The sequence below is a fragment of the Aedes albopictus genome, chromosome 2, assembly GCF_035046485.1.
Source record: "Aedes albopictus strain Foshan chromosome 2, AalbF5, whole genome shotgun sequence".
Taxonomy (NCBI): Eukaryota; Metazoa; Arthropoda; class Insecta; order Diptera; family Culicidae; genus Aedes; species Aedes albopictus.
Genome location: NC_085137.1, coordinates 386,706,287 through 386,850,465, shown reverse-complemented (window position 1 = coordinate 386,850,465; position 144,179 = coordinate 386,706,287). Strand labels below are relative to the sequence as shown.

Here is a 144,179-nt window from a genome sequence, read left to right as displayed (position 1 = left end):
TGCAATTCTTTTAGGAATAAATGAGGAAATTCCTCTGAGAATTGCTTGTTCGTGCATGTAATTGTTCTAAATATTTCACGTTTTTGTCGGATTTTTAACATTTTTTTACAGAGATTTGGAGATTCTTTCAGAGACTCTTTCAGAAATTCCTCTACAAATTTCCTTTAGAATTTATGATTTTCTTTCCAGGAACTTTTTTAAGAATGATTCCATACAGTCATGGATATTTTCAGGCATTTAATTAAAAATTCCTCAAAGGATTACTTGAATTTATTTTTAGGAATTTTTCATTAGTTTTCCTGGTGATGCTTCAGAAATTTCTTCTCAGATTCTCTCAACAATTTTTGCACAAATTACTTTACAAACTATTCCTGTGCATTTGTCTATGATTTTTTTAAGAAGTCTTTGTACCTGCAAAGGCTTCTCCTGTTGTTCCAAGTATTCTTTCAAAGATTTCTAAAAAAATATAGTACTTTGTTCAGAAGTTCTCTAAGAAATTCCTCCAGGATTATTTTTGCAGAAATTCTTTCTAAAATTTTCGTTTCAAAAGTTTTTCTTCAGGGAAAATCTCTTCAGAAATTGTACGAGAAATTCTTCTACTTCTATGAATTTATGTTCCGAAATCTCTCTAGTCAATGTTCAAGTATTTAACAGGAGTTTAATTAACCTTTCACGATCGTGAAACTGCACAACGCTCGCGCTCCATACGACGAGCGAGGATTTGTGGTCCGCACGTCCTGGCGGGTTAAGAAGAGATCCCTTGCGTCAATAATATAGGGAATTTCCATCAGAGATTCTGTCAAGAATTCTTCCAGTATTTTTGTGCAAAAAGAACTTCTAGGAAAATCACTGGAGGTATATCTTGATTAATTCTTACATGAATCTATGAGAGAATCCTAGGAGATATTTTTGACGGAGCCACAGAAGCAATTCCAGAAAAAAAAACAAATTTCCACAATTTGTAGGAACTTATTATTATTATTATTATTATTATTTATTTTTAATTAAAAATTTAGAAAGAGGGAAAAGCCCCCTTGAGCGATTAATTTGTAGGAACTTCTGCAGGAATTTCTTATGAAATTTTTGAGCTCTAAGAAGAATTTCCGAAGAAATCATTTTAGACGGTTTTTCAAAAACTCCAAGATAGAACTCTTCTACCGAAATTCCTGAAGAAATCTCCTTAATTCCGAAGATATATTTCTGTTGAATTCTTGACAGAATATCAGAAGGGAACCGAGCAGAAATTTTTAAAAGAATCTTCTTCTTTCAGTCCTGGGCACCCACGGTGGTGCAGAGGGCCGAATTGAAAGATTTCCATTCTGGGCGTTTGCCAGCCTTCGCCTTGACCTGTGGCCAGGTCAAATTTCTGTCGACTTGCTTGATTTCGTTGTTGTGGCTGCGCCGCCATGAGCCTCTGAGTCTGCCTCTGCTGCGATGTCCTGCTGGGTTCCAGTCTAACGCTTGTTTGCAGATTTCGTTTCCGCCCCTGTGTAGACTGTGGCCGACCTACCTCCACTTTCGCTCCCGAATTTCTGTCGCTATCGGCTTTTGATGACATCGACGATGAAGCTCCACTTTGGAGATCCAATTTTGAGGCCACCATGCACGAATTATAACCACAGGCATCTATTGATGAAGACCTGCAGCCGTTGAGTGTTCTCCACTGATACACACCAGGTTTCACTGGCGTATAGCGCTGTTTGCAGTTCAGGAATTTCTCGGCGTATCTTGATGCATGGGAAATTCCTTGCCAGAATCGCCCAAGAAACCGTTTTTCTTCCATCGCAGTACGCAGTTGCGAAGAAATAACAATTCAAATGGCCGTCACCGTAGAAAGTTTCTGCCAGGAATCGTTCAAGAAGTTTCTTGAGCGATTCCTTTTGAACTCGAAACTGCGCTTATAGCAGCACAGATTTCACGTTCGAGTTGACAATTCGGATTTTGGTGCGACGACTAATCTGGTTGTTTTTCCATACATTTTATAAACTCGCAAAAGCAGCCCTCGCCTTCTTGATCCATGCACCTATGTCGGCTATCAAGATATTGGAAGCTTTCAACATTCGCCACTGCTTGCCGAGCTAACGTAAAACTGGAAGGGTTAACCGTGTTTACATCCAACGATTTGGTCGTATTGACGTTGATGGTAAGACCTGCCGCTGAGGAGCGATTGGCAAGATCATCGAGCTTACTCTGCATATCAGAGCGCCATTGAGCTAGGAGAGCAACGGCATCGGCCAGTTCGAAATCATTTAGGTGCTCCATAGTTATGGGCTACCACAGCAATCCACGATTTGGTTCACGATCAATCGCACCTACCAGGATCTCGTCAATTACGATGAGGAACAGTAGCGGTGATAGGATACATCCTTGCCTCACTCCAGCAACGACCCGGATGGGATCGGACAAAACACCGTTGTGTAGTACTCTGCACGAAAATGCCCTGTACTGCGCTTCAATGAGGCCGATGATTTTCTCAGGGACACCCTTGCGCCTGAGGTCTTTCCACATGTTTCCGTGGTTAAGACGGTCGAAAGCTTTTTCGTAATCAATGAACACCAGGTAGAGAGACTCTTGGAATTCATTGATTTGCTCCAAAATGATACGGAGCGTGACAATATGATCCACACAGGATCGTCCGGCACGGAATCTTGCTTGCTGCCGTCGGAGATTTGCGTCAATCTTCTCCTGTATCCGGTTAAGGATCACTTTGAAGAGGACTTTGAAAACGATACACAGTAACGTGATGCCCCGCCAATTATCACATACAGTCAGGTTACCCTTTTCGGGTGCCTTTACTAAGTCGCCTTGCATTCAGTCGGCCGGAAATGTCGAGATTTCTCATATGTTGCAGAATAATTGATGCAGTAGTTGTGCGGATGCTACGGGGTCAGCTTTGAGCATCTCAGCTGATATGCGATCGACCCCTGGGGCTCTGTTCGATTTCATCCGTATCCGTAGCTGTTTCTATCTCCTGCACTACTGATGGAGCTTCGGTGTTGACACGGGTAAGGCGTCGAACCCTTGGCGGATCATGCTGAAGTGTTGATGGCGTGTGCGGTACTTGAAAAAGGTTTCTAAAGTGCTCGAACCAGCGTTTCAACTGGTCAACCGGGTCGGTCAGTAACTGTCCAGACGTGTCTTTAACGAGCATCGTAGCATTCATCTTGGTCCCACTAAGGCGACGTGAGACATCGTAGAGAAGACGGATGTCGCCTGTGTTTGCGGCTTTCTCGCCTTCGTCGGTTAGGGAGTCCGCCCACGCTCTCTTGTCCCGTCTACATGAGCGTTTCACTTCCTTCTCGAGAGCCGAATAGCACTGACGGGCTACGGCTTTGGCTCCTCGTGTTTTCGCTCGCTCTGTCGCGGTATTGGCGTTCCTTCGCTCCTATATCTTCCTCCAGGTATCATCTGTGATCCACTGCTTTCTTCGGGTGCGTAGCTCACCCAAATTATTCTCGCCGGTGGCGATGAAGGCGTTCTTGATGGCGCTCCGTTGATCTTCTACTCTTCCACCTTCTGGAATATTCGCAGCACGGTTCTCAAGCTCCTCGACGAAGGACCTTTTCACCGCAGCGTCTTCCAGTCGACGTGTGTTGATCCTGGCAATGCGCAGTCGGATCTCGCCGATTAGGAGATGATGGTCGGACGCAATGTCGGCGCTACAGTTGTATTGCACATCAAGAAGGCTCTGTCTCCATTTTCGGCTGATGCAGATGTGGTCGATTTGATTTTCCGTGACGCCATCACGGGAAACCCATGTCACTTTGTGCACTGGTCGATGAGGAAAGAGCGATCCCCCAATCACCATTTCATTGTTGCCGCAAAACTCTGCAAACAGCTCTCCGTTTTCGCTCATTTCTCCGAGACCATGGCGTCCCATGACGTGCTCATAGTACCAGTGTTGGTAAAAACTCAAATTCTCAAATCTCATGGTTGAGTTGTTTCACGCGCGATTCTTGACTCGCCAAACTCACCGCCGAAAAAATCATGCATGAGTTGACTCATGATTTCACTCATTTCTTTATTTCTTGGTGTTCTTAATGTTTACATCGAAGTTTTTAGGATTGTATGATAGAACAAAAGCAAATCTAGCGTACAACAACATTGAATGCCGTTCAAATTGATTTGGATTCATTTTACAAGCGAACGAGATTTCGGCGCTTGACTCGTGAGTACGAGATTTTGCATGAAATTCTCGCGCGTGAGAAAACGATTCAGAATCGCGGGCGAGTTTGCTCACGCGGGAGCGGTTCATGAGTGTGCTTTGAGTGTGAGTTTACCAACACTGCATAGTACAAGTTGTCGGAACCAACCTTCGCGTTGAAGTCGCCCATGAGGACTTTGATATCACCTTTTGGGATCTTGTCCACGACAGCATTCAGTTGACTGTAAAAGTTTTCTTCGTCTTGCATTTCGGCACCATCGGTTGGCGCGTAACATTGGATCATGGTGAGGTTTCGAACCCGTGTTCTGAATCTGGCTACAATTATCCTCTCATTAATAGGCTCCCACTTCATGAACGCAACGTGGACGTGAGCGCTGAGCAGGAAACCAACTCCACGGTGTTCATCTCGTTGGCTAGAGTATAGCAGAATTTGAACCGATGTCAATCTGTGCTCCCTAAAGTTCGGCCAACAGACTTCGCACAGTCCTAGGATCTTAAGCTTCATACGGCATACCTTATTGGCTAGTTGTGCCAGTTTACCCTGCTGGGCTCGGTTAAGGGCGGACGGGACGGTCGGGGAAATATCTGCCATTGCTCTGTTGCTACTAAGATGGTAATCTCAGATTCTACTTCATATTTTGCAACAAAAACCTATCACTGTGTATGCTCACTTGCAGTGCATATGCTGATTGTTTTTCATCATTTTCAATGCGATAGAACTCGAGATTACCATCTTCAAAATCGCGAGGCAAATTGTTAGAAAGAGAGGCAAGATAGGAAAAATAACACGGCGTCCCGTTTCACCTTAATACATTATAAGTTCCAATTCCGTTGTTACCTTGTTTCTCGCTCAAGGTCGTTGCCGTTAAATCAGCTCAAAATCTTTTATTTTCGGTTTCTGTAACGGTTTTTGGGTTTCGGTAATAGTAGGATTTTAGCCTATCCACCGTGGTGGGGCTGCCACCTTAGGTATAGATTCCGGTGGAGGAGTATTTCATACTCAGCCGCTGGATGCCAGAACAGATGCTGTTTGAGCCGCACTTCCTTGGTGAACAGACGCTTGAGACGTACCTCATCAATCTAGCTGAAGTCAGAAGGGCAACAGTGTCCAGGTTGCACTACCAGCTAAGTACTAAGTCTTTGCCATCGCTTGAACCGTGGAAACATTAGATAGGGACTTGTGAGGGCCAGAGATATTTTGGGTGCTCTCCTTATCGACTCACCGTTTTGCAGCCCAATCGCCTTCAATAAACATAAACAGAATCTAGGAAAAACATATGAAATGAGAATTCACAAAAGTAATTTCTCCAACGAGTAATTGCCACTGCATATATCCATACCGAGAGATATATAACACTCAGATCTAATAACCAATATGTCATATCTGACAGACTTCCATTTATTTGAGAAACACTCCATTTGCTTATCCTGAGATCTGGCTCATTCCCACCCTTGCCCACATCCTTCGCCTCCAGAGACTTCCCAAGGTTCGTCCCTCAAGGTAAATATTTTCATTAATTGAACTGACTGTTGATTTATATCATTTCCAAGTAACAAAGTTAGACTTGCAGGGAACGTTCGATTCGAAAAGAACCCGCAAAAAAGCTCACATCACAGGAGATTTACGAATACTTTACAATCGCGTGGGTAGTTACTAGCGTGGTTCAAAAAATCGTTTTTGCTCCACACCGCTCATTCGATTCGTAACCAGATTCTATGCCTTCTCACAAAATTTGAGCTCATTTGGTTGAAAATTGAGACTGCACAAGCCCTTCAAAGTTTGTATGGGAATTACTATGGGAAAACGATGTTTTTCATTCAATCGACCATAGCATTTCCCCAAGTGCCCTAGAGGATTAGTTGACCTTTAGTACTCCTAGATTACTGTATCAGCTACATCATTGTCGAAGACCGCATTCAAATCGGACGCTTCATTAATTAGTTATCGATTTGTATCCAACTGGACAAACTTTAGCAATGATCCTCCAGCTTCCCAGCAGGCAACATTGCTGCATATGGCGCCAAAGATAGCACACTGAAATCATGGCTACTATGTTTCACTGCAAAATGCAGTGATGCCCACCGAGTAGTTTAATCATCATGAGTAAAGATTTCGGTTCTGGATAAAAATCGGTAACTAATTAATGAGGCATGCAATTTGAATGCGGTCTTCGGCAAAGTTGTAGCTGATAGAGTAATTTAGAAGTACCAAGGGTCAACTAACGCTCTAGGGTATTTGGGGAAATACTATGGTCGATTGAATGAAAAACATCGTTTTCCCATAGTAATTCCCATACAAACTTTGAAGGGCTTGTGCAGTCTCAATTTTCAACCAAATGAGCTCAAATTTTGTGAGAAGGCATAGAATCTGGTTACGAATCGAATAAGCGGTGTGGAGCAAAAACGATTTTTTGAACCACGCTAGTAGTTACCCATCATCGTTCTCTCGTTCTTGTCCTCGTCCATCGTCGTCGTCGTCGTCATCATTTTTCATCTTTGGTGTAATTTTTCTTTTTTCTCACAGGAAGCTACACCTGCGTGGCGGAAAACGAATTGGGAAGCATCGAGACGAGCGCCGAACTGGCCGTGATAAATGACGTCGGACCGCCGAGATTCCTGTTCGAGCCGTACGATCTGGATGCCATCGAGGGAACGACCATCGAGCTACCCTGCAAGGCCGAAGACGACGACATCATGCAGGTATGTAAACTGGGAAAGGTGCCATCGGGAAGCCCGACAAAGAAACGAATGATGTTTATGTATGTTTCAACCCTCCTATGATGATAGGATTGGCGCACTACGCTGGCGTAGTGCACGCCCAGCGTACCTGTCTGGGTCATATTGACCCCAATATCTTACTAGGGTTAAAACATGTTGAATAACGCTGTTACTATACACTAAAACCTTCTCACGGTGCTCCATTTACCGTTATTATAAAATAAAATATACCATCAAAACCTGAAACGCCATTCTCTTTATTTATCTATCCTACACCTCTGGGCAAATTTTTAAAATCATCGTTGGGCGAAATTTTGAGTTACGCCCTTTTAAAGGGCCTAACCTCTAAAAATTCGTGTTTTCTATAGAATAACGCCACATTTCATAACAGAATCATGAATCAAAGGCATCAATAACAAAACTTATCATGAATAATATTGAAATTTGGTAATATGCATCCATATAAATATTAGTGGAGTGCATTTTCGATCAAAATTGGTCATTACGTCAATATACGGTAGGTTTACTTAGGGCCTATAGAAAACAAACATTTCATCGGTGTAACAATTCAATTAAAAGTAGGTATATTATATTGTGATTCCATATGTCTATAGATGTTCATATTACTCTCAGTCAAGGCGATAGTATTCACATGCATACAGCACCAGCATTTCAATAAAGGTTTGGTTTCGGCAAGAAGTTTCGCCTTTTTGAAATGTTAGCACCGATAAGAGCGTACACTCTCTATACAGCAAATTTGCTTTAAAAACAATAGTCAAAAATATGGGCAACCATAAATTAAACAAAAAGAAATATGTCTGTGTGCCAAATATCTTAAGTTATAAGAATAGAAAACCAAAATATGGAAAGGCTAAAAGACAAAAAGTCGGAACAGGCAACAGATAATCAAGCATAATTTGCAGGGTGAAAATGTTTTCTTCTTTCAAAATATGTAGGTAAGACCTTTTGTCTCTACTAATTTTACTTTTATTTGACCTTTTGTCTGTCAATTTTTTCTCATTTGTATGTTTTGTCTTCATCAGCTTCAGCATTTCAGAAGGGCGTAACTGCTTTTTGATACGGCACCTTCTTATATGGATGTAGATTGCATGTCACCCCTCTAATGTAAGCCATCAAAAGAGGAGCATTCTTTTCGTTTAGATGTGTCATGCCACAGCTTTGAAAAAAGGTATTGTTTTGGGAAGTTGATACGCCCTTTTGAAATATTGAGGCTGAGAAGACAAAACGTAGAAATGAAAAAAAATCGAAAGACAATATTGCGCGTTTAACCGTAGATTATCGTGAAAAATTGTTCAAAATCGCTCATAGATCGTCGCCAGTACATCATATCGTGTTCGTGTCTTCTACGATAAGTGCGGAGAGACCGTGCAGAAGACACCGAAACAGTTAAATGCAACCTCGCATATGTACTTACATTTTTGCAAAACTTTGCGCGATATTTTTTCTTGCAATGTATAATAGGTCGATAAAAGTAAAATTAGTAGGAACAAAAGGTCTTACCTACATATTAAAAAAAAAGAGAGAATTTTCATGCAGCATATTATGTTCGATTATTTGAAGCCTGTTTCGACTTTTTGTCTTTTAGCCTTGTAATGCTTTTGGTTTTCTATTCTTATAAGTTACAACTTAAAATATTTGGCACACAGACATATTTCTTTTTGTTTAATTTATGGTTGCCCATATTTGACTATTGTTTTTAAAGCAGACGTGCTGTATAGAGAGTGTACGCTCTCTAGACCAACATGTGAAAAGGGCGGAACAACCGTTGAACGCCTCAACTTCTTCCGTCTCTCCTAGGCGTGTTTCAATTCATTCATGCAAATTTATCCTGTTATCAGATAGAGGGGAGACTGCTCTTCCTGTTACTGGTTAGAGTTTACGTGAATAATGGGAAATACGCTCAGCAGGATCTGAAGAAGCAGAAATTTGCAATGGTTGTTACGCACTTTTCTAATGTTAGTATAATCTAGATTGAGTTTAACCCTCGAGCAGTCGCGTCTTCGACTACCTACAACGGCACTACGTTCACACTGTGTATCACAAGCGTGCATTTTCCATGGTGCGTGTACTCAGTACACGACGCGATCGCTCCCGGGTTAAATAAGAACGAAAGTAACATGAGCGAGTTCTCTTCATCGACTCTGTCTTCTTAAAATTAAAGTGACAAGATGCAAGTATGGTTAAACTTTTTAGTCATAAATGCGATGCAATCTAGCGTCTAAGTGTGATAAAATCGATTGAATTTGCATCTTGTCACTTTAATTTGCAGAAGAGAGAGAGTCGATGAAGAGAAATCAATCATGTACGTTCGCCCTTATTTAAACTCAATTGGTGATAACATTTCAAAAAGGCGAAACTGCTTGCCGAAACCAAACCTTTATCTCTCCTACGCAATGTACAACTACTACTGGACGGGGAAAATGCAATTCTTTCCGATAGTGGTTGATGGTGTCCTGGGAAAGATGAGATACGATCTAAAGCTATGGGAGAAGATATTGTGTTGAAGATCAGTTACGTCCTTTTGAAATGTTGGAGCTAGATGCATGTGAATACTATCGTCTTGACTGAGAGTAATATGAACATCTATAGACATATGGAATCACAATACAATATACTTTTAATTGAATTGTTACACCGATGAAATGTTTGTTTTCTATAGGCCCTAAGTAAACCTACCGTATATTGACGTAATGACTAATTTTGATCGAAAATGCACTCCACTAATATTTTTATGGATGCATATTACCAAATTTCAATATTATTCATGATAAGTTTTGTTATTGATGCCTTTGATTCATGATTCTGTTATGAAATGTGGCGTTATTCTATAGAAAACACGATTTTTTAGAGGTTAGGCCCTTTAAAAGGGCGTAACTCAAAATTTCGCCCAACGATGATTTTAAAAATTTGCCCAGAGGTGTAGGATAGATAAATAAAGAGAATGGCGTTTCAGGTTTTGATGGTATATTTTATTTTATAATAACGGTAAATGGAGCACCGTGCTTCTGTTAATCATGCAGAATTAGTTTAAACATATGTACATCTTTTATATGCGCTGAAGCCTCCGAAAGATCTAAAGAAAGAATGAGTAACAGGGTGTGTTAGGAGGCTTAATAAGGGGCGTTAGGGTAATATTGATGTTTTTTTTTATCAAAATTTGTCCGCCAGGTGGCGTAAAAATCATAAACGTTAAGTAAGGCACAGAGTAAGAGACGTCAACCCTACTTTCTTTTCATTTGCCATTTTGAAGGTGATTCAAATATACGTTACGTAGTCAACCAGTCGCTGCACTCGCATAGTTTGTCCCTATATGACAACTGTTTCACACCTTCAGCTTCAGGTAGTTTCAGGGACATTCCAGATTAGGAGGCGTGTCAGATGAGGAGAGTGACGTGAAAGCCTTGTCAGGAGCATTTCGAAAGGTTCCAGAAGCCCTCTGAAACCATAAAACGGCATAGAAAGCCAACTGGCTAAGAACCGCCTGTTCTAGTGGTAGGAGTCCACTAATCTGGTGACCCCTAATTCAAGGTGTTATGAGGCATTATGCTTACCGTGCCTAGGAATGAATGGTTAGGGGGGTCTTATAAAAACCTAATCGCAAACGGAGCCTGTGCGTGGAGTACCAGGGCACCCTCCACAGTATTTTGCCCTTACTGCGCTAACCGGAGCAATAGCGTGGTTCACCTTGTGTTTCTCCGAGGCAATCAGTTGCCCTTCTTCAACCTAATACTTGAGGCTGAATAAGGGCGGGATTATGAAGATGTTATTAATAAGCTTAAATTTTCACCTATATGGTTTCGCATTATGCGTTTTACTCAGTGTATTCTGTGCATCCTTGTGCATCCTGTGCCCTTTTCAAATCGATACTGATCTGGCTTTATTGTTGCTGTTATTTCTTATGCTGTGATTGTAAAGAGTTTAATCTTGCCTAGTTTGGGTAGTGGCTACGGTTAGGATAGCACAGTTTAATCTTCAGCATAAAAGAACAGCAACGATCAATCTTTGCAGACTTATGCAAAATGATGCAGCCCAAGAGGCGTTAGTCCAAGAACCTTACTTTAGCAAGGGGAATTTCTATCTAGGAAACCTTGTGAATCCGGTGTTTGCTTTTTTAAGTAAAAAGGAAATGGCAAACTCGCGTGTCATGCCTCGAGCATGTGTGCTTGTCAACAACGCAATCGTTTCTACACTCATCTCTGAACTAATCACTAGAGATGTATGTATGTGCTATCACAATCGATGTATCTGTTGGAAACCTCAACAGGAAATACATTCATTGTTCGGTTTATTTACCGCATGATGAACCATCCCCTACGGATGCTTTCAAGCAAGTCATCGCATACTGCATTTCAAAAGGCCTTCCGCTAATTGTTGGCAGTAATACTAATGCTCACCATATAATCTGGGGCAGCTCAGACATCAATTTGAGAGGCTCCAGTTTGATGGAATACTTAAGTAGTACAGATCTTGGATTACTTAACATAGGCAACCGCCCAACCGTCATGGAATCTGCTAGAGAGAAAGTATGTATTAGACATAACGCTTTGCTCTAGCAGAATTAGTCACGAGCTGGCCAATTGGCTTGTGCCAGATGAAGAATCTTTATCTAACCATCGCTACATCTTTTTCGAACATGTGAATGTCACTTCGCAAACTTCGCGTTTCAGAAATCCCCGGTCAACCAATTGAAATCTCTTCAACGATATGATCGCAGCCAAATTTCATGGATACTCACCATCCATTGACACTCCAAGTGATTCAGATTATGCCGTTGAACTACAACGGCATTCATCATGGAAGCTTTTGAAGAAGCTTACCCTTGCGGTCTATGAAGACCACAAGAGGAACCCCTTGGTGGACCTTTGACCTGACGAAGCTCACGAAACAATGTATTTAGAAAGAGTTGGAACAGAAGACGTTCGGCTGGATCGGAGGCTTTCAGGTCGGCGCGCAAGGCCTACCAGAAAGCTCTTCGTCTGCTGGACGGCTGGAAAAACCTTTGTACAAATGTTTCCAGTTTGAGTGAAGCCAGTCGGGTGAACAAAATCCTTGCAAAATCTAAGGATTTTCAAGTGAACGAACTTTGTTTACAATTTCACTTCATCTGATGAGGAAGTTCTGGAATGCTTCTTCAGTACACACTTCCCCGGATGTGTGGATATTACATCTTCGGATGAACCTGATGTCTTTTCTTGTAGTTACGATTCCCTGGCTTCGGCTCGGAGTACTGTAACTATAGAATCGATCGAGTGGGCACTTAATAGCTTTGCTCCTTTCAAATCTCCTGGGGCAGATGGGATTTATCCTATTTTGCTTCAGACATGTTTTGAAACAACTACTTGTTTGCAGTTTTGCTACAGGGTATATTCCCAAATCCTGGCGGGATATTACTGTAAAGTTTATTCCGAAAGTGGGTCGTGCGTCGTATGAAGAAGCAAAGATCTTCAGACCTATCAGTTTGACCTCTTTCCTCCTGAAATGCTTAGAACGCATTGTGGATCATCACATCCGTGATGTTCATCTGGTCAGTGTCTCTTCATGTGAACCGACATGCTTGTAGAGTCTAGAAGCGTATTGGCCCTTTGTATAAGTAGATCAGATTGGACAACCCTGTCATGAATGGATCGACAGTGTGTACAAGTCAGATCCGGGAGAACGAAGCGAGGGTTGTGAGACGTCGATAGCGTGTGTCTGGGAGAGGGAAAATATAAAGTGTAATACTTGAAGAATGTGTTTTAATTATAGCATATAGAATGCCCTCGATCCTACATTTTGGCGACGAGGACAAAAAAGCACAGTTAGTGAAGAGTAATAAAGAAAAAGTGATCCAAATAGTGAAAACGATAAATTGTGAATGGGCTTCGAATTCGGCCGATTGTCAGCATTTGACCGACGGCCTGCTGGGATCGCTGCTGGTGGTTCTGCTGCTCAGAAGGTAAAAGGTTGTCTATGTTGCTGCGGCGGTGAGTACCAAAAAAAACAAACTTTTTTAAGAGAAGAAGGAAGTATGCAATGGTTTTATTGAATTTTGTTCCGACGTTGTTGATGGGAGTAACAGGATGGTGCAATCAGCAAGAAATGCAAATCTTTTTGTAAGTGTTTGATGTTGGCTGGAAATTCCTTTTATGCGTGGTTGAGTTTGTTGTGTTCTTCTTTTCTGGTCGCGGCCATCAGCTGTCAGTCGCTGGTATGTAGGGCTAGTTGCGTTGACTATATGCCCATCAGTTTGTTGTGCTGCCATCTGACATGGCCGCGGTTTTGTTTTGTATTGTTAGGTCGGACTCGCTCGATGATGGGTAGGCGTAATTTGTGCGATGGTAGGTGGGCGTAGGTCCCTCTCTGGATGCAAAGTGAAAAAGACAAAAACTCACAGTGGGGTAAATGTTATTTTTATGACACAATTATTGACTGTTTCGAAAACAAATTTTATGTGAGTTGTGATAAAATGATTGGGTTTGTTCACGCTTGAAGTCTATGTCGTTTGAAGTGACAATTGATGTAAAAGGTTATGTATCTGTATATTTACTATGAGACAATGCATTCATTATTAATGCCCTATAAAGTCACGTTCATTAAAATGTGTATGTATCATGATTTAGTACCAAACGGGATAAATTGATAACAAAACAGAGATGTTTTCATACCAAATGTGTAGTGGTTGTACAGTGAGGATTCGCTCGTTGGGTCACGACTGCATCCCGATTAGCGAATCGTGTTCGTTCGTTGGGGCAACTGACAACTGATCAAAATGCTCTAGACACCAACAAGTGACGAGAAATACGTCACGAAACACTCACATACTTGCGCAAACGGTCTGTATACAGGAGCTGCGATGCGACGACGGTCAGACGTCAAACTCGTTTTGACATCGATTTTGACATTGACAGTGCTTTTTAGTTGGGTTTTGCCCCAACCAGCGAACATCCAACCATCGAGACAACCCATCTAACGAGCCGCCAACGAACGAATCGGGACTGTATACCAATAAAGAAATAGTTTTGTACTCAATGCGAAATGGTTTTGTTTCATAAAAGAAATGGTGTCGTACCAAATGTGAAAAAAAATTGTATCAAAAGTGAAATGCGTTTGTACCATAAGAGAAATGGTTTTGCACCAAAAGAAAAATATGTTTACCAAATTTAAAATGGTTTTGTACCAAAAATAAAATGGTTATGTACCATAAAATAAATGGTTTTGCACCGAATGTGAATTGGTTTTGTACTAAAAGAGAAATGATTTTGAACCAAATGTAAAATAGTTTAGTATCAAAAAGTGAAATGGTTTTGTACCAAATGAGAAACGGTTTTGTACCTAATGTGAAGTGGTTTTGTACCAAAAGTAAAATGGTGTTGTACCATAAAAGAAATAGTTTTGTAACAGAAGAGAAATGGTTTTATACCATATGTGAAATGGTTATGTACCAAATGTGAAATGGTTTTGTACCAGATGTGAAATGGTTATGTACCAAATGTGCAATGGTTTTGTACCAACAGAGAAATGGTTTTGTACCAAATGTGAAATGGTGATGTACTAAATGTGAAATGGTTTTGTACCAAATGTGAAATGGTTATGTACCAAATGTGCAATGGTTTTGTACCAAAAGAGAAATAGTTTTGTACCAAATGTGAAATGGTTTTGTACCAAATGTGAAATGGTTATGTACCAAATGTGAAATGGTTTTGTACCAGATGTGAAATGGTTATGTACCAAATGTGCAATGGTTTTGTACCAACAGAGAAATGGTTTTGTACCAAATGAGAAATGGGGATGTACTAAATGTGAAATGGTTTAGTACCATATGTGAAATGGTTATGTACCAAATGTGCAATGGTTTTGTACCAAAAGAGGAATAGTTTTGTACCAAATGTGAAATGGTTTTGTACCAAATGTGAAATGGTTATGTACCAAATGTGAAATGGTTTTGTATCAAAAGAAAAATGGTTTTGTACCAATTGTGAAATGGTTTTGTCCGAAAGAGAAATAGCTATGTATCAAAAGTGAAATGGTTTTGTACCATAAGGGAAATGATTTTGTTTTAAATGTGAAATGTTTTGTACCAAAAGAATATGGTTTTATACCAAATGTTGAGCGGTTTTGTATGTAAAGAATAATGTGTGAGAACGTTTATTAGTTAGTATTGTACCAAAAGATAATAATGCAGATGGTTTTGTACCAAAAGAGAGATAGTTGTCTGATGTTTGTCAGACCGTATTCAGATGGGTAAATACCATATGTGAATCGTTTTTATACCATATATCAAATGGTTTTGTTCGAAAAAAAGAAATGGTTCTGTACCAATGTGATGTGTTGAATCGTATAATAATTTTGTACTGAACGAAAGTTGGGTTGTATCAAAAGAGGACTACAATGCAGAGATCTGTCAGACCGTACTTTTTGTATCAAATGTTAATTGTTTCTAAATCAAAATTAAAATGGTTTTTGTACCAAAGGAGATATTATTTCGTTTAGAGTTTTAATGGTTTTGTGTAAGCATAGAGATTGGATGATCAACACTTTAGATGAGTTTTCCAAAAAAAGAAGGTGAGTTTTGTGTCGTAATGCACTTTGGGTTTGTACCAAAACACTATTTTAAATTGAATGATTTCGGAAGTAAACTAATTTGTATTGTTTCCTGATAGCCAAGTAGTAGCTCAATGTGGAGAGTAGCAAGATTAACCCTAAATATAATGCAATGAAGTTGGATAAGGAATCAATGAAACAGTTGAGTTTCAAAACGAAAAGATATGAGTTCAACGTCATAATACTATCAATAGCTGGTTATCTATAGTTGTGTACCGTGTTGTGTACCCATTTTAGAACGGTTGTGTATCACAAAAAATGTGGTTTTCTACCAAGAGAGAAATGCCTGTGCATTAGAAACATAGTTCTTTTAAGGTTATGCATGAGGTGAATATGAGTTATTAAGCATCCACATTACATGGGCATTGTGATTAAATACTTGAACAATTATTACGAGCCGTTCCGTCGTGAAGACATCATTTACATCAAAAAGTTCAGCGTTTGTAAATGAGTGAATCGTTAAATGGATTGTTGCTCCAAAAATTCGCGAAATTACTACAATAAGACCCATATTGCTGACGCAAAGTAGGTGAGGGTGTGCGGTGGAACCATTCTGAGACTAACGAGTTAGATTTTCAGTCGGTCAAGGAATGTTTCGTGGTAGGGGTTTCCTAGACTTTTTTTAAGCAAAGAGTATTTTCATGACACAAAAGAATAATAAGATGGATTAAGGCGTGGAAGAAAATAAAGAACCCTGGGAAGAATCTTTTCATCGTTCAAGGAAATTAAAAATTCACATTTCATAAATATCAAATGAAAATCAAATAAAAACACAAAATCAATGTTACGGATTTTGCTCAGAACGTTTCGCAGAGATTATGATTTAGGAGTGAGATAAGCACAGTCACAGATAGTGCAGGTATAGGTAAGACTAATACTAAATATAGCTGTTTGGTAAATGTTTGGGTTACATGAATGACTCAGTAAAATTCTCGCAGATCGACATTAGAAATGCCTATCACTAGATAGAGATCTCATAGCTTTCGTGACCGTAACAACTTTTAAAACAAAACATGACATGTTTAAGATATAAGCTATCAATATTTGGACTAAACTACACCTGAGTTGTTGCATAAGGTTATGTGTAGAATACAGACTTGGACCTCGGCCGACATTTGTTGTCGATGGTAGAACTCGAAATGAGCACGATACTATACCATGTTACTATATTACATAATATGTCGTTGTGCGAGTTTTGGAAAAAAAAATCGTCAAAAATGTTGAATGTTTAGAGAATGTATAGGATTTTTTAAGCTAGTAGGTTATAAGTTTTCTGTGTCATGGTCTGCAGTGTTGGAAAGGTTATGCCAAGTGTTCGCTATAAACCAGATCTTTCTGAAACCATTCCAAGTGGCCAAGTAAAAAAAAAATGAACTGTATCTGCAAGCAGTCACATCTACAATTCTTGCCAAGCCGAACGAAGCAACACCGAATAATTTTGATTAGGCCGTAGTGGGATGTATACATGAATAGGAGTTATTTGTACCAACTAGAAGCATATACAAGGCAACGTAATTTGGAACGATACGGAATTTAGAGAAATAAAACTGACACTAATCAGATATTGCAGTAAATGTAATGTAATCTAATGTAATGTATAACCACCGTTACTTCATCAGCTTCGTTGAAACTGTTTTCATGCTGCAGACTGCACGGAAACGTATGAGAGGGCTTCAATGAGAGTATATTACAGGTGAGGAAGAAGAAGATATGGCTATGTATTAGTAAGGAAAGAAAAATGTAAACACAAATAGTGACGTCAGTATTTGACACGCGTTCTTATGGGAGCTCGCTTTGCTTGTAGTAGTGACATGTTTTGCACCAGACACGGATCTCACGCACACGAAGTATCTTCTTCCTCACCTCTATTAGACTCTCATTGAGAGGGCTTTGCACAAGACGTTCAAGTCGAATAATGGACCACTAGTTACGAAGGAACAAAGAGGTATTGTTAATTTTCCACCTTATCGAATGCGACGATATGAATCCGTCGCAGGTGAAAGCATCGCCAATTTGGATTGGTCAGTGCCTGATTCGTCGCGATAATCTTGGATCTCCTGTGGAAGTTGGTGGCCCATTTTGTTGTGAAAGCATCATACAATATTGCAAGGACTAGAGGATCTACTCAGAACTACGATAAAGCAAATGTAGAAATTGAACTGAACAACAAGCACATGCTTAAGCTGCAGCAAGATTCTGACAGTTTCTACTCGGTCTGGGACTAGAGATCCTTTCTGCTGACATCTGCATCGCACGTACAACTGGAGTTGTATTCGTGGTCCCTTTGTTATAAGCTGTCATATTGAACGAAACATCTGCATGAAAAAAGTGGAGGAGCTACACGATAACCGACCGGGAGAAGAATTAAATTAAAACTATTTTTAGCTGAGGGGAATGTATACTGTTGGTTTTGAGCGAATAATTGAACCAAACAAACCTGGGTGAACATTCGCTCCTGAAGAATTTAATACGGTTGAACGTATGGTTGCAGTGGGTCTGTACCCTGGAAGAAGACGAAGCTCAACGGAATCCGTCGGAGACGTAGCTCACTGTAGCAAGTGAAACGGAGCACAATAACGGAGGCATTGTGAGGAACGTCATCGAGTCATCTCAACAATGACGATCAACAGGATTCTTATCATTTGATATAACTGGATTCAACGTAGTTAATGTCGTTAATGTAAAGGGGGGATGTAGAGTCTAGAAGCGTATTGGCCCTTTGTATAAGTAGATCAGATTGGACAACCCTGTCATGAATGGATCGACAGTGTGTACAAGTCAGATCCGGGAGAACGAAGCGAGGGTTGTGAGACGTCGATAGCGTGTGTCTGGGAGAGGGAAAATATAAAGTGTAATACTTGAAGAATGTGTTTTAATTATAGCATATAGAATGCCCTCGATCCTACAATGCTTACCAATCTGGAAAGTCCACTGTGGCTCTTTTACACAAAGTTGTTTATGATATCGAGAAGGCATTCACTCAAAAGCAATCCTGCTTGGGTGTTTTTTTAGATATCGAGGGTGCCTTTGACAACGTGCCTTTCGATGCCATATTGGAAGCCGCACGGAGTCATGGTATGTATATCTTCAATAATTTCCAATTGGATTCATCAAATGTGTAACTGCCGACTAGCTCAAGCGGGGAGCCTTCCTAAAACTCCCTGAAACAACACCTCAGGGTCGGCATGATTCTCGACCAGTTATTTGCGGGTAAGGAATCTTCGCACTGTCGTACAGAAAAACTCACGTCACTTTACATTTTTGCATATTTATTTCCGGACTTTCCTTCTTCTTATACTTTCCTCTTTCCCACATTCTTATATCTACTCTAAGGGGTGATACACAAATTATGTCACGCAAAAATCGACCTTTTTCAACCCCCCCTCTCCCCCCTATGTCACACTTTTCGTATGGGACCTCTAAAATTTTTGTATGAGTCGTCACGTTCTGCAAACCACCCCCTGCCTCCTAAAAGCGTGACGTAATTTGTGCACGACCCCTAACCTGATCTTTCCTTTTCTTATCGGGGCCCTTTCTACCTTCCACCTTTCACCACCATCTTCCACAGGATCTTCTACGATGGCGGCCTTCCAAACGTTGCGCTTCGGACTCCTTCGGGGTAGCGATGGCGACTCTCAAAGGCCCTTGTAATCTCGGGCTGCCGAGTATGTTGACGGGATTTGCCGGAACTGACCCAACGTAGGGGGGGGGGGTATCCTTCAGCAGTCAGAACCGAAGTTCTAATCAAAAATAGCGGATTTCTATGGTTCCGGGTAAACGTATTAGGATCATATAGGTTTGCTGGAGGAAGAACCATTTACCTGCTGTCCTTCTACGCTTCACTTGCTTTTCCGTCTATGTCTATAACTCTTTCAATGCGGGTACAGCCTTCCGCACGATTGCTCACTACAACCTCTTAGGTTAGCGGTTCTTTTGCCAGTCTTTCAAGAATCATGGAGTACAAATGGGTCACTGTCCTTGTTCAGATCGTTATTAAAGAGCACACTTTCTTGTAGCAGGCCGTAGCACACAGCTCAAAAACTAAAAAGATTTATTTATTTCATTAGTATTATGTGGTTTAGGCAAGGATTTAGATAACTATTAACTTACAATAGTGGTGATTACTCGTGGTTCTTTCGACCTGACAAATCTCCGTTTGCCTTCGGTAAAGTTAGAGCCTGTGCGTAATAAATTCTATATTTTAGGGTATACAAATGATGTATAATTTATTACTTACGAGTTCAAATGAATATCTTTTCACCCAATTAGATAAACTCTCCCTATTAATATCGGCAAATTCAACTTTTACTTTTAGCTATCCAATTTCACAACCTTTCTATCTTCTACGTTTTCTGTTTTGTTCTCTTCTTAATTCAATCCAAAGTCAATCTATTTGTCATCATGACATTTCTTCTTAAGGTCGACCTGTCAGCATGCCCACCGGTGATTTGCCCAGTGGTGATGGTAACAGTTCCCCCTTCCGTAACTCTGGTCCAATTTCCGTCAGTTGGCCAGATTTACTCCTTAACTCCATCACTGCAAGCTTAGCCACAGCTCGACGGTATAGTCCCTTAGACGTTCTCACCAGAGCTTGTCGAATTCTTCCATCTGCGCCTCGTATCACTTTCTCCACCTTGCCCCGAATCCAGGTCCTTCGATTGTTTCCGTCGACTATATATACCAACTCTCCTTCCTCGATAGGATCTTGCTCCGTGAACCATTTGGTCCGATGGTTAATGGTCGGGATATATTCTTTTAGCCATCATTGCCATAGGACGTCTGCTAACTGTTGAGATCGCTTGAAATTGTCCCGCAACGCTTCAGCAGAACTTGTCGGCATATTTACTTCTTCGCGTTCTCCAGCAGGTAGCCCCCGAAGAAAATGGTTCGGCGTAAGGGATTCGGCTTCAGCTGATTCTTGTGGTACGTACGTGAGGGGCCGAGAGTTTACCATATCCTCCGCTTCCGACAACACGGTTAGAAGGATTTCGTCGTTCAATTTACCTCCATCGTGTAGTCCTTTCAGTGCATCCTTTGCGGACTTCACTAGCCGCTCCCATATTCCGCCCATATGGGGAGCTGCTGGCGGATTAAAATTCCATCGAGTCCTAGCGTCAGTGAAGTTGTCAGCACATTCCAGTTCAATGTCCTTGATCCTCTGTACGAACTCCTTACTAGCGGCGATGAAGTTAGTGCCATTGTCGGAAAATATTTCCAAGGGCGCACCTCGTCTGACAATGAATCGCCTGATTGCCATAACACATGATTGGCTGCTCAAGCTGTGAGCAACTTCCATGTGGATTGCTCTGGTCACAAGACACGTGAACAGGCAAACCCATCTTTTCTCAGAACGGCGCCCTACCGTGACAACAACTGGACCGAAATAATCAATTCCTATGTAGCTAAACGGACGTAACTGTGGTGTTAGGCGCTGCACAGGTAGAGGGGCCATCCTGGGGATTATTGGACGACATTTTTTGATTTTACACCATGCACAGTTTTTCATCACGTGCAGGACTGCTGCCCGAATGTTATGGACGTAGAACCGTTGACGTACTTCATTTACCACGGTCTCACGGTTTGCGTGACCAAATTTTTCGTGGTAGTGTAGAAGCAACTTGGAGGTGACATCGTGACCCTTCGGGAGTATAATCGGGAACCTCTGTTCGAAAGGGATGAACTCAGCATGAGCCGAGCGACCTTCCATACGAATCACACCTTCTTCGTCCAGAAAAGGAGCTAGCTTGTAAAGTGGGCTGGAGCGTTCGATGAGATGCCACTTTGACTGCGGAAGTTCTTTATTCTTCAGCAACGTTTTACTTTCGTCGGCGAAACCTTCCTGCTGCGCCGTCCTCCACATGTAGTTCTCAGCCAGTCGATATTCTTCGCGTTTGAACGGAATCTTGTTTGACAACAACGCTCCTATTACAGACCTTTCCAGTTTGGGTGTTGCTTGTAGGGTTTCGATCGTTAGTCCTTTTACTTTTTTGCGGCAATTCGAAATGAATCGAAATATGCATGCGATGCTTCGAACCAGAACTGTATGGCGCGAGAATCGAGTAGTGTCCACCAGGCTCTGCGGGAAAGACACTTCATGGAACAAATGACATGCTCGCAGTTCTTCTTTTACGCCTGCTGCTGGCAGAGCTCGTTGAGACCACTCTCCCTTTGGTCGGTATAGCATTTCAGGACCACGTACCCACTCTCCGTCGGACTCAATCGGTGGGCCATGCTCCCCCACTTTGTCAACACGTCAGCTATATTGTTCTTTGTTGGGATCCAACTCCATTGATGTGGATTAGTGAGGCTCAAAGTGTCCCCTATGCGGTAGGCCACAAACTGCTTATACTTTCTATGGTCTGAATTAATCCACGAAAGGACGGAGGCAGAGTCAATGTAGAACATAACACTCTTCACCTTCACTGAATGGTTAGCTTTGACGGCAGCTGCTAATCTAGCACCCAGTACAGCGGCTAAAAGCTCCATTCTCGGGATGGAGGTATACTGTAGTGGAGCTACTTTGGATTTTGCCGACACTAGCGCAACTCTCGGCTGTCCGTTCACCAAAACTCTTAAATATGCGACACATCCATAGGCTTCCTCACTTGCGTCGGCGAACACGTGAAGCTCCAGGTCCTGGTAGTCGTCCGGATTCGCATCAGGAAAATAGCAGCGTGGGATCCTCATCGCCTGGACTCGTGGTAGTAGCTCAATCCACTTGAACCATTTCTTCGCCGAATCGTCGTCGACAACTTCATCCCACGAGCAGCCATTTCTCCAAAGGTCTTGGATGATAATTTTTCCAAAAACGGTGAACAACGCCCACAAACCGAGGGGATCGAAACAGCTCATAACAATTCTTAGCAGTATTCGTTTCGTTGGCAGCTTCTCTCCCTTTAGGTATGGTTGCAGGTCATCATGTAGAACGGCGGCGAACACAAAAACATCAGCCTTTGTATTCCATGACATGCCCAGGACTCTCTCCGTATTGGTTGACTTATCGCAGTTGAAGTGAATTAGGCGATTGTCCCGCTGGCCGTCGAAATCTCGAAGAAATTCTGGACTGTTGGACACCCAATTCCGGATATTAAATCCAGCCTTTGAATGGATGTAAGCGACTTGACCGGCCCGTTCGATGGCTTCACACACCGTGAACGTGGAGTCCAAATAGTCATCGACATAGTGTTTGCCGACAATAGCCTCGACTGCATCTGGAAACTCCTTGCTATACTCCTGCGCATTTTGATTTTTTATATATTGCGCAGAGCACGGTGAGCTAGTTGAGCCAAAGGTGGCGACGTCCATGACAAAAATCGTTGGAGAACTCGAAGCGTTCGACCGGTACAAAAATCTCTGTGCTGACTTGTCACTTGCTCGGATGCGTATCTGGTGGTACATCTCAGCAATATCGCCGCCAAATGCGATCGGGCGCTCACGGAAGGGGCACAAGACAGACGGTAGGCTAGATAAGAGATCGGGTCCTTTTAACAACTCGGAATTCAGCGACCTCCCTTGCACGGACGCCGCTGCGTCCCACACTAGTCGGACTTTTCCCGGCTTTTTGGGGTTGAGGACGACATTCAAGGGAAGGTACCAGATCTTACCCGGTACCGAATCCATCAGCTCCTTGCTAGTAGCGATGTGGGCGTAACCTTTCCGTTGGTAATCCTCGATCTGCTTCTCTACGTTTAATGCCAGTTCTGGGTTTTTTGATAGCTTTCGTTCCAGGCTCTTCATTCGCTTCAGTGCCATCTGGAAGTTGTCCGGAAGCTAGGGTTCGTCGTTTCTCCACAGAAGACCTGTCTCGAACCGGTCTCCTACGCGCTTGGTAGTCTGTTCCAACAGCATTCTAGCTCGACGGTCTTCGTTTGATTCTGGTAGTACCTTAACAAGTAAGCCAGACTCTTCTAAGGTGAAATGTTTCCGAAGAAGTTCTTGGAGATCTAGATCTGCCAACTCAGTAGCCGTATGATGTCCAGCAAAACCCGTACCAGTGCTGTTGTTTCCTTGAGGACCGTATATCGTCCAACCAAGCTTCGTACGAACCGCAATTGGCTCCCCAGGGTTGCCGACACGAGACTCTAACGGTGCGTATACGTGTAGGTGTTTCAGGCCAATAAGGATTTTTGGAGAACCACCTAAACAGTCAGCTACTGGTAATCCACAAAGGTGCTTGAAACGGGCGGCTACTTCGTCGAACCGAATTTTCTGCTCCGGCAGTTGGAGATCTTGGACGGTGTAAACGTTTCGTAGAAGAAATCTCTCGTTGGTTCCGCTTGACGATATCGATACATCAACACGACGAGAATTCCGTTCTAGTCGACTCATACCAGCTGTCCACTTCACCAGTATTGGTTCCTATGTCCCTTTTAGTTTGAGATGCTCGGCAACGCTGTTCTCCATTAGGGAATACGAAGACCCTTCATCCAAAAAGGCAATAACATCGCGGGTCCGACCTTCGTGGTGAAGTTTAATCGGAACCATCCTAAAAATGACGGGATGCTTTTCCGAATCGTGTACGTGGCAATTTGTTGACAGCGGTACAGTTGTGCTCGGTGGGTGTAGAATGGAATGGTGCCTTTCCTTGCAATCACCGATGCTGCAGTGTCCTTTGAATCGGCAGCGTGACTCCCCGTGTTCGTTCAAACACATTTTGCAGATTTTCCACTTTTCTACAATTTTCACCTTATCGCCCCACACCAGTCTTCGGAAGTCTTCACAGACGCGGGTTCGATGGTCCAAACTGTTGCATCCTCGGCACGGTTTACGGTTGATGTGCGGACCATTACCTTTGTGGTGATCTACCGAATTGATCGACGACTGCTCGATGCCGACATGTGCATTCAGGAAACCTTCATGTTCATTGCTCCTCGATCTCTTCTCCTTCCGGTCCCGGTTGGGACGCCCGTCGATTCGTGGATCAGAATAGAGTGTGGCCTCCGTCGCTTCCGAAACAATTTCCGAAAGAAAATCCGCAAACGTGCTTAGATCCACTGCTGCCTGTTGACGTTTGTGCCTAACCCACTCCATTTTTGTGCTGGGAGGCAACTTCTCGACAAGCTCCGTAATAAGCATAGGGTTAATGAGGTGATCATCCATTCCTGAAGCCACTAGATGATCGCACAGTTGTTGGACAATCATGCCGAAGCTGATAAATGTGGCTAAACGATCTGCACGCGGGGGGTCCGCTCTTCTTGCCTTTTGCATCAAAGAATGGAGTAGTTGTTCTGGTCTGCCATAGAGGTGTCTTAGCGTGTCAATTACTCTTGGAACTGACTCGGGCAGCAACAATCTACTTCTTACAGCTTCCAGTGCCGGCCCCTTGATACTCTCCTGAAGCCTTCCAAGGTTCTCCAAGTCGGTCCATTTGCATGCTGCGTTCCCGTTATTGAAGCTGCTAATAAAGAGAGGCCATTCCTCTGGCCGCCCTGTGAACACTGGTAATTTAGCAAACGGACCTTTCCGTGCAGCTATCTGGGCTCTTGTCAATTCCAGTTCTCCTTCAACCGCGAATGGGACTTGATGCACGCTATTGCCCACTGCTGGCACTTGCACATTCAGGTTCGCGGATTGCACCTCCTCACGATGCGGATTCACATGACGTGGTGGCGCAGCTGTTGTTCGAGAAAAAGAAGGCGCTGGCAGCGGATGCTGCAACGGCTTGTTAACCTTTGATGCGGGTATCTGCGGGTTCTTAAGAGGCGTCATTTCCCCTAGGGCATTTTCAGACGTTAAACGGTATTGGTTTCCGACTCCCGGATTCATCGGTGCGGCTTTGGGAGTGGAACATTTGGGAAAAGCTCCCCGAACGTCAGCAACAGGTTTGATTTGGGAATTTGAACTTATCCCTCCACATCTTTTCCAAGTCCGTGTCGGATTGATCCTGATTTGGTACGGAATTTCCACCTACAGCGCCACTCTCCTGCTCCAAAGGGTCCATGTTGTATTGGAACTCCTCGTACAGTTCACTTCGCATCTTGTTCAACTCTGCTTCTACCGCTTTCCTTTTCTCCAGCATCTCCCTTTCGAGGCGAATCTGCATCATCATTTTCTCCTTCTGTCGCTGGAATTGTCGGTCAAATCGCTGCTTCATCAGTAACAGCTCTCTTTGATGATGCCGTTCTTCTTCTTCATCGGTTGCCGGCTCCTTTTCCGTATTCGATTCGCCGAATCCTTCTTGAGCCTGGTCTGTCGTGTCAGCAACTTCCAGAATGGTTCCGAGGGCCGTTGTGCCGTCGACTTTCTATCTTCTACGTTTTCTGTTTTGTTCTCTTCTTAATTCAATCCAAAGTCAATCTATTTGTCATCATGACATTTCTTCTTAAGGTCGACCTGTCAGCATACCCACCGGTGATTTGCCCAGTGGTGATGGTAACAGTCCTTCATACTCGGTCAGCGACCTAGATCAGTCGTGTCCCTCTCTCATCATCGAGTCCGGTAGCCCGTCCATTTTTGTTTCTTCATTCATTCCTTCCAGGCTACCAACAGGATCTGCTTGTCCCTCTGGTGGTGGGTTTTGGAAACTGTACCATACGTAGTATGGTAGACTGTTCAACGACGGTCTAGCTAACGGGTAAAACTACACAGCATATACGAACACTTCTTGCACTTTTTTATACAATACATGATTACAATTCATACAATATCTCAAAAACACTCCACACTGAACTGCAAACACTTACAAATGCTCAAAAACCGACATCTCTTCTCGACATTGCGTCAAGCGGCGATTAGGAAATTGAGTGTCAATCAAGAATTTGAACCGATGTCAATCTGTGCTCCCTAAAGTTCGGCCAACAGACTTCGCTCAGTCCTAGGATCTTAAGCTTCATACGGCATACCTTATTGGCTAGTTGTGCCAGTTTACCCTGCTGGGCTCGGTTAATACATTATAAGTTCCAATTCCAAAGTTTGTGGATGCCCCAAGGGGGAGTCTTACCACCACTTTTGTGGAATCTCGTAGCTGATACGCTATTGAGGCAACTCAATAATAGCGGTTTTCCTACTTATGATTTTGCCGGCGACTACCTAACATTGTTAGTCGGTATGTGCATCAGTACCCTTTTCGACCTGATGCAAAACGCTCTTCAGGTAGTTGAGGGTTGGTGTCGCCAAATCCGAGTAAAACATCTATTGTACGGAAAAGCGAAACCGTAATGGTGTTCGACCTTTGCATCTCTTTGATTCTGAAATCAATGTGACTGACCAGGTAAAGTACATTGGAGTCATTCTTGATTCCAAGCTTTCCTGGACACCTCATGTTGAGTTCAGAATCAAGAAAGCTTGCGGCAATGCCGGCGAACCTTTGGTACATCTTGGGGTCTAAAACCCAAGTTGTACGCGACCAAACCCATGGCGTTCAGTACCACCCAAGTAGATGCGCTACCAACTACCGGCACTAGAGCAAATCTACAGCTGTCACACGATGACAACTAATAAAACAATAACCTACCTAATCCTATGACACAACCAGGCCCCTGGCATGAATGAAATTTATCGTAGCCAACATCTAACTGCCTTATACTCATATTCGTGCAAATTGAAACGAGCGTGTAATCAACAAACGCAGCTTTTGTTTGATGTTGTGAGCCACACACGAAATCACATTCACAATGCGTGTTTGTTGGGTTGCTTTATTCAACTAATCGCATGCTCCTCTTACCGTACATGATTATTAAAGCGAGTTTGAAGTGTTTTGTGATCATACGCGGTGGAAAAAATGATTCCAATAACTGATCAACAAACCAAAATAAACGTTAAACAAAAAATTGTTGATGTTTTCGCATTTGACAGTGGGCGCTATTTATTAGCGCCCAGGACATCCTGTCTACCATGATTCCAATGCATTGATATAGGCCGTGTCAGGGGCCTGGACACAACAGAACAGAGAGCCACAAAACGAACACGTGAAGTTTAGTGCTAAATTTGTTAAATTTTCTTTTCTCTAAAATTACCTTAAAATAGTCAGTAAAATGAATTTGTTAGATTATATTGTAAACTAAACTTAAATTACCTACAGCTAAACACAAAACATTAAAGAATAACGTTACAAACGACGGACAGACACGAAGAAAACTAAAAACTGTAAGTTAACCTAAAATTGTTAAAATCCATGCAATAATTAAATAAAAATTTACAGCTTGAAGCTTACTCCACCAAAAAAGCGAGTTTGTCTGGAGAGATATTTTTCTAAAACCCGTCCGTCCCGTAACAATCTTCAAGAGTTTTTATTTCAATCAATAGATTGATCTCTTGTATGATTGCCGTCACCACGGGCAAAACCACATGTCCGACAAAGCGACGACCGATCGGCATTGTTCTATCTGCGAGCAGCCAGACAACCAAGCGCCGATGATTGAGTGTGCTAGATGCCACACGCGGTACCACAATTCGTGTGCCGGCGCTCAGGATGGTACATCGGCAACCTCTAGCCCGTACTACTGCGAGATGTGTGTACCTAGGCGCCCCGCGCCCTCCGTATCGTCGTCTGCGTCTACATCAGCTAGCGCGCGGGCTAGATTGCAGATACAGATGCAAAAACTAGCTGAGGAGAAACGTCTTCAAGAACGATTGATTGCCGAGCGGGAAAAAGCAATCGCGGAGAAAATCGAGCTTGAAAAGGTGTATATTACACGCAAGTACGATCTTCTCCTTGCTCAAGCGGAAGAGGAGGAGGAAGGTAAGAGTGTGCGTAGCCGACGTAGCAGTCGGAGAAGTATCGCCAAGGTACAGTCCTGGATTGACAACCAGCCCGCGACCCTGACCACCAATTCTGGGGAAACGATCCCCACTGGAATCACGTCGCAGCAGAGCAGTTCCTCAAACCAGGACCCAAGCGCACACCCCCAAAATCCACCCCAGCCACGGGAGCAGCAGCCAATCGAACCAGCGAATGTAATCGGCGCGCCCGAAGACCAATCCATCGGCGCAGCGATCCAGCCAACTAGTAGCATGATGGATTCGGTTTCGGCGTTTGCTATATCCAGCAACGCACCAGCATCGAGCGCCGCGGTACTCATTCCTGCGTGCCAATCTACTCCCTTCGTAGCGTCGTCGGCAGCAAATGTACAGCGTAGCCAGCCCGATGACGTCGATGCCGACCAAGAAGAGGACTACCACAACCGCACGTATTCGGTGCAGATCGACCGTTCCATCAGCACCGGCCACCCACTGGAAGCCGAACAAAGTTTGTATACAGGTTCGGCTCCGGTAAGTACGCCAACTAGACATGTAAGGATCGCAGCCGATACAATTGCAGCTAGTAGGGCACCTGATGTGGGGGGAATAATTCAATCAAATCCGATTGAGCAGTTGTTTGATATTAGTTCCTACACTGCAGGTAGAGCCTATCCCATAGCACACGAAACTTTAGCAAACCAGCATAGGGCAATAGGAAACAACCGAGGGGCGAATCACTAGCGCATTTTCGATTCAGCCTTGCGTATTGACATACGCATTGGCGCATTTTGTTACGCATTAGCGTATTAAGGTACGCATTTCTAAAATTGAATAACACCTGTCAAAATTTTACAGCATGCACTTTCCAACGCATTGATAAAATTGTTCGTATTTTTATACGCATTGACAAAAAAACTTGCATTTTTCTACGCATTGATAGAAAACACGCATTTTTCTACGCATTGGTGGAATGCTCGCATTTTTATACGCATTGATAAATAACACGCATTTTCCTACGCATTGGCGTATTTTTCAACAAATATGTATTAAAACTTCAAAAATTCGTCATGCATTCCTGTGCATTTTTCGACGCATTGGATATTTTGGCGTATTTTTCAACGCATTGCATTTTCAAATGCATTTTTCAACGCATTGGAGCATTTTTTAACGCATTTCCATCAAAACGCATTTTCGATTCAGTTGTTTTGAAGGTGATCCGCCCCATGGAAACAAAACAATATTCCCAACTGTCAAACCACCACCACACCCTACTAACACCCTACTAATGCGGAGTGTCTCGAGCTATCCGGGCCCAATATTCTCGCTTCCAACGGGTTCCTCCGCTCCTCCCTTCCCCTCAACGACAAACGTTCAATCGTTCGCGAGTGATTCGATCGGACCAAGATCGACGAGTGCTTTACCGATCAGTGCTACCGGTGTTCCAGTGACAGTGTATGCGAGTATAAGTGAACAACCAGTGCATTCCTCTCCGTTTATCGGCAAGCGTCATCACAGTGGAACCATTTCGTCGGCACCGATTATCAGCTCCAGAATAGGACAGCCAGCAAATCCTCTGTCGATTGGATCGGCGCCAGTGAATCCAATTGGAATACCGGCCGCTTCAGCAATTTTCCCTGGAGCAGTCTCCGCTGCACCAGCGAGTGTACCAGGCTTCAACTATTCTCCGTACCCACAGGCGGTACAAGGTGGTCCAGGTCATCCCGTATCTTCAGCATGTTACGACGCTCAACTTTCAACGCTCCTACCGCCCAGCAGCTGGCGGCCCGTCACGTCGTCCCTAAGGAACTTCCACCATTTTCTGGGAATCCTGCTGAATGGCCGTTATTTTGGAGCAGTTTCGAGACGTCGACGAGAATTTGCGGCTACAGTGATGCGGAGAACCTCATGAGGCTTCAAAGATGCCTTAAAGGAGAAGCAAGGAAGGCGGTGAACTGTTTCCTTCTCCACCCGTTGAATGTTCCGGAAATTCTTCGTACTTTGTGCACCCTCTACGGACGACCAGAAGCCATCATCGGGATATTGCTTGCGGAGGTACGAGCTACTCCCGTCATAAATTTTGGACTGGCGGTACGGAATCTCTGTGCCCACTTGATGGCGACTGGGCAAGAGATGCATTTAGCGAACCCGATGTTGATCAACGAGTTGGTCGACAAACTTCCAGCCAACATCAAGCTGGACTGGGCGTTGTATACACAGCGCGTGGCACGAGCGGATTTGCGAGCATTCTCGGAGTATATGAACGTAATCGTCGATGCTGCGAGCCGGGTAACGCCGAATGAATAAACCGGGTAACGCCGAATGAATAAACCGGAGAAATCGAAGGGAAGAGCCGTCGTGAATGCCCACGCGTCGGAAAGCTATGCGAGCAAGAGCCGCGGAGAGCAGAAGCCGAGTACGACGAAGACAAGCTACACAAAACCACCAGTAGGAGCTAGTGACAAGCCATGCTTGGTTTGTAAGACTAGTGGGCACAAGCCGAAGGACTGCTCGTCTTTCAAATCGAAATCTCTGGAGAACCGATGGAAAATCGCGCAGGAACTTCACCTCTGCAGAAGGTGTCTTTATCCGCACGGAAAGTGGCCCTGCAAAGCATCGCTGTGCGGCGCGGATGGCTGTGAACAACGCCATCACATTCTCCTTCATCCCGGCAACCCAAGGCAAGAACCAGAACCTACCGCAACTTCAAGTGCTGTAACAGGAGTAGTAACTGTCCACCAAAACTGGCACAACAAAGTGCTGTTCAGAATTGTTCCCGTTATGTTGCACGCCAACGGCAGATCCGTCCAAACCTTTGCCTTCCTAGACGGAGGCACATTGGTCGGGCTCCATACAAAGGGACGGCCAAAACTCTCAAAAAACGGAATTGATATTTTTAAACTTTTTTTCACCTTATATCAAAGATAGTGTATTGTAGTTTTATGATTCTTAAATAAAAGAATACCAGCTTTTGTATTTCAATGACATTTTCACTGCCAAAGTGGCCTAAGTCATAAAATTGAAAAATGAATTATTCGAAAAAAGTAAAATAATAATATTTTGAGAATGGAATATATGTTTTATGTTATCCAGCATATGAAAGCTTGTTATTGGACTGTTTGAATGCACGTATGGTGCAAAATTAATATGTCACAAAACTTTTCAAATTTTCATATATTGTACCTTAGGAATATTGGTAATTTTGAAGTTTAAAAACGGTTCGTGTCGTCACGTGTCGCCGCAATTTCGAATAGTACATCTTAAACATCATGCTTAGGATTGCATAAAAACGTTTAAACATTTTGCAGAAATTTGCAGTTTTTCAAATTAGAGCTATTTAAAAAAGTCATGTTTTTTCATATATTTTACGTTATTTTTCCATTTTTGGCTGAAATAAAATTTATTTTCCAACATTTTTCACACGTTTTGAACAAACTAGATTGGATTTGATCTAAAGATGATCATTTAATTAAATTCAAATAGATTTTCTAACAAAAAACGCAAAAAATGTGGGGTTACTGATTTTTACCGTTTTTTGAAATTATTGAAGTTACGTAATTTTTGAATACCCCTTTTTAAACACTAAAAATACTATATAACATATCTAGACAACCTATAACTTCGATTGAACACATAAAAAGAGTTTTGGCCGAACTTTATCTTTTTTCGACCATTGTGGGAGGGTCAGACTCAACTTTAGTGGAGAAGTCGCTGGTGGATCAGCTCGGCGTGGAAGGATCTGTGTCTCCACTGTGCATGCAGTGGACCAACGGAGTTAAAAGAACCGAAGAAGATTCCAGGAGGGTCCAATTCAATATCTCCGGAGTAGGACAAGGCAAGCAGTTCCAGTTACGAGGCGTATAGACCGTGGAGAGTTTGGACCTACCCCACCAGTCGATTCGCTTCGAGTAACTTGAAGGTCGATTCGCCCATCTGCGAGGGTTACCCGTCGTGAGTTATCATGATGGAGTTCCGGGTATCCTAATCGGTCTGGACAACACCAAGGTGAAGACTTCTCTAAAGCAACGCGAAGGAAAAGCCAACGAGCCGGTAGCCACCAAAACAAGGCTAGGATGGGTGGTATTCGGCCGTACCGGGACCCTTGATCAAGCCCAGCCTAATCGGGTCCTCCACGCCTGTACCCGTTTTCACGACGACGACCTCAACGAACTTGTCAAGCAGTTCTTCTCGACGGAAAGCGTAGGCGTGTCTGCTGCGAAGGTTACGGAATCAGCGGATGATCAACGAGCACGAGATATTCTGGAATCGACAACGGTTCGGACTCCGTCCGGTAAATATCAAACAGGCCTTCTCTGGAGGTATGATGCCGTCGAGTTTCCGAATAGTCGTCCAATGGCCGAGCGACGTCTAAAATGCCTTGAACATCGCCTCACCAAGTCACCAAGTTCTCTACGAGAAAATGAGGCAGCTGATGGTCGATTATCAGACGAAAGGTTACGCCCATAAAGCTACACAACGGGAACTGGAAGAATCCGACCCCAAACGCGTCTGGTATCTACCGTTAGGGGTGGTCGTAAACCCAAGAAAACCCGATAAACTTCGCGTAGTGTGGGATGTGTAGTGTTCAGTAAAACACATTTGGTAGCTTTGGATTTTTATACATAAGTGACGTTTATTCATCCTCCCTCATTCATAGCCTACTACATCTCTCCTTATCTTTAATAAAATTTTAATAATAATTTTACATTATTTCATTCTAATTATAACCGTGTATGTATCTACAGATAATGTTTTATGAAATTATGTTTTCAATATCTATGGTCAGAATACTATCTGACGGGACTAATTATAAATTTGCATTAATCTGCATCATCCTTGGAATCTTCTACATCATATTTCCTATTATGAGGCTCGCTAAAGATGAAGATGAGAGTTCTTGAATCTGGTGAAAACAGGTATTAATTAATATTTGAACACCAATATTTATGTATATTTTTTTTCTCATTATACTTAGCCATCACTTCAATATTTCTCCCTCATTTTTTTCAAATAAACTGATTATAATCAGTTTATTCTTGTTCTTTAATTCTTGTTTTCTTGAACTTCTGTTCAATGGTTTGCTGAAATGAGACTTAGAATTTTAACTGTCATATACATATAAATAAAGAGTCACATTAACCAAATTAATAACTTGACTCTTATAGTAGACTATTGATTTGCTAAATTTATTGATTTAAGTATAGATTTGTTTTATGGTCAATATGGTGTTGTTTTCTCTTGTGTCAACCGTCAACTTCGCAATATACTTTCCAAGAAACGGGCCGGACGATTCGTTTTATTCCTTCGATTCATTCTTGAGCCGGGCCGAATTTCAACGATCTCCCTACGTTCTTTTTTTTCAGAAATGGACCAGGAGCATTTTCCTCTTCATTTCATATGGAGAAGTAGACCGGAATCAGTATTCCCTTTACTCTCTTCTGTTTACCAAGGAGCGGACCGGACGATCTGTATTTTATTCCTTCATTCTCTATTTGGAATGGACCGAATTTCAACAATCTCCCTTCGTTCCTTTGACAGAAACGGACTGAGATTTACAAACCTCCTTCGTTTCATACGGAGATGTAGACCGGAATCAGTGTTCCCTTTACTCTCTTCTATCTACCTAGGAGCGGACCGGACGATCTGTTTTATTCCTTCATTCTATGCATAGAATGGACCGAATTTAAACAATCTCCCTTCGTTCCTTTGACAGAAACGGACTGGGATTTACTAATCCCCTTCGTTTCATACGGAGATGTAGACCGGAATCAATGTTCCCTTTACTCTCTACTGATCAACCAAAAACGGAATCGGAGAATTGTGCTATTCCTTCATTTCATCATCGAAATGGACCGAATTTTCTCAATCTTTTGAGTTCCTTTTACAGGAACGGACCAAGAAATCCTATTTCAATATAAATTCTTTTGTTTCTGATGTAGACCGGAAGCACTCATAGTGTTTCCTTTACATGCATTTGTTATTCATTATTCCCTCAACTCACTTTAGAAATGAAACGAATTTTCACAAATTTTCTTAATTCGTTCTACAGAACCGGACCAGATTCTTTTTTTTTTTCTATGCTGTGTTTCTCTATGGAGAAATATACCAGAATAACTGTAGTATTCTCTTATCTCTTAGCAGTAATTCAAAATCAGACAGTATTGTTAGTAGCGCTATTTTATTTCACAAAATTAATGTTTTAATTTACGAGTTATAATCCTTTTCATTTCTAGTTAGTTAGTTAGTACATCTGAGAATGGAAACCATATCTGTAGCAAAGGCTTATTAATATTTCTTTCATTCGTAAGAATACCAATCTCAACGATTAGTGGACAAACGCCAAACAAACGCACATGTTCCTGATTAATCTGAATACAATAAGCGAGATTTTTCAACGTTTTATACAAAATACAACAGCGCGATCACTCGAGGCTTTAAATCAAACCGTATAAACTATTTATTTTTATTCAAACTTCTCGTCGAATAAAGACAACTAGAATAACCAACGACACAGCATTTTCTTGAACGGTAAATTTTGTATGTCAGGCTCCCTTTTTTTTTTCTTCTAAACCATAGGAGGATAATCTGCAAATAAACACCCTGATGTCAAGGATAGGGTAGTGTGGGGCTACAATAGTAAAAACCAGTACTACTCTTTCCTGGTACTCACTAAACACATTCCTATTGTCGCTAAACCCTACGTCATGTCAGGCTCCTAATAAAATGCAACTTTCTAATAGAGTGCATAGTTTTCCGTTCTTCAAAATCGGAATCATAATGTCACGTCAAATTCTCATAACTCTCAACACTAATTCATATAATCCAAAAAAAAAATATCTTTCCACGAGTTATTATGTTTTTGTTTTATCATATTAAGCTTAGAGTACTGATGAAAAATTTCTTTTTTTTTTTTAGAATATTGACCTTGGAGGTAATAGTAGCTTCTTGTAGTAAATTAATCTAATTAAATCGATCATACTACACAATCAATGAAAGGTTTCAATACGTTAGCCGGTAGTTTAGCACCTTAAATCGGTTATATGTAAAAATATGAAAACTACGCTTATTTCAGCTTTGGGTAATAAATCACTCACCAAAAATAGATACATATACTGTACTTAGTATGGAGGCAAAATTTAACTTTGATTTCAATTGCTTTGAAATAGGTTTCCGGAACTATTACAAATACCCTTTTTCCAACATAAAAGTTGCAAAAGCGGTAGGTTTCAAACTGATGCTATTCTAACAAAGAGAGCGATTACCCCAGTAGTTGCGTTTATTTTTAAATATTCGATATTGCTTCAATAGTACAAAGAATACACAAGAGAAATTTAAAATCAATAACTGAACCGTTTAACCATACTATTCTTGAATATTTTGCAATTGTCAGGTATTTCCATTTTGCTTGAATATGTTATATTAATTATTTATGGTGGGCCTGACTAGAAAGATCCACTCAAAAATCAACTTTCAATACCCAAACTCCCACAAAGATTTTGATATACTATTCTTTTATGAATTTGATTCAGGAATGTGTATTTATATCTAACTAAAGTAATAAAGTACGTTTGTCTATTTATCAATTTCTATGTTTTTTTCATCAACTAAACTATTAGCTGTTTCGCTGCTTAGCAACGATCCAGTGTCAGACAAAATCAAACAATTTTTTTTTTACACCACGTCAATGTATAACCCAACAAAATTTCACGACTCCAAGCCAAATTGGTCTGAAATAATTTGTTTAAAGCTTAAACTTTTTTCCCGTCCTGAGATTTATTCCAATCTGGAATTGTGAGCACATCATCTGAAACATATCACTACGCCACCTGCTGGAATAGATTACCGTATGGAACAACATGTTACAAAAGGATTACGTTCATTCCCGCATCAAGACACCATTGTCGTGAAGAAAATCCATACATAGTAAATAAGATACGGTACCTGTTGCCGGTGAGACAGTCACAAGTCTTACTATGAATCCCTCCTTCTGTGGTCCGCGATTGGGAAGCCTCATACCGTCAGCGAAACTCCACATTCTTTACGGTATTCATCTGAACGTTGTATTCACACCAGCCGACGAATGCCGTCCCGAGCTTTCTCCGCGGGCTTGTTCGCTGCCGAATTTTCCGATTGCTGGAGCTTGTGCGACCCCGGACTTGCGTTTCTTCTGGATTCGCCGCTACACCTGTTTCTTCTTCCAGCTGCCTCCTTCAGAAGGGATCCCATCCTCGTCGCCAATGTAGTGTTCAGTAAAACACATTTGGTAGCTTTGGATTTCTATACATAAGTGACGTTTATTCATCCTCCCTCATTCATAGCCTACTACAGGATGCAGCCGCCGTAGTTCAAGGAGTCTCGTTCAATTCGGTACTCCTCAAAGGGCCAGATTTGTTGGTACCCCTTCAAACCGTGCTTTGTCGCTATCGTCAGAGGAACATTGCCATCAGCACCGACATAATGGAAATGTTCCATCAAGTGCAAATACGACCGGAGGATCGACAAGCACAGAGGTTCCTGTGGAGAGACAACCCAGCACAGCCAGTGCAAGTATTCGTGATGGATGTGGCCATTTTTGGTTCCACGTGCTCGCCGTGCTCCACCCAATATGCCAAGAATGTCAACGCTAAGGGGCTGTCCATTAATTACGTAAGGGAATTTTTGCGATTTTTTGACACTCCCTCCCCCCCTTGTAAGATTTTTTGTATGAGAACCCAAAAAGTTTTGTATGGCTCGTAAGATTTCTCAGACCCCCCCTCCCCCCATAAACCCTTACGTAATTAATGGACAACCCCTAACGACCACGCAGAGGAGTTCCCAAAAGCAGCCGTTGCGATCAAGGAGAACCATTATGTCGACGACTATTTGAATAGCGTCGACAGTGTCGACGAGGCGGTGCAACTGGCAACCGATGTTAAAACGGTACATGAACGAGCAGGATTTCAAATACGACACTGGACGTCGAACTCTCCAGAAGTTCTCGAGCGAATAGGAGAACACAATACCCAAGCAGTGAAAAGCTTCGTGATGGACAAATGCAGCCAACAGGAACGCATCCTGAGAATGGTCTGGATGTCCGGCAAGGACATGTTCTCGTACACCACGACCTTCTGTTGCGATTTGGAGCGTCTTTTTGATACAGCCGTCATCCCTACCAAACGAGAGGTTTTGCGGCTGGTAATGAGTCTGTTCGACCCTCTGGGGCTCGTGGCTTCTTTTGTCATCGAAGGAAAAGTAATTATTCAGGAAGTTTGGAGGGCAAAGGTCGGCTGGGACGAACGTATCCCCGCAGAAATCATTCCTCGGTGGCAACAGTGGTTGGAGATGCTGCGGTCACTGGATAAAGTGAAGATCCCTAGGTGCTACTTCCCAGGATACAGCAAAGAAGCCTACGATTGCGGACTGAAATTTGACAGCTGCCTGGCTGCTGCCAAACCTCCAAAATGATCAGAGTGTGCCTGGATACACAAATTGTTTGCTGAGTCACGCTAAAACAAGTGAAACGTTCAATGACACACACACTTTGTCATCATATACAAAAAACGTTAGAAACGTGAGAAAATCACTTGTAAAACTAACCCAAAATTTGTGAATTATTCTTCCAAGTCCATGTGGTACACAATCAGCTGATTATATACGTTTAACTGTAACTTTTGCTGCAATCAGTATGTTTAAATTTTGTGTGGAGTAGTTCATGCGTGCACTGTGAAATTGATCTCCATAGAGATAAACAACTCAATAACGGGGAGCACAGGAAGAAAGGGAAGAAAAGATACGTGCTCGAATTGAATGACTAAAAAAGTTGAGTCCGCATCCCTCAGCTACGAATCACTGGAACTACACGTCTTCGTTGATGCCAGCGAGAGTGCGTACGCGACCGTTGCCTACTTCAGAGTCGTCGATAATGGGGAGGTTCGATGCTGCTTGGTTGGAGCGAAGACAAAAGTAGCTCCATTGAAACAGCTCTCCATACCTCGCTTGGAACTTCAGGCAGCGACGATTGGGGCGCGGCTAATGAAGACAGTTACCGACAACCACACCCTTGCAATCAAGCGCAGAGTACTATGGAGCGATTCACGAACAGTGCTCTCGTGGCTCCGTTCCGATCAAAGACGATATCGCCAGTTCGTAGCATTTCGCGTCACGGAGATACTGGAAGAAACGAGTGTTGCAGATTGGAGAAGGGTGCCATCTAAGCAGAACGTGGCGGATGAGGCCACTAAATGGGGAAAGAATCCCAACTACTTTGAGAGTTGCCGCTGGTTTAAAGGACCGGCATTCTTGTACGAGGATGAAAGTCAGTGGCCCGTGGAAGATTCTGGGATGGAGGATTCTACGACCGAAGAGTTGCGGAGCGTCCACGTCAACGTGCAGATTTCAATCGAGCCTCTTATGCAGTTCCAGCGGTTCTCCAAGTGGGAAAGACTGCTCAGAGCGACGGCGTATCTTCGGCGGTTCTACAAAAACTGCCAGCGAAAAAGGGCCGGTTGTGCAATCCACGTGGATGCTCTCTCGAGCGAGGAGCTGAATGCAGCGGAACATACCATCTGGAGGCTGGTGCAGGCAGAGGCTTTTCCAGACGAGATCCGCTCACTACACAAAGATCAGTCCGTTCCCGAAGGCCAGCAGACAACTGTAGAAAAGAGTAGCCATATTTACAAGCTGTCGCCGTTTATCGGCGAAGGAGATCTCATGCGGAAGAATGGACGAATAGCAGCATCGCCGTACATTCCGTACGGTACGAAGTTCCCGATCATCATTCCAAAAAATCACCACGTAACGGACCTTCTTGTAAACTGGTATCACCGGAAATATGGCCACGCAAACGGTGAAACCGTGGTGAATGAACTGCGGCAACAGTACCACGTCCCGGATATGAGAGTAGTCGTTCGTAAGGCTACGAAAAGCTGCAGTTGGTGCTCGGTGTACCGAGTATTGCCTCAGGTTCCGAAAATGGGTCCGCTACCGGTGGCCCGGATCACCCCCTACGTGAGAGCTTTCACTTTCGTAGGACTGGACTATTTCGGGCCATTGACAGTTCGCGTTGGACGGGCGAAAGCCAAGCGTTGGGTGGCCTTGTTTACTTGCCTGACGACCAGGGCCATCCATTTGGAGGTTGCGGCTTTGTTAACAACGGACTCTTGCAAGCAAGCTATACGCAGGTTCATCGCAAGGCGAGGAGCTCCCCACGAAATCTATTCGGATCAGGGTACAAATTTCCAAGGTGTTCGTTGTGAACTGGACAAAGAAATGCGGTCTATCAACGAGTCGTTGGCTTCCACCATAACCAACCAAAGGACCCAGTGGAAGTTCAATCCCCCGTACGCCCCTCACATGGGTGGCGTGTGGGAGAGGCTCGTGCGCTCCGTTAAGAAAGGGCTTAGCTGTTTACTAACGGATAGAAATCCCGACGATGAAGCATTGGCTACTGTGCTTGCAGAAGTAGAATCGCTTGTCAACTCACGGCCACTGACATATTTGCCACTGGAAAGTAAAGAGCACGAAGCCTTGACCCCCAACCATTTTTTGCTCCTGAACTCCAGTGGAGTGGTTCAACCTGCTGTTCGACCGACGAATGAAGCAGCAGCTCTGCGTTCCAGTTGGAATGCTATCCAGGTCATGCTGGACAATTTCTGGAAGCGTTGGCTCAAGGAGTATCTCCCGGTGATATCTCCTCAGTCAAAATGGTTTGGGGAGACACGCAAGGTCGAAGTCGGTGATTTGGTGATGATTGCCAGCGATAAGGAGCGAAACAGCTGGACGCGAAGAAAAATACTCCGAGTTTATCCAGGAAAAGACCGGCGAGTTCGGCGAGTCGACGTGCAAACTACGATGGGAGTTCAGCAACGTCCGGTGTCGAAGTTGGCTATACTGAACGTCGCTGGTATAGCTGAAGGTTCTGGCAGCAATACGGGTGGGGGTATGTACGCGACCAAACCCATGGCGTTTAGTACCACCCAAGTAGATGCGCTACCAACTACCGGCACTAGAGCAAATCTACAGCTGTCACACGATGACAACTAATAAAACAATAACCTACCTAATCCTATGACACAACAGAACAGAGAGCCACAAAACGAACACGTGAAGTTTAGTGCTAAATTTGTTAAATTTTCTTTTCTCTAAAATTACCTTAAAATAGTCAGTAAAATGAATTTGTTAGATTATATTGTAAACTAAACTTAAATTACCTACAGCTAAACACAAAACATTAAAGAATAACGTTACAAACGACGGACAGACACGAAGAAAACTAAAAACTGTAAGTTAACCTAAAATTGTTAAAATCCATGCAATAATTAAATAAAAATTTACAGCTTGAAGCTTACTCCACCAAAAAAGCGAGTTTGTCTGGAGAGATATTTTTCTAAAACCCGTCCGTCCCGTAACACAAGTATATCAAATGGATTTACATAACTGTTGTTCGTCGGTGGCAAAAGGGCGAAGTGAGAACGGCTCAATCAAAATTAGGCCATCTCCAAAGGATGTGCTTAATGGCGATGTCTGGAGCGTTCTCTTCAACTCCCTCGACAGCGCTCGAAGTTCTCTTTGACGTTGCTCCACTACACATTCATCTCAAACAAGAAGCACTTTCTTTGCACTTACCGTCTACGGGTACTCGGTCTACTAGAGGAAACTCCTGTGAACCGCACATCAACACACACCTTGTTGTTTCCAGTTTTGGTGAATTAGGACAAAGTTGTCCTTGCTCCAAGTGATCTTACAGTCGCTTGTAATTTTCCATACAGGACATTTTCCACGAAATTCCCTTCCCGGGAAGAGTGGACATCTGGATATCTGGAGAGAAGTATTTCAGACGGCATCGTATGCTACACTAATGGCTCCCTTCTCGATGGTCGAGCAGGTGCTGGTGGTTATTCTCGTGAGCTAAGGCTACATCAGTCTTACTCACTTGGCAGCCACTGCACCGTTTTTCAGGCCGAAATCTTTGCTCTAATGTGCGGAGTACAATCAGCACTTCAGAAGTACGTAATGGGCAAAGTAATGTAGTTCTGTTCAGATAGCCATGCTGCTATTAAAGCACTTGCGTCGGCCAACTCCAGGTTGAAGATCGAAGATCGCTTGTCGAACTCAAATCGAGGAGCTGAATTCAGCAAACGCTGCACAGTGGCTGATTTCGTCATTTTAGCGCGCTTAATTAATAACTTTTTAACTATGACGTTTAGCGTCATGGTGTCTTCGAGAAAGTTTTTCGCTATAATAAGGAGCTTCTTTTGAACTATTGTAAAAAATGATCAATCCCCCTAAAAGTGAGATAGAAAATTTAGTTTTTTCATTTTTCAAGATACAAGGTTGGTGTCTTCACAAAAGTTGTAGATAATGTTATTTGGAGCAACTTTGTCAAAGACGCCAAATTTGTAACTCCGTTACTTTTCAAGATACGTTACGTTTTTCATCATCAGCCCCTTGAAAAGGGTTTTTGCGCAATAACTTTCGAAGGATTGATTCTACATTTTTCTGATGTTCTACAAAGTTATAGATAATAGTAAAACACATAACTTCGCCGAACACGACATTCTTCTAATTTCAAAAATAAAATAGTTATAACGGGTTTTATAGTTTTTTGGGCCATATTTCAAGTATATATAACCTAGCTATAGGTAATTATATGCAAATTTCCTTTAAGCATGTAAATATACAAGTAATTGCCTCTCTTAGAAAGCCAAAACCATCAAACTGTAAGAGGCTGTAAGATGGTTTTTGTACAGAAACTTTCAACCATCTATGTTACTTTTATATGGGATTTATTCGTATCTTCACCATATTTTTTTGAGAGTTCATTACAGCTTGCATTTTTATTGTTATTGTAAGTGTGTGAATATATAAAAAGACTTGTGGTGCATTCTGCAACATTCATGAAGTACGTTACATGAAAACTTACCATCTACTTCTTTTTTCTGACTAACTGGCAGTGCTGCACGTAGTCCACGAAAAGAACGCATAAAGCGTTACTTTTTGTCAGATCACGATTAAACAGCACCTTACTGTAAAGTACAATAAGATTTATAATTAGCTATAACTACTGTAGACATGTACTAGAGGGAGCGTTCACAAAATATGTCACGCGCAAGTTTAGAATTTGAGAAAAAATGGGACTTCATTCGCTCTTTTGGTGGACTACATGCAGCACTGTGAGTTAGTAAGAAAATATAAATAGATGGTAAGTTTTCGTGTAACGTACTTCATGAATGCTCCAGAATGCACCACAATCCATTATGTATATTCACACACACGTACAATAACAATAAAAATGCAAGCTGCCATGAACTGTCAAATAAATATGTTGAAGATATGAATAAATCCCATATAAAAGTAACATAGATGGTTGAAAGTTTCTGTACAAAAACCTTCTTACAGTTTCTTACAGTTTGATGGTTTTGGCTTTCTAAGAGATGCAATTACTTGTATATTTACATGCTTAAAAGAAAATTTGCATATAATTGCCTATAGCTAGGTTATATATGCTTGAAATATGGCCCAAAAAACTATAAAAACCATTATAACTATTTTATTTTTGAAATTAGAAGAATGTCGTGTTCGGCGAAGTTATGTGTTTTACCATTATCTATAACTTTGTAGAACATCAGAAAAATGTAGAATCAATCCTTCGAAAGTTATTGCGCAAAAACCCTTTTCAAGGGGCTGATGATAAAAAACGTAACGTATCTTGAAAAGTAACGGAGTTACAAACTTGGCGTCTTTGACAAAGTTTCTCCAAATAACATTATCTACAACTTTTGTGAAGACACCAACCTTGTATCTTGAAAAATGAAAAAACTAAATTTTCTATCTCACTTTTAGGGGGATTGATCATTTTTTACAATAGTTCAAAAGAAGCTCCTTATTATAGCGAAAAACTTTCTCGAAGACACGATGACGCTAAACGTCATAGTTAAAAAGTTATTAATTAAGCGCGCTAAAATGACGAAATCAGCCACTGTGCGCTGTTAACCTTGTATGGGTACCTGGCCATTCTTCCATCGCTGGAAATGAAATGGATGATGAGTTAGCTCGCCTTGAAGCACTTTGAAACCCTCATAAAACCTCCGTGATATTCACTTGCGAACCTCTTAAACCCCCTCAAACTCACTCGAAACCTCCTGAAATGCCCTGAAACGCATTAAAACTCCATAAACGCCCTGAAACGCCTTGAAGCGATTTGAAACGTCTCTAAAACCCCTTTGAAACCTCCGTAAAATTCACCTGCGAGCCTCTGAAGCCCCCTAACAAACCTGTGAAATCACCAGAAATACCCTGAAACGCATTGAAACGCCTTGAAACGGTTTGAAACGCCTCTAAAATCCCTATAGTCCCTCCGTGAAGTTTACCCGAGAGCCTAAAATCCCTGTTAAACCTCCTGAAACGCCAAGCCTCGTTGGATAAATGAACGAATCGTGCGGAAAAAATCAACTTTTTGCAACTCGTTACATAAATAACTATTAGTGTATATTAGAGTATTGTTTCCCTTCTTAAGCATGTGTCTCTCATTTTCATCCTACGAAAAACAAAGGATTGAAGCGTTGTTTGTGTTGTTTTATATTTTTGTATTTTTTGTTAGAAGTGAGCACGCATGCAAACAAAAAGAACGGAATCAATCGGTGCCGTAATCGCTTGTTTTGAATGGGAAGAATATGGAAGCGTAAGATTATTGATGGCACACATACCCTACTATATCTATTTATTTATTTGACGTCTTTAGTTAGAAAACTGCACAGACCGATACTTAATCCTATTTTAAAATTCTATTCAACTAACATTAAAATCAAATTCGGTATAAAATAGTCTACATGAGACCAAAAATTTGATAACATAATAAACTTAACTATTATACATATTCATTCATTTTCAAATCTTATTTTATCATAAACCTAAATGTCAGATTTTATTTAAAATTTTAGGGCATTTTTTTTGTTAAAACCCTTGTTGTTATATACTTTTTTAAAAACATTTTGTAAATAAATGTTTCAAAAATTACATCCTCGACAACTTCGGTAAACATTTCAGTAATCATTTCATTTACGGAATGAAAGCATCCGTAAATATACCAAATGATGATTGGCCGCCGTAAAATCTTCTGATCCAGGTACCTTTCTATCGGAATGGTGTCCTTAAAGGTTGGTATGTTGACTGACTGTACTCAGTGAGAGAGTCCTGACTCACTGCCACATAAATTAAACAAGCGATGGAATGATAAAAAATTATTGACTGTGTCTGGTGGAAATTGGAATTTCTTCAATTTCAGCAGCTCTTCGGAACGCGCGGGACGGAAATATATAGCTAGCACGGAGGCTTTGTAGGATTTGTAGAGAACTGAAACGTCGTCGTCGACAGGAAGGAAGGACAGGAATGGGTTGGGCGCCGGTTTGGTTGTTTTTAGGAAATCGAATAAGCATGATTTATGACTAGGAGGGATTCGATACTTTGAGCGGTCTTTCTAGATGGCACAACTTGGTAAACTTATTTCTCGATGAATGATTAATGTTTCGAGGTGAGAAAATCTACGTTCACGTGCGATAAAATCGTAAAGTTTGCTTTGAAATTAAGATCATTGCGCTCCGACGATAGAATGCGTTGTTAGCTAACTTCTCGTTTTACTAATCGCCTCTATTCGCAAGAGCATCGAGTTAATAGATAATTCCACATGTTTTAATGAAATAAGACTTATGTATCGCCATCAAAATCAAAATTGTCTTGTACATCGTTGATTGGGTACGGATTACTCGCAGGAGCAAGGCGTCTTTTTACCTCGCGAGAACTCAACCCAGTATGGCAGGAAGAGGCTCAACAAGTTGCGTCGGAAAACCATGCTCTATTACACCATTCAACACTAAATGTTGTTATGGGATAAAAAAAAAGAACAGGGGTTTGGGACCCTAGAAGTGTTATAGTGAAAAAAAAATTTGGAAAATTTTGGACCGAGCCTTCACAATTTTTAACCGAAGTTTGTATGGAGAACTTGGGGTGTTCAATTGATATGTGAATTAGAACGCGCTGTGCATATATTTAGGCGTTAGACAATAGCAAACAAACCTAAATAGCGAAAACGCTTAAAAATATGCACGGCACGTTCTAATGCGCATATGAATTGAACACCCCATGTTCTCCATACAAACTTCGATCATAAACTGTGAAGGCCCGGTCCAATATTTTTCAAAAATTCTTTGACTGTGACACTTCTAGGGTCCCAAACCCCTGTTCATTTTTTCTCATCCTATAACACCAAATTTTGTAAAAAATTGTCAAGCAGTGTTATCGTTTGTTATAACCGAGTCCAAAACCATTTGTACTGCATATTTGCGTTTGGTAAACGCACGGGTATTCAGCATGACCATGCTGAGGGTGACGGGTTCGATTCCCGGTCGGTCCAGGATCTTTTCGTAAAGGAAATTTCCTTGACTTCCTTGGGCATAGAGTATCTTCGTGCCTGCCACACGATATACGCATGCAAAATGATCAATGGCAGAGGAAGCTCTCAGTTAATAACTGTGGAAGTGCTCATAGAACACTAAGCTGAGAAGCAGGCTTTGTCCCAATGAGGACGTTACGCCTAGAAGAGAGAGAGAGAGAGAGAGAGATTTGCGTTATCTTTATCACGGGAGAGATACATAAAGAAAAAGAGAGAACACGCGAAAGATAAAAAGAGAAGTAGCGTTGTTGGTGTAGCGGTAAGCGTGATTACCTCTTCCTCCAGTCGGTCTAGGTTCAATCCTAGTCGACGCCTTCGTTATTTCTGAGACAAAATATCACATCTTTCAGCGGATGCGAAGTAAACTTATAGGCCCCGGTTCACATATCGATGGATTCAATATGCTAACTTGAGTATTGACTGAGATACAGACTTCATAAAGATTGGCTTATTGCTTTTGGTAAACTAAACGTTCTAATCAAGACCCAAATGTAAAGATCCAATATGTAGTTAGCCTGCCCGGCTACCGGAAGCCGGTAGGTACACCTATCTGCACGTTGAAACGATGGCAATGTATCATAAATTTAGTTTTATGGCTGCAATAAATTTCTCTCTATCGACAGGTTCGACACAGTAAAATGTAGGGAAATTGTTTCTTAACTTTAATTTGCATAAGGTTGGGATGCCAGCCCAGAGCGGTGCCAGGGAAGAAGAAGCTCAAGTTGATAACGCCTTGCCATCTGCCAGATGGTCTGGAGTCTGAAAAAACATGAGCACGTTTGCTATTAAAATTCAATGTATCAAGCTGGGACATTCTTAGGACTTTATCAATAATGTAAGTTCGGATCGTAAACTGTTACTTGCCTTCCAAGGCGAGAGAGTGGTGAAACATGTTTTTGCCACAATCCGAAAGCTTCTCGGCAGTCAGTCCGAGATGTGAAAATCAATAAGTTCCATTAGGATCAAGCTTTTTGCTGCCACGTGGCATGGCTGGCGACGCAGTGAATGTGATAGATGGTGTTTCGTGAATAAGCTGTAAAAGGAAATTCAGTGTTAAACAGAACAACAACGCTATAAATACGTGAAACTTTCATCGAACGAAAAAGTTTGAACCGCAGACAGTTCTCCAAAGAAAGCAACACGATAACCGCATGTCACTAAACCTAGCTAGCTGTTGCCTTTTCCCAGACTGATACCTATTTTGCAACTTCTCACAAGCTAAGCCGATTCCAGTGGTTTCGCAACGACGATAACAGGCAACCACGCAAACTAGTGTTATAATTTTAACTTTTGTCTCATTTCTCCAAAGTGTAAATTAATGTCACCATGATGTCAGAGGTTCTCACAAAATAACAACATGGTGTATATACAGTCAGTGGGGGTGTCAGCGGGCCAAAATTGCATAGTCCATCTCTTTGTAGGTCGTTACAACAATATTTTAGCTCTAAATCTGTTGAATTCGATAGACACGTTCGTTTTTATATTGTTTAAGATTGTTTGAAGGCCGGGGCCCGTGGCGTAGTTGGTCACACGTTCGCTTCATATGCGGAGGGTCATGGGTTTGATTCCCAGCCCCGGCACTTGCAATTTTTCGTCAGTTGCTTTTCCCCCGAGAGCAACTGACACTGACCCTCTTCTGAGCCCCATGGCTCAAACGGACCCGGATACCTGGACATCGGCGAACTGCTACTGATAATGGACCCCCAATCGGACTGGAAAGGAACAACGGCCATCCATCATCATCCTTGTGCTCATCATTCTACTAGGTATAAAGTAGAAAAAGTGAAAGCAGCAGAAAGGCAACCAGTTCGATAAAATAGAATAGAATATAGGCACTGTACAAAAGTGCAGCTGTCAATTGAATTGCTCACGTAGTGCCCCAGTGGACAATAGAGCTTTAAATTAAGTTAAGTGATTAAGAATAAAAAAAAAGATTGTTTGAAGTATAAATGTTTCAACTTTAATTTTGACAATGAAATGAAATTGGCCCAATTTCACCCTTTCAAGGAGGTGACATTAGGCCAATACTAAAACTCAAACAAAACAGTTAAATGTGAGATAATATCGCTTGCAAATCAAAACTTTCACATAAATAGATACTTGCACTGAAATAAATTTTGTTGTGGAAACTACCGATTCCATAGTAAAATTACTAACCGTACCTATGATTCTCAACCGACAACAAAATCTGTGAAGTTAACTGAAATATGATTGAAGTTACAATGCATTGCAGTGAATTTGACTAAAAGCGTAGTCACCTCAACAACAAAACATTGTCAATTTTTCTTGGACACGCATCTAACAACACAGTATAGTTAAACATACAATGCCCAGCTGTTGAATTAAAATTATTTTTGGTAATGTTAACAGCACTGTTAGTCAAACTGACACTGTTTTAGTGGAATTACCTGGAAATTGTTGTCGGTTGAGAACCATAGGTGCGGTTATTAATTTAACTATGGAATCGGTAGTTTCTACAACAAAATTTATTTCAGTGTGCACACAGCCTATTAGTTTCTAGTCACTTCAAAACAACATCACAGACTTACAAACGTGAAAATTTTATCACATTCATTGTAAACAATCAACGATCCTTTACACTATATCCGCTATCCCATAAATATAATTCCAACTAACATTCTCAAACGACGTAAGTAATACCTATTTCTTTATCATCTGCCTAGAAACTGATGTGAGTGAATTTTAATTTAGCATGAATATAACATTTATTTTCAAAACTTTACACCGTTTTACGCATAAAATAATGTGAGTACTCTCAGTCGTTTTAATCCACATTTGTAGGGTTCTCGTACTGATTTTATTGCATTTATATGGCCCAAATTCGCCCCCAAAACAAAGTATTTTTACTTCAGCTCGAATAAATAAGTCAAGTACAAGACACTGAAGACGACCTTACAGTTGAGGTCGAAATACGTATCTGTCAAAGGATGCAAATTCTTAGTGGAATTCAAAGGAACAGTACTTAACGCGATTTTCTTTTTATTTACAGATATTCCCCTGACAAGCCCAGGTCAATTATCATCATACCAAACCAAGAAAACTTATTATACTTTTCAAAACAACAAACCCAATACACCGAGAAAACAGCAATTCATTACATGTTCGGAGTTCAGCCGTTTTCTGCTGGGCATTTTAAAACAACGATATTGTACAGTACACACAACCATAAAATTCACATCACGTTTTTTTAGTGTAAAATTGACTAAATCTAGACGAACATTTGAAAAGAGCATATCTGCTTTTTGTAAACAAACATGTTTCTGTCTCTGCAGGGCCCATCTGCATCCACCCACGCACATCAACACCCTTAACAGATAGCTTGAAGAACACTCTTTCTGATAGGGTATTGATGTGCGTGGGTGGATGCAGATGAGCCCTACAGAGACAAAAACATGTTTGTTTACGCAAAGCAGATAGGCCCTTTTCAAATGCTCACGCCGTTCCCTCTGCCTCTCCACTCTCGCTCACATACCAGCCAGCCAGCGATCAGGCTAAGGCCGGGGTTGCCTCTGCTGTACATATAGTAGCCGTCTCCATTCCACTCGGTCCATGGCTGTTTGTCTCCAGTTCCGCACTCTGCGTAGGGTCCGCAGATCGTCCTCCACTTGGTTGACCCACCTAGCTCGCTGCGCTCCACGTCTTCTTGTACCGGTCGGATGACTCTCGAGAACCATTTTAGTCGGGTTGCTATCCGACATCCTGATGACGTGATCCGTCCACCGTAGCCTCCCGATTTTCGCGGTATGGACGATGGTTGGTTCTCTCAGCAGCTGATGCAGCTCGTGGTTCATTCGCCTTCTCCAAGTCCCGTCTTCCATCTGCACTCCGCCGTAGATGGTACGCAACACCTTCCGTTCGAAAACTCCAAGGGCGCGTTGGTCCTCTGCACGTAGGGTCCATGTTTCGTGCCCATAGAGAACGACCGGTCTAATCAGCGTTTTGTAGATGGTTAACTTCGTGTTACGGCGAACTTTATTCGATCGTAGAGTTCTGCGGAGTCCAAAGTAAGCACGATTTCCTGCCACAATGCGCCTCTGAATTTCTCTGCTGGTGTCGTTGTCGTCGGTCACCAGTGAGCCCAAGTACACGAATTCTTCAACCGCCTCGAACTCATCACCGTCGATATAAATTCGGGGTGGCGGGTGCGCTGATTCCTCCCTGGAGCCCTTTGCCATCATGTACTTTGTCTTCGACACATTAATGACTAATCGTGCATAATCTGCCATAGCTGTTCTCGATCGATTGTATCATACGCCGATTTGAAATCGATGAACAAGTGATGTGTGGGTACGTTGTATTCGCGGCATTTCTGCAGGCTAAAATATAAACGACTCATAAAAAAGTGATCATTTTCCGTAACAAAATCCGAAATTGCCAATAAAGAAGTAGGGGTGGGAGCAATAATAAACTATAAAATTTCCATAAACAAATCAAAAAGTGCATAAATAAATCAAAATTTCCCATAAATAATTGATTTTCGAGCAATAAAAAACGTCGGAATTTCCACGAATAATTCAATAATTGCAATAAATAACTACATTTTTTCCACCAAAACAGTTAAAATTTTCCATAAATAAATCTGATTTTTCCATAAATAATTTAAAAATTCCCAATTGAAAAACATCAAAAAAGCAATTGAAAATTTAGCAATAAATAGGAACTGATGAGCAAGGTAAAAGTACCGGCTGAGCCATGCGGCGAAGCCGCATAGAGGATTGAGGAACTGAGGCGGCAGAAGGCCGCCGATGTTTCCGAAATCCGATGCGCCGTAACTGCGTCGATTCGGTTCTAGGCAATCCACAGATCCAAGAATTTGCCCGGTATAATGCGAACAGAGATGTTATCCCTTTTTTTAGTCCGACGAGCGTTAGCGAGTTCGGACAGCAAGCGATTGTCTGTTAAATTGCACAATAGTTTCAGTCTTTCTATCATAGTTCTATAATATAGTATGTTCGAAAATTTTTGTTGGAAAAAATATAGTTTTTTATTGCAATTGTTGATTTATTTGTGGAAATTCTTACATTTTTTATTGCTAGAAAATCAATTATTTATGGGAAGTTTCGATTTATTTATGCGCTTTTTGAATTGTTTATGGAACTTTTCTAGTTTATTATTGCTTCCACCCCTAATTATTTATTGGTAATTTTCGAATTCTTTATGGAAACTTTTTAATTTATTATGGGACGATTAATTGGCTGCCATTTCTGCAACACCTGGCGGATGGCGAACATCTGATCCGTTGTAGCGCGTTCGCCCATAAATCCAGCCTGATATTGCCCCACGAACTCTCTTGCAATAAGTGATAGACGACGGCATAAAATTTGGGAGAGTACCTTGTAGGCAGCGATCAGTAGTGTGATCGCGCGATAGTTCCCGCAATCCAACTTGTCGTCCTTTTTGTAGATGGGACACACGATACCTTCCATCCATTCCTCTGGTAATACTTCCTCCTCCCAAATCTTGGTAATGACCCAGTGTAATGCTCTCACCAGTGCTTCTCCACCATATTTTAGAAGCTCGCTTGGTAGTTGATCTGCTCCAGCGGCTTTGTTGTTTTTCAACCGGCCAACCTCCTCCTCAATCTCTTGGAGGTCAGGGGCCGGAAGTCTTTCGTCCTGTGCACATACTCCTAGATCTGTTACCACGCCACCTTCGATACTTGCAGGTGCTCATCGTAATGCTGCCGCCACCTCTCGACCACCTCACGCTCGTTCGTGAGAATATTCCCTTGATTATCTCGGCACATATCGGCTTGTGGCACAAAGCCTCTGCGCGAGCGGTTCAGCTTCTCGTAGAACTTTCGTGTGTCCTTAGCGCGGTACAGCTCTTCCATCGCTTCGCGATCTCGTTCTTCCTGCTGGCGCTTCTTCATCCGGAAGACTGAGTTCTACCTGTTCCGCGCCTGTTTGTAACGTGCCTCATTCGCTCTCGTACGGCGTTGCAGCATTCTCGCCCATGCTGCATTCTTCTCGTTTTTCAACTGTTCACATTCGCCGTCGTACCAGTCGTTTCTGTGATTCGGAGTCGCGAAGCCTAGTGCTGTAGCCGAGGTACTACCTATGGCGGATCGGATGTCCCTCCAGCCATCTTCAAGTGTAGCTGCGCCAAGCTGCTCTTCCGTTGGTAGGGCCACTGCTAACTGCTGCGCGTAGTCTTGAGCCACTTCTACCCCGAGCAGAAGAGAATAACAACAGCATAACAAAATGCGTTATTTTGGCAAAATAACTGCATAATGGAATTAGTTATTTTTATGTTTTTAACATAAAATATTGAGTTATAAACTTGTCTGTCATAAGCGGCAAAATAACAAGTCACATAACAAAAATTTGTTCCTGAAAAATCAATTTAATAACATGTTTTGTTAGTGTCAATAACAACTTAATAACAGTGAATTTGGGAAAGAACAAGTTTTGATATTAAAGAGTTATTGATAACATCCCGAAAGCAAAATTAGTTAAAGCCTGTATCCGCAATAATCGGGACACAAAAATATGGCTGTAGCTCTGCAATGAATCAGTGAAATTGGCTAAATAATTGACTGAGAACTCTTTGGTATATGTTTATTATTTGTGCCAAATTTCATCAAAATCGATGCATTACTTTTAACTGTAGATGAAAAACAAACAGACGTGGTTTTAAGCATTTTGTACAATCATGACCAATTTTCATTCGCATAATAGATGGTGCTTTTAAGCTACAAGTTCTAAAGTTCTATGATGATAATTATGAAATTTCGTTAGCAGTTATGACACTTATAGATACACTTTCTTGTAAAATTTCATGAACTTTAATCAATTGGTTTGAAAGCCACCACTGTTGATAGGTGTGAGTGTTAGGGAAAATTTTTCGTGTTTTTCATGTGCGATGTTTGCCTATTCATAACTTTTGAATTTCTCTGCTAATTTTCATGAAATTTTGACAGAAAGTAGTTGATTATGTGTATGTTTTGCTTGCAAAATTTTAAAATTATTGGTATAGTACTTTCAGTAGTACAATCAAAACAATGAAGGGTGCTGACTAATTGCTTTCGGAGGGGCTAAAATCACGTTCAGTCCCAATACAAGTTTCGACTATAAAATTGTTGATAGTGCATGGATTTTTTTTTGAAATTTTGCCTTTGCAACAAATGTAGATTGAGATGTTTGTGTTCAAAATTTCAGCCATTTCCATTGCAAAATTCAAAAGTTAAGGCGTTAACAAGCAAAACTAGGGACTGTACAAAATTCATTGGCGCACATTCTACTCTTTCATTGCTACAACAAAAAGTACTACTCCGATTCACATGAAATTTTGTAGGTGAAATGAACACATCTTAAGATGTTATTAGGCCAAATTTGGGCTATTTTAATGTATATATTGCAGAGTTATAGCTGTATTTCTGTGTCTCGATTATTGCGGATACAGGCTTTATGATATCGAACAATCGCACATGCAGTTGTATAGGATGCTAAAGTGGAGGCGATATGCGTACACTTTACCCGTGGTTAAATGAAATCATGTACGCATATGGCCTCCACATTAGCATCCTTTTCTACATCATATATGACTTCGTGTTGGCTGAGAATGCTACACATATTTAGACTAGCATGTAAGTATGGCGGAAAAATCATTGCGAACTTCTGTTTCTCTCTTTCCTCATAGGCGCATTTTCAACTATTTATGTAATCTTTTACCACAAATAGGTAGATCCGACCACATCCTCTGGAACGACAAGGAAAACATGTGAAAATATAAAATATTTCTCTTATATTTTCAGCATTCGAATTTCGGTCCCCATACAGAGTACCTCGGATCATTATCATCGTTTGACGAATTCTTTTCAAGATTACGGCTCAGGTATGGATTATTTCCTGAAGAGCCTTTTAAATATTGTTTATGTTTTTCGAAAAGATAAAGAGGTTTGTGCCTTTTTGAGAACGATTTCACGCATAGTTTTCGAAATCACTCAAAGGGATTTTTCCCACTTCCCAAATTTAGAGTTAAAAATAAATAAATAAATAAATAAAATATTTCTGAAGCATAACTCGCGAAATACTGTAAATAACGTTGTTGAATGGCGTATCAGAATAATTGTCCAACAAAACATGTTATGGAAACGTAATGCCTTGATAAAACAATAATAACAAAACGAGATATAAAAACAGGTTTTGTAATTTCGTAGTTATTAATTTGATATTCCCCTCTGCTCGGGACGTTACGAAGTTGCTCGATGTTGAGTCGCGGCGTTCGACTTCGACGCGTGGTGATAACTGTCGAAAGTTTTGAGCGCATGCATACAGCGACTAAGTAGTGATCCGAATCTATATTCGCACTGCGGTATGTGCAGACGTTGGTTATATCTGAGAAGAATTTACCGTCGATTAGAACGTGGTCGATTTGGTTTTCTGTTTGATGGTCGGGTGATCTCCAGGTGGCTTTGTTGATATCTTTGCGGGAGAAGAAGTTGCTTCGGACTACCATTCCACGGGAGGCTGCAAAGTTTACGCATCGCTAGCCGTTATCATTCGATACTGTGTGCAGGCTGTTTCGCCCGATTACCGGTCTGTACATTTCCTCCCTTCCTACCTGCGCGTTCATGTCGCCGACAACGATTTTCACGTCACGCAGCTAGCAACCATCGTATGTTTGCTCTAACTGCGCGTAGAACGCTTCTTTCTCGTCATCAGGTCTCTCTTCGTGTGTGCAGTGGATGTTAATGATGCTGTAGTTGAAGAAACGGCCTTTAACTTTTAACATGCACATCCTTGCGTTGATCGGCTGCCACCCGATCACACGTTGTCGCATCTTGCCCAACACTATAAATCCTGTTCCCAGTTCATTGGTGGTGCCACAGCTTTGGAAGAAGGTAGCCGCTCGATGCCCGCTTTTCCACACTTTCTGTCCAGTCCAACAAAGTTCCTGCAACGCCACGATGGCGAAGTTGCGGGGATGTAGTTCGTCGTAGATTATCCAGTCACATCCTGCGAAACCTAGTGACTTGCAATTCCATGTTCCAAGTTTCCAGTCGTAGTCCTTATTTCGTCGCGTGGGTCTTTGCCGATTGTATCGAGTCGTATTTTCTCCTATGTTATTCGCAATGGGGATTTTTACGGGTGGCTTATTGGGCCTACGCCAACACTCCTGTCTCGCCGGAGGGCCATCTGCCAGTTCTGTTTAACGTTCCAACCAACACTGGGACGACCACGCTGATGGGGCTACCACCTTGGATCTAGCTGGGCGTGGTGCAGCGTTTCTTACTCAGCCGCTGGATGCCAGAACAGACGCTGTTTGAGCCGCACCTCCTTGGTGAACAGACGCTCGAATCGTACCTCCTCAATCTAGCTGAAGTCAGAAGGACAACAGTGCCCAGACTGCACTACCAGCTAAGTACACAACTCTTAGCTGGCGGTCTTTGTTATCGCTTGACCCGTGGAAGCATGAGGTAGGAACTTGTGAGGACCAGAGCTCTTCTTATCGACTCACCGCTTTGCAGCCCACTCTCGCTCACATGGTTTATGGATTTAGTAGGGTAAAAGGGTATAATGCGCCCCACCGGGGCAAAACGCCCCTCTTCATTTTCTAGCGATTCAAGCACTTTTCGCATGCGTGATCGATTAGAAATCTCAAATATTGAATAATTATTGCCATCAAGCTGGTCCGTTAGTGGATTGGTACAAAAAAGCAACAAAAATATCAAAAAGTCTGAAATCGAGGCTTTTGGCGTAATATTTTACCTCTTGTGAGCTGACTTCATTGTAAACGAAGCTAGTTCTATTCGCTTGTGTTACCTTGCAACTTTTATGCAGTTAAACACTTGTTGAAAGACCCTCCTAGGATAAGCATGTGGTGGAATTATCCCCTGGGGCAGTTTTATCACGGGGCTGGACGTTTTTCTTTTGATGGGGCGTATTGCCCCGTTTGTTTTGAAAAGGCAAATTTTGGAACGTTTTCGAAAAACGTTTCAAAGCTTCCATAGCCACCTCTGCAAAGGCAAAGTTCGCATGCAACACTTCACTAACTTTAGTAATAACGATTTGCAGTGAACAATAGATGGAATAAGGCACCAGTTTCAGATATATTGCCATTTCTGCTTAGGGGGGGCATATTATACCTGTTTACCCTAGTCATTTAGGTTGGGTCCCCCTTAGCACCGCTATTCCTCACTGAAAATGAAGTATTCGCCAATGATCTTGGTGATGGGGTCATGTATTTCGGCCAACTGACTCATTGGGCCTAACGTACTTCGGCCTAATGGCCTGATACTGAAGCTTTATAGAGTCCAAAATTCAATTCATTAGTTGACTCAAAATTATAATAAATATTTGTTGATGAGTTTGTTATGTAAATAAAATAGATTTACTGTTTAAGAACCCCTGCCGAATGCACTTAACATATCTCAGAAGCAACAAAAGAGCAAACTTTAAGACCGCTTTTGGCTCGGTTTGCCTCGGATCTACGTATAGTTGCAAAGTCGAAACTTGGGATGGAATTTAAATCTTTCCCGGCGGCGGCGTCGGTGACGGCAACACTCCACCCCACCACCGCTCTGACAATTCGTTTTATGTATGAACTTTTACCCTTTTGAATAGATACCGACCAGACCAGTGGTAGTACCCTCTACTGAATATGACGATATGCTATAGGATAGGAACCTACGGTACATATTAGGTGTATACGGCCAAGGGGAGTTGGTTTCCGGAAAGTTTTGTCGCTTCCGGTAGAGAAAAGTTGATGCCCTGAATCAATTGTTTTCTCTTCAAACAATAACTATGTACCTCAATCTGGAAAGGAAAGCGTATGGTATTTTTCTGGTATGAATAATGGGGACGTATTAGATTTTGAACCTTATTTGAATCGCAGAGCACAGCAGGGGAGGTGGCTCAAAATAGCACTTTGGGAAATTTTGAAGTAAGGAATCTGAAGTAATGTTTGGGGTAGTTGGGTGCCCTCGGATGCATTATGAACTACTTTCCCCTTAGCAACAACCCCAATATACAAAACTTGACTAAATTATGTAACCTTTTTGTCTTTTCCATGTCAATGCAACCGCATGCCTTGAAATCAACCCAACCACAATGAAGACTAAATGGCGCAAGGATGGCCGTACGATAACCCAAACGGACAAATACCGGCTGTCGGTATCGGGCAGTTTGTTCATCTCCAACCTTACCGAAGCAGATCAGGGCCGGTACGAGTGCTCCCTGCTGAACCAATACGGACGGGCAACGGCCAGTGGACTGCTGACGGTCAAGTGAGTATTGTGGGACTTGTTTAAGGACGTTTTATCACATTTTTACATTCATCCATCGATATCAACTCTGCCAACAAATTTTATCCAGAATGACGAAAAATGGCTTTTTTTTATTATCGTACAAATTGGGCCGAAGGATCTCAGATTTTCATGAAACTTTTTCCACAGGCAGGGCTCATGGATAAATGAATTAAAAAAAATGAAAAATTCAGAGCCGCCTATTTTTCCGGAAAATTCAGGTGAAAACTTTTTGTTTTCCCCTGACACTACTTACTTTGAAAAATCATAACTCAAGAACGAAGCATCGTAGAAACAAGGTTTTTTTTCAGAAAACGAAAGCAAATTTTCACAGAAACACAAAAAAAATATGAACTGGAAAAGGTTTTCCACAAAATTTTCCACAGTTGAGAAAATTCGTAAAGAAAAGCCGAAAAAACTATGCCCGAACTTGTGGAAAAATTCAAAAAAAAAATGTTTGGGAAGGTTATTCCATAAGCTTTGTTGAAATTTTGGTAATGCACTTTTTTTTCGTTTTTTGAATTATGGCCAATTTTGTTTAAAAATGTCTAAATGTGCCATATAAGCCTTTTTTTGAAAGCAAATTTTCTCAGGAATCCAAAACAAATATGAAGTTTTCAAAAAAATATTTTTGAGAAGGTGATTTCATTACCTTTGACCGCTGAAATTTTTGGAATGCACTTTCTTTCTTTCCTGAGTTATGACCAATTTTGTGAAAAATGACCATGTAAGCCTATATTATATGGTAATTTTTCACAAAATTCGCCATAACTCAGGAAAGAAAAAAAAAGTGCATTCCAAAAAGTTTCAGCTATCAAAGCTTATGAAATTACCTTCTCAAAGATATTTAAAATTTTGTGGAATTTTTTTTCCATTTCTTTTTTTTTTTTTGGATTCCTGAGAGAATTTGCTTTTATTTTCATTGAAAAAACTCTGTTTCTACGATGCTTCGTTCTTGAGTTATTATTTTGCAAAAAATGCTTATATGCCACATTTGGACATTTTTAAACAAAATTGGCCATAACTGAAAAACGAAAAAAAGTGCATTCCAAAAATTTCAGCAATGAAAGCTTATGAAACAACCTTCTCAATTTTTTTTTTTTGATAATTTTCTACAAGTTCGGGCATAGTTTTTCCGGCTTTTCTTTACGAATTATCTCAACCATGGAAAATTTTGGGGAAAACTTTATCCAGTACATATTTTTTCAGATTTCTGAGAAAATTTACTTTCATTTCTTAAAGAAACTTTGTTTCTACGATGCTTTGTTCTTGAGTTATGATTTTTCAAAGTAAGTAGTGTCAGGGAAAAACAAAAAAAAAATCACCAGAGTTTTCCGGTAAAATAGGCGACCCTGAATTTTTCTCAATTTTTTTTGTTCATATATCTATGAGCCCTGACTGTGGAAAAAGTTTCATGAAAAGCTGAAACCTTTCCGCCCAAACCCGTATGGTAATAAAAAAATCCCCATAATCGAACAAATCCAGCGTGCCTGTTTAACATAATTGACTACATAAACAATCGGACAGTCTTATTATCTTCGATTTGTGGATCATTTTGGGAAAAACTGCTTTCTCAGTTCTGGAACATTTGCCATTTTCAATTGAGCTTTATGGATAGTGCTACCATTAGCATCCTATCGAATACAAAGCTAATAAGCGCTATTTGATTTTATTTTTTATTTTTGTATTATTGGTTTGGAGTGAGAATGCATAACAAAAAGAACGGAAGCAATTGTTGCTTGAATCGTCTGTTTTTGGAATAGGATGAACATGGGAGCATAATCTGAAGAAGAGTACACTGAGTGTAGAATTAGCATCTAAGTTAAAATACACAAAAATAAAAACTAAAAAAAAAAGAAGAGTACACAAACCCTATGTTTAAAGTAATTCACAGTGACTCTGAAAGAATCACACGATGTATTTCTGAACGAATTGCAGGACGATTTTTTGAAAAAAAAAACTTCTTTGCATGACCTGCAGGGGGTGTATTCTTGAAGGAATTCATTGATGAACCTACTTTAAAATATCTAGGAGATAATGGTGAACGAATTCCTGGATAAAAATCTCCGGAAGAATTCCTCTAGAAATCTTTTTAGTAATTTAAAAAATCTTCAGATATACCTTGAGAAACTCTTGGATGAATCCCTGGAATAGATGATGGACAGATTTCTAAAATTTCTGAATGAACACCTGAAAGAATCACTATAGGATTTCCTGAAATTCCTGGAGCAATCCCTGAAAGAATTCCTGGAGAAATCCCTAGGAAAATTCTGTTATGTCACGATAGACAATACCCATCCTACGATAAACTCTCATAGAGAACACCAGAGAACAAAACCTCTACTGCAGGCGGTATTACATGTATTATAAAGAACACGAATAAACAGTTTTATATCTGCAATCGCATAAGTGATGTCATGTTTCATTCGCACTAGAAAACCCCGTTCATGGAGTTCTTTAAGAACGTTTCCCGCTTTTCCTGCAGTCCCGATGACTCAGGTCCCGAAGCCGGTTACTTCAAATTCCTGCAGGTATTCCTGAAGAAAACCCTATAGGAATTTCTGAAGGAATCCTTAGAGCAATGATGGAAGGAAAGCCTAAACAAATTCTAAAGAAATCGCTTGAGGAATCCCTAGAGGAATTTCTAAATAAATTTCTGGAGAAAATCCTGAAGAAACTTCTGGACAAACTCCTGGCGGAATCCCTGAAGAAATTCCAAGAGAAATTTATGAAAGAATAATTGAAGGATTACCAGGAGGAATCCCTGGAACAACCACTGGATAAATCCCTAGATGAATTCCTGGTGGAATCTTAAGATAAATTCTGGGAGGGACCTCTGGAAAAATTCCTGGAGACTCCCTGGAGAAATTCTTGGATAAATTCCTGAATCAAACCCTGGAAGAAATCCTGAAAGAATTTCTGGATGAATTCCTGGAGGATTCCTTAGAGATATTCTTGGAGGAATCCCAGGAGAAATTTCTGAAGAAACCTCTTGAGGAATTCCTGGAGGAATCCTTAAAGAAATTTCTGGATAAATTCTTGGAAGAATGCTTGTAAGAATTCTTGGAAAAATCCCTCGAGGAATTCCTGGAGAAGTCCCTGAAGCAATTTCTAGAGGAACCTTGGGAAGAATTCCTGGAGGAGAAAATTTCTGTCGGAATCCCAGGAGGAATTCCTGGAGAAATCCCTAGAGGTGTTCTTGGGGAAATTCTGTGGAGGTATTTCTGAAAGAATTTCTGGAGGAATTCTTGAATGAATTCCTGGAGGAATTTCTAGAGGAATGCAGCGAGGAATCCCTTCAGAAATTTCTGAAGAAATTCCTAGGGGAATTTCAGGAGGAATTCTTGGAGGAATTTTTGAAGAAATTCTTGGAGGAACTCTTGGAGGAATCATCGGCTAAATTCCTGGAGGAATCGCTGGAAGCATCTTTAGCGAAACCCCTGAAGGAATTATTGGTAAGTTCCTGCAGGAATTTCTGGTTCAATTTCTGGAGGAATCCATGGAGACATCTCTGGAGCAATCCCTGGAGGAAAAACTCCTGGAGGAATTCCTGAAGGAATTCCTGAACGAATTTCTGAAGGAATCCCTGTAGAATTTCCTGGAAAAAATTCTGCAGGAATTGCTGTAGGAGTTTCCGCCCAAGTAACACTTGTCACCGAAGAGTCACGGCGGCGCAGCTTTTTGTTGCGCAGAAGTCACTGTGACTTACTTCTAACAAATAAATACTTACTTGCTAAAAGTAAGTCATAGTGACTTCTGCGCAACAAAAAGCTGCGCCGCCGTGACTCTTCGGTGACAAGTGTGTTACTTGGGCGCAAGAATGCCTGTAGGGATTTTTGGATCAATACCTGGAGAAATTCCTCAAGAAATACCTTAGGTAATTCTTCGAGGACCTCTTAATGGAATTCCTGGAGAAGTCCCTGGATAAAATCTTGGAGGAATTCCTGGAGGAATACCTGGTAAAATTCCTGGATAAATTCCGGGAGCAATTCTGGGGGGATTTCTGAAAGAACTCCTGGAGGATTTCCTGAGTAAATCCTTGGAGGAATCCCTAGAGGAATCTCAGGAAGAATGTATGCAGGAATCCCTGTAGGAGTTCTTGGAATAGTTCTAGATAAACTCTGAGAGATATTCCTAGAGCAATCCCTACAGGATTCCGTTGAGGAATTCCTGTAGGAATGCCGGGAGGAACCCCTGGAAACATTCCACTAAGGGCCAGAACCGCAATCTAGCGGAACAAAATTAATTACTCCAAAACGAAGCATTTCCGACACTTGGTGTCTTCGACAAAGTTGCTTGACATCAGCAGGGGCATCTATTGATAAGAACGTAGTAGTTCGCAACTCGTCCGCATAGGTGGCGCCACCATCTAACTTCTTTGTTTTACGTTCTAGAGACTTGGCGTCTTCAGTAAAGTTGTTCATTTTGGCAAAATAAACAACTCTTTCTCAGACGTCAAAATTCCACAGCCTACTGTTTTCGAGTTATTTTAAAAATAAAATACATTCAATGAAAAACCAGTTTTTAATGATGATTAACCTGGGCTTGTTAGGGGAATATCTGTAAATAAAAGAAAATCGGGTTAAGTACGGTTCCTTTGAATTCCACTAAGAATTTGCATCCTTTGACAGATACGTATTTCGACCTCAACTGTAAGGTCGTCTTCAGTGTCTTGTACTTGACTCGACTCAAGTCAAGTCGAGTCAAGTACAAGACACTGAAGACGACCTTACAGTTGAGGTCGAAATACGTATCTGTCAAAGGATGCAAATTCTTAGTGGAATTCAAAGGAACCGTACTTAACCCGATTTTCTTCCAGTTTTTAAGCTTATTTTGATATTTTTACTAGAAACCATGTGAGTGTAAATTTATTCCCAATGCAAATATGTCTAGATTTTATTGATAAAATTTGTCAATAAAACACATTTTGATGCAATAGTATGAACTATTTTTTATTGTTTTTGATTTTACGATACATGGTAGGTCATGAAAATGTCAGTTTCGTGGAGCTCCAGTTTCACAATCTCTAGAGATTGATCAACGTCCTTTCCATCCAGGAACAATTCCACGAGCTCTCAGCAAGATATTTCGCGCTCTAAAATTTAAAATGATTGAAAAAAGGTTAAGCTTAAAACATTTGGAAAATAACATGCAAAAAATTTAAAGTTACCTTGAGCCATGCTGACAATAGTATACTGACATTTTCATGACCTACTATGTATCGTAAAAATTAAAACAATAAAAAATAGTTCATACTATTGCATCAAAATGTGTTTTATTGACAAATTTTATCAATAAAATCTAGTTTATATACAATAATTCGAAAACAGTAGGCCGTGGAATTTTGACGTCTAAGAAACAGTTGTTTAGTTAGTCAAAATGAACAACTTTCTCGAAGACATAAACTCTCTAATGTGCAACAGTAAAAAGTTACACGCTGGCACTACTTATATTTATGGTGTTACTAAAAAGCTATTATCTCAAAAACACCAAAAAATACTTCTCCAAATTTTTGACAGTATGTTCACCTAGTATTGCTTCGTATTTGCTGAAAATTTGAAGTTGCGATTTTTTGCGCTTTGTGAGATATTAAGTGTTGAAAATGCTTTGACATCCATGTGCACAACAGAACATGTGCTCGATGAACAAATTGAGATTTGAAATTATGAAAAGAAATCCACGTACTCCGGTGAGACTCGAACTCACGACTCCCAATTCGCTAGACGGGCGCTTCTATTCCTTCAAGCTACGGAGTCACTCGACTATCTCCGTCGCCAGCAGGCCTAGAACTGAACTCGATTCCACAATCGCACATGGTTATCTACTTTTCACAATCCAAACCCCCTTCGGATGGGATTAGATGAACATCTAACACATTGTCTGTTGTGCACATGTATGTCAAAGCGGGAGAGGAAGTTATTTTTAATTGTCGAGAGCTTCGGGCACTGCCTTCCAATCACTTATTGGTATGGCAATTAGTGTGCAGTCGGACTCTCGACGGGTCGGTCCTCGGCCGACCGAATACGGTAAGGGTGACCGTAGCACCTTACAAATGTCAATTTCTTGATTTTGCTTTGGCTGACCAAGCCATGTGGGAAATTACACTGTTGAAAATGCTTTGACATCCATGTGCACAACAGAACATGTGCTCGATGAACAAATTGAGATTTGAAATTATGAAAAGAAATCCACGTACTCCGGTGAGACTCGAACTCACGACTCCCAATTCGCTAGACGGGCGCTTCTATTCCTTCAAGCTACGGAGTCACTCGACTATCTCCGTCGCCAGCAGGCCTAGAACTGAACTCGATTCCACAATCGCACATGGTTATCTACTTTTCACAATCCAAACCCCCTTCGGATGGGATTAGATGAACATCTAACACATTGTCTGTTGTGCACATGTATGTCAAAGCGGGAGAGGAAGTTATTTTTAATTGTCGAGAGCTTCGGGCACTGCCTTCCAATCACTTATTGGTATGGCAATTAGTGTGCAGTCGGACTCTCGACGGGTCGGTCCTCGGCCGACCGAATACGGTAAGGGTGACCGTAGCACCTTACAAATGTCAATTTCTTGATTTTGCTTTGGCTGACCAAGCCATGTGGGAAATTACACTGTTGAAAATGCTTTGACATCCATGTGCACAACAGAACATGTGCTCGATGAACAAATTGAGATTTGAAATTATGAAAAGAAATCCACGTACTCCGGTGAGACTCGAACTCACGACTCCCAATTCGCTAGACGGGCGCTTCTATTCCTTCAAGCTACGGAGTCACTCGACTATCTCCGTCGCCAGCAGGCCTAGAACTGAACTCGATTCCACAATCGCACATGGTTATCTACTTTTCACAATCCAAACCCCCTTCGGATGGGATTAGATGAACATCTAACACATTGTCTGTTGTGCACATGTATGTCAAAGCGGGAGAGGAAGTTATTTTTAATTGTCGAGAGCTTCGGGCACTGCCTTCCAATCACTTATTGGTATGGCAATTAGTGTGCAGTCGGACTCTCGACGGGTCGGTCCTCGGCCGACCGAATACGGTAAGGGTGACCGTAGCACCTTACAAATGTCAATTTCTTGATTTTGCTTTGGCTGACCAAGCCATGTGGGAAATTACACTGTTGAAAATGCTTTGACATCCATGTGCACAACAGAACATGTGCTCGATGAACAAATTGAGATTTGAAATTATGAAAAGAAATCCACGTACTCCGGTGAGACTCGAACTCACGACTCCCAATTCGCTAGACGGGCGCTTCTATTCCTTCAAGCTACGGAGTCACTCGACTATCTCCGTCGCCAGCAGGCCTAGAACTGAACTCGATTCCACAATCGCACATGGTTATCTACTTTTCACAATCCAAACCCCCTTCGGATGGGATTAGATGAACATCTAACACAGCCCGAGAGCTTCGGGCACTGCCTTCCAATCACTTATTGGTATGGCAATTAGTGTGCAGTCGATATTAAGGCTTGAAATTCACACTATTTTTTCGAATTTGTATTTTAATTTCAAATTTTTAATGATAATATTGAATATATTTCCATAGAATGTGTTTGGTTTGACATATTTGCATTGGGAAAAAAATTAAACTCACATGGTTTCTAGTAAAAATGTCAAAATAAGCTTAAAAAACTGGTTTTTCATTGAATGTATTTTATTTTTAAAATAACTCGAAAACAGTAGGCTGTGGAATTTTGACGTCTGAGAGTGTTGTTTATTTTGCCAAAATGAACAACTTTGCCGAAGACGCCAAGTCTCTAGGACGTAAAACAAATAAGTTAGATGGTGGCGCCACCTATGCGGATGATTTGCGAAATACTACGTCCTTCTCAATAGATGCCCCGGCTGATGTCAAGCAACTTTGTCGAAGATACCATGTGCCGGAAATGCTTCGTTTTGGAGTAATTAATTTTGTTCCGCTAGATTGCGATTCTGGCCCTTAGTGCATTCCTGGAGAAATATTTAGAGAAATTCCTTGAAAAATCTCTGTAGAAGAATATCTGGAGGAATCTGGAGAAATTCATAGAGGAATTTCTAGAGGAACTCCTGGACGAATCGCTATAGGAATTTTTAGAGGAATCCCTATAGGAATTCCCAGAGGAATCCTGGAATAATTCCTGGAGGAATTTCTTGTGGAATCCCTTGAGGAATTCTTAAAAAAAAAGAAAAGACACGGACAACATCTTCAGCTTTCGGCTGTACAGACTGTTTTAAGCTTAACATTAGACAACGGACAACGGAGCATGCACCAGTGGAAAAGGGGAAGAAACTATTCTCACGAAAAATTTCAACGCCCGAAGCGGGAATCGAACCCTCACCCCATAGCATGGTGCGATTATAAGCTTGGTGACCCTAACCGCACGGCTACGAGGCACCACCAATTCTTAGAGGAATCCCAGGAAGAATTCCTGAAGAAATCAAAGGATCAATTTCAGAGGGAACTTTAGGAGGAGTTTCTGAGGAAATCCTAGGGGAAGTACTGAAGAAATCGCTGAAATCCCTGAGGAAATCCGGAAGGAATCTTAGAAAGAAAACGTACAAGAACTCTCCCTGTAGCAGTCCCTGAAGAAACCCCGGGAGGAATCTTGGAAGCAAGCTCAAGAAGAATCCCTTGGGATTGTCTAAACCATTTCTGGAGGAAGTTTTAGATTGATTCTTAGAGGAGTTACTAATAGTATTCCAGGAGGAATTCCTGAAAGAATCCTATGAAGAGTTCTTGGAGGTATTTTTAAAATAATCCCGGAAGCTGTTCCTGAAAGAATCACAGAAGGAACTCCCGGATGAAATTCTTGGAGGATTTCCTGAAGAAACCCCATGAGGAACTCCGGAAGCAATCTCTTGAGGAGAGCTTTCTTAGCTAATTCCAGGAAGAATTTCTGTAGGTATCCCTGGATAAAGAAAAATATATACTTCTACTACTTGGAACTTAACCGTGGCGTTCTGTCGGACCATTTCGCAGGCGGATCGATGCACTTGGTGCATCTACCTCGCACTGCTGCTTTTTCCAAGGCGTCGGTAATCTCGATCATGTTCTTACACTGGAGAATCGCCTCTGCAGTCAGGGCTCTCACCGACACCTTCTTATCCAGGATCTCTTGAACTAGAGCATTGTATGACGTGCCTTTTTCTCCACCTGCTTCTTTAGCACCAGAAGAATGTATCTAATCCTGATACGCCGGATGCCTTTCACAAACGCCGATATTCCCTTCTCATGACCCTGAGCACCTCGGCGTAGTATCCACATTGGTCTTGATTACCAGAGCGTAAACCGTATCGCGCTTATGAGCTGGCTTAGCCTAAAGTCCTTTTTTCCTATTGTGATTCAAGGGTTCTTCTTCCTTTGGTCCGGTTGGTTCCTGATCTTCTGAGGCAAATTAGCCTCTTGAAGCGTAATGTTTTCACCTCTTGCACGCTTTGTAACCGGCTTAGATGTCTAGTTACTAACGCTGGCCGTTCACTTCGTCCTCCTATATGGTTTGCCGTCCTCTGCCGGGCGCTTCTTGCCCCCAGACGGTCGCCGTAAGGCAGTTTTCCTTCTCCTCTACGTTCCCGGTTAGCTGCATGGTCTTATGCGCCGCGCCATCGTCGAGTTTCCGACAAAGAAGATGTCCGTTTAGGTGAGCCTATTATCTTTGCCTGTATCGAGCTGCTCGGTGACTATCAACACCTTTGGTAGCCCACTCGTGTTGCGATTCAAAGCTCGCTTGAAGTCTGCACCACTCATCTGCGCTTCCTTATTTAGTGCTGCGCCTTCTGAATGCTTCTTGGGTATACTCCGGCTTCCGCTCGTGGTGGCAATCTCGCCAGTTCATCTTTCGCAAACGGATGTACCATAGCTTCTTCTACCTCACCACTTGTGCTCTCTTCTCGCTTCTAATACATATGCCCGAGACATTCCTGGGATAAGGTACTGTCGCTTGTTCAGAGTTGCTTGAGATCTGTGGGATTTCTGAAGAGGCTGAAGAAGAGCCACTCGCCTTTCAGTCCAACATGTTTCATTTTCCTCGAGATAGTCGCATAATCTCTTAATAGATCGCTAGGCGCTAATAGCGTAATCAGTTTATCTGTATGAGAAACGTGTGACCCTACATACCATCACTAAATATCACTTTTCTCCTCTCATTCCAGGAAAAAGTTGGAACTCCTCCCCGGAGATCAATTCGTGCGCATTGCCATCGCCGAAGCATCCCGCGAAGTGGATCTTGCTATCAACCAAACCATCGCTAAGTTGTTCTCCGTCGGCGCGAACAGAACCCAGCAACACCACGGTGACCTATTCCGTATCGTACGCTTCCCAACGGGACCCGCGCGAGAGCTAGCCCGAGCGGCCGAAGTCTACGAGCGGGCCCTGGTCAACATCCGCAAGCATGTTAACTCCGGACGGAACCTATCGACCAACACCACGGACTTCAACTACAACGACCTGCTCTCGCCGGATTACCTGGATCTGCTGGCTCAGCTCAGCGGTTGCATGGCCCATCGGGTGACCCCCAACTGTACGGACCTCTGCTTCCACGCCAAGTTCCGAACGCTGGACGGCTCGTGCAACAACTACAAGAACCCCACATGGGGATCGTCACTTACCGGATTCCGTCGGCTGTTACCGCCGATCTACGAGAACGGGTTCAACATGCCAGTTGGATGGAACAAAACTCGGCTGTACAAAGGGTTCTCAAAACGAAGTCCTCGTCTGGTCTCAACTAGCCTGATTTCGACGGAGGTCATCACACCGGACGATCGCATCACGCACATGGTCATGCAGTGGGGACAGTTCTTGGATCACGACCTGGATCATGCGATCCCGTCGGTTAGCTCGGAAAGTTGGGACGGAGTGGATTGTAAGAAGACGTGTGAGTATGCGGCACCATGTTATCCGATCGAGATCCCGGAAGGTGATCCGAGAGTCCACAACAGGAGATGCATCGACTTTGTACGATCGAGTGCGGTTTGCGGATCGGGAATGACTTCGATCTTCTTCGGAACGGTACAACCGCGAGAGCAGATCAATCAGCTGACGGCGTATATTGATGGATCGCAGGTGTATGGGTATTCGGAGAGCTTTGCAAGGGATTTGCGGAACTTGACGACGGACGAAGGTCTGTTGAGAGAGGGACCACATTTCCCGAATCAGAAATCGCTGTTGCCGTTCGCAGCGCCTACCGATGGAATGGATTGCCGGAGAAATTTGGAGGAAAGTACGGTGAATTGTTTCACTTCCGGAGATATTCGAGTGAATGAACAGTTGGGATTGTTGTCGATGCATATCGTGTGGTTCAGGGAGCACAATCGAATTGCGCAGGAGTTCAAGAGGATCAATCCACAGTGGGATGGGGATAAGATCTACTTCGAGAGCAGGAAGGTGGTAGGGGCAATGATGCAGCATATCACTTATCGGCAATGGTTGCCGGAGATCATTGGAGAGCAAGGCATGACTCTGCTTGGCGAATATCAAGGCTACGATTCATCGATCGATCCGTCGATTTCGAACGAGTTTGCAACTGCAGCGCTGCGATTCGGACACTCGTTGATCAATCCAATTCTGCACAGGTTGAACGAGTCGTTTGAACCGATCGAACAGGGTAACCTAGCGTTACACAAGGCGTTCTTCGCTCCGTGGAGGATCGTTTACGAAGGAGGAATTGATCCTCTACTACGAGGATTGTTCACGGTTCCGGCAAAGCTGAAGAAGCCTAACCAAAATCTGAACACGGATTTGACGGAGAAATTGTTCGAAACGGCACATGCTGTGGCGTTGGATTTGGCGGCGATCAACATCCAGCGATCAAGAGATCACGCTCTGCCGGGTTACAATGACTACAGGAAGCTCTGTAACTTGAAGGTGGCTGACAGCTTTGATGATTTGAAATATGAGATTACTAGTGAGGCAACGAGGAAGAAGCTACGAGAGCTTTATGGCCACCCAGACAATGTTGATCTATGGGTAGGAGGAATTCTGGAAGATCAGCTTCCGGGAGCAAAGGTCGGACCACTGTTTATGTGTATCCTGGTAGAACAATTCAGGAAACTTCGTGATGGAGATCGTTTCTGGTACGAGAACGATCAATTCAAACCGGATCAACTGGCTCAGATCAAGAAGACTACGCTGGGACGAGTACTGTGCGATAACGGAGACAACATAACTCGAGTTACCGATAACGTATTCGTCTTGCCAACCAAACAGGGAGGTTACAAGTTCTGCGAGGACATTCCGGAGATGGACTTTGAGCACTGGATCGACTGCAGTGAGTGTTCGCGGCACCACAAGCGTTACAATGCGTTACCCAGGCAACGAAGATCGATCCGAACGAGACGGGATATTACTAGCAAGGTGGCGAAACAACCAGAACCGGAGAATCACCTGGAGGTCGAGGATTCTTTCGTGGAAGATGACATGAACGAGGAACGGATCGAGGGTTTGGAATCGCTGATCGAAACGTTCCAGAAATCGATGAAACAGATGCGAAGGAAGATTCGTCGACTGGAGCAACAATGCTCGGCTGCGGCAGCGGCGGCCAACGGAAGCTCGAACCCCGCAAAGGGCAAGCCACACGGCCACTGTGTGGACAACAAAGGCATCAAGCGGTTGAACAACGAAATCTGGATGCGGGACGACTGCACCAAGTGCGAGTGCGAGCACCATCAGATCAGCTGCGAGACGGAGAAGTGCGCCGAACTGATCTGCGAAAATGGGTTGATCCTGATGAAGGAAGATGGCAAGTGCTGCCCGACGTGTGCCGTGGACGACAGCGGTGTTGCTGCGGTAGCCTCGAAGGATTCACCATGAATGTGGGGTTAGCTCGTGCCGGGACAGTGATAATGACAAACAAACAGGTAGCGTTCTAAAGGTTAGATTTCAAGTTAGTTATAATTGACGGCACACGTGTAGCGTTTCATGGAGATTCTTCGTCAGCGTACCTTATGATGGTAGTGCTGAAGTTATCATTAGCATTAGCAACAATATTTTGTTCCAGAAAACTGAATTTTAAATCCCAAACTGTGCCAAAGTAAGTCGTACGACAGGAAGCCAAAAGGTTAAGTGATCATTAAAATTATGTAGTCAAAAATAGCAGAACAAAGGTTGATTTCTCATAGAGCATTATTTCTCAGTAAGTTTCTTACCTCACCTACCGGCCCTAGCCGGTCACACGAAGGCCTGAGTGTTCTCTGCTGTACGTAGGAGTCGTCCAATGTGATCACATTGGGAGTCATCTCCATTGGACTGGGTCCAAGGCTGTGGGTCTCCAGTCACGAAGGTTCCGCAAATTGTTCTCGACTTGATCGACCCACCTAGCTCGCTGCACACCACGTCTTCTTGTACCGGTCGGATGACTCTCGAGAACCATTTTAGTCGGGTTGCTATCCGACCCGCCCACCGTAGCCTCCCGATTTTCGCGGTGAGGACGTTGGTTGGTTTTCTCAGCAGCTTTCTCCAAGTTCCGTCTTCCATCTGCACTCCGCCGTAGATAACGCAACACCTTCCGTTCAAATATTTCAAGCGGGCGTTGGTCCTCTCCACGTAGAGTCCATGCTTCGTACCCATAGATCACTACCGGTCTCATCAGCGTTTTGTAGATGGTTAACTTCGTGTGACGGTCAACTTTGTCAGCGATCGTAGAGTTCTGCGGAGTCCAAATTAAGTTCGATTGCTTGCCGCAACGCGTCTCTGAATTTCTCTGCTGTTATCGTTTTGGCTTTTATGCATTCTGGTTTCAGAAATTTGATCATAGTGTAGTGGATGAGAGTAGTCAATTCTTCGAATAAAACAGAGCCATAGGAACATTGTACTGGAGCTCGCGTAAAAAGGCTTCCACGGCACCCGCAGAAGAGATGAAAAAGGTCAACTTTGGATCTAACATTTGATCAGTCTAGGCCATTTCTACAACCGCAAATCGCCTAGACTGACTAACAGCACCAAAGCTCCATTTGAATGAAGGGTGGCTTTCTTTCATCTTTTGTCACGCTGATTTGTTACTGTAGTCACATACACCCGCAAGTTTTTGAATAGATGGAACAGAGAAAGCAGGAACTCGTCAAGACTCCACTCCGTGTGTTTCATGCCATCTTTGAAGGCATTGTGGACAGCATGTAGACCACAATTACCAATAATAAGCCATTTTACGAGACGTTTCAGAACAGCTGATCGCAGCAGCGGCGTCAACTGACAGAATTCCACGCACGTTTGTTTTGCTGGAATATCGTGTAATTTTTGAAAAGGTACTTGTTCGATAAATTGGAGATATGAGAAATTTGAGCCAAAATAGGCTCAAAAGCTGTCGAAGAAGCAATACAAAACTGAATAATTAATCAGGTGTTTTTTTCGTTGCAATTCACTCGTTAACTTGCGAAAATAAATTAAATAAAAATTTCTAATTATGGTTTTAGCCAGTTTCAAAAACTACGCTTGACTTGCGCGCAGTCATTAACCATCATCAACCGGATGATGATTGAAAACGTAAACATCAGAGCGCGTACTTCTGTCGTTTGACTAGCCTCATAAAATAGACTATACTCAGCAAATCGAATGACGGAACACCTCTTAAGTTGCGCATCTCGCCACTGAAATCCTTCAGCAGTTTCCAATTAACATTTGGACCGGCCATACTTGGATGACATTATTAGGAAGAGCTGGATTTCTTTCAAAACACTGTTTCAATCCAGTTAGGAGATCCATTGCACGGGAAGAATTTAGAAACGCGGACCTTATAGATACCGATTGTCCAGTTGCCTTTTTTCGCTCCAGTATCTCACGCTGATGTCCATTTGTTGCCGCTGGGATATCTTGTTCAGCGTCTCGTCGAATCCAATGACCAGCTCGGATGTTGTGTTAAGTTCCTTGAAAATCTCGTTCATGTAGTACGGTGCAAGACCGTATGTAATCATGTACGCAACTTTGGTACTGCCTATCTCGAGTTTGGCAGCGATCTGACTATCCGGGTATTTGTTCCAGCACTGCGATACGAGCTTTGATGACTTGTTCGTTGAGCATATACAGGGGATGGCCAAAATGTTTGGGATAGGCAACATTTTTTTCTCTCACAAAAAAGTTCAACATGCTATAACTTTTCATAGAGCGCATCAAAAAATCTCAAATTTTGACTGTTTCTCAAACTTTTATATGCGCATCATTGGTACAAATTTGGGCTCGATTGATCAATGTTTCGCAAAGTTAGAACCGTTCGGGTAAAACACTATTTTTTAGACAACTCATTTTTGAGCGGTCATATCTCGGAAACCAGTGAACCAAATTGAATGAAATTTTGAACGTACACTAACAATATACAAATGCTTCACAAACTATTAAAACATAGATACTTTTTACACGTTGAAAAAAGTTATCATAGCTTGACACTTTTTGGATTTTTCTCGTAAAAATGTATTTTTTTTACATCAATGTCAAAAAATTTTAGTGTTTATATCCAAAGATTTTCTACTTCTGTTCTCAAATTATCTCTAATCAGATATATTAGAGCCTATTTTGATTGAAGGTGAAACACATTTAATAATTTTTGTGTGGTATTGTAAATTTTATTTATTTTCCTCTATATGGGTAAAAATTTCAACCCGGTATAACTTAATTCGCCGTGTGAAAATATTACATTTTATAACGTCGTATTAAGTATCAATAAATTGTTGATAAACGTTAAAAAATTCATTCAATTCGGTTCACTGGTTTCCGAGATGTGACAGTTCAAAAAATAGTTGTCTAAAAAATAGTGTTTTACCCGAACGGTTCTAACTTTGCAAAACATTATTCGATCGAGCCCAAATTTGTACCAATGATGCACATATAATAGGTTGACAAACAGTCAAAATATGAGATTTTTTGATGCACTCTATGAAAAGTTACAGCATGTTGAATTTTTTTGTGGAAGAAAAAAAGTTGCCTATCCCAAACATTTTGGCCATCCCCTGTACTTCTTCAGGACGCTGGAAACATCCGGATTTTCTTGTACCTACTTTTCGAACCCTCTAAGCAGAATACCCTCTTCGAATGAGTGTGATCAGTTTTGTACCTTTTAATTCTGCCCTATTTTGCTTATCCTTTGACAGATACGCGTATTTCGACTACCACTTGTAATCTTCCTCAGTGTCAGTTATCCACTTGCATTACTACCACTACTTACATGAAGGCAAATGCTGGATTTTCAGGTCAGTTTCTTGAACCAGTATTTGACTCGTGTGCGTTTTGCTCTTTTCGTGGCTAACCAGCGTAACTCTGTCCATGGATTCGATCCGTATTTTCTTGCAGCACCATTTGCAGACCGCCACCTTCGTGTCTTTCGGATCGGCAGCACACCGCAGAAATGCGTCCTCGTATCTCGCGTTGTAACTGGTAGACATTGCTGCCGATAAATTAGAGAACAAAAACAGTGTTTATGTTAGGTAGAAGAAAAATCGTGTGCAGAAAAAATACTTAATAAACGAAATACAACTTTAAAATAACAGAATAGGTATCGTCAATCGTCTATTTCTACGATTGTTTTTTAACACGAAACGTTATTGAATCGTAAAAAGCAACACTTTTGCGCGGCACTGAGACATTGACAGAAAAGAATGAGAAGAGAATGAAGTGACAGCGAAGTATCTTGATTTTCTACAGGGCACAGAGGAAAGTAAACAAACGAGTCAAGGTCTTGAAAAATGAGATAAATTCATACACTGAAAATTATACGAACCAATACGTATTTTTTACCACGAGTTTCCTCTAACAAATTCCCGGTTCTTCATGATTCCCGGGTAAATCCGGTTTTCCCGGTTGGAAGGCCATCCTGCTATTCGTATTCGTGCATAATCTGCCATGACGGTTCTCGATCGAATGTATTGTCGCTCCACCACCAATCCGAACATCGCACAATCGAGTCGCGACGTGATCCAATTCGCGAAGTTTTGAAATCATGTAAAAGGTAGTGCGCATCCTTCACGTTGTTGTCAGCAACATAGTGCACTAGATGCGAGAAAGTTGTGACACTTGATGATCAGCAGGTTTTTTTCTTAGAATGGCTGTCAACCGGATGCCCAATATCATAATATGACATATTATGTCGTTTTAATATCGATGAAAAAGTGATGTGTGGGCACGTTGTATTCGTGGCATTTCTGTAAAACCTGGCGGATGGCAAACATCTGGTCCGTTGTGGCGCGTTCACCCATGAATCCAGCCTGAAGTAGCCCACGAACTCTCTTGCAATCGGTGATAGACGGCGGCATAAAATTTGAGAGAGTATCCTGTAGACAGCGCTGAGTAGTTCCCGGAATCCAACTTATAGATGGGGACACATGATACCTTCTATCCATTCCTCCGGTAATACTTTCTCCTCCCAAATCTTGGTAATGGCCCAGTGTAGTGCTTATCGTAGCGCTGTTGCCATCTCTCGACCACCTCTCACTCGCCCATGACCGTTATGTCAAACATCCCGGTCAAACAATCATCTACCTATTCCAGTTTCGTATATGTTATGTATATTATAAATGAGAAATACTGCTCTAACTCAATGTAATTTGTCATATTTTACCCAGTAATAGTCGATCATCTGTCAACTTTGTAACACAACATTTTGAAACGGTTACTACGAGCTCAATAAACCTTCTGTCTTGTATTAGAAAAAAAAACGACTGATGGAACAATTTTGAGTGAAAATCTAAAAACGAACCAAACTATTAAACGTACATTTTCCGAAAATTCCTGAACCCATTCACACAGATTTGTGAATTATGTAAATATCAAGATAGCGAAAATTTACTTCAAACTACTGAACTAAAATCGACATTCGCAAATTTCAATCCCAAGTTATGAGGTGATCCAGTGAAGTGAAATCAAACACAAACATTAGCCATATACGAAGAATTAAAATATACAAATCTCCCAAATAATGCATAGAATCCAAACCTTATAGGAAATACCGTTCATCCTATTTCAAAAACTACACAGAAAGAAGTTCACGAGAAATCCAATTATATCCAACTAGCTCGTAAGTCGTGACACAACCAATACAAACACTTTAACAAACAGCACGAGACGAGGAATTGTCATCAAGGAAGAAAACCACTTTACCCTATTTAGACTTTAAGCCAGCAGAATACATATGATGTAGTACGTTCAACCAGTTTTAGCAGAGAGGATCCGCGGTACTTCACATTGAAACCGAAAACCAGAAAACAAAAAAAACACAAACAGAATTGAATTAATAAAAAACAATTAACTACTTTTACTCTCTTTTCGAACGATTCCGTCCTGGTGTGTTATTTTTTCTACGATTATTGAGATGACTACCCTGGCTCAGATTTTATCATGGTTTTTTGCACCGCTAATAAACTTCAAACTACCCTGTATTTTGAATTCAATCATAAAAATGCTTGAAACAACTGTCAGTGATGCCAATAACACACCTTTTTTTGGCTAAAACCCATTATAAAACCATGATAAAACCTGAACTACTACTAACCCGAAAAAAAGCCTACTCTTTCGTCTTCGCGCCGCCCGTTCCGATGTACTTCGTGTGCTGACCCCGCGCAATGATCGAATTGTCGCGCTTGTGCCTCAGTTCGCACTCCAAAAAGGCCAAATTCTTACCGGCTCGGATGGTGTTGGCATCGATGACCACCTCATCGCCCTCGCGGGCTCCCTTCAGGTACGTCACGTGAATATCAACGGAAACGCCCGGCAGGCAGTTGTCTTTGGTCATCAGTGCGTAGGTGGTGACCACGTCCACAATGGTCGCGGTGAAGCCTCCGTGGAGGCCCCCCGCCCGGTTCAGCTGTTCCTCGGCCACCTTGAACTCGGCTTGGCACTTGCCGTCGCCGCCGCTGACGATTTTGAGCTGGAAAGAAAGTTTACAAGTGGTATAATATTTTGACAATGTGTTTATTTGTTTTGTTTGAAACAATTATGGTGAAACGAAGTTTAGGATATTTTTGAGATTCAAGTTGTAGCAACCTGCAATCGTCCATTATAGCGACACTTATTATAGAAATGATTGGTTTCCAGATCAGTTCATTCGTTCTGTAGACTACAGCGTTCCAGACAACCCATACGCATTTTATTAATTCGGTAGAGGTTATGGGCCCAGGACGTTGGCCATAGGCGAACGAGAGAAACAACAAAATTCGTGTTGAAGAAAATATTGTTGGCAATTCCGTAATGGTTCTTCCGAGAGAGGCACTTGTTTAATGGCCTGTAGCGTCGATGCGATCGTTCAGAAACGCGATTGTCCTTGGAGAAGCAGAATTGTGGACCGACCCATCGAAGATACTACAGATCTTCGTTATGGACGTGGCTGTAAGAAATAACGTACGGAACCTTCCATTTCAAAACAAATAAACATATTTTTTCCTTCAATTTTCATTTTATTTTTTTTAAGCACTCGCACAAACAACCAACACTTTCCAATCACATCGTTCTTCAAACTGATAGAGGCATGCAGCAAAAATCTAATCTTATCGAAATCTCATACAATTTGTAAACCTTGCCCTCAAATTTTTTTTGAAGGCAAGGACGGCTTTATGGTCCGACGCCGAAGGAAAGAAAGAGAAGGAGAGCTCCAGGCTCCAGGCTCCCTATATACTGGTAGGGGGATTAGGGGCATAATGGACACCCTAAGCAAATGACTATGTTAGGCCTGTATAACAGACAAAAACTTAACATATTATCATTTGGCTTACAACTTCAACTTGATTCCTACGTATTTCAATCATTTACAGCAGGTAGAATGTCATTATTGTAAAGAAATAATGATTTGAAAACCGTGTGTTTTTTTTTTAGGGCTGGCAGGAAAGGTACGGGGCGAAATGGACACCCATCGGGGCATAATGGACACCCCTGCACACGTTATGCTGTATCTTTGATAATATCCACCAGTTAAATAATTTTCCTACGGAGATCAACACCACAGATATAACACTCCATCTTAGACGAGTTTACATAACATCAAAGTTAATTAAACAAATTTTAGGCTACAATAATCGGATTGTTTTTTTTTCCAAACTCTCTAAAACGCCTAACAGTATGCAACGCGCGTACATCTATTCATAATTGCCAATGTTCATTTCACCCCGAATCGACTACAACATTGAAATTGCTATTTTGAGTAAGTTCTGATCAAAAATATAATACTTCATCCATTGCTAAATCTGCGTATACATGTAGATAAGCTAACAATTCACTTGTTTGTATGGTGGACACACTCAAACACTCGTGATACCTTATTAGCTGCTGCTTCAAAATTATAAGAAATCCACCATATGAAAAACATACCTTAATTTCTATGATATTTTGGTTATTTTAAAGGAATATAAATGGTACTTTTGAAAAATAGAACAATGACTTGTTCATTTACACTTATGGATTAGAAGTTTAACATAAAAGTCAACGGTTTCGGCAAAAACAGGGGTGTCCATTTCGCCCCGGGGGTCCATTATGCCCCTAATCCTCCTACTTAGGAAATTACTTTAATATTGATCCTTATTTACATCATTCGGATGATTTTTCCTGATCAGGATGATAATTCTTCGGTATGGAATTTCTTCGTTTCTTTGAGAAATTCAGATTTCTGAAATTGTTCCTCGAGAGGTTCCTTAATGATGTTTTTGTATATATTCACTTAGGGTTCTTTTCTGGAATTCTTCCAGAATTTTCTCAAGATATTTAATGGGAAGTTCCCCCAGTGGTTGAATTGTAACCTTCTCTTGGGGCTTATAGAAACCTTTCTTCAGAGATTCTTACAGTTTTTTTTTTCCCAGGGACCCTTCAGAGATGCTTTTGGGAGCTTCTTCAGAAATTACTTAAGGATTTATTTCTTGACGTTTTTCCAGGACTATCCCCAGAAATTCTTCTTGGAATTACTGCATAGCGTTCGCCTGTTTCTAGGCCTTTTAAAGATTCAATTCAGGGATTTTCTGTTATTCTGTTATTCTGTTATAATCAACGCACCCCCGAGCCGTGGCCAATCTGCGTTGTTTCGCTGGGCGATACGTCTACCAGTAGACTTGTATCTGCCCTATGCTAAACCGATTAGCATATCAAGTCCTTTCCACTGATGAGTAGGCTCGAATGTCCCGCCCCTCCCTATAACCCATAGGGGGAAATAAGGAGTTTCCAGTTTCAAGTATTGTATTGATTATGACACCAACTCTTTCTATTCCTTGGTAAAAAAAATCACTAGACTTGTTTTATCAGACTACTATTAATAATGAACATAATTAAGATACAAGTTTGCATACACAATTGTAAAAGCAGTGTTAGATACTTTAAAGTGAATTGAAAAATGTAAATAAGATAAATTGTAAACTATTCCGCGGCGACACGAATGCTTCAACAGTGTCATAAATAAACGCGCAAACAAACAAATAATTGATATTGAAGTATGCATATTGCATTATCTATTAGCAAAGTCGTAGAAAGAGTTGGGCGCCTGATTGTAAAATTGTTGTACTTATCTTGTGTGTTTCGGACAAGTCCCGTTTGTGTTGGCCATTGGGACACTTCTTGCTTCAAAACGGTCGTTTCTGGAATGGAAAGAGAATAATTGGCCGCACAACTCCGTAAATGGGCGGCCCGCACATATTAGTATAATGTTGCAATGATTGAAAATAGTAGAGTATAATTGTTAATCTATATGAATACTGCTACTAGTTCAGGTTTCTCACCCTCCACGATTCTCTAGATACTGTTATAGCGTGTTTGTTGTTAATTTGTTGATAAGTGAAGCCTACAGTACTTCAAAATTCAATGTAGCGAAGATCTTGAGCGGATAGCATTCATTGATAATGATAGTGATTATTTTAATATAATATGGCTTAACAAAAATTACTATTCAATTATTTTAAATCGGATTCGTCAATAAAATTATTGTTCATAAAATAATTAACCATGCGAATATCGAACTACACAAACTAAAAAGTGTTATTATTTTTACCAATGATTTCATCCTAATCTTGACCCTAACATAGTTATGCGCTTAGTGGACAATTAACAAAAATAGTGTTGTTTCGACAATAGTCACATACTATGCCCTACGACATTGACGATTCTATTGTCTATGGCTCACCTATTTAGCGCCACCCAGCAGGGACTTGGTCTGGTACCCAATTCAGTATATCCGCTCCACGTAATGTACCGTACCTCTTTCGATTTGTGATATATTACGCGGAACATTACTCTCTTCATTCGGATAGCGGCTATGTAACCCATTGGATTAAAAACCTCCATCAAACATGAAGCGATTAATCGGAGACTGAAGACTCTATACCAAATTTGGCTCAGAGACAGGTAATCAGTGAAGTCAGTTTTTCTCGTTTGTCAGAGACGATTGATACGTATTAAGACAAACTTTCCACTGCATCTGCCAGCAATAATCGGTGATCGATCAACATTTCGAGTACCTACCCCAATTTACACAAGTATGCCAAGGATCACCGCTAATGCTTTACAATACAGTTGGAAAAACTAGAGCAACACCTGGCCACAATGATGCATAAAGCACTAAAGCGGACCGGAAGTTTCGGTGAGCCAGCCCCACCAAGATTCAATTCAGGGATTTTTATCCACTAATTCCCTTTTGGACATTTTGCAAGCAATTCGTTCAAGAATTCCTCCAGAAGTATCTCCAAGAGTTCTTCCAGGGATTGTTCTAAATCATCCTCTAGGAGTCCCTTCAGAAACTTTTTAAGCGACTTTTTTAGGAATTCATCCAGTACTTCTGTCTGCAATTTTTGCATGGATTCCGGAAGATTTTTTTTTCAGAAACTTCCTTCAGAAGCTACTTCGACATTTAATTCAGAAATACGTTAAGAATGTCCTTTAGAAATCCCTTTCGGGATTTTCTTAGAAACTTCTCCAGGTTTTTTTTCTTAAGTTTCTTCAAAGGTTTCTCATAAAATTATCATATAAATTTCTCTAAATCCAACTTAAGGAGTTCCACCAGGCATTCCCCAAGAATTCTTCAAAGAAAACCTCCTACGATTGTTTCTGAAATTACTTCAATAAAATTTGTTCATGAATTTCTTTAAGAAATTTTCAAAAATTTCTCTGGAAATTTCTTCAGGTTATCCTTGTAGAATTACTTCAATATTTTTATGTTATAGTGGTTTCGCAGCGCGGTGTTACGAACACTAATGCAAATCTACTGGTTGAAAACCGAGAGAGAGGAGACAGCTCACTGACAGCGCCGATGTTTACATTTCTTCTTCTTATTTCTTTTTACTATTTTGTGCGCCGCACAATGGTTTAAAAAAATATTATTGGTCAAAACTGTTTTGCATATTGAGATTGCTGCGACAGAGCATGGAAAATAAATGGATTCATTGCGTTGGTTGAGGAAAATTGACCATCATCAGTTTATCATTTTTAATTTCAACAAACGGAGCGAAATTGTAATAAGATACTTTGGATATTTGGCCACTCCACCACCGACGAACCGACGTGACAGCTAGAACAAATAAATTCAAATTTGTTGTCCGCGACGCCATGATGAAAAATAGCCGAACACTATCGCCACCTCTATAACGACTCGCGATGATTTGATAGCTCGACACCAAACCTCCGTGTGTTCATATAGGAAACGGTTCGCGTCTGTGCTGATTTGACAGAAGCGATCGCTCGCTTCGCTGGTCGACCGTTAAATTAGGGGGAGACAGTTTTGGATCGCCACTGTCACGTCGGTTCGTCGGTGACTCCACACCAACAATGTGCGATTTTCTGCTCGGTTCGCGGTGACAGTTTGTGACAGGTCCTCCTTGACATTGAGTAGCACGCAATCGAAACCAGCTGTCTCCTCTCTCTCAGGTTGAAAATATGCCCATTTGATTTTGCTGGGAACATCTGATCTTTGTTTACTATTTTCAATCAGTAACTCAAGTGGTGTTCGTGAAATGCAGCGTATACGTACACGTACCACTACTAAAAGCAGAAACCACTATTCAGGCCAAACATGTCTAAAGGTCCTATCTGCAGAAGAGAGGCTCTCTTTGGTTTCCCTCTCTTTCGTTACTATCTCAGCTGTTTATTTGTATTATGATTGTCTCCTTGCATTGAACGATGGTCAAAACAATCGTCTTTTGATTCATTTACTGCAAAAATGGTTGAAAAGTGTACCATTACATTGCACTAATTGAAAAAGAAAGTGAACAAAGAGAGCCTCTCAAACAGGGATGGCATGCTCCTCAGAGTGAGTGCAAGTGTGCGCGGTTTTAATATGAAAATGAGCTGCACTGTGCACGTTTTCAGTGCGAAATGCCACCCCTGCTCTCAAATGCAGATAGGACCTATTGAAATGTTTGGCCTGTATTGCTAAAATACTTTTGTAAAAATCTGTAAAGAAATATTGCGAATCTTTTCTGAAATCCGCATACCGGCCAACAACTCGTGCGCCAACAGCCCATGCGCCGGGTTGTGCGCTATACAAAATGTAAATAAACAAGTGTCAAAATGGCTCACTCCAAGAGCTCTATCTCTCTTAAGGTTCGGTTCCATTTTTTGTCTAAAACATTGAACTTCCTTATGTCTGGAAATAATGTACAACAAAGATATTATAGACGATAACAAATGCTTTTACTTCATTAAACCACTGATTAATAGTGATTTGGCTAGTGAAAAACTTGGCGCATAGGCAATCGGCGCGCAAATTGTGCGCTGGTGTGTGTGCGGATTTGAGTTAATCGTCGCAAAGTGCCCAATACACATTATACCCTGGCGCGCAACCTAGAGGTCGAAGAGAAACTTGTCGAAATGCTAAAAATTCTCGAGAAGCTCAATATTCCGCCGTGTTCAGTTCATCGTTTCAGCAGTTTCGGCTCTGGACTCTACCGCTGAAATGTTTCATGCCCATCGCACCTTTTCGCAATTTCGATGGCAACCCTGCACAGCCGAGGCCAAAAATGTCAAAACAATCTTCATTCATAAAAGCGCTTGCACCTCGGGTCGAAGTTTATTTTCCGAAAAAAGCATAAATTTACGAGGTATTTGCAGATTAATCTTCCATCTTGGGAATGTGAATTGTGTGGTTCAGTGAATTAAAGTGATTGCCAGAAGTGTGAATTGCCGCAGCATCATAAATTACCTGCTGTAAACACCGATCGTAGCCATTGGTTTTGGTCATGTAGCTTGAAACTGCCCGCAGAAATTCCAATCCCTTCTTGGCGCTCATCCTTCTCAACATCAAGGCAGGTAAATTCACCGGGAAAACACTAGACTTTGGTCACCGAAACTACCGCGAGTAGTTACGCAAACACCCGTTGCTCCGAGCTGGGCCGAATCAATCAATGAACTGAACGCGAAAAAGTCAGGCACGGTCGACGACGGCGAACCGCGAACACGAAGCAGAGAGACTGACTTCTACAACCGTTTGTTTTGATTCCAGTCATTCGTAGCGACGCTGCTGCTCGGTGTTGGTGGCGCGCCGAGACGCTGAGATATTGAAATATTTCTTCTGCGCGCGTGAAATTTTTCTTAGGTAATGAATAGGGACAATGGAAATTCGCGATTTCGCGGAAGCCGCGAAATCCGCGAAATTGGACAACGGTCGCGAAATTTAAGAAATTCCGCGAAATCTGAGAAAATTTGGAAAATAACCTCAAAAACCCACCATTTTTAATTTTTTAAACATAAATTAGCTGATAAATTTTAACAGTGTAGGGTGATTTACGGCTCCGAATCTGACTATATAAAAATTTAATGCATTTTACATCTACTTTTTTTTAATTTTTCATTAAATTTGTTACTTTTTATGTAAATTTATGACTACGCCTCATAAAATCCAAGTGAAACATTTATTTAGCATTCAAAATTGGTTCAAACGGTCAAATACATGGTGCCGCGAAATCACCGCGAAATTCGCAATGTGGGCCCGCGAAATTTGAGAAATTTTGCCGCGAATTTCCATTGTCCCTAGTAATGAAGCATGCTTTTTGATTCAAAAAAGTTAGTTCCCTGGACTAACAGCCTTATTTTAACCAATTTTAGCACTTCCACCGGTTTATAATGGAAATGAACGAGATTGGAAGTTTGCAGCTGCCAGACCAGGTTAATCTTCCGTTTGCCATTACCAGCACGGGTGACTACTTTGTCACGTGGACCAAGGGAAGTGTGGAATGCTTCCAGCTGAAGTACAAGCACGTCAACGAGGACGGTGCGCTAAACTTCATCCTGAGCCGGTTCGAATGTTCCAAGGAAAAACCCACCGGTCAAATAATGACCAAAGAGGTGGATATCTACAACAACAGCAATCGGTACGAGCGGGCAAGGATCATGCTCGATCAAACCATGATTCCGAACGTGGCGACGTTATACATCAGCAATGTGTTGGCCGCGGTGTCCCCACAGGGACTCCTACCGGACTACAGCGTCTGTCTGGTGGCCAATCTGACCAACATGGGCCAGCTTTCCATCTTGCGATTCGACGATTTCCAAAACGAATGGGTTCCCTATGTGGACGTCTCGGCGACTTGGCTGGCTCACTGCTACGATAACAGCGTAGTCAAAAAGTTCGACCATCTGCGATCCGCCGTCTGCGATGCCCTTATAACGAGCTTCTGCTGGCGTGATCATGCGTTTCGCCAAGTGGGACACTTTGCCATTGGAACCAAGTCGGGCACCATTGTTCTGTACAGCTTGATGTCCGACAGTGTCAGCATTCAGTACATAGCATCCGTGAATCAACCGGTTCGGATGCTGAAATGGATCACCATCTCTGAGGAGCGGAACCTTCTGTTGGTCGGACTGCAAAACGGAAAAATTGGCCTTTACGGATTCAAAACGATGCCCGATGCGAGCGTGATCGATTTCGAGCAGCTGAACAACGTCTGGGCCGAGGACAACCTAATGGTAGGACAGGTTCAGTCAGAAGTGGACTATGACAACGAACGGCTGCTCATTCTGGTGGTTAAGGGGACGCATCTGTTGATTTTCTCGTGCAGTTTGCAGGGCGAGATTCGCGCGGTGGCGGTGGAGAATATGAACAATTTTATGATAACAGGTAAGTTGAAAATTCCAAAAAAGCCTTAACAAAATACGAATTTTAATTTTCTGGAAAAAGAAAACTTTCATAAATCAGGTCACACAAAGTGGGGCGGTGGGATTTAGCAAAGTGTGACACTTGAGGGGGTTAGAAGTAAAGTGATGTGTGGGACAAAAATCCGCTTTCAATAAAATGAGGTTTAAAGTTTTTCACCAATTTTTTAACCTATAGGGTAGTGAGCCACTTGGGCAGAGGCCGGTATTTTGGGCACTTTTCGCTATATCTCAGTAATTTCCAAACCAATTGACTTAAAATTTTATACACTGCTAGATACTATAAGTATCCCACCACGTTCCAATGGTTCAAAATTGGCTTAGTTATAAATTATATATAATAGCAATCAATCAATCATATTTATTTTCATAATTAAAGTTATATAATACAATAAATTCCTAATTCTAGTATAATGAGCTGGGTAAACCTTTCATCATTACAGTAAATCTGTTTTCGCACTTTGCGTTACAATGATTTAGGAAATATAAAGTGGATTAAAATAGAGGAAAACAATCATTTAGATGAAAAAAAACCTCACCATTGAACAGATCGAGAACTTAAAAACTAGACCTTAATACTAATTACACAAAGCACGTAACATATCAAATGAGGAGGATCGCAGTAGTCGTAGCCGCGCGCGGACGTGTTTTCAATTGCTCGTCACGTTAATTTTTTTTTTCCTGCTATCGATTTTCACCGTTCGGCGGGTTGTTTGACCGGCACTACGCCTCACGGATTGTGATTTCGCGAGTAATTCTAGGTTCTAGCCATCTAGGCTAGTGCGAAAAACGATTCGAGCGGTGTTAAATTTAATGATTCAGGGGCGTTTTGAAAGAGCCGTCTAAAAAAAAGATTTCTCGCGCATCTGCTGGTCAATCGGATGACGGTTCTATGCCACCCGGCAAAAAACCCCGCTCATCAATTAGTTTCAGTGCCAGTTTCAACTAGATTGTTTCAATAAGATTGTAAATTTACATATTTCAAGAAAATCAAAAAAGGTGGTGGCGTGTGGTCCGGTCCATTTTTCTCATCGCGTGACGTTTTATTATCGGAGTGCATTTTAGTTTTTCGGGCGACCATTTGAAGGTTTCAGCGTGCCTTCCAATTACTTTATGACTACGAAAATATCGGTTCCGTAAAGTGATTTTCTCATACGTTTTTGCTTCTTCGTTGCTTGGAAGTTCGTCAAGCATACCATTGGACAACGAACATTACTCAGCAGATTGGTGAGATCATTCCAACATATATGATTTTATTTTATTTTAAATCTTAATTACCTTTGCTATAATGATTATATTTCAACCATGTTCAATTTCGTAAATTACGGAGCGTTTGATACGGTATGTCCACGCATCCTTCCACCCCTGTAGATTCTAGAATTGTTTCGACACAATGTAATAAAATGTAGAAGTCGAGGCATTTCCAAGAATCATCTTTGTGGTAAATACTGCGCAGTAGGCCTGGCCGCTTTGACGCTTGTGTCATATTCTCAATATGCCACAAGCTTCAATATTGACAAGAAAAATAATCGTGCGTAATCTAACCTGATTATTTTCCAGGATGCTTTCTTGTACTGGCTGCGTATGTATTAGATTAGATTAGATTATATTAGAAAGCACCTTGGAAAGCACGTAACATCTTAAATGAAGAACTTGCACATCTCTGATAATAATTCGTTTTCATTCGATTTACATACTGATCTTGATGAAACCATCGTAGTAGGCAATCATCGTTTGAATGTGCCAGCACCGTCATGCGTAACCATGGTGACCACCGTCGTGGTGACCACTCACGCGTGCAGCGTGCTTCTTAGTTTTTAGTTCAATTCCAACCGTTGTCAGTAGAAGATGCATAAATAAATTAATTAAACTTGTACACGCGTTGTTCTATTTTACGGTTTGGCTTATCAGGTTATGAGCCCAGGAAGATTTCTGCGAAAATAAGTGACCTGGAAATTTGGAAGAAATGGCCGATGCGAAGGTGCTGATGGAAAAGCTGGGAGAAACCAACTACGCGACGTGGAGCTACCTCATGGAGCTGGTGCTGATCAAGGAGGATTTGCTGGAGATGGTGACCTGCGACAAGCCGGAAAACCCAAGCGCGGCATGGCTGTCGAAGGATGGAAAAGCTCGTGCGGCAATTGGCCTTGCTCTGCAAAGCACACAGCTTGTCCATGTGATGAAGGCGAAAACGGCACGTGAAATGTGGGACAGCTTGAAAAATTTTCATCAGCGGCGGTCATTGGTGAACAAAATCCACGTGCTGCGAAAATTGATTCGTTTGCAGCTGGACGAGGACGGCAACATGGCCGAACACGTTGCCACGGTAACGGAATTAGCCAACCGATTGGAAGCCTTGGGTGAGTCGCTTAGCAACCATTGGATCGTAGCCATTTTGCTTTCGAGTCTGCACAGTTCCTACGACAACCTCATTACCGCTCTCGAAAGTCGCCCCGACGAGGAACTTGATCTGGAGTTCATCAAAGGCAAATTGGTAGATGAGTGGAAGCGCCGCTTCGGAGAATGTGGACGAGATAGTGATAAAGCACTGAAAACATACGGCGGATCGAAACAAGCCGAGAAGCAGAAGAAGGTTTGTCACTATTGCCACAAGGAGGGCCACTACCGGCGGGACTGTAGGAAATTCGCGGAGGACAGAAATGGTGATACACGAGTGCAACCGCAAAGGGCAAAAATCACGAAGGACGACGAGCACTATCCCAGCAACATTTGCTTTAGCGTGAGACTGGCAGAATCTTGTGAAAACACGTGGTTTTTAGACTCTGGCGCCACGTCTCACATGACCAGCAACGCGGCGATTATCACATCTGTCACATCGGAGGTAAGCAGCAGCATTACTTTGGCCGATGGTAACAAGGTTCTATCTCAACGGACTGGTTCTGGGAACATCGTTACGGTTGACGAGCACGGCGAGCAGCGCACCGTTACGTTGAAGCAAATTCTGTACGTGCCGGAATTGAAGGGGAACCTGTTGTCGGTGAGCAAGATGGCGGATGAAGGCTGTACAGTCGTGTTTAACCGTACCGGATGCAAGGTACTGAAAGACGGTCACGTGGTAGTCGTCGGTGAACGTAACGGTTGTCTGTATCAACTGAAGCAACCTGAAGCCGCAGCAGTCGCAGCCACGCACCGTGAGGACTGTCAGCATTCCTGGCACCGACGTTTGGGCCACCGAGATCCCAAAGCGTTGAAGCGTATCGTCGACGAGAAGATGGGCACTGACCTCACCATGGTCGATTGCGGAATCAGGTCAGTATGTACCATATGTAGTGAAGCCAAAATGAATAGAGCACCTTTCCCACCTTCAGAATCGCGTGCTGATGCTGTACTGGATTTGGTTCACACCGATCTCTGTGGGCCAATCGACGTTCCCACTCCCAGGGGGAATCGTTATGTGATGACGATGATCGACGATCACTCCAGATACTCAACGATATACCTGCTGAAAAACAAATCAGAAGCGGAGGAGAAAATTAAGGAGTTTGTTGAGCTGGTCGCTAACCAGTTTGGTAAGAAGCCACGTGTCATCAGATCCGACGGTGGCGGCGAATATTCGAGCGTGTCTTTGGGAAAGTATCTACGGCAGAATGGTATTGTGCTGCAACAAACTGTTCCGTATAGCCCTCAACAGAATGGTGTGGCAGAACGGAAAAATCGGTCGCTGATGGACATGATGCGGTGTTTGCTAGCGGAGTCCAATCTTCCGACGAAATACTGGGGTGAAGCAGTGACTACGGCGAACTTTTTGCAGAACCGGCTACCATCGTCGTCAGTACCGAGGACACCACACGAAATATGGACTGGACGACTACCGTGCTACAAACATCTACACGTTTTTGGCAGTGAAGCGCTCGTGCATGTACCTGCAGAGAAGAGACGAAAGTGTGACATGAAAGCCAGAAGGATGATTTTCGTCGGATATGAAGAAAACCGGAAAGGGTTCCGGTTCTTGGACGTGGCAACCAGCAGAATTACCATCAGTCGAGATGCTATATTCCTGGACAAGTGTCCCATGAAGGATACGGTACGCAGTTTTACTCCAAAACAAGTAATGCTACATGAGCTGGACACGGAGGTTCCTCTTGGCTCACCTACGAAGCAGCAAACAGCACCATTGAACGAATCCATTGAAATGGAGTGTGAATTCGAGGGATTTTCAGATGAGGAGGAGCAAGAAGAATATGTTCAGCTTGAGGAGGAGCCAATCGTGGAAGAACCGCGTCGGTCGACTCGCAATACCAAGGGAATGACACCATCGAGATACGGCCAAGAGTTACATTTGGCAAGGTCATCCAACGATGAACCGACGCGTCTTACGGATAAAGCTGAACCGCCTCCAAATCGAAAAGTCATCGTACGCTTCAAGAATTTGTCAAGTACGTTTATCAAATCGATGGGACAAGTCAAGTTGCATGAGCTAGGCAGATTACCGGGACTGGCTGAAACGATTCTTGAGGAGGAGTGATGAAACCATCGTAGTAGGCAATCATCGTTTGAATGTGCCAGCACCGTCATGCGTAACCATGGTGACCACCGTCGTGGTGACCACTCACGCGTGCAGCGTGCTTCTTAGTTTTTAGTTCAATTCCAACCGTTGTCAGTAGAAGATGCATAAATAAATTAATTAAACTTGTACACGCGTTGTTCTATTTTACGGTTTGGCTTATCAGATCTAATGTTTCAATGTGACTCATTTCATGTAATTCTTCAGTACAAAACCATGGGGATAAGTTGTGGATCATTTTTAAACATTTGTTTTGGAAAATCTGAAGCTTTTTTCTATGAGATAGAGCACATTCTGACCAGACTATTGAAGCGTATGTTAGAGTTGATCTAAATACTGTTTTATAGGGCTGTGCATTTATCGATATTATCGATAATATCGATATTATCGGATCAAATTTATCGATACGATATCCGATATTGCTCAAACCGATATAAAACGATAACGATAAAGGCTAACTATTCCCGATATTTCCGATTAATTTAAATGTTAAGGTCAGACTTTGTAATAGTTTAATTTTAATTTTAATAAGTTTTATTATTTTAGCAACATTATTGATCCCATATGTTCACTTGCAACATATGTTTTATTAAAAAGGCACACATATTCGTCATTTTTGTGTGTGTTGCCTTTTAATAAAGTTATCGGATATCGATACGATATCGATAATTTGGAATCCGATATATCGCCGATACCGATATGAGATGAATTGCGTATCGCCGATACCGATAAACCGCCACGATGCACAGCCCTACTGTTTTATTAAGCAGAATTTTGTTTCTAGTGTTCAATTTTGATCTTCTATTAATAAAAGGATACAAAATTCTGACTAGTTTCTCACATTTCTCAAGTATGTATTGAGTATGTTTTTGAAAAGTAAGTTTTTTATCTAGTATCAAACCCAGATATTTTGCTTCATCCTTCCATGGTATATCAACATCATTGAAGATTAGATTTCTATTTGGGAGTTTCCTAGGGCTTCTGAATCTCGTAAAAAACTGCTTCAGTTTTGTTTTCCTTAACTTTAATTTTCCATTTTTTGCAATAATTTGAATATTGAACTAGGCTAGCGTTGAGATTTATAGTCACTTCTACTGGGTCCTTCGATGACGATGATATGGCAACGTCGTCTGCAAATTGGTATCGTACACATCCTGCAAAATCTGGGATGTCGTGTGTATAGATATTATACAGCAAGGGCGACAGAATGCTCCCCTGGGGTACACCAGCAGGTATGAAATGTAATTGAGAAGATTCAGAACCTACCGTCACAACGAAGTTTCTATCACATAAAAAGGAGTGAATCAATTTTATGAGATACACAGGAAACGGGATTAACACGAAAGGCCGAATCACAAAAGGCCGAAACCAGTGTAACTACCACATAAGGCCGAAAGCACAAAAGGCCGAATCACGAAAGGCCGAATGTAACAAAAGGCCGAAGGTAACGAAAGGCCGAAAGTAACGGAAGGCCGAATTATGAAAGACGTATACTGCCCCCATTCGCACAACAGTCCCATGTGAATAGGAAACCCAGCAAACATGGGACTGTTATGCGAATAGGGGCAGTATATTAACTCGGTTTTCGTTTAGTTAAATGCGCTATCTATTTAAAGAATATATATATAAATAAGGTTGTTTAAGTATTTTATAACCTTAAATTGGATATTTTTTCAGTAGTTCCACTCCAACGTAAAATGCACACAAATGGAAATCATGCGGCGTAGCCGCATGGAGGATTGAGGAACTGAGGCGGCAGAAGGCCGCCGAAGTATCCGATATCCGAGGCACCGGATTTGCATCGATTCGAATTCAAGGAAAACAGTAGTTCCAATAGTATGCTAGGTATAATGCGAACAGAAGTTGTTATCTTTTTTTTTTAAGTCCGACGAGCGTCAGCGAGTGCGGACAGCAAGCGTTCCTCCGATATATTGCAAACGTAGTTGTTCGGCCAGCTATTTGTCATTCATATCATTATGCGCTGCCGTTATAACCATATTATGCCATGTTCTGTATAATTAAATATTAAACTTCCAAACATATTTGAGTAAGATTAATTTATTTTGAACAATATTTATTTGTTTAAATGTTGTTTTCTTGTTATAGATATAATTGGTAAAAGTAATGGAAAGAAAAAGGTTAAGTAATAGATTGACTACTTTTATAATTCGGCCTTTCGTTACTTTCGGCCTTTCGTTACATTCGGCCTTTCGTTACCTTCGGCCTTTCGTTCTCTTCGGCCTTTCGTGCTTCGGCCTTTTGTTACCTTCGGCTTTTCGTGCTTTCGGCCTTTTGTGATTCGGCCTGTTGTGATTCGGCCTTTCGTGATTCGGTCTTTCGTAGTAGTCCCTAGGAAACTGCAGGTTGATCATTTTAAAAATCAGCCCTTTGTGCCAAACCGTGTCGAATGCTTTTTCGTTATCTAACAAAACTAAACCGGTAGAATTCTTGATGGCTCTATGATTTTTAATGTTGTTTGTTAAACGATGTAACTGATGAGCGGTTGAGTGTTCGCTTCTAAAGCCAAATTGAGTGTTAGGAATTATATTATTTTCTGCAATGTGATGATTGAGTCGTTTGAGTAAAACTTTTCCAAATATCTTACTTAAACTACAGTGACCCCACAATTTATGAATCGGCAAAAATGACCACAGTTTATGGATCACTCATTTGATTAACATGGTGATTCATAAATAGTGTACAAAATTAAGGTGATTCATCGGTGTGGGGTCACTGTACTCAATAGGCTAATAGGACGATAATTCTTTGAACCGGTGTGATCTTTGTTTGGCTTTTGAATCGCTATAACCTTAGCATGTCTCCATGCCAAGGGGAAGTAATTCAGTTTTATGCACGCATTGAAAATGAATGTTAAAAGCACTAGAGCTTTAAGCTTAGTTTCCTGCTCCCAAGTAGAGCGCTCAAGTATAATTCCTCCTTTTTCCGTAAGTAATTTTGACATTTGTTTAACTGACAGCATTTTAACGAAACGATGCTGTAAGAAGGATGTGAAAGAAAAAGGCACCATGTTGTTTACGATTTGGACTTGAAGAAATTTCGTTCGTTTCCTCAGGCAATGTTATTGAAATTGAAATGTACTTTTTCGCGCGCGTGTGGGGAAAATGATTTAATTTATAAGGCCACCCAAAAGGCTTCTGGGGAAAATCCAGACTACGGATTCGCACTACGGTGGGAGGAATTCTGCTGGGTCTCTGACGGTTACTTCATGGAGTTCTTGAAGAAATACTGGGACAAAGCTTCACAGGGAATTGAATGGAAATTTAATGAAGATCCACAAAGGATTCTTTGTGATGAATCTTTTGGCATTCCGTACGAAGATTTTTCTTTGAGATTTTGCAGAAAATTCTCTTGAAATTCTTCCAGGTGCTCCACCAGAAAATCCACCAGGAGTTTGCCGAGGATTGTCTTAAAATGTCTCTGAGATTTTCATTAGAAGTTCTACAAAAAATCCCTCCATGAGGAATTTCTGTAGTATTTTTTTCCGGGGTTCACTCAGATATTGATTCAGAGATTCCCGCAGAAATTCCTTCCGGGATCATTCCAAGAGTTCCTTCTAGGACTTCTACAGGAATGCATTCTAAGATTTCTCCAATAATTCCTCCAAAGATTCCTCCAGGAATTCCCCCAAAGATTCCTGCAGTAATTTCTGCAGGATTCTCCAGAGAAATTCCTGGAGGAATCTCCGGAGAAATTCCTCGAGGAATCCCCGAAGGAATTATTGGAAAAATCTTGGAAGGAATTTTAGGAGATTTGCTCCAGAAGATCCTCTGGTGATTGCTCAAGAAATTGCTTCGCGGATTTCTCCGGTAAATTTCTCCAGGAATCCATCCGGGGATTCTCGGGGAAGTCCTGCAGGAATTCTGGAAGAATTGCACGAGAATTTCAGAGAAACTCTTGGAAAATTTCCCGAAGAAGTCATGGTGAAATTATTGGTGAACTTCTCGTAGGATTACCGAAGTAATTTCAGATGAGTTCCTGGGAAACTCCTGAAGGAATTTCCTGAAAACTCTTTGGGGAATTCCAGGGGATTTTCTGCAAGAATTCCCGGGGAACTCCTACAAGAATTCACGGGGAACTCTTGCAGAAATTCTCGAAAATCCCCTTGATGGATTCCCGAAAAACTCCTGGAAGAATTTCTGGGGAACTCCTGGATATACTCCTTAAGGAATTAACGGGGAACTTCTGGAGGCATACCCGGGAACTCTCGGAAGTTTTATCGGGGATTTCCTAGAGGATTCACCTGAGAATTTCTGGATGATTTTGGACTCCTTGAGGAATTCTCGAGGAACTCCCTGGAGGAAAGCCCGAGGAACTTCTGGAGAAATTCCCGTAGAACTCCTGGAGGAACTCCCGGGGAACTCCCACGGGAATTTCCGGGAAATTCCTGATAATCTTCTGGAGGAAGAACTGGAGGAGAACATCTGGATGAATTCCCGTGAACTCCTGGGGGACATTCTGGAGGAATTATCGAGGAACTCCTGATAGAACTCTTTTATGAACTTTCGAGAACTAGCCAGCTTGTTCCTGGAATTAAGAGCTATTTTCATGAGGAACTCAAAAACACCATCTTTCCAAAACTCCCTGAACTCCCGAACTTTCTTTTGAAATCATTAGCTTCTCTTGGACCAGCAGCTTCTTTGAAGAACTTGAGGAGCTTCGCCGAATTGTTAGTTTTTTTTAATAGTATTTCCCGCTTCCTGCAGGATCTCGGACAATACTCGGACTCCTATAAAATCATAACTTTCTGTTATGAGAATGGAATTCTTGGAATTTCCTTCCGTATTAACTTCTTTATATCTCATGGATTGACCAGGTTGTTTGTTCTTGAAATCTTTGGATTTTTACTGCACTAATTTTCTCCCATTATCGTCCCCAAGATCGTCCCACAATTACCACCGATAGAGCGAGACAGAGCAAGAGCAATGCTGCAGATTCTCACATAAATACTTTCTTCCAGGAAACAAACTTATTCACCAAACTGAAGTTGTTTTGAAATTAACCGCAGGAAATCCACTCCACGCTCATTGCGTTTTGCCGCAGCGGCAGAGTTGCGGATTTTTTTGGAGTACATACCACAGTGCTTCCGCATTCCGTTGCATTTCAAACAGAAGTTTTATCTTGAGTTCTTCCCTTGCCAAATCTTTAACCCTGTGTACTATAGGCCTAAGGCCCCTGTGTACTAACAGCTTAATGGACACTAACGTCTTTGGTGCGAAAGAAGAAACAAAAAGAAAGAGAAATGTCACTTTTACTCACGGAATAATGAGCCAGTTTACGAGACGTTTCGGATCAGCTGATCGCTCATTTCATGAATGAAAATTTGACAGGAGGTTGCGCCCAAGCCCGTGAGTGTTAATATCAATATCAACACTGTTGTCGTTTCGTAAAATAGACTATACATCGACATATTATTCCGTACAGAAAATTAACAACATGACTGACAACATCGAATGACAGTGCCATCTGTTGGCAAATCTTTTTGGCTGCGAATTACTTATCAACTGCGAACGCTATAGTAATTTTGATTGCAAAAGTTTTACTTGACCATTACTTGTCCTATCCTTTTACACAGTACATACTTACCAGGTGGAAACTAGCCATTACGCGATAATCTTTTGAGACATCGATTGTTAATCTGATCGAAGCCAGGTGATTTGTTGTTTTGTAAGGTTTTCAGGAAACTTGATACTTCTTTAGGCTTCACTAAATAGTGGGGGTCGAAATTAGGGTATCTGTGATTCGAGAAAAAGCTTTCGAATGACGTATTCACTTCATGATCTACGGGGCTTGCATCATAGAAGGTAGTGTAATGAGCTTCAGCAAACTGTTTTCCTATCTCTTCGCACTTTTCTTTGTCGGTAATCAGTAGTTTGCCATCTTTTGATAATGGCGGAATGGATTTGTGCTTATTTTTTAAAATTTTGCAGAATTTCCAAAGCTTTTTATTATTGTTTTGATCATTGTTCATGCTCAGGAGATTGGCTGACCATGATTTGTTTCTAAACTCATCAATGCGCTTTTTGACTAAATTGCATGTGAAGTTATGTACGGATCTTAAGTATTGGTCCCTACGATAACGTTGCCATTGTCTTCGTCGACTATTTCTTAATCGTTAATTATGAAGAATGTCATCAGGTAGAATCAACTTGAATCTATCTGGAACAGTTCGGGGGATAAACCGGTCGTGTGCTTGATGAATGATGGTTGTAAAATAATCTATATAGTTATCAATTTGAAATGTTTTGAAAACAGAGCTCAAATCAAGTTGTTGCAGATCGATGTTTTCATCTAAAAAAGTTTTGAAACCTCTCCAATCGGCACGAGAATAGTCCGAAATGGATCTGGGGTGAGAATAGCTAATCGTTGTGGAATCAATTTCAAATTGCACAGGAATATGGTCAGATGTAAGATCTTGGATAGTTTGTAAGTTCGATATTGAGTGCAAGCCATTTGACAATAGGGGTAGGCGGGGCAATATGGACACCCGGGGCAGAATGGACACCCTCAATATTTTGAAATATGCGAACTTTTTTGAACTTTTAATGAATGGAGAATATAGTCCATTTGTCTAAAATGTAGTTTCAGGAAAGAAACATTCGAAATTAAAATTATACTTGATTTTACACGAAAAAGTTGCGTCGTCCGTTTTTTGTGCATGAAAATTATAATTTTCACACCATCTAAAATAAGATTTAGTGATTAATTTATTGCAGGTCGATTAAAACCTGATATTTCTAGTACACATGCAAGTAGTTTTTCTGTATTTACATGCTTAACATGTTTATATTTTCTTCTTTATTATATCAAAAATCAAGTTTGGAAATATCTTCTGCTGCCGGGGCAAAATGGACACTCACCTTTTTGAAAGAAGTGGCAAGGGAAAAATATAACCTAAATCACAAACCAACCAAATTCTTAGATTTCAGTATATTTTCGGTTAAATGTTCACTATAGTAGACATAGGGTGAAACAAATTGGTCAAAAAACGACAGCAGTGAAAATAGTTGTTCTGGCACAGCTGTACATGCCGACAAAAACGAAGCTTTATCCAAAACAGCCTGAATTTAAATTAAGTGAACAAAAATGAACTATTTCGGCGTATTATTCATCCATAATAGTTGTTTAATGTTTTGTAATGAAATGACTTTATAGGTGCAAATAATGTACGAAATTCGTAAAAGTCTCATGGTGTCCATATTGCCCCATGGGGGTGTCCATTCTGCCCCGTATGCTTGAAGACTGTCATGAAAAACTAACATTTTTCATAACATTTTTTTAAGTGGATAAATCATTTTTCTTCGTGAGCATTCTTATGCAATAGATGCTAAATAGACTCTAAAAGGATACATGTATCAAAACACTAAACTTTTTTGACATCTTGCCTGGTAAAGTTGGCAAAAACCTTAGGGTGTCCATATTGCCCCGCCTACCCCTACTAAGTCAAGAGTTGAAGGTCTACGGTTCGGATCAGTTCGTATATGAGTCGATGATGGTGGGTGATGAATTACAAAACTTCCAGATTGCAGCTCGTTAAACAACATATTTCCTGCAGTGTTAGCTCGAATGCAGTTCCACAAACGGTGTCGAGCATTCAGATCTCCACAAATGAAAAAAACTTGCGTATTTTCGTAAATTTTTGAATATCTTGTAAAAATGAATTATTATCTCTGTTTCCTCCAGGATTGTAAGCAGAGATTAAAGAAATCGGACCCGTGGATGTGACTATTTCAACGCCTATTGTTTCTATGATTTGAAGATCAAACGAAGGCAGCAATGAGTGCGCTACGTTAGAGTGCACAACCACGGCGACCCCACCTTTACGACGTTCAGATCTGTCTAAACAATAAATTTTGAAATCAGGATGAGCAAATTTGACATCGGGTTTGAGGAACGTTTTACAAATCAGAGAAACATCAACGTAGTTCTTGATTAGAAACCTAAAATGTGGAGCCCGATTTGAATAGGTCGTATGTGCTTTTGTCGATTAAAAATTCGATCAGTTGGATTCGCTTATTGTAGCGAAAACCGTTGAAATTGAATAAAGTTGATACATACAGCAGAATCCTTACAAAATAAGCTTTCCGTTTCATCATTAAAAGTCTCAAAAATATCTTCCATATTGCTACAATAACTAAAATAAACTGATCGAATTTTATATCGACAAAAGCACATACGACCTATTCAAATCGAGCTCCAGAAATAGTCATGGGTTTTACTTTGAATGCCATTGGCATTCCAGTATGAAATTGTTAAGCTACTCGTCAAATTATCCATTACAAGGAAAACAGTAATGAGCTGTGATTTCAAAGATGACTTTTAGCTGTTGTTGTTTGGTCATGCAAGTGCTCAAGCTCGAGAAAACGTCAGTCACAATATCCACGATTTCTTCGGGTGAAAAAAGATCGTGATTTGAGGGAGTGTCATGGTGATACCTGTGTGTTTGATGTTGTTTGAACTGGAGGCGATTTGCTGGCGCTTCACGATGCGACAACACGTTGGAGTAAAGCGGCGTACGGTGATTATGTGATCTTTGCGGTAACTCTCCAAGAGTTCCGGATTGGGGGAAATCTTCTTGACGGAATTGGAATTCCTCTCGACGAGATCTTTGAAGTCTGGACTTACGTAGCTGATGATCCCTGGCGTTGATGAACTCCTGACGCTTTACGCATTGATGAAAGTTGGCGGTGTGTTGCTGTCCACAGTTTACACACGACAGTTTTTCTTTCGGAAGCTGGATCGATTTATCTTCTCGGCTGATTGTCAGAGGGCAATCAACGGTTTTGTGCACGTTACCACATTTCACGCACCGTGGTTGACGAAAGCATTGTGTAGATCCGTGTCCAAACATTTGGCAATTTCGACACTGAACAGGCCCCTTCGTTTTCGTGGAATAGAAATCCCACTCGACAATGCAACGGTAAACTGACTTGATTCTCCTTAAATCGTTTAGCTGCACGCTTCCTTTGTTGAAGTAGAGGAGGTACAGAGCGTGGTCCTCGTGCCGCTTTTTCTTAAGCGTCATTTTGCGGATGTCCTTTGGAACAACTTCGACTTCTTTGAGTGCTTCTGCGACAATCTCGATATTCAAATCGGGAAGCCCTGCTAGGACAACCTTAGTCGTCCTATCTTCGTCTCGCACATAGGTGAAGAAGTTGGCTTTCTGCTGTTTTAGGTACGAAACTAGTTTCGTGTGGTCTTGTGTTGTGTTCATGTTGTGTTCATCACCTGTTGATGTTCTTTTAAGGGCGGACGGGACGGTCGAGGAAATATCCGCCATTGCTCTGTTGCTACTAAGATGGTAATCTCAGATTCTACTTCATATAATGGAACAAAAATCTATCATTGTGTATGCTCACTTGCAGTGCATATGCTGATTGTTTTTCAGCCTCATCTGTGCGATAGAAATCGAGATTACCATCTTCAAAATCGCGAGGCAAATTGTTAGAAAGAGAGGCAAGATAGGAAAAATAACACAGCGTCCCGATTCACCTTAACATTGAACATCGAAACCCCTGCTTTCAGTGCCATCCCCTGAACTGTTGGAATGTTGGTCTCGGTAATCGTGACCAAAGGAATTTTCTCCTTTCCGTTTTTGTTGGCTTTCTTCTGGATGCCGGCGGGCGTGTCAGCATCACAATCGGTAAGAGTGCTGAACTTGTTGGAGGTAGCTACGTTGTAACCACGGTTGAGGTTAGAACACGTGGCATTTTGTTGGTCTGTCGAGGCCATGATGGGAATCTCGTGCAGTGCCGGGGAGTTCTGGTATTCCATCAGAGGACGGCGGACTTTTTGGTTTGGGCCATTTGGCACCTCACCGTCTACCGTAACGGTCGAACTATCGCGTTTATGACCAGCGAGTGCCGGTGCTGGATCGATGGTGTGAGGTGAACCGACGATGGACGGTCGCGAGAACAATAGACGTCCGAAATAATAGATCGAGACAAAGCGTTATCGAAAAACGTCCGATCGCACCGAGAGCACGACTTGAACTGAGTTATAATAGCAGAGAAGTGCCCAAAATAAGAGCTCTGCCGAAATGGTTCCACTACCCTACTAAATGTATGGAGTTTCAAAATCGATCCGATTTATTGTAATTGTTACGTCCTAAAGTTTGGGGTGGCCGTGACATATTACCGTGTATTGAAACTCCCAGGAGTAAACAAGAACACAACAATACGTAGACTTTATTCACACTTAAAATACTAGAAAATGGACGCGACACGTTTTCAGATTTGATCGCCCTTCGGTGAGCCGTAGTTTAGGGAGATAATCCTGATTCGCTCAGTGGCAAACAGTATTTTTTCTAATCATCGTAAAAATAATCTTCAAAAAGTTCCTAAAAGCTAAAAATTCGAAGATTGCTCTGTTCAAAATCAACAAAATGGTCACTTACACCCCTTTGCATCTGGGCCCCTCAATTCATACAAACTTATTTCAGAGGTCTCATTACCGAAATTATGAAATAGTATGCAGGAGGTTAAGGCGAAACTGGAAGCATTTCCTCATTTTTTTGGTTTTTGATTTTTCATTAAATAACGAAGCAATATTTTCAAAATCGGTTTTCGTGTACATGTAGAGCATGGATCAAGGTATCTTCTGATTTTTTTTGTGGTGGAAAAAGTTTTCCTTTTTTGCAGAAACCATTTTTTTATGGAATTTTATTCAAAAATGGTTTCTGCAAAAACGAAAAACATTTTTCACCACGAAAAAAAATCAGGAGATACCTTGATCCATACTCTACATGTGTACGAAAACCGATTTTGAAAATATTGCTTCGTTATTTTATAAAATATCAAAAACCAAAAAGTGAGGAAATGGATCCAGTTTCGCCTTAAGTCAAAAGAATTTAAATCAAACAGAATTTGACATTGTTTTTACAGTCCAGTATTGTTGTTCATCAATTAGAAATATTATTGATTTAACAAGAATCTCAGGCTTTTGACGTAGGTTGTTAGGTTTGACATCTACAATATTCTAAAAGTTTCAAAAAGAGTTTTTGTCTCAAAAATATATTCATTGGAAAGCATCTTGCTTATTTTTACTCTGGTTTATTATAATTTACATAAATACAAAAACATAATTAGGGTGGGGCGGGGCAAGATGGGTCAGTGCCATTTTCGGGTGCATTACTCATGATATGATTATGTTAATAATTTTGCTAGATGACCAGCATGAATATACAAAAGTTTGGGGCATTGATAGAAAAATCATTCACTCTCATTAGAAATAAAAAAACAAAATGGTTTTAGCCATTTTTCTTATGCGATATGTTCCATATAATCTCCATATAAACGGCCGCGGGGCAAGATGGGTCACCTTAAATTTTGATCGTATTTTTGGAGCATTCAGAATATAATTATTTTTTATACAAGACTATCTCAAAAATAACATCAAATAAGCGGAATGAACGCTCAAAATTATAACATAAAATTATGATAATTTTTTAGTGATAACATCGATTTTCAAGTCGCCTTAGGACCACTCAAATCGCAAAGATTTTTATATTCCAAATAAATTTATAAAATGTTTACTAGTACCTCTTGTTTACTTAGTATGGATATGGAGCATATATGAATGCGGAACAAATCTTATATTTCGACGTTTTTCGTTGAGAAAATGTGAATTACTTAAAAGGTGACCCATCTTGCCCCGCACTTTTTTCACGGTGCAAAATCTATCACTTTTTAAAACTGCTTGTTTAACATCATATTTTGCATTTAATGAACTTTTTATCAACTTTTAGCATTGCAAACTAGTGTATTAAAGAGTAGCGGACGAATACAAACCAATACGATTTGTATTTACAAAGTTACGGTGATCCATCCTTAGGTGACCCATCTTGCCCCGCCCCACACTAATTAAAGCGGATCTGGTGTGATGGTTATCAAGATGTTGATACTTTCTGAGACTTACTGATTGCTCCATAGACTCAGCGACTGAACCAAGACGCTTGGATCAACGAGCTCAGTTGCATGAGACTTCGCGAACTGGGTCTCAGAGCCAGCATCCCAACTAACATTTTCAGCGCTATAAGCTTCAGTCATTTGCTTTCTGTTGTGTAACCATCGAATAAAAGCAGTCAACGCTGAATAAAAGGGAAGCTATTCAAATATAAATCATAAGCTAATACACAACTGCAAAACAAGCACCATACAGCTACCAAACTCGGTTTTCAGAAATCCATTGCTTGTCACTGGGGCTGCCTTTACTCCACTCTATTCCAACTCCGGGAGATTTCCCGGAAGATGTGAAAACTTGAACAAATCGAATAGGAGTCTCCACTAACAAAACAGCTGCTACTATACAGTACAATTCGTTATACTGATAAATCCCCAAACCAGCAGCGCTTTAAAGGCCGTTATGCGATTTCATTACAGCTAGAAGCTGTAATAAAGAAACTGTTGGTTTACCAACACGGCTTGTCGGATGTAAACATTATTGTCAAAACAAACTTTAAGCGGGATATATAGCTACTACACATTTTTTTTACAGCTATCCATCTCTGTGCTGTGAAATTATTTAAGTTGCTTTTATAGCACTTTAATTCAATGACGGAACATTTGTCGGAAGATGTGCAAGTCGAGTAAGAGTCCCAGCCACTACAAAAGCTGCTTTTATACAGTACGTTTTGTAATGTTGCCAAAACACAAAACAGCAGCGCTTCGTAGCCGTTTAAAGAGCACTCTTTCAGCTAGAAGCTGTGAAGAAGAATCTGTTGGCGCAATCACATAGCTTGTTCAATGTAAACATTATTGAGTTTGACGTTTCACAAGCTTTTGCAGCAAGATTAAGTTGGGTAAGGTTTCTTGTGGCACAATTATGAAGCCTTGTCTGGAGTAAAACAAAACGGGCTATTTTCTATGCTATTTATAAATAGCAGTGTGGCAGCGAGGACACCATCGGGACCAGTGGATACGGAGATCCGGAGTTCGATTCCAAGTAGTGGCAAGTACTTTAATTATTCAATTTTAAAAGCGATAATTCCAGACCCACATGTATTGCGTCACGGTATCCGTAACCTAATTGTATTTAATCGATTAATTTGGGGATGCCGTATAATTATTATTTAGCAACTGTGAAAAGGCTGAAAAAGCGCCTTCTTGAGATGTTATTCAGTTAGTGGTTACATAGGAGCCAAGAAAAAAGCTATGACTGCGTGGTATAGAAGCTGCTCGCACAACAAAAACATGTGGTTTAAGTTCGCCAGATTCATTGGTATAGGGCTTGCATAGAAGCACAGGGGTGAATCTTCGTCACGAAAAGCACTGCCCGTTTGATAGCTCAACACTAGCGAACCTGGTGGTGGAAGTCAAGCTTTAGCCTGCAGCAAGTATAGGGAGGCGGCGTAGCACGCTTTGATGATTTTTATTTTCCCATGGAAATTCATTCCAATCTAGTTTTCCAAGCGACAATTTCACGACTTCCACCTCGAAACTTCACATTTGTTCGAAGAAACACATCTGTTCTGTGATAGAAGCTTCCATCCATATGTACAACACAGTAACTCAGCATCAAGCCGTATTGAGGACGCTTTGTTGACGTTTACATTCACAATAAATGTTAGTTGGGAGTGGCTCCTCTCCAGCGCTTTCCATTGCCCGAATCGAATGGTAATCGATATTTGCTGACAATCGTCGATCGGTTCTCCCGTTGGCCCAAAGCGATTCCACTAAAAAACATGACTAGCTGTCATACAGTAGCATATGCGTTGTATGAAACATGGATTGCTCGTTTCGGGGTGCCAGAGACCATCACTACCGATCAAGGTAGGCAGTTTGAATCTGAACTATTCCGTGAGTTATCTGGAGCGATGGGCTCCGAACATATCCGTACAACAGCTTACCATCAGCAAGCAAATGGCTTGGTGGAACGCTTTCACCGTACCCTGAAGGCGGCTATAATGGCTGTCGATTCGAAGCACTGGTGCGTTCGATTGCCCATGATCATGCTAGGATTACGAGCGGCTTTCCGACCAGATTTCGATTGTTCTGTCGCCGAGTTGGTTTACGGACAACCATTACGCCTTCCTGGAGAATTCCTGAACTGTTCTAAAAACCGAAACAAGTAGAACGGATTTTGCAAACGAATGAAGAGAGACTTTCATCAAGCTGAAGCCAGCCGATCCGCCACATCATGCGAAATCGTCGGTTTTTGTGAATCCTCAGTTGGTGAAATGCAGTCACGTGTTCGTCAGGATTCATGCAGTTAAGAAGCCGCTTGTACAGCCGGATGAAGGACCATTTGAAGTAGTGAACCGGTTCGACAAATTCATGGACGTGTGCATCAACGGAAAGACTCAAAGGATTTCAATTGATCGTATCAAACCAGCGTTTACTGCAGACCAGGGATTAAGTGAGCATCCGTTACCAGACGATAGAACTAAAATTACACCCTCAGGACACAGGGTCCGATTTCTAGTGTAATGGGGGGATTATGTGGTGCACGCTGCCACCACTGTGTGCACCCCTAGCTTCAACCCTGATTGAGTGGAAGCCGAGTGTAAGCGCCGCCCAAAGTATCTAAATATTTACCTAGGTAAGAGATTCCCGCAAATGTCAAAATCGAGACTCACCAACACATCTGCGTTAGTTATGAAAAGTTGGTGTTTTTACACTAAAATGTCATTATTTCAGCAAAGTTTGTGAAGTTTTATTAGTTTGGATGTTTCTAAAGGCTGAAAAAATATGTTTAGAACCAATAAAAAATATTTTGTTATCGATTTTCAAATGGCGATATTTCCTGTTTTATTGCATGGAGGTCACTTTTAATCCAGTGAGATGCAATTAAATAATTGCTTCTATGATGAGAGTGCTTAATTTCTTAAGAAAGTTTGCTAAATAGTGATGTGCCCATACAAATCAGCGCAAACTTCATAACTATTTTTTGCTTTTTCCTTTTCTCACAAATCCATGAATATTAGAGGGAATCTCTTACCTTGGTATTTAGATACTTTGAGCGCCGCCATGTTTGTAGTTTGTAGTTTGTAAACATTCATTCGTTTATTTAGTATTACATCAAATTCAAGATAAAACTGAATCAACAATATTTTTCCATAATACAAGGTTCGTGGCTGCCGCTCTCCTTCCTCGGTCGCGCCCAATGCTCGCCAAGTCACGCTCCACCTGGTCCGCCCATCGTGCTCTCTGCGCTCCACGCCTTCTTGTGCCAACCGGATCAGTTGCAAACACCAGCTTTGCAGGGTTGTTGTCCGGTATTCTTGCAACATGCCCTGCCCACCGTATCCTTCCGGCTTTGGCCACCTTCTGGATCCTGGGTTCGCCGTAAAGTGCAGCGAGCTCGTGGTTCATTCTTCTCCGCCACACACCGTTCTCCTGCACACCGTCGAAGATCGTCCTTAGCACGCGTCGCTCGAAAACTCCGAGTGCTTGCAGGTCCTCCTCGAGCATGGTCCATGTCTCGTGCCCGTAGAGGATCACCGGTCTTATTAGCGTTTTGTACATGGTGCATTTGGTGCGTGGGTGAATCTTTTTCGACCGCAGTTTCTTCTGGAGCCCGTAGTAGGCCCGACTTCCGCTGATGATGCGCCTCCGAATTTTACGGCTCACGTTGTTGTCAGCCGTCAGTAAGAATCCGAGGTAGACGAATTCCTCCACCACCTCGAAAGTATCCCCGTCTATCGTAGCATTACTACCCAGACGGATCCGGTCGTTTTCGGTTCCACCCACCAGCATGTACTTTGTTTTTGAAGCATTCACCACCAGTCCGACCTTTGCTGCTTCGCGTTTCAGGCGGGTGTACAGCTCTGCCACCGTTCCAAATGTTCTGGCAATAATGTCCATGTCGTCCGCAAAGCACACAAAATGTCCGGATTTTGTGAAAATCGTTCCCCGGCTGTTGAGCCCGGATCGTCGCATCACACCTTCCAGAGCGATGTTGAAGAGTAGGCATGAGAGTCCATCACCTTGTCGCAGTCCCCGGCGAGATTCGAATGAACTAGATAGTTCACCCGAAACCCTTACGCAGTTTTGCACACCGTCCATCGTTGCTTTAATCAGTCTAGTCAGCTTCCCAGGAAAGCCGTTTTCGTCCATGATTCTCCATAGCTCTGCGCGGTCGATACTGGTTCTATACTATTTCCCGGAAAGACATTTCCCGCAAATCATTTCCCGGATACCCCATTTCCCGGAAAGTCATTTTCCGGAATAACCCATTTCCCGGAAAACCAATTTCCGGAATGATACATTTCCCGGAATGCCCCATTTCCCAGAAAGGCAATTCTAGGAAAGCCTGAGACCTCAGAAGATATTTTAGAATCTTTGAACATGATCTGTTTTTTTTTTGTTTCTTATTACGACTAATTTTATCAGTTGAGTATCAATTTCCAGAAAATCGAGCCTTTAAACTATATTCTATTTTTTTTCAAGATTGTAGAACTTAATGAATGAATGGAACTCCGATTCTCGTTTCAGTTCACTTAACAAAGTAGAGCCAGCATCGTTGAGCCGAATGGACATATTTTGACTGGCTTTTCAATAACAAATTGTTCTTCCTTTTCGTCAAAGGCTGTTCTAGGTTCATTTATATAGTTGAACTGCTAACTGCATAGGAGATTTGCCCTTCTTTAATTTACAGGCTGTTCTTTCTAACGATGTTACGTTATAGAATTGATTCGCGCCCAATCTATTATTTCTATTTGGTGGTTTTCCTTCTTTAAAAATGGATTATTTTTTCGACCTGAAAGAACAACACATTTTTAAGAGAAGGAAAAATATCAGATAGAGTTAATAGTCAATTGGCGGCCAAATAAAATACGCAACGTTGTAACTTGAAAGAACAGTCTTTTAAATTAAGAAGGACAAATCTCCTATATAGAAAGCGCCAATAAAACACATGGTAACTTGCATGGTAGCCAACATGTGTTTTATTGGCACTTGCTGCATTCTATATAGGATATTTACCCTTCTTTATTTAGTAGGCTGTTCTTTCTAGTTACAAACTTACGTATTTGATTGCTGGCCAAACTATTAACTCTATCTGATATTTTTCCTTCTCTTAAAAACGGGTTGTTCTTTCAAGTTAGACTGTTAAAGAGTTGTTTAACTGCCAAACTGTCAATTGCACTTTTAGAGATTTTCCCTTCTTCTAGCAATAAGCTGATAAAACTGTCGGCATCATAACTGCTAATATGTTTTAATGTTTTCTCGAAGATTTGAAAAAAAAAAAACGCTGAAAGCCCTGTCTAAATTCTTCAATGAATATCAACCAAAATGAGTGTATTATTTTGCATTTCATAAAAAGGTTGAAATTTAATGAGTCTGGGAATAGCGATAACAGTTTTCCGGGAAATGTTCCATTCCGGAAAATGGGGCATTCCGGATAATGGGTTTCCGGGAAACGGGTCATTCCGGGAAATGTTTTCCGGAAAATGTCTATCCGGAAAATGATTTTCCGGGAAATGTCATAGAATCGTCGATACTGTCGTATGCCGCTTTGAAGTCGATGAGCAGATGATGCGTTGGGACCTGGTATTCACGGCATTTCTGGAGGATTTGCCGTACGGTAAAGATCTGGTCCGTTGTCGACCGGCCGTCGATGAAGCCGGCTTGATAACTTCCCACGAACTCATTCTAAAACAAATGAGACAGACGACGGAAGATGATCTGGGATAGCACTTTGTAGGCAGCATTCAAAATAGTGATCGCCCTGAAGTTCTCACATTCCAAATGGTCGCCTTTCTTGTGAATGGGGCAGATTACCCCTTCCTTCCACTCCTCCGGTAGCTGTTCGGTTTCCCAGATCCTGACTATCAGCCGATGCAAACAGGTGGCCAACTTTTCTGGGCGTCTCGGTTCGTATTATTCTGTTGCTGATTTTCCGCTACGATGTTTTTTTTTACTTCTGGCTCGTAGGGCCTGACACCAACCCCCTACTTTTCGGAGGACCATAGTGCACAGTTGAGCTTAGAGTCCTTCCCTGGCACTCGGACGTTGATCAGCCGCCCCTAACATGGGGATCAGACGCTGTTGTGAGCCACTCCAACCGGAAAACAGACGCTCATGTTTGCCGAAGCAAACTCCCCCTTCCCTGTCAGCCTACGTCCAAAGTTCCCACCGGGGGGTTGGTTACCCGATGTTCCCTAAGGTTGCTCATGGTTTCCTGCCGGTACCACGAGGAGGTAGGGATAGGAGTTGCTGGGCAGATGCTAGTGGATCACAATGGGATCTGAATTACGCACATATCCAGCCATTACCGTGCCAACTAATAGGAACACGTACGTTCAATAATCACAATTACAATTACTGTGAACATGAATTTGATAGAAAAAAAAATCTACGATCGGATATTATTTCAAATTAAAGTTTAACATACTTGCATAAGAAATTAGTTTTAGTTTAGATCGAGTGAATAAAAAACTAAGTGTTGATTTTTTCTCAACAATTAATTCCAGGTCTCCAACAACTAGCTCCCCACCGCTACATTGTATGCACCCTTCCGGGAATGGTGTTCTGCGTAGACATCAAAATCATCAAAGGTGATCAACTGTTGATCGAACACACACCCGTCAAATCGGATCTGAATCTCAGCAAGTACTCGATATATGGCATGACGGCGTCGCGCAATCGATCCTGCTGGCTTTTCATAGGCTATCCATCGAAGAGTTTCGATCGTCTGGGGTTGCGAACACCAACGGTTGTGTTCTTCTGCAAGTTTAACGTATGCGATGCGTTGCAGCTGTTGCTGAACAATCCCACTCTACGAATGACCAAGTTTTACGATTGCGCTGAAGTTGTTCGATTCAGCGGAAACCGAAATCCGGATGCGGTAAAACCCCTCGAACTGAGAGCATCCCACAGTGCCAATGTGGACGATGGATACGCCTACCACCTCAAGCTGCAGCTGGTTCAGTTAGGTGCAAGATTAAGCCACTTCAAAAAACGTTGCCAAGCAGTCGCCGAAGTTCTGTACAATCAGTTGCAATTTCTTCGAATGGTTATCGAAATTCTCCACGCGGCGAAAGTCATAGCATACTTTTTGCACGTGCGCCACGCCCTTAGCGAACTGAGCTATCAGCAGCTACTGACCATTCGTTGTTTGCGTAACTTTATCCAGGAATTCGTTGAAGATAACTTTCCCGGCGATTACGAGCACGTACACCTGCTGCTGAAACCGCCCATGGAGGAAGTGATCACCCGGGCGAACGAACTGCTTGCCACATCCCAGCAAGAGCTGTATCCCGAGGAGTGCACCTTCTGTGACGGGCCAATTCCCGATACCAAGCTCAGCTGCGCCGAGAATCACCAAACATTCCGCTGTTCGATCACCAAACAGCAAATCGCCATGGGTCACGTGGAAACGATGTGCGAAATGTGCGATCGGTGCTCGTTGGATGGGCAGCTGCTGGCGGAGATTTTCTGCGCCGACGGGGGTCAGCTCGTTATCTACTGGATGGACTGCTGCCTGTGTGACATGCCTTTTAGGAAGCACGTGATTCCGTAGAGGTTTTTTAGAATAATAAAAATGGGTTTGAGCTTACACGGCATGCTGCACTGATAAGTATAGAGGTAGGTAGGGGTAAGATGATGATTAAATTTGTTGAGGAACGAAAGTCCGGAAATCCAACTTTCTGACCAAGGATTGTCGCCGTAAAAATCTCGCTGATGCGGAAGTACCTCAATATGAAGAGCAAAATATACATTATCATTTTGGTCAATCTTCTCCTATATATTATGGTTCAAACATTTGTCTTGCTTCGAAATTACCTTTTGGGCGAGCACTTCCGCTCTCCAATTTCTGTCGCTATCGGCTTTTGATGACATCGACGATGGAGCTCCGCGTTGAAGATCCAATACCTAGTTCAGCGGAACTATGGAGGAAGGTCAAAGCTGTCAAACACGTGGAAAAAGTGATACGCGTAGAGAAGAGTTTCAATAATAATGATACAGGGACGAACGCTAAGGCCTTTGATGATCAATTCGCCAAGGTGTCGGCAAACAGCAATTACACTGAATAGTTCCTGCACGTTAAAGCATCATTGGCAGAGGCCGAGTTCTGCTACTCATTTGAAGACTAAGCTAGGCTAGACTAGGCTACTTTAGTCTAGTATTAGACTACAATAAGGATTTCAGTTGTTTTTTCTTCTAAGCCATAGATGGATAATCTGCAAACAGACACCCTAATATCAAGGATAGGGTAGTGTGGGGCTGAGGTCATCTTCTACTACAATAGTAAAAGCCAGGACTACTCTCTCCTTGTACCCACTAAATACATTCCTATGGTCGCCAAACCCTACGTCTCTCCGGAACCACCAAGAAGGTATTGCTTCAGAGAGGGGCTAGTGCACATCGCACCCTCAACGTTAGCTGCGTAGCCTAGCAGCAACGAACATCAATGACTCGCTCTGGAAAGTCCATCACGGTAACATGCTGGCGCTTAGCCAGTTTCCCGAGTGGTCCTCACCACTCCCTTTGTCCTCGGAAGGCGGGCAGGGTCAATCCCGCCCGCGCCCAACTGCTTAGCAGACATCAAGAACTGATGCCCACGTGCAACCCGATCTGACCTGCCCGCAAAGGAAAGGCATCGCTACCCTTCAGGCCTTATCAGATGCACCAGAAGGTTGCAGACAGCAGAGTCTCCACCTGCACCGGCCCTTACCGGGGACCTCTTTCCAACCGCGCTATTAAACGCATTCCTTACATCCAGAGTCACTACCGCACAAAAACGAATCCCCTTTCTCTTATAGGCTCGACTGCTTTCTCGGCGATTTTTGTAACCGACAAGATAGCGTCTACGGTGGACCTCCTCTTCCGGAAGCCGTACTGGTTACTCGAAAGACCATTTTCGTCCTCGGTGAACCTCAACATTCTATTGAGGATGATCTTTTCGAGCACCTCCCCCGCCGTGTCTATCAAACATATTGGCAAAGAATAAAAATATATTTTTATTCTTTGATATTGGTCTATATGCCGATGGGTGTCGGGGTGGTTTCCCTGCCTTTGGCAATAGAACCAGGCTCCTGACTCTTCCAAGCTTCTGGGAAAACTCCCTCGTCCAGGCATTTCTGCATAGCAGACCTGAACATCTCGGGAGCCTCTGCAATAGCTACTTTTAAGGCCAGGTTCGGAACTCCGTCCGGACCTGGGGCCTTACCTACGCTAAGAGACTTTGCTATTCCCGCAAGTTCCACATCCTCTCCTCATCGCCAGCTCCAGTCCCCGGTTGTCCTACGAAAGGAGGCCAAGGACTAGGATCATGTCGTGGAAAAAGCCCTTCGATGATCCCCTCCAACATCTCTGGAGATTGCTCTGTAGGAGACATTACACCTCTCGTCTGTAGGCGTCACCCCACAGGTTCGCATTTGCACTCTGACAGAGGCCCTCAAAGCAGGCGTTTTTGCTTGCTCTTACCTCGGTCTTCAGCGCGGCTTTTCCAGCGGCGAACACCACCCGCCGTTCGTTTCACTCTTCTTCTGATCGTGCTCGCTGCATCCACCTCCTAGCCCGTAGGCAGGTGCGGCGCAAGTCCGCAATCGCGTCGGTCCACCAGTAAGCCGATGACCTCTCATTTCTAGGGTGGACTCGCCTAGGCGTGGTCGCATCACACGCAGGTGAGAGCACCGCTACCAAATCGTCGCCGTCTAAACCAAGTAAGTTTCACTCACGGCGGAGCGCCTCCCTAAATACTCCTTCGTCGAAGTATGATGTCTTCCACCTGCGAGAGCTTGGCCTTGGCCTAGCCGCCTCTTCTTCTACTCGCTGCCTGCTGTTGTTGTAGTCGATACTGTAGCAAGCCTCCAGGTGATCGCTGTGAGTGTAGCTGTCGTCTACTCTTCAGTTCGAACTACTTGTTAGGCCAGGACTACAAAAGGTCACATCAATAATTGACTCCAATCCGTTTCGACTTTAGGTACTCTTGGTACCGACATTAGCCAAGTCGACATCTAAGATGGCTAGTGTCTCTAGCAAGATCTTACTCCGCTGGTTCATAAAACGGCTTCCCTATTTCACGACTCAGGCATTGAAGTCACCCGCTATTATCACCGGCCTTTGCCCTGTCAGCACGATCGTCATATAGTCCAGCATATGCGTGAATTGCTCGATCTGCCTCCACGGAGGCGCATAACAGCTACAGAAGAAGACCTGTTTACTTTGGTAACCACGAAGCCCTCATAGGCAGAGCCGTAGCGTGGTCTTGTGGCGCCCTTGACAAGCATCCAGATTGGCGCCCCACAACAATTGAACATTTTTAATTTGCAAAAAAAAATTATCATTTTTTTTTTTTTCAAAGTTTCTTTAGTTGGATTTCTGTGTTTCGTTTATTCTTTTGGAGTATTTTCCACTTAAGGCGAAACTGGATCCATTTCCTCACTTTTTGGTTTTTGATTTTTTATAAAATTTCGTACACATGTAGAGTATGGATCAAGGTATATCCTGATTTTTTTTCGTGGTGGAAAATGTTTTTCGTTTTTGCAGAAACCATTTTTGAATAAAATTCCACAAAAAATGGTTTCTGCAGAAATGGAAAACTTTTTCCACCACAAAAAAATTTAGAAGATACCTTGATCCATGCTCTACATGTGTACGAAAACCGATTTTGAAAATATCGCTTCGTTATTTAATGAAAAATCAAAAACCAAAAAAATGAGAAAATGCTTCCAGTTTCGCCTTAATGGGAATTCCGACATCCTCACACAGAAGCCATCCTCGCGTGCGGACGTCAAAAGTTTGCTCCCGTCGTGTTTTTTTTTTTTCTCGTGGCGCTTGAAAAACTTAACTCCAATATATGGATTATAGTGAAAAGTGAAAATTAATGAAGATTTTAATAGTGGAAACAATAGTGTGTGTTCTAAAGCGCTGGACTGGAAAGGACGTTGTAATGTTGTAACATTTTTCGCGATTCCGCTGGTGGCGTGACACCAGGCCCTACGCCACCCGTTGACTGCAGTGCACGGCGCAGTAGCTTCGCGTCGTAAAACTTGTCGGGAAATTTTACATATTGAGTGCGTGATTTATGGCCTAGCGATGACCGAGAGACTAAATGAAAGCAGATGTCGTCGCCTTGGACAAATTTTGGTGAGATTGTTCTAATTATACTTTGGTTTACAACTGAAATAAACTAAATACGACACAGTGTAAATGTTTGTGTCCCATCCCGGAAGTAAGAAGGCCCATGGAGTTACAAAATTTAATTTATGTTTTTTTTTTATTTGTTTATTTTTTCCTCTTCAATCTTGTGTTTGTCAAACATTGATTGGCTGCCTTAATCCTTCGGTCCCTTCAATATCTTCAGTATTGATATGCAGATGTCTATGTTATTTATATTTTTGTTTTTGTATACTAATATACTTTCTTTTAAGAATATCAAATACCATCCATCAATAATGTCAACTGCGCTCTTGATTGTCGAATAGAGCTACTCATAACAATTCCACCCTGCTCACACAAATTCCTTTTCCTTAACATCTATGAAAATAGTTTGGGTATCCTGTATCTTCAAGTAGACGCTAAACTAACATTTCTACCCTTTCCTAGCGATTGTAAGGACGTGGCCAGGTATACAATACGATGCTTGTCTCGACCAACTCTAACACGTAGAAAAAGTCGCCAATCCCAAACGTGTGCGGTGATCTTGCTGCATAGGACGGCGTTGCAGTGGTCGTGCTGTGCTTGATTTTTTGCGATATCGGAGGAGTGGATGCCGAGAATGGTCCTTTGACGGAAAGGTAGCGGCTGGTGACCGGATCGAGTATGGTTGTCGGCATCCAGTGGCTGGTGCCTGCAACGAGCGCAGCTATCAGCATCTCCACAACGTTGGCTGGTGACCGTGGCGTGCCCGGTTGTCGGTATGCGGTGGTCGGTGACTCTGGGTAAGTCGTCGATGCTGCTTATCCAGGTAAGTGCAACGAACCTACCTCCAGAGAACTTTAGTACCCAACAGTTTCTGTTAAATTCCCTGGGCTTGGATTATATCTTCCAGGAAGCTTTGATTTCAGGCATGTGGTCGATGGCCTTTGCAGTAATGATTAGAATAGCTGAATGTATAATCAATGGCAAACAATTCTGTAAGAATCAGATCTCCAAGTCATCTAATATAGTTATACTGATCATGACGCTGCATAGTATATCGAACATTTGTCGAAGTCATTTATGTGTCGGGAAAATATAATTCCAAGTTGGAGAGAATATTACAAACTGAGGGAGGGTAATTGGCCCAGTCAGACCCCTGAATGGGCAATGTGGGTTAGTTTATGGGAATGCCATTGAAGGTTTGTAATATTCTCCGAGGCTTTCGAAATCCAACAGGGCGCGTCCCCGGGTTGCGGATAGGGGGAAAAGGGAGATTTTTCACATTTGTACTGTAATCAGCCAATGTGGTATTATCTCCTATAGTATTGTAGTGCGAATGAATATCTCATTCTATGGGAATTCGAACCTTGTAATGTATTGTTTATCAACTTCAATTTTCTAAGCTTGATAAGGTTTTGAAGACAAACATGAGATGAGAGAATTGCCTAATAGGAAAGTCACATCAGCAAAGCTTTTACATATGCAAATGCTATCCATGGGGTCATGTCTAGCATTTAATATGTATGGCAATGACTGATTCTTACCTAGCAGGGGTACTACAAGACCACGCGGACAATTCGATTAAAGGCTTAATTGGGGATAATATATTTTCCAGAACTGAAGGGACATTTTTTCCGGGGTGACTGGCGAGTCGGAGAGGGTAGAAGTTTCCGTTTGTTATAATTGACAAAATAAACAATCGGGCGCTTTTTCTTTCTATTACTTGCTTGGTATTTTGTGGATTATTGTTTTTTGGTTTTGGAAGGTATGCGATTCACTATTGAGCCTTAAAATTATTTTGCATCTGAATAGCATTGATATCGTCAAGTCTGCACCAACACCCTAATCCCACACCAAAATACCCTTTTCCTATCCCATGGCGTTTATGTGGTCAGCAAAGACTATTCAGCCATTACCCCTCCTTATCATCGGCTTTAGACTGACTTGCGCTCTCATTGCCCCACCAAATGCTGCAAAATGAAAATGAAAATGAAAATGAAACAGTTTCTGTTAAATTACATTCAATTATTTCAAACTGTATATATTATTTCATCATAATACAGTTACATAACCTAATCATACTTAACCATACCCGTACCAAAATCCATTCTCCTTTCTATTTACGAGGGCGTCGGTGAGTCGCTGGCATCTCGATAAATAGATTCCTTCCTTAATATCTCTTCCCATCTGCATAACGTATTTCTTATCGTTTCAGAGAGCGAGCAATGGCGCTTAAGCCTAGGCTTGTTAGCCAGGACACAGTGTAAATGCCTGTGCCCCATCCCTGAAGCAAGATGGCCCAAGGAGTGACAAAACCTTTTTAGCTACGTCACTCCCAACGTTGGAATTTAAACATACTAAAACACTTACACTCACACGAACACATCTGCATATACTCTTCAAATACACTCACAAAATCTTGTCGTATCACTCGCTTATAGTGAACCCCAAATCCACCCATTCCAAATATCCAACTCCTTGACACCTATGGGGGCGCCGGTGAGTCGCTGGCCTTTCATAAAGTAGGTGTCATATCATCACATCCTTTCCTATCCTCGTAACGGAGAATATGGGCGTGGCCGGCAATGGAAGTTCTCATGTCTTTTTACTTCAACCTCTAATTGGATAGCTATTCCTTCCCAAATAGCATTCCATAAGCAATTAGAATAGGAGTATTAAAGTTTTAACATGACAACTTTCAGTATGCAATCTACGAATTACTCCGTTACCACGCAACGCAACGCACGTAACGCAATGGAAATTCCGACATCCTCACACAATCTTTTTAAGATTTTTTTACGATTACTTCAATTGGTTTTACTAGAATTTTCCATTACCTTCCTAAAGGTTTCTTCTTAAGTTTAATCAAAATATTTCCCAGAGAATCTGTAAAAAAATGTACAGCAAATATAAGACGAATCATGGACATAAAGAAATACCAGGAGGAAATCCTGAAGAAATTTCTATATGAGTTTTTGCTGAAATCTCTGGAAAAAATCCTGCTGGAATCACTAAAGGTATTCCTACAGGAATATCCGGAGGAATACCTGATGAAAACCCGGCAGACATTTCAGCAAGAATTTCCAATGATATTCATAGTTCAATTCTTGCAGGAATTCCTGGAGCAGTTCCTGAAGATATATGAAGTTCCTGTAAAACATGCGGAGAACCATTGGAAGAGTTTTTGAATTCACGTAGGAATCCCTGAAAAAGTTTCCCTAAAAGGTTTTTTGAAGAAATTCCTGGAGGAATCCATGGATTGCAAATGAAACCTTTGGAGAAGTTTTGAAAAAAATCAATGGCAGATTTTCTAACAGAATACCTGGGAAAATTTCTGTAAGAATTCCAAATTTATGATTTTTTTGGAAAAATCTATGGCGATGAAAAGTTTTCTTGAGAAATTCTAGCAGAAGTTTGTGGAGTAATCTCTAATGAACATGAAACAATTTTGGAAGGAATAAATTGTAGATTTTCTAAGTGATATGAGGGATTTCTTCTTTCTAAAGGAATCTGTAGAAGATTTTCTGAAGGAAACTGGTTGAATTTCTAAAATAATCTATAGATGACTTTCTAAAAAAACATGGAAGAATTCCTGCAGGAATTCTCAGAGTCATTTATGAAGGAATAGCTGGAGGAGTCCATGGCAAATCGTTTATCATAATTCGTAACCGTTACAGATATTTTTACAGGAATCTTAAAAAAAACTGAGGGAAATTTTGGAAAGTTTCTAAAAAAATTCGTTGTAGATTTTCCAGGATGAACCCAGGAAAACATAGTGAAATAAATATTGAGAAATAGAAATACCAACTCTTAGAAGAATTTTTGAAGGAATTTGTGGAAGAATTCCTAAAGGTATTCTTGAAGAAAATAATTTCTGAAATATTTTAGAAAGAATATCTGCTGAAGTTACTTCAGGAAACTATGGAAGATTATCCAATAAAATTCTTGAAGAAAGATCCAAAGGAATCCTTTAAATAATTTCTGAAAAAATCCTAGATAACTTCCTGAAAGCCTCTCTGTAGGAATTTCCAAGGGAATCCTTTGAGAACCCAGGAGTAATTCTTTGAATTGAGGAAATGGAAATAAAGTCTCACTGATAGTTTTTTGGGCGAATACGACTTGTAAGGTTTGTGCTAGATTTACAAGAGTTTTAAGCCCGAAGAATCATAAACAATTATATTAACTGAAAGAGCATCTTTCACTAGAATTTCGAAAGCATATTGATTTTGCTTTGTCATTGAACAAAAAAATAGTTTCTCAACATCGTGGTATTCCAAATAATTCAGAAAAATCTAAATTTTTGAGAAATCGGAAGAACGTAAAAAAATGATCAGTCTTAGATACTTTAAACAAAGAAATCTTGATAACATTCATCCTGTTTGCTTTTAGCCTCAGGCCTTTTCGGCGCCCCTCTGAGGCTGACGCCCTTGGCGGGGGCCAACCTGGCCAACCGCACGCTACGGCTCTGCTCATAGGTAGTAGACACCAACTCCTGGACGGGGTATTTATTCGTCGCCCATATCGCGGCCATTTTTATGAACCCATCCGCTACCCAACTGCCTCAGAAACCGCCTGGCAAAGCAGTTGCAGAGCCGCGTCAAGTAGTTCAGGTTCAGCTGCGTTACCTGCACTGTGATTTGTTCACTTGAAGGCCGGGCTCGGGCACCTTGGACCTTCCGTTGGGTGTTTGCTATTCACGGATTTCCCGGTACAGATCAGACAAATGGATGGACTTGTACAGCCTTGTGCCTTATGACCTTCGGCGTAGCATCTCTTACATATTTTGCTCCTGTCAGGGCCTTTGCAGTCCCATGACTTGTGTCCTCTCCGGTGGCTCGTGGAACACCAGATAACATACGCGCCAACCTACCTTAATCCTCCCTACTTTAAGGTGAATTGAATATAGTACAAAGCCTTGATTTTCAAAAGCACAAATCTGAAGAACTAAATATCCTATCTCGCTGAAAAGTTGATCAATTCGTTTCCTGCTGGTGGTGGCCAATCGATCAAGTTTTCTGGGTGGTCCGAGGTGGTCCGTCATTTGTTCCTCAGATTTGTGCTTTTGGAAATTCGAGATGTGGCTTAGTTCTACAATCACCTTGAAGGACTTTTTGACGTCCACTATAAATAGTTGTACCAAGGCTAATGTATTACTGCTGGGCCCTTCCGTAGCCTAACAGTTGCGGCCACCTGCACCTCGCACTGTTACCGCAGTGCCGTGATGAGCTCTTCCGCGTCAGAGATCTCGTTTGGGTTTTTACCTTGGGTCATTTCCGCTGCTACAAGAGCCCTCACCTCGACACCCTCGCCAAAGATCTATTCCGCCAGATTTTTATAGGCGGCGCCCTTGCGTTCCATGTCGTGATTGAGCTCGATGGTCATTTCACCCGTACGAGTATATCTAATACTGCGCACGTCAGCTCCCAGAGATCCACGTGCTTTGCGTCGCTCCTCAACACCTTCCAGACTTCCGAGTGCTTCGACTGTTCAGTCTTGACGATGAGCGCATCGCACTTCTCGCACTTGGCACCTGCTCTCGTACGTTTTCTAGGCTTGGTGTTCCTACGCTCGTGCGCCGCTTGTGGTTTCTTATTCTTCTTCCGCTCTCTTTCAATCCAAGTGGCGTCCTCTTTTCCTGACCTGGTTGCTGAGGACCAATCAGTGGTAGCAACGTCTCAGGTAGCAACCTGTTCCATTCGATCCCGGCGGGCCGTCTTTTTCAGACAAACTCTTCGCGTCCCACAGTGGAGCACCTAGTACATCAAAACTGATCAAAATTATTTTGATGCATTTTCACAACCCAAATTTGTAATGAAACGTATTTCATAGTTTTCGTATTTTTTTATTTCATCATTAGGGTGACCAATTTTATGATTGTGAAAGTCAAGATTTTTCGAAACTAAAATTGTTCAAAAAATCACAACTTTTGAACCAGTTGACCGATTTTAAACTTCTTTTTTTTTGCTTGAAAGCTGTTGAGTTCTAGTTTTCAGCAAAAATACGTTCAGAGGGCCAAATAGTGTTTTAAGCAAATAATATCATATAATAATCTAATTATCACGATTTTTTCAAAGTGTTGCAACTTTTGAAATCGGAAACATCCGGAAGGTTTTCTTTCTGCATTTGAAAGAGGAACAATAGTTTTATCATTCACTAAACGCAGATTTTCCGGAAACAGCCGGAAAATCAACTTATTTCATTTTGAATGTACGGTAAAGGATTCCATCAAATATGTTTTTCAATATTTTCATATATTGTATGTAAATTCAACGTCAATTTGTTTGGGTTTCAAATTAACAGAATAACAACATTAACCTTCTTTAACAAGCTGCATTGTTGAATTGATTGACTATCAATTTCATTCACTTTGTACGGTCAAAACTAGCATGCGCTGTGAGTTATATCAAAGATAACGGCTAAACTTCAGCTTCACTTAACCTCTTCTGATAAGCGTAAACAAAACATTTGTACACTGCTTAGCTGTCAAACGATTACACGATAACTACACTTGGCAAAAACACAACGGAAAACCCAATTACTTCATTTTGAGTTTTTCCACTTATGATCAGGTTTTGATGTGATTTACTCCAATGTGCGTCCTTCCGGCACGCCTGGCTGGGATTCGACTTGCCGGTATTACTGCCGGCTTTCGTGGTTAACAGCCGCCTAGCCTTGCGGGCGCCGCCTGGTTGCGCCTCACTTGACGGCTCACCACACGCTTACTTGTCGTAAGTATAGCATCCGCCACACTTTTGGGGCTACACACGAAAGCGAATGCCTTCGTATGAGTAGGCATAGGTATCTTTGACTCCGTCGGTTCTGCCGCTGCCGCAGTTGCCACGAGTTTCTGGGGGTCCTGCCTGACCACCATTATTGACGTTCGAAGTCTAATAAGGGCCTGGTTGAGGTCTTGCTGAATATTAGACTTCGCGGACTCAAGGTCTCAAACTACTACCCAGCCACCTCCCTCGCAGATAGCCTGAAAAGGACGAGTGATTGTAATTATCAGTTTTCTCTCTTTTCCCAATCTGACGTAGCAGTCGCCATTCTCGCCTAAAAATAGAATATCATAATTGCTCACACACACACACACTGAAGATGCCTGATCGTCCCAAGTAACAATCCCATTGGTTCCTTGTGTGAGTGTAGCAACTAGGGACGGTCAATCAAGCACAAGCTCATCTGTGATAGTTCCCAAGTTTTGTTAAATACAAATTCAGTGAAACGAATGCATTGTTTTTGTTTTTCAAATTGTCCTTATATTCATTGGGTACCAGATATTTTCGCGAAAATATTGCTACAATCACAGTTACGTCGTAATGCACTGTAACCGGTCAGTTGAGTCGTGCGCCAGTAGTCGATTACCGGAAGTTCATCGTTAGCAGAGCGGTTTGAAGTCGCTTCCGCACGAGACGCCTAGCAAGGAGTCGTAGTGGTCGGGCATGGTGCCGTGGTAGTAGTAGGCTCTGGGGTCGTAGTGCACGGCGCAGTAGTCGTCGTTGGTTCTGGCGTAGTGGTGGTGCACGGTTCCGGGGTGGTGGTGGTAGTGGTGCATGGCTCGGGGGTTGTAGTGGTGGTGGTGCATGGCTCTGGGGTGGTGGTAGTGGTAGTGCATGGTTCAGGGGTGGTCGTGGTAGTAGTGCATGGCTCGGGGGTTGTAGTGGTCGTGGTGCATGGCTCAGGGGTGGTAGTGGTAGTAGTACACGGTTCAGGAGTTGTTGTGGTGGTAGTGCATGGTTCTGGAGTGGTGGTCGTTGTGGTGCACGGTTCCGGAGTAGTGGTTGTAGTAGTGCATGGTTCAGGAGTGGTAGTAGTAGTGGTGCACGGTGCAGGAGTAGTGGTTGGGGCACACGGGCAGTTTTCAGGAAGAACGCAAGACCCATCGGCGCTACGAACGTAACCATCCTTACAGAAGCATCCTGCTACGCAGACTGTTGCGCAGGTTCCTCCTGAGGGATTGTCACAGGTCTTGGGACAGCTAGTTCCACAAAGCTGATACTCCTCGTTCGGCTTGGTGCATTCTGAAAGTTCAAACAAAAAGATTTTCAAAAACGAACGATTTGTAACATCCTCTAAACTTACGGCAGTTAAGGCATTGCGGGGCGCTCAGTACCGAGGCGCAAACCGAGGCGAGGATGATGGCAATGGCGGCGATTTTCATCTTGGTTCGACGGGATTGGATTGGATAGGGTTGAAACTGTGCAGAACTGAACTGATGACTTGACTAACCTTGGGTATAGTTTTTATTCAAATTGCAAACCAGGAACTGACCATCGCCAACCCGGCAAACGTGCGTTTTTGCTCGACAGTCCATTCCACGAGCTTTCGGTGATAAGGGGCGCTGCGTGGAACTATTCCTCGTTGCACGCATGTGCTTCATTCATGAAAGTGAAGGGGCTTTGTTGATTAATTTACTTCGTTAGGAAGTTGGTATGTATACATTCAAGCTATTTTATGAATGTCTAGAATCAATTTCAATCATAAGTATACTTTCTCAATTTTTTAGTTGAGTTCTTTGCTTTCTACACGTATACAATTAAACATGTCTTTGATTGGTACTGGTATACCGGTATTTTTTAATTAAAGATTAATTGAAGGGTTAAATCATAAATGCGGAAATTAGCTAAAGATTGACCGCGTGGAAGATAACGAAACGATTAAATAAATTTGTTTCACTACTGTTTGGTTTGGTCGAAGGGGAATAAAAATAATAAAGCATTTAAGCTGAAAAATATCTGCAAAAAACATACTTAACCCGCTACAGGAAACCTTAAATGATGGTCCATTTGGGAAACCTGGGGTCCATTTGGACCCCAAATTTGTTCTTCTGTATCTCATGATCCTGACTTATTAGAAGATCGGTGTCTTCAGCAAAGTTGTTGGGTTGGTCAAGAACTTACAGATGCTGGGCCATTTAATTCGGAATTTCATATATAGGTGGCGCTAGTGAGCAAATAAGTATAAGGTATTTGAGCACATATATATCAAGATCCTGAGCACCTAGAAAGATGATAGATCCGGCAAAGTTGTTGGGTAGGTTAGTGATTTACAGATGATGTGCCGTTTGATATGAAACTCCACTTACGGAGCATCCATTAAGTACGTCACGCTAAAATTGGGAATTAAAGACCCCCCTCCCTTCGTACGGGTTTTTCCTTCCTGTATCTAATGCATTGCTTGTCACACTTTCATAAACCCCCCTCCCCCCTTAGGACCGTGACGTACTTAATGGATGGCCCCGTATATGTAGGTGGCGTTACTGAACAGATATATTTCATATATCTCATATATCGCAGGATTCTCATCACTTAGATGGAGTCTTCGGAAAAGTTGTCACGTAGGGCAAGTACTAACAGACCATAGGCCGTTAAATTCGAAATTCGCCATACGCAGATGGCACTGATGAGCATGTAAATTCATATATTTCAGGATTCTGGGCACTCTTGCGCCACCTAGTGGAATACCAACCAAACAACTTTGTCGAAGACACCAAAGCTCCATGTAATCAGGGTCCTGAGATATATGGGATTGAAATTTCGTTACTGTTACTGTTTGTGATTTTTGTGATGTAAAAAACAAGTAGACGTAACACTGACAAAATTTGTATCCCATTTATTTAGAGAGTTAGTGCCTTCGACAAAGTAATTCAGCTGCTCAAGAACTTTTTGATGACGAGCCGTATGATTCGAAGTTCTACCACTAGGCGACGCTAGAGTGAAAACAAATTTTAAATTTTACATATCCTAAGATCTTGATTATTTAGAAATATGGTGTCTTCGGCAAAGTTGTTAAAAAGATCAAGCACTTGCAGTTGACGTATTATTTGGTTTGAGTTTCTGTTATTAGGTGGCGCTAGTAGCCAATTTGCAAAAAACATAGACATTTTAATTATTAGCTAAACAATTTTAAACAAGCTGTAATTTCTTATTAAGCTCTTCATCTAGTTAGCTATAATACAAATTTGGGCTTAATTGATTAACTCTATGTAAAGTTGAAGTGTTTGTAGTGAAAAAAAAACTCCTAATTTCACTGCAGTTCATTAAACTACTATATCTTAGGGTTAAGTTAACCAAATTTAATGAAATTTTGAAAATGTATGACTAATACATTGGTCTTTGATTACCATTTGACTTGACACAAATATGTCTGAAGGGAAAAAAAGTTACAGCTTGTTGAATACATTTTTAGAAATTCTAATCATTTGCACCCTATCGCAAATTTGTAACTAGCGCCGCCTAGAAATGAAATTTTGCATCAAATGGTAAAAAAGCCCTTACCTTACCAAACAGCCGAAAAAAACATCTTTCTAAGTAATAAGCTAAGATATTTAAAAACTACAGTGAAAGATGAGCGTAAATGGGCTCAGTTTCTGCGCGAATAGGCATGCCCCCTGTCGAATAGTCAGAATCTTGTGCTATATGAGATATACAAATAGCATGAGCAATATTCAGTGTAAAACGACTTATTTCTTGCTACTTATTATAAATTTTTATTTTTTTCTAAATACAGGTCGGACTCGATTATCCGGAGACTCGATTATCCGGAGACTCGATTATCCGGGATTCGATTATCCGGAATTTTAGACTCGATTATCCGGAGTATTTTTATTGAGATTTTTTAAATATTTTAATGCAGAAATTTGAAATCGTATATTATTATAATACTGTGCTGACCCAATTTTGGGAGGCCTCGATTGCGTTTTCTTCAGATATTGTCGGTTTTCTGATCCGATTGTGTTAGCTTTTGTAACAAGAAAAAGTGTTTTACATTCGGCATACTATTTTACAATCGATTCTAATATCAGCTCATATATTTTGGAATCATATACAAATTACGTAACAAACAAATCTCTCGTTATATTTGAAAAGGGCCAAACAATTTAAAATTCGTTTCAGCGAAAAAAATAAAGCAAAATTTGCAACTGTTTTCAAAATATAATTTACGGTATCCTTTGAAAACAGACGCCAATTCAGGAATTTCCCAAACAATGCCTGTAGAGATTCCTTCCGATATTACTGCTGGGATTCCTCTAGAATTTCCAAGGAAAAATCCTCCAGAGATTTTTAAAATAACGAATTCCTAGTACAGACTTCCAGCACTTGGAAGCATTCAAATAAGATGAATTCTTGGTATCAATGGTATTCCTCCAAGAATTACGTATGGAATCCTTCAGTCCGCCTGGGTTTTGTTCACGAATTACTGCTGCAGATTCTTCCTTACCTTCCTTTACCTTTAATACCACCAGGGCTTCCTCTATAAATTTCGGAAGAGTTATTCTTGCGATTCTTGAAAAGATTTCTCCAAGGATTTTTCTAAAATTTGCTCCAGAATTTTCTATTGGTGGAGCATAAGAAGTCCTTTAGGGAGGAAGTCCTTAAAGTACGGCTGGAATTTCTTCAAGGATTATTCCAAAAGCTCCTTTTCCTTGAATTTCTGCAGAAACTCGTGCTTGTATTTCTTCTGAGTTTCTTCCAGATATTCCTCAGGATATTTTTAGGGATTTCTCCAGGAACTCCTAGATACCCGAGCAGGAGAGAATAGGTGAATAATATTGAACTGCGGTATGCAAAACCTAAAACAATAAATGGTGCGTGTTCTATGACTCAATAAGACCTCAAGCAGTCCTCAATACCAAACCAATAACTCGTTGAGGTATTTTTGTCGATGACTCAATACATTGTCTTGGTATGATATTTAATTCGTTCCTGCTCGGGTATAAACCTTCAGGATGTTATCCATGGATTCCTCTGGAGATTTTTCAAGAAATTTTTACAGAAATCTTCAATGAGTTACAGTTACAGTGATTTAGAAACTTCTTTCAAGCTTCTCCAAGGATTCCTCCAGTGATTTTTCCAGAGGCAAATGAAGGAATTCCTTTGAAGATTTCTACAAGGATTCCTTTTGCGAGATTGTGACCGTTAGATTTATTTCGCAGAAACTCTTTCTGGGTTAGAATATTTTGTAATCCTAATCCGAAAAGGCAACGAAAACGGAACCACTCGTTGATCTGAAATGAGAAATGTTATTTGTGACGTTCATTTTTATTTGCCACACAATTATGATTTATGATTCAAGCTGTCTACACCTGTTCCACATCACCTATCGTCTATTGTCTCCTCTTTGTCAGGACACAATTGGGTTTTCAATTCTAAAACTAATATATTGATTATTTTATTTTATTCAAAAGAGCACCATTTTCTGAGCCACTTATATTTTTTTTCAGAGTGTTTAGAACTATATTTTGGTACCTAAAATCATTTTTTAAATCACCTTTTCGCTGCTGGGCAACTGTTTGACCTGCCTACGGCAGAAAACTCCGTAATAAAAAAACAAAATTAAAAAATCACAGCCCTATTCATTACATTTTTTTTCTCGTTCATCAAAACTGACAAAAAATAACATAAACCACACCCCTTCACCATCCTCAATTAACTGTATTGTTTCCTTTGATAGAATCAGAACCTTCATGGAGTTTAAAATTCACAAAAAGTTATGCCGATTTTGTCAGCCTAAAATACAATCAAGGTCCCACTATATACAATATTCAAAAGGAACGCATACAACTTACGTCACGCTTTACGAGGAGAGGGGGAATTCAACATAGTGTGACTAGCAATACAATAATTTCAGGGACTCATTAAACCAGTAAGACTAGGAAGAAAGAAAAAAAAATAAAAAATGTGTACGTAATTTATGGACGTCCCCTAATTGAAATTTCTGGTTACGTCACTGCTTCATGCATACAAAATAACAAAAAGATATACTTTTCCATACGTTTTTAAATTAAAATTTATTATTTTTTTCGTGATTCGATTATCCGGAGAATTCGATTATCCGGAGTGAAATGAAAATCAATACTCCGGATAATCGAGTCCGACCTGTAATCTGAATCCAGATATAAACATGGTTCAAAATGTATATGCTCACTAGCGTCATCTAGTGACAAAGGTTCGAATAAAACGGTTCATTATCTGTAAATTCTTGACCTACCAAACATCTTTGCTGAAGATAGTAGAGACGGTAAGAGAATTATTATGATTCTAGGATATTTGAAATATAAAATTTGCATACTCAGTGGCGTCACCTCTATGTGTGGATTTCCGAATCAAATTTTTTATCATCTGTAAGTTCTTGACCTATGAAACAACTTTGCCGACCACACCATTTTTTTATGTAATCAGGATCCTGAGATATATGAGATGTAAAACTAGCATGCTCACTAGCACCACCTATGTGTGTAGTTTCAAATCAAATGGCACATCATCTGGAAGTACTTGACTAACATAACAACTTTCTCGAAGAGGTTATCTTTCTAAGTGATAAGGATCCAGTGATACATGAGATTCCAAATTTACATTCACACTAGCACCACCTAGTGGTGGAATTCCAAATCAATCGGTCCATTATCTGTAAGCGCTTGCCTTACTGAGCAACTTTCCCAAAGTCATCACGCTTCTACAAGCTCTATAATCTAGAGTCTAGATCTTCCGATAATTTCGTTTTAAGACATTATATAACTACGACAGTGGTGCAAAAGTTCGCACTAGATTATAGAAAACAAAGCCCTACTAGGAATCACAGAAGGAATCTCAAAAAGGACTTCTGGAGGAATCCCAGTAAGAACGATTTCCTGCCACAATGCGCCTCTGAATTTCTCTGCTGGTGTCGTTGTCGGCGGTCACCAGTAAGCCCAAGTACACGAATTCTTCAACCGCCTCGATTCCATCACCGTCGATATGAATTCGGGGTGGCGGGCGCAGTGATTCCTCCTTGGAGCCCGTTGCCATCATGTACTTTGTCTTCGACACATTAATGACTAATCCGATTCGCCTGGCTTCACTCTTCAGTCGGATGTACGTTTCCGCCATCGTCTCAAATTTACGAGCAATAATATCAATATCATCGGCGAAACCAAGCAGCTGAACGGACTTCGTGAAAATCGACCCACTCGTGTTTATCCCCGCTCTTCTTATTACACCCTCCAAAGCAATGTTGAACAGCAAGCACGAAAGACCATCACCTTGCTGTAACCCTCTGCGAGATTCGAAGGGACTCGAGAGTGTCCCTGATACTCGAACTACGCACATTACTCGATCCATCGTCGCCTTGATCAACCGTATCAGTTTATCCGGGAATCCGTATTCGTGCATAATCTGCCATAGCTGTTCTCGATCGATTGTATCATACGCCAATTTGAAATCGATGAACAAGTGATGTGTGGACACGTTGTATTCGCGGCATTTCTGCAACACCTGGCGGATGGCGAACATCTGGTCCGTTGTACCGCGTTCACCCATAAATCCAGCCTGATATTGCCCCACGAACTCTCTTGCAATCGGTGATAGACGGCGGCATAAAATTTGAGGGAGTATCTTGTAGGCAGCGCTCAGTAGTGTGATCGCGCGGTAGTTCCCGCAATCCAACTTGTCGCCCTTTTTGTAGATGGGACACACGATACCTTCCATCCATTCCTCCGGTAATACTTCCTCCCAGTGTTGGTAAAATCACACTCAAAGCACACTCATGAACCGCTCTTGCGTGAGCAAACTCGCGTGCGATTCTGAATCATTTTCTCAAGCGCGAGATTTTCATGCAAAATCTCGCTCTCACGAGTTAAGCGCCGAAATCTCGTTCGCTTGTAAAATGGATCCAATTCAATTTGAACGGCATTCAATGTTATTGTACGCTGGATTTGCATCGATGTAAATAATAAGAACACCAAGAAAAACAGCAATGAGTGAAATCACGAGTCAACTCATGCATGATTTTTCCGGTGGTGAGTTTGGCGAGTCAAGAATCGCGCGTGAAACAACTCAACCATGAGATTTGAGAATTTGAGTTTTTACCAACACTGCTTCCTCCTCCAAAATCTTGGTAATGACCCAGTGTAGTGCTCTTACCAGTGCTTCTCCACCGTATTTTAGAAGCTCGCTTGGTAGTTGATCTGCTCCAGCGGCTTTGTTGTTTTTCAACCGGCCAACCTCCTCCTCAATCTCTTGGAGGTCAGGGGCCGGAAGTCTTTCGTCCTGTGCACATACTCCAAGATCTGTTACCACGCCACCTTCGGTACTTGCAACGTCGCCATTGAGGTGCTCATCGTAATGCTGCCGCCACCTCTCGACCACCTCACGCTCGCTCGTGAGAATATTCCCGTGATTATCTCGGCACATGTCGGCTTGTGGCACAAAGCCTCTGTGCGAGCGGTTCAGCTTCTCGTAGAACTTTCGTGTGTCCTTAGCGCGGTACAGCTCTTCCATCGCTTCGCGATCTCGTTCTTCCTGCTGGCGCTTCTTCATCCGGAAGACTGAGTTCTGCCTGTTCCGCGCCTGTTTGTAACGTGCCTCATTCGCTCTCGTACGGTATGGCAGCATTCTCGCCCATGCTGCATCCTTCTCGTTTTTCAACTGTTCCCATTCGCCGTCGTACCAGTCGTTAATGTGATTCGGAGTCGCGAAGCCTTGTGCTGTAGCCGAGGTACTACCTATGGCGGATCGGATGTCCCTCCAGCCATCTTCAAGTGTAGCTGCGCCAAGCTGCTCTTCCGTTGGTAGGGCCACTGCTAACTGCTGCGCGTAGTCTTGAGCCACTTCTACGTTACGAAGTTGCTCTATGTTGAGCCGCGGCGTTCGACTTCGACGCGTTTTGAGCGCATGCATAGAGCGACTAAGTAGTGATCCGAATCTATATTCGCATTGCGGTATGTGCGGACGTTGGTTATATCTGAGAAGAATTTACCGTCGATTAGAACGTGGTCGATTTGGTTTTCTGTTTGATGGTCGGGTGATCTTCAGGTGGCTTTGTGGATATCTTTGCGGGGGAAGAAGGTGCTTCGGACTACCATACTACGGGAGGCTGCAAAGTTTACGCAACGCTGGCCGTTATCATTCGATACGATGTGCAGGCTGTTTCGTCCGATTACCGGTCTGTACATTTCCTCCCTTCCTACCTGCGCGTTTATGTCGCCGACAACGATTTTCACGTCACGCGGCGAGCAACCATCGTATGTTTGCTCTAACTGCGCGTAGAACGCTTCTTTCTCGTCATCGGGTCTTCCTTCGTGTGGGCAGTGGACGTTGATGATGCTGTAGTTGAAGAAACGGCCTTTAACTCTCAACATGCACATCCTTGCGTTGATCGGCTGTCACCCGATCATACGTTGTCGCATCTTGCCCAACACTATAAATCCTGTTCCCAGTTCATTGGCGGTGCCACAGCTTTGGTAGAAGGTAGCCGCCTGATGCCCGCTTTTCCACACTTTCTGTCCAGTCCAACAAAGTTCCTGCAACGCCACGATGTCGAAGTTACGGGGATGTAGTTCGTCGTAGATTATCCTGTCACATCCTGCGAAACCTAGTGACTTGCAATTCCATGTTCCAAGTTTCGAATCGAAGTCCTTAATTTGTCGCGTGAGTCTTTGCCGATTGTATCGAGTCGTATTTTCTCCTATGTTATTCGCAATGGGGATTTTACGGGTGGCTTATTGGCCTACGCTAACACTTCTGTCTCGCCGGAGGGCCATCGTTCCAGTTCTGTTTAACTTCCTAACCAACACTGCACTGGGACGACCACGCTGATGGGGCTACCACCTTGGATCTAGCTGGGCGTGGTGCAGCGTTTCTCACTCAGCCGCTGGATGCCAGAACAGACGCTGTTTGAGCCGCACCTGCTTGGTGAACAGACGCTCGGGTCGTACCTCCTCAATCTAGCTGAAGTTAGAAGGACAACAGTGCCCAGACTGCACTACCAGCTAAGCACACAACTCTTAGCTGGCGGTCTTTGTCATCGCTTGACCCGTGGAAGCATGAGGTAGGAACTTGTGAGGACCAGAGCTATATTGGACGCTCTCCTTATCGATTCACCGTTTTGCAGCCCAGACTGAAGTCTGTATCAACTAATATGGCCACCCCGGACCATCTAGTACAGGTTCCACGGGGGTGTCTTCCGGGACAGTTCTGGTTTGCAAGCAAAACATGCCGTGCGGCGAATCAACCATCATGTTTCGAGAGAATGGGGCAGAAAATATGACTGAAGTATGTATCAACTGATATGACCGCTCCGGAACACCCAGAACAGGTTCCGCGAGGGCCTCTCAAACACAATAACACACGAAATGATCGCTTTTAGCCATTTGACAAAACAGACAAATCCCTTACTCCCTAACCCCAGTATAATCCGGAATATCTCCGGAACGGTTCCGGATATTACGTGGCCACTTGAGTGTAATAAACTTTCACCAGTTTATGATCGATTGAGGGCGACTAAAAAAAATCGGATGAAAATTGACGAAATGCCAGCATTTTGAAAATCAGGTATGTATTTTGCATTATCGAAGCAAACTTACCAAGAAAGTACGATTCCACTTATTTTTTTTTAATTCTAACAAAAGGGCACGGTAAATGGATACCCTAAGAATCAATGTTTCCCCATATAAGTAGAAAAAAAAATAAGAATTTAAACATTAAATCTTGTAAATTATTACTTTAAATGAATATAAATGACGAAAATTAACTATGCTAGGTGGTTTAGATAATTTTCAAACAAAAAAAATAAGCATCTTCTGATGCACGGTGAAAGGGTACCCAACTAACAATCACCAGCCGCTAACAAGCATGCATGCTGAATTGTTGCTTTATAACAGTAATTATAGCTGAACTAGAATTATGCTGAACACATTACTGTACAAATGCTATTTCAATTGAAAAAGTAGCCGACCCCCACCAACTCATTTTCAAAATGCTGGCATTTCGTCAATTTTCGCTCAATTGTTGATAAATTGGTGTTAGTTTATTACACTCAAGTGGCCATGCCATATCTGGAACCATTCCGGGGATATTCCGGATTGTTCTGGGGTCAGGGGGTTGCCAAAATGGCTAAAAGTGATTATTTCGTGTGTTATTGTGTTTGAACCATCGATTTTCAGCAATTTTTTTTTTGTTGCGAACAGTGAAACACAACTGCGATAACCAAATCAGGTATGTATTTTGCATTATCGAAGCAAACTTACCAAGAAAGTACGATTCCACTATTTTTTAAAATTTTAACAAAAGCGCACGGTAAATGGATACCATAAAAATCAATGTTCTCAACTATACTATGTCACCAATTTTTGTGAAAAAATTCTTCTTTTGTGGTTATTACTTCAATTGTTACCTATAATGAAGGCAATTAATAGCGGTACCAACAATGTTTATAAGATTGGTGCAAAACGACAACCTTTATTCGCCTCAAATCTTCTTAGACCGACGGGGAATGGCGACTCAACGGTATTTCAATGGATTTACAGGGTGTTCCGGAGAGCTTCCAGGTGATGTAAGGGGACTTTAAGAGAGTTTAAGATTTGTCTACGGTAGTCTCATGGAAATTGAGGGGGATTCAGGGGTCTGCAACTTGATTCCTGGCGCTTTAGGGGCAGGGATGCCAGATAAAGTTTTTTTTACTGTATTTAAACAGCCATTTATACATATGTCTTATTGATGATACATTTTTTTTTTCAATTTTATGTTATTTTTCAACAATTTCAATGAAAACTTCGCTGATTGCTGCATAAACTTAGAGAATGTTGTATATGTGGATATTTTTTATTTGTGTATTTTAACAGACATCTTGAAGTAAAAGATTAAATGGTTTGGGCACAGAAAATATTTGAAATCGTCATTAACTAGCTCACTAGTTGATTGATATGTCTATATTATAGAGACTTTCAGCCCTTGGCTGGTTCGTCTCTTAAGTAGCTCAGTTTTAAAAGTTTCCATTAAATCTAAAAGCAGTTAGATGTCACGGTTTTTTCGTGACTTTCTTGTAGAACTGGTCTAGGCTCACAAGTTTTTCATATATCATATTCTCAGGTTGAGCTTCTTGAGGTGGTTGAATTTTGATATGCCGAAATGGCATTTCCAGCACTGGACTTCTTTTTCTTCTTTATGGCTCTACGTCCCCAATGGTACTTGGCCTGCCTCGCTTCAACTTAGTGTTCTTTGAGCACTTCCACAGTTATTAGTTGAAGGGCTTTCTTTTTCTTTGCCTGCCATTGCATGAATTTGTATATTGTCAGGCAAGGACAATGATACGCTATGCCCAGGGAGTCGATATTTTTTTTCCGGCTGGAACGGGAATCGAACCCGCCGTCTCCGGATTGGCGATCCATAGTTTTAACCACTAGGCTAACTGGAGACCCCCAGCACTGGATTTATAAAATATAAAATGCTTGTAAGGACTTGGCCACTTGTATGGTGCTGAGTATGTCTATGTTATACCCAAGTCTGCAATTTCAATGGATACACTCATCATTACATACACTACATCTATGATTTGTGCAAATAGGTATTCATGCTATGCTATGATTTAGTGTTTAGTCATTTGCCTTACAGCTCGTTGCAAAATTAAACGAACCTAATAGAGGCATAAACCAACTGGATAGTCAAGCACAGAGAACAGACATCCAAGCTAGAAGCATTTTTGTGTTATAAAACACTGTGTAAGAATTCTGATATAAAACGTTGAAAAAACTAGCGCCGATAAGCAGCATAGTCAGTTGTTAAATACGCATTTCTTGAAAAATGTTAATTCACCACTAATAGAGCTGTGGGCAATTTGCGATAGCAGCGTCACCACGACTTTGTCAATTGGTTGGTCATTTCAAATAACCGTTTGATTGCTTATACAACTTTGGAACTAGACTTCAATGTTTGTTGTCAGTGGTCATGAGTATGTCGGGCAACCATAGTAGGGGGATTAGGGGCATAATGGACACCCGGGGCGAAATGGACACCCCTGTTTTTGCTGAAACCGTTGACTTTTATGTAAAACTTTTAATGCATAAGTGTAAAGGAACAAGTCAAGGCTCTGATTTTCAAAAGTACCATTTATATTCCTCCAAAATAACCAAAATATCTTTGAAATTAAAATATGTTTTTCATATGGTGAAATTCTTATAATTTCGAAGCAGCATCAAATAAGGTATCACGAGAGTTGGAGTGTGTCAATCATAAAACAAGTGAATTGTTACTTTATCTAGATGTATACGAAGATTTAGCAATGGATGAAATATTTTATTTTTGATCAGAATTTACCTAAAATAGCAATTTCAATGTTGTAGTCGATTCGGGGCGAAATGAACACTGGCAATTATCAATGGATGTACGCACATTGCATACTGTTAGGCGTTTTAGAGAGTTTGGAAAAAGTCAATTCGATTATTTTAGTCTAAAGTTTATTTAATTAACTTTGATGTTATGTAAACTCGTCTAAGATGGAGTATTATATCTGTGGTATTGATCTCCGTAGGCAAGTTACTTAACTGATCGATGTAACCAAAGAATTAGCATAAAATACGCAGGGGTGTCCATTATGCCCCGATGGGTGTCCATTTCGCCCCGTACCTTTCCTGCCAGCCCTAAAAAACACACGATTTACAATTCATTATTTCTTCACAAAAAAGACATTCTACCTGTTGTAAATCATTGAAAGACGTAGGAAACAAGTTAAAGTTGTAAGTCAACTGATAATTTGTTAACTTTTATAATGTTATACAGGCCTAACGTACTCATTTGCTTAGGGTGTCCATTATGCCCCTAATCCCCCTATTTTGGAATCGATCGTTTAATTGCTGAACGATGAGCATATAAAACTGTTACGTCTGTTTGCCTACGTTGATACCGTTATTTTGAAGTTCTGCTACCATCGACGACTTGATAATGTCCTCGCAGTTCAACAACGCACGTTCGCTTACGAAATTGTATAAAAACATTTCCAATCACACGAATGCCGTTAGTTGCCTTCAAAATGAAATTGGGAATCATTTTGGGTTTTGCGGCAATTGCTGCTGCGGGTGCGCGCATCATTCCTCCCTGCCAACGTGAGTTCTTTTATACCAATCGGGAATGTTTCAATATGGATTTTAAATTTGTCATTTAATTATTTACAGAATGTAAGGACCCCAACGAAGTGTACCTTAGATGCGGAAGTGAGCAAAACTGTTACAACGAAACAGTTGTAGTTCCGTGCGCCAAAAAATGTAGAGGAGGATGCTATTGCAAAGAAGGTTATGTTCGTAATCTGGTTGACGGGACTTGCGTAAAGCCGTGCCTGTGTCCGAAGAGATGCAAAACAGGATCATGCCTTAGAACTCATGAGCCTACGACTACCCCGGAACCATGTTCAACCACAACTACACCCGAACCATGCACTACAACTACGACAGCTCAGCCATGCACAACTACAACGACTACGGAGGTTCCTTGTACTACTACAACGACCACAGAAGCACCGTGCACCACTACCACCACGCCAGAGCCATGTACTACAACTACTGAACAACCGACAACTACTACTCAACCCTGCACTACTACGACAGAACAACCTACGACCACAACGGCTGCATGTACTACTACAACCGAAGCACCCACAACCACTACTGAACCATGCACCACTACCACGCCGGAGCCTACAACTACAACGGTGCCGTGCACTACAACTACAGAGCAGCCTACAACTACCACCCAACCTTGTACCACGACCACTACTCCAGAACCATGTACTACAACCACCGAACAACCTACCACCACAACTCAGCCATGTACCACTACAACCACTACTGCTGAACCATGTACTACTACGACACCGGAACCTTGTACTACTACAACTACTCCAGAACCTACCACGACTACGGCCCCGTGTACCACTACCACTCCAGAACCCACGACAACCCCTCAGCCATGTACGACGACCACCAAGTTCCCATGCGGCTGTCCACAGTTGTAACGGAGAAACTTATACCGATTGGACTGTAAATAGAGATTTTGACACACCCTGAATTCCATTTGTTTGATTAAAACTTTGAGAAAGCCACCACAGCCATTTTGAACGCCAACCTAGAGTTGGCCGAGCACAGGAGTCGGCCTAGTTGTGATCCCTTGTTGGCCACTACGCTCAACACGTAAAATACCATAATACGCTCTGCAGTTGCGAGGTCATTATTTGTATTAGAACTATTCCTCGGGCCTAAAGGTGCCCTAACCGTTAAGGAGGACCATCTCGGCCGAGTCTCTCCGGCCTTGTCATAGGCTCTGTCGATGTCCGTCAAGGAGAGAAGACGCCGCCAGCGAGACACGAAGACCGCACCATTCCGTCAAGCCGATTCACTATCGATCCACAAAAACATCTTCCGACAACCAAATCACCACCACAAGCCGTCGATCCGCCAGTGGACAGGCCGTCCATTCATGACATACATAATTTATTACTTTTGAATGAATATCTTTTTTATTCCTGTTCGGGTCAATCACTGCAACCAGTTATTAGACCTATCGTAACATTACCCGTTTCCTCAGTGTAGTGCATGTTGCATTTTTTATTCCTTGTTGCATTAATCCATTGTAAATGAAGGGCAATGAAATATAGCTTTTGCTAGTTTTTTGTTTTGTTTTCTTAGAACTTTCAGAAGCTATCGCATTTGATATGATAAGGTCACACTATTTACACTAAGGAATCCTCAAGTGCTTTCCGGGAGGAATCTCTGAAGGAATTCCAGAAGAAGCCTTAAAGAAACTCCTGGAGAAACTCCATGCAAGAACTGCTGTATTCAACATTTTTTGCAGGAATTTCTGGTGGTATAGGAATCTTTTTAAAAAGATTCGTGCAGAAACTTCTAAAGAAGTCCCTGATTGGAATTTTCGAGCAATTTGAGAAGGTATTCCAAAAAAAAATCACTGAAGGAATTCCAAGAGGTTTCCCAAGGAAATTCCAGAAGGAATTTGAGAAGGAACCCCCAATAATTTCTAGGAGGTATCTACGAAAATATCCAGGAGGAATCCTAAAAAGAATTCCAGGAGGAATCATCGAAGGAATTTCATGAGAAGCCCCTGAAAGTATTTCAGGAATAATCTCCTGGGAAATTTGAGGAATCCCCAAATTAATTTTAAGAGGAATCCTCGAAGGAGTTCCTGGAGGAATCCTCGTAAGAATTCCATGAAGAACCCCTAACAAATCCAGAAGAAATTCCCTCAGAAATAGGAAGTCCCGAATGCGTTCCAGCACAAATTTTCCAGCAGTAATCCTTAAATAAATTGTATAAATAATAAATTGTAAATAAATAATCAGGAATCCTCAAAAAACTCCAGTGGATTCGAAAAAGAATCTCCAAAAGATTTCATGAGGAATCAATAAAAATATCTAAAGTAATGCCAGTAGAAATCACTGAGCGAATTGTAGGAGGAATTTCCGAACGAATATCAGGAGGAATCCTCGAAAGAACTCCACGACGAATTCCCGAAGAAATTCCAGGAGGAGCTCCCGATGGAAGCCTCTAGGAGGAATTCCCCCGGCAGCACCGCACGAGTAATTCTCGATGCAATTCTAGAAGGAATCGTCAAAAGAATTCCAGGAGGAAACCTTAAACGAGTTCTAGGAAGAATCCCCGGATAAATTCCATGAGGAATCTTCGGAGGATTCTATAAGAGATCCCCGAAGGAATTCTAGGAAAAATCACCAACGGAATTGCAGAAGGAACCCCGAAGGAATTCCAGGAGAAAACCCAGCAAGTCTAGCAGGAATCCCTTAAGTAATTCTGGAAGGACTCCTCGAAGGAACTCCAGGAGGGATCCTTGGAAAAATTTCAAGAGGAATCTCCGAAGGCATTTAAGGAGGAATCCCCGAAAGAGTTCCAAGAGGAATCCCCGCGGGAATTGCAAGAGGAAATCTTGAAACAATTCCATTCCAGTACGAATTCCAAAAGAACTGCAGTGGAAATTTCCAAGGGAATTCGAGAATAAATCCCAACAGGATTTCTAGGAGGAATTAACGAAAAGAATCCAGGAGGAATCTCTGAAGGAATTCCAGAAGAAGTTCCTGAGAGAACTAAAGGAGGAAGCTCTGAAGGAAGTCCAGGAGGAATTCCCGAAGGAACTCGAGAAGAAATTACAGGAGAAATCTCAACTGGAATAGGCTCCTAAAGTCCTATCGGGATTCTTGTTTTAAACCACAATATATGATTCAAGAGTACATATTTACTCATTTTTTGACGTTTTTATTAGCCGTAGTTGAAAATATATAATTTTTATTTTTTTAGCCTTTTGTCTCGTCCCTAGCTTATAACACATACTTTGAGTGATTTTTTTTCACCGTGTATGTCAGATAGGAACATTTTTGAAATCCCAGTGCGAAAAATGTCGAGCTCAGTCACACAAGGTTGACCTCAAATGTCAAAGTAGAACTATTTATCATTTTACTTATTTCGAATTTTCTCATTATTCCTTTGTTTTTCAAGTTCGAGTAAAGTACAATTCCGATTAGAATACCATGCTTGATCGTATTATTCAATATAAGCGAGATTTCGTCTTTAATTTTAGGACCCTATTCCAGGGGGAACCTTTGAATGAATTCCAGAAGGAATTTCCGAAGGATTTCCAAGTGAAATCCTCGAAAAAATTTTATCCCCATGGGAAGTCCAGGATGAATCTCCGAAGGAATTTCATAAAGAATCCCTGATGGAACTCTAGGAGAAATCTCCGAAGGATTCCCAAGAATCCGAAAGAATTCCAAGAGGAACTCCCGATGAAAGCTAGGAGAAATCACCGAAGGAATTCCAGAATGAAACCTTGAAGGAATTCCAGGAGGACTCTTGGAGGAATTCCACGAGGAATCCCTGAAGGAAATTCTGGAGGAATCTTCGAAGGAGTTCTAACAGGAATCATAAAAAAATCCAGGAGGAAATCCCTAAGGAATTCCAGGAGGAATCCACGACACAATATCAGGAGCAATCCCCGAAAGAATTTCAGGAGGAATCCTCGAAAGAAGTCAAGGAGGAAGCCCTGAAGGAAGTCCTGGAGAAATCACTGCAAAAATTCCACGGGGAATCCCTGAAAGAAATCCGGTAGGAATCGCCAAAGGATTTCCAGGCAGAATCCCCTAAGGAATCTTTCCGGGAAGGGGCAAGGATTTGCAGGAGCTGTCTCCGAAGTATTGTCAGGAGGAATCCCCGAAAGAATTCCTGAAGGAATTCCAGAAAGAAATCCTGGAGGAATATCTGGTGTAACTCCTACAAGCATCCGTGGGTCCTTCTGGAAAATTATCTGGAAGAACCCCAGGAAGAACTCCTTCAAGGATCCCTGAAGGATCTTCTCGAGGAATTCCCTGAGGATATTCTGAAGAAATCTTAGAGGGAACTCTTGTACTAATCGTTGAATAAACTTCTGGAGGAATCCCTGAAACGCCTAAAGAAATCTCTGGTGGAACTTCTGCACTAATCTCTGTAGGAATTTCTAAAGGAACTTCAGAAGAATCCCTAGCAACTCCCATAAACTCCGAGACTAATTTCTAGAGACCTCCTTCAAGAATTCCTGAAGAAACTTCTTACAAAATTCTTGATGGATCTCCAGGAGGCATCTATGCATCTTCCTGAAACAATTTCTGATGGGACTTCTGGAAAGATGCCTGCGCGTACTCCTGTTGAATAGATTTTATTTTTTTATTTTTAATATTGTGTATTTTAACGTATGATAATTCTACACTTTTATCCTGTTGAAAAGGCTTAGAGAACTTCCAAAGGAATTCCTGATGAATTGTGGAGCGGATCTGGTGTGATGGTATAAGCATGTGACTAACACTCCGAGGACCTGGGATCGAATCCCACTCCCGACAAACTCACAACATGTGAGCTCTTCCTTCGGAAGGGAAGTAAAGCGTGTGTCCCGAGATGAACTAGCCTAAGGCCAAAAATCTCGTTATTATAGATAAAAAAATCCTGATGAACACCTGGAGGCATCCCTGAATCCTCCTATTACGGAGAATCCTTAAGGAACTCCTGGAGATGTACCCAAAGGAACTTCTGGAGCAATCCTTGAAAGAACTACTATACTGTATGAATCGTCGAAGGAACTCATGAACTAATCTCTAGAGAAGCTTCTTTAGGAATATGTGAAGGAACTGCTAGAGAAATCCCTAAAAGAACCCCTGGAAAAATCTTTGAAAAATTTCCATGGCGCATCCCTAAGGAATTTCAAGAGGGATCCTTGAAGAAATTCCAGGAGGAATGCTAGAAGGAAATCCTGCAGGAACCCTCGATGGAACTTGTGTGGTATTGAATCTGCATCATTGTTCGACTAGCCTTCCATTGAACGCTGGTAGCACATGGTCTGCCAAATGCACATCAAGCAATCTAGTAGGCGTGCAAACGGTCGTCGCGTCATCATTTCGCGAACGTCAAAAGGTAAACACCAGTTACTTCCTGGGGGCACCCGCTTGTCCACAATAATTCCAAGCTCCACATTTGGCGATCCTGCCAGGAGAATAGCCAATCTTCTGGGTGATGACAAGCGGGTGCAGACCCGGATAAAAGAGTCCGTTTATTTTAGTAAATAAGGTAGTGAAAATGTAAAGTGTTCCGGAAGATCGGGTAGGATGCCTAGAGCAAACGGCCTAGGCAGTGGTGAGTTTAGATAATTGTCTGGAGATTGCTCTCCTTAACCTTCCGACAGTCGCGCGGTTGGCAGCCACCGCCAGCACCACGCTATTACTAGGTACAAAAAGAGAGATTTTTTTTCAGCATGTTGTACAAAATGCAACAGCGCGATCGCTAGAGGGTCAAACGAATGTTTTATTGTCGGTTGAATTATTGCAAAATTTGTGCATAATTCGTTTACTTTTGGGTCCCGTGGCGATGTTTATCCTGCCAAAATCGCTACAAGGAACGCTTATAAATGTAAAATAAAACTGTAAAGTTTGCTCATATGTATGCACTAGAGAATAACTTTTTAGATCACTCTCAAGCATTGTATTTTGACGTGACCTATACCCGGTGGTGCTAAATCGAAAAGTTTTATTTTTTGTTCCAATTTCAGATAAAGAGCAAGCAAAATATTCATCTCATGCATGAGTTCTATGCAAAAAAAATATTGCTCATGAGTGTTCTTAAGCAGGAGATTTGAAAATCAAAGATTTTGCGTTTTTTAAGAAAAGGTAGTAGAAGGTAGAAGGGTGAAGTAAAGGTAGTAGAAGTGAATTACCCGTGTGTTTTACGCAAATAGAGTTTCATGGGAAAATTGTGGTATTCTTACGCATTTTTGTGTTTTATGACAACATTTGGTTTGCTGATCGGCTGAATCAGTTCTGTACATAATTTCAAGAAAACCATCGTTATATACGACTTACGTTACGTCTGTTATCCTGTCCAGTAGGGGTTTTCACCCCATTCCCGGCACTACAGGTAAACAAAATGGCTCAATACTTAAATTTACAACGAAACGACCGTTTTTGTCCACTTCTTCCTTCTGAATCAGATACCTTATTGCATAAACTTGTTGTTAACAGTGATTGTTGTGGAGATTTTCTGTCGGAAAGTTGATTTTGAACGAGTTTACTGCACCTAGTCTAGCACCAATTTTCGGCACCAGTGCCGAACTTCCAGCAAAATCAAATGCGAAATCACTTCGGCACCCATTTTTGTGCTGACGAAGTGTACCCGTCTGCGTGTAAAAGTTGTTTTGAGCACTTGTGCGACTTCAGAGTGAACGTGTGGCTTATTGACTGTGGATCTCGTTGCGGAAGTGTTGCGGGAGATGATTACCTACGGAAGTGCGTTTACGGAACAAGTGATATTTTGATTTGTTTTGCTGGTAAGGTGCCGGGAATTGACGCGGGTGCCCAAGTACTTCGAAACCCTATATTGAGTATGTTTTAGGACAGGGGTTTTCAGCCCTTCTGGCTCGCGGTGCACTTTTGGGAAATTAATTGCTCCACGGTGCACCTGTTCATTATAGTCAAAGAATTCGATTTGAGAGTTCCTTGAAAACGATGTCATATTTTCCAAAGTGGCTTCCTGGTGCAACGACATATATGTTGAAATACTTTTTCCATTGATATGATAACCATGAACCCCCGTTGTTTGAACGACTTCTCATGCAAACCAACCAGTTTTTAATTTGAATCCTAACCCTAAGGGCGGTTTGCTGTTTTGTTTTATTCCTGCGTTCTGTTTCACACCATTTCATATTCTGCTCATGACGTTTGAATCATTTTTAGTTTGAACGATGTGCAGTTTAGCGAGGGTCAAATTAAAAAGTGTTCAGATAAGATGCGGTCAAACTAACGGGGGTAGACGGTATAACATTGATTAGCTTTTTTTATAACTTGTCGGAGCTTACTACAAAAACAATCAAAATTCAAAAATATCAAATACGAAAAGCAGTGGAAAATTGAGAGAAATTCTTGGAAGCTGCTTGCGAGTTTCTTGATAGAGCCTTTCCCAGGTTATACGAGAATTCGTAGCAATACAGGTTGAATTTCTTTTGAGATTTTCAGCGAAGTTATTGTAGATGCACTACAGATTCCTTGTAAAATAATTGATGGCCGGATTTATTAAAAAATCATTCTTACATTTCTCACGAGATTTTTGGTAAATCAAGGGTAATCAAAACTCTCCTTCGGCAAGAACCTTGGAAATTTATATAGAGATCGTTCGGAACTTCGTTTGGCAGGACCACAAGGTAAAATTGTTCGTTAAAGTGATGGCAGGACTTTCGATATGTCTTGCGGTGCACTTGTCGAGATTTTGCGGTGCACTTAGTGCACCGCGGTGCACGATCTGAAAACCGCTGTTTTAGGATAAAAGATTGAAATCATTAAAAATGACTGTGTGAGTGAACACGATAAATAAATGAAACTATGAGAGCAACGTATGGCTGTGTCACCAATAACGGGAGATTCCCTGATCATTTGATATTTACTGTAGGACCAGCGATACTGAGTGAATGTTTATAAAAGTGGGTTTGTTTTCAGACCTGTCAAAATTGTATCTCTAATTGATATTTTAGGTGATCAGGTGCAGCGGCTGAAACAGTATACTATTTTTAAATTTGAACAAGGTATGTGTGCAATCAGTAATCTCACGCTCCCAAATTCATCCTTTTCTAAGAACAAGCGATTACGGCACCGATTATTTCCGCTCTTTTTTCGTTTTTATGCGTGCTCACGCATAAAAATACAAAAATACAAAAATGAAAAACAAAACAGTCCACAGCGTGTCCGGATGACCGTACCCTTTCTTTTGTAAGGAATTTTGTTTCATGGCGACAGTAAAAAAACAGTTCACAGCGTGTCCGGATGACCGCACCCTTCCTTTTGTAAGAAATTCTGTCTCATGGCGACAGTAAAAACAGTTCACAGCGTGTCCGGATGACCGCACCCTTAATTTTGTAAGGAACTCTGTCTCATGGCGACAGTAAAAACAGTCCACAGCGTGTCGGGATGACCGCACCCTTCCTTTTGTAAGAAATTCTGTCTCATGGCGACAGTAAAAACAGTCCACAGCGTGTCCGGATGACCGCACCCTTCCTTTTGTAAGGAATTCTGTCTCATGGCGACAGTAAAAACAATCCACAGCGTGTCCGGATGACCGCACCCTTCCTTTTGTAAGAAACTCTGTCTCATGGCGACAGTAAAAACAGTCCACAGCGCGTCCGGATGACCGCACCCTTTCTTTTGTAAGGAATTCTGTCTCATGGCGACAGTAAAAACAGTCCACAGCGTGTCCGGATGACCGCACCCTTCCTTTTGTAAGAAACTCTGTCTCATGGCGACAGTAAAAACAGTCCACAGCGCGTCCGGATGACCGCACCCTTTCTTTTGTAAGTAATTCTGTCTCATGGCGACAGTAAAAACAGTCCACAGCGCGTCCGGATGACCGTACCCTTTCTTTTGTAAGGAATTCTGTCTCATGGCGACAGTAAAAAAAACAGTCCACAGCGTGTCCGGATGACCGCACCCTTCCTTTTGTAAGAAATTCTGTCTCATGGCGACAGTAAGAACAGTCCACAGCGTGTCCGGATGACCACACCCTTACTTTTGTAAGTAATTCTGTCTCATGGCGACAGTAAAAACAGTCCACAGCGTGTCGGGATGACCGCACCCTTCCTTTTGTAAGAAACTCTGTCTCATGGCGACAGTAAAAACAGTCCACAGCGTGTCCGGATGACCGTACCCTTTCTTTTGTAAGGAATTCTGTCTCATGGCGACAGTAAAAAAAACAGTCCACAGCGTGTCCGGATGACCGCACCCTTCCTTTTGTAAGAAATTCTGTCTCATGGCGACAGTAAGAACAGTCCACAGCGTGTCCGGATGACCACACCCTTACTTTTGTAAGTAATTCTGTCTCATGGCGACAGTAAAAACAGTCCACAGCGCGTCCGGATGACCGTACCCTTTCTTTTGTAAGGAATTCTGTCTCATGACGACAGTAAAAAAACAGTTCACAGCATGTCCGGATGACCGCATCCTTGTTTTAGTAAGACATTCTTTCACATGGTGAATCATGTGATCTGACGTTGAAACTTCTACATTTTTGTTTGTTGTTCCATTAGAATCTGACTGAGGGAAATATACAGAATGGCATTTGTAGAAAATGCTGCACTATAAGAATAATACATGCAGAAGATACGTCTAAAGGAAGAACTGTGAGACTCGTATTGCACATTTTGGTTTGGTATGTAGTAGGGTGGCTCAAGCTTGTATGGCAAAACCACATGTCAAAAAGTTCGATGGGCCCCCTTCTCTTTTCGTTCTATATGACGCTACGATGCTCTGGTCAAATTTTCAGCTAAATCCGTTAACATTAGGGCGGTGCTAAACTTGTTTGAAGTTTGTATGGGAGTTTATATGGGAAAACATCGTTTTTTGCAGTTTTCTTCTGAGGGGATCCAATTTCCCTTAAAACACGTAATCGATCCTATAGAAATATAGTCTGGGATATGCCGAAAAACTTTGTCGAAGACCGCTACGTGATCAGACACTTGCGAAAAAAGCTATAGCCTAGACAATACGGGCCCATTCAATGAGATTTTATTGCTATTGTTATTCCTTTACATGTTAAATGTTAAGCACCACCAGATGGTCTGCGTGTAATATCTTTTCCTACAAGCTTAGGATGACTTTGCGGTCTTCGACAAAGTTTTTCAGCACATGTGAGACTATAGTTCAATGCAATCGGTTATGTGTTTTAAGTAAAAATAGTGCCCCTCATGAGAAAAATGCTAAAAACGATGTTTTCCCATATAAACTCCCATACAAAATTCAAATGAGTTTAGCACCGCCCAAATGTTAACGGATTTAGCTGAAATTTTGACCAGAGCATCGTATCGTCATATAGAACGAAATGAGAAGGGGAAGGGGGCCCATCGAACTTTTTGACATGTGGTATTTTGAGCCACGCTAGTATGTAGTCATAAATAGCAAAATTTAATATTTGTTTAGTATCTAAGCTTTTCAAGTTCATCGTAATAACCGACCCGTGTTGTTGAATAAAATGAGAAGGCTGCACACAACTTCCACCATGATAAAAAAAAATCGAACAGGATGGTGTCGTGACTCAGTTGTGCGATGTCCGATTAAGTGGCGCTCAGTGCTCACCAATTATCGATTCTGCTAATACAAATTGAATAAAATAGCTACAAAATCAAAACATGAATAACTGCGGCAAAGGCTAATGTTTAAAATGAACGAAAAGAAATTGAAAATGATGTAGTATCTGAGCTTGAAAGTTTCTGTTACAATATTCATTCCTGAGAATAGGGAGGATGTGTGGTATTGAATCTGCATCATTGTTCGACTAGCCTTCCATTGAACGCTGGTAGCACATGGTCTGCCAAATGCACATCAAGCAATCTAGTAGGCGTGCAAACGGTCGTCGCGTCATCACTTCGCGAACGTCAAAAGGTAAACACCAGTTACTTCCTGGGGGCACCCGCTTGTCCACAATAATTCCAAGCTCCACAGAACTCCTGAAATAATTCCTGTACGATCTCCTTGACCGATCCCTCAAGAACACCATGAGAAATCTCTTGCTGTAATTCTAGAAGAATTTCTCATGGATATCTTGGAGGCATCCCTGAATCCTCATGAAAGAATTTCTGAGGGAACTTTTGGAGTCGAGATCTTCCTGAGAGATCTTCTGAAAAAAAAATCCATGACGAAACTTTAAGAGGCATCCTTGAATCCTCCTGGATGTATCTCTGAAGGAACTACTGGAGATTTCTTTGATTGGAATTTTAGGGCGAATCCGAGAAACTCCTGTAGGAATCCCAGAATAGTTTTCTGGAGGAATCCCTGGTGGATCTCCTGGAGGCATCATTGAATCCTTCTGGAAGAATCTGAAGAAAATTCTGGAGAGATGTGAGTGATGAATAATGAATGAAATCTAATGAAAAATGAGAAAAAGGTTCTACGATCCATACAAAACTCAAAATTTTTGTATGGATAAAAGTGTACGAGGGGGGAGGGGGGTGGGGTTGGTCTTAGATGGCCAAATTTTGATCTACGTGGTTTATGAACAGCCCCTTGTCTAGAAGCTGAGATATTACGCTTTTAGTGAAAAGACAATATTCCAAATATTTGCAAAACTTTGTATATTTGGAATATTATAAGATCTTTGTGACACTCTAATGTACCTATATTAATTAGGCTTAAAATAACAGCTTTACTTGTTGGATGGTCAAGCTAGTTTAAACATGGATTTTTTTATTCTAGGGTGGTTGGCAACAGATTCATGAAGAGCTTTTATGTGAGTAACTACAACAATGATGAGTAGCAACGCATTAAGTTCGAAATTATATCGTGCAATTTTCGACTATTGCACTCCTTTTTCTGAAGTAGGAATAACCATTCCATTCAGAGATTACATAATAGTGATGAAATCAGTAAAAAAAAACAACTAAGTTTAGTCAGGATTGATTTTGAAGAAACTTAGAAAATAACAGAC

At 41.7% G+C, this 144,179-nt stretch overlaps 5 protein-coding genes across 6 annotated transcripts in view; 3 read left to right on the top strand and 2 right to left on the bottom strand.

Annotated features, from left to right (window-relative positions):
• LOC109399373 (peroxidasin) overlaps window positions 1-69,813 on the top strand; it is a 559,373-nt gene extending 489,560 nt beyond the window's left edge. For both annotated transcript variants that reach the window (XM_062853163.1, XM_062853162.1), the window contains 3 exons: window positions 6,690-6,865; window positions 56,666-56,835; window positions 66,994-69,813. In XM_062853163.1, the coding sequence (XP_062709147.1) occupies window positions 6,690-6,865; window positions 56,666-56,835; window positions 66,994-69,649 (3,002 nt within the window). In that variant the 3' untranslated portion in view covers window positions 69,650-69,813. The remainder of the gene's footprint in view (window positions 1-6,689; window positions 6,866-56,665; window positions 56,836-66,993) is intronic.
• Window positions 69,814-74,921: 5,108 nt separating this feature from the next.
• Window positions 74,922-82,177, bottom strand: LOC109399418 (acyl-coenzyme A thioesterase 13). Its single transcript, XM_019671859.3, has 2 exons — window positions 81,918-82,177; window positions 74,922-75,683 (listed from the first exon to the last, which is right to left on the bottom strand). Exons 1-2 carry the CDS (start codon window positions 82,014-82,016, stop codon window positions 75,321-75,323), a joined length of 462 nt encoding a protein of 153 aa, XP_019527404.1. The 5' UTR covers window positions 82,017-82,177; the 3' UTR covers window positions 74,922-75,320.
• Window positions 82,178-82,200: 23 nt separating this feature from the next.
• On the top strand, window positions 82,201-108,094 carry LOC109399417 (uncharacterized). The gene is made up of 3 exons (XM_062853167.1): window positions 82,201-82,310; window positions 82,820-83,831; window positions 106,822-108,094. The coding sequence occupies exons 2-3, from the start codon at window positions 82,838-82,840 to the stop codon at window positions 107,868-107,870; spliced, it is 2,043 nt and encodes a 680-aa protein (XP_062709151.1). The 5' UTR covers window positions 82,201-82,310; window positions 82,820-82,837; the 3' UTR covers window positions 107,871-108,094.
• Window positions 108,095-118,602: 10,508 nt separating this feature from the next.
• Window positions 118,603-119,955, bottom strand: LOC109400768 (mucin-2). Its single transcript, XM_019673266.3, has 2 exons — window positions 119,519-119,955; window positions 118,603-119,457 (listed from the first exon to the last, which is right to left on the bottom strand). Exons 1-2 carry the CDS (start codon window positions 119,595-119,597, stop codon window positions 118,853-118,855), a joined length of 684 nt encoding a protein of 227 aa, XP_019528811.1. The 5' UTR covers window positions 119,598-119,955; the 3' UTR covers window positions 118,603-118,852.
• A 12,262-nt stretch (window positions 119,956-132,217) lies between these two features.
• LOC109400700 (mucin-2) lies at window positions 132,218-133,195 on the top strand. Its single transcript, XM_019673195.3, has 2 exons — window positions 132,218-132,290; window positions 132,360-133,195. Exons 1-2 carry the CDS (start codon window positions 132,218-132,220, stop codon window positions 133,193-133,195), a joined length of 909 nt encoding a protein of 302 aa, XP_019528740.3.
• Window positions 133,196-144,179: the final 10,984 nt, after the last annotated feature.

Bases quoted from the DNA above. Each gene is read 5' to 3' on its own strand.
- LOC109399418 (XM_019671859.3), bottom strand. From the start codon at position 82,016: ATGTTGAGAAGGATGAGCGCCAAGAAGGGATTGGAATTTCTGCGGGCA. The intron at 75,684-81,917 runs GTAATTTATGAT...CTTTCTTTCCAG, and splicing joins ACGATCGGTGTTTACAGCAG to CTCAAAATCGTCAGCGGCGG.
- LOC109399417 (XM_062853167.1), top strand. From the start codon at position 82,838: ATGGAAATGAACGAGATTGGAAGTTTGCAGCTGCCAGACCAGGTTAAT. The intron at 83,832-106,821 runs GTAAGTTGAAAA...AATTAATTCCAG, and splicing joins GAACAATTTTATGATAACAG to GTCTCCAACAACTAGCTCCC.
- LOC109400768 (XM_019673266.3), bottom strand. From the start codon at position 119,597: ATGAAAATCGCCGCCATTGCCATCATCCTCGCCTCGGTTTGCGCCTCG. The intron at 119,458-119,518 runs GTAAGTTTAGAG...TTGAACTTTCAG, and splicing joins CCCGCAATGCCTTAACTGCC to AATGCACCAAGCCGAACGAG.
- LOC109400700 (XM_019673195.3), top strand. From the start codon at position 132,218: ATGAAATTGGGAATCATTTTGGGTTTTGCGGCAATTGCTGCTGCGGGT. The intron at 132,291-132,359 runs GTGAGTTCTTTT...AATTATTTACAG, and splicing joins CATCATTCCTCCCTGCCAAC to AATGTAAGGACCCCAACGAA.